At 41.0% G+C, this 103,927-nt stretch overlaps 1 protein-coding gene across 2 annotated transcripts; it reads right to left on the bottom strand.

Moving 5' to 3' along the window:
• Nucleotides 1–3,506: 3,506 nt before the first annotated feature.
• Nucleotides 3,507–90,458, bottom strand: LRRC1 (leucine rich repeat containing 1). 2 transcript variants are annotated; one of them, XM_054999713.1, is made up of 14 exons: nucleotides 89,605–90,458; nucleotides 61,138–61,255; nucleotides 55,532–55,610; nucleotides 52,186–52,275; nucleotides 38,539–38,595; nucleotides 37,972–38,035; nucleotides 31,677–31,751; nucleotides 29,481–29,625; nucleotides 26,114–26,232; nucleotides 24,438–24,521; nucleotides 13,315–13,430; nucleotides 11,096–11,259; nucleotides 8,774–8,910; nucleotides 3,507–4,773 (listed from the first exon to the last, which is right to left on the bottom strand). In XM_054999713.1, exons 1-14 carry the CDS (start codon nucleotides 89,761–89,763, stop codon nucleotides 4,618–4,620), a joined length of 1,563 nt encoding a protein of 520 aa, XP_054855688.1. In that variant the 5' UTR covers nucleotides 89,764–90,458; the 3' UTR covers nucleotides 3,507–4,617. The 2 variants fall into 2 exon arrangements, with proteins under 2 accessions (XP_054855688.1, XP_054855677.1); XM_054999702.1 differs by having other exon boundaries at nucleotides 3,507–4,776; nucleotides 89,605–90,457.
• Nucleotides 90,459–103,927: the final 13,469 nt, after the last annotated feature.

Here is a 103,927-nt window from a genome sequence, read left to right as displayed (position 1 = left end):
CCTATGTGCAGTGCCATCCAAAGCCCCTGAATAACACAGGGCAGAAAACCTTGTGTGAAAATCTCTCCTCACCACCCAAGCCACTTAAAAACACACAATACATGACATGACAACATGTATTTTCCCGTATCACTGAATGTAGCAAGTTGGGAGGAGGGAAGATCAGGGACTGGCTATACAAAAGGGTTTGACGAAGTATAAAACCCTGGGAATACACAGGTGATTGTTGGTTGCATTTTTTTCTGCATCTACTGGCGTATTCTGTGTGACTCATGGATCCCATGTGCTGTTAAGTCTGAAAGAAAAAGGTGTATTAATCTATGGGAAGGATTCTAAAGTTACATACAACTATACAAGAGAAGCAAAAAATTGCTTTTGTTTTGTGTTTAACCCATGAACTGATTTAGATGCTAATACAGTCCTTCATAAAGAAAAAAACATGATGTGCTCTTGAATTATATAGCAAGACTATGGAATATCATATTATCTATAAGGTAGGCAGTTGGCAATGATCTCACAGAAACACCACACACGCCAGAACTCAAGCCTGTCTGCTGATACTATAACAGTGTACTAAGAAATATCATCTAATATACGCAAGTTTTTAGAGGTAGAGATTTTTTTAAAACCAAAAACATGTATTTCTCCCTTAGAAACAAGCAACTTCTGTTGTCCAGATGCACAGAAACAAAGTATGGCAACATCAACACCAAGATGTAAACTATAAACAAAATATTAATAGAATACATATCAATACCAGACAGTGGCAGAATACTAATTTCACTCAAAGTTATTTGCAGTACAATCTTGTACAGAGTTACTCCAATCTGAGTGAATTGGATTCAATAGTCACAGATTGGGAAAAAATCTGCATAGTATTGCTCTGTTAGACTACTTGTTAGTTGATGGCTAGGATACCACAGCCCTGGAGTTAAAACATCATTGCAAAAAGGCCATGTTCTTATTTTACTAACCGGGCTAATTCACACCTTTTATTTCAATGCTTGATGACTGAAGAAATGAGAAGCAGCAACCCTAACCTTGCACATTAACTTGAACTCAGTGCTTTTCAATGTAGTTCATTCATGCAGTCAATGGCTAGTACTGAATAACTGAGTGAGGATGCATCAAGTCACATACATACAGGGCATGGTAGATCAGCCTTAAATGATTGTAAGATGGCACAACCGGCTGCATGTGAAACATGCTTAGGCTGGGTGCCACTTTTTGCCTCACTGCACAGAGGGAGAGACAGCCTTACATTCCTGGGCATCCAGGCTTTGGGAGGTGGGGCCTGGCCCTATAAAGGGCGGCTCCGCCTCTGTAGGGCTCAGTCAGCTTTGAAAGCTCGGCCCACCCCACTGCACCCTATGGCAGTACAGGATTAGCTGGTTGCTGGTTACCAGGGCCAGGTAGGAATTTTTTCTCCTTTCCCCAAACTGGCACAGGGGAGAGGTGTTTTTCGCCTACCTTGTACTTTGTAGGAGTGGTGGAACTGTAACCTAGGTCCCTGGCAGGTTAGATTTGGGTAGACAGAGCGGGCCGGTGAGCACCCGGTGGCACCTCCCCATTGGTGGGGAATAGGGGTCTGTCAGGGATCGGCTGGCAGGCTGTACGGCTGCCAGCTGAGAGGGCAGACTGCCTGTGGGATCCCCTGTACAAGTCCTTCCCTTGGGCTTCACGGCTGGGGTGTATGGAGCTTTAAGGGAGGAACCATTCGCCTGGCCGGCCGGGTTACAGCCATTCGCATGGATGGCTCGCACCTTGGGCAGGGGTGACTCGCCCAGACAGGTCAGGGAGGAGGTCCGGGGTGATCCCTTGGTCCTGTACTGCTAGTGATGCCCTTGCCGTTATTAAGTTTAATGTTGGTCAATAAATTGCCCAAATTTATACTCAAGCCTTGTGTCTGTCTCTTCATTCCGAAGGGGGGGGGGCAAAAGCTCAGCTGAAAACTATACCCCTCTTTAGTTATTTAGCCATGAGCTTCACTGCCAATGTAATGGAACAATGATGAAGAAATATATTTCAGTTCTTAAAAGAAGAGGCTTTCCTTTTTACCAGCAGTGAGTAAAACAAGCCTGTTGTAGAGGCTTTCTTCTTAAGACATGCCTGATGTTCCAAAGTTGCTTCTCCTAAAGAACATGTGGCACATTATAAAAAACACAACATTTTAATAGGATGTAAGTAGTAGCCTTATGTCTACTCATGCATTTGACATTGATTTTGGTTCTCCTGGCAAACCCATGCATTTTATTATTGAATGGAAAGGGATACAACATTCCATATGTAGATCAATTACAGGTTTTTTTATATATATATTATATATTAGCAGCCAACTGAAACTGCAAATTACACTCAATTGCCTGTATAAAGATCTAGTATATATACTTCAGGGCTGTAAGAAAGAACTTCCAAAACAAGTTTCCACATTTGTCCCTTTTGCAAAGCATAAAGGCTCTTGAGGGGGAGAAGGTTAGGTTTGTTAGATTTTTTAAAGATTTGATTCTGTTGCTTACAGCCCCATACAAGTATATGTTTGAAGAATTTCAACTTTTTGGTGCAATCGAATTGGAAGCCACAAGCCAGTTTTCCTTGTCACAGACAAGATTTCAGAGCTGAATGCAAATGGAAGAAAAATTTAAGTCTATCTAGGAATTTACACACACACCCATTCTTGAGTTGGGCTTCTGGTTAACTAGAGATGGGCACGATCCGCATTACGAATGAAAAAAACCCACGATAATAGCAATCGCGACCCGGCGGATCATGATCGGCCACGGCCAACGATCCAGTGGTCAGGAGAGGCCTGGATCGGGGCGTTCAGGCTCGGATCGGGGATCCAGACACTCAGGCGCCAGCAATCTATTCCCCTGGCAACGGAGCCAGGGGAATGCCTGAGCTCTGTTTGCCCTCCTTCTGTCGCCCTGGAAACCCGAATGGAAGCTCAGCTTTCCTTGATCAGCAGGGCTTCCTTCCAACCACGGAGCAGCAAAGCAGTCACAAGTTGGGAGAAGACACCCAGGGGAGGGAGGGGGAAGGGGGTGTTCTGTAGCCATGGGCACTCCAATCTCATCCCTGCAAACCCTGATAGGCAGATCTGATGGCCAAACACAGACCTCCTGTGTTGCTGAATGGGACCCATGCTTTGGCCTCCACGATCCACGGCTCAGGAACAGGAGATGTTTGGTGCGGGTCGTTAATTCGGGATCGTCACAAGCGCTGATCCATGATCAGCTGGATCATTAATTTTTTTTTGGATCATGCCCATCTCTATGGTTAACATTAAAAATTACCTTGCAAACTAACGTATGATGTTTTCTCAGTCTGAAAGAATCCGTATCAAGTGAAATAATATTGTATCACCCCTAGAAATTTTAAAACAAACCTGAACATTTATAAAAGGTAATTTGAGTTTACTATTGAGTATTAGCTAGTATAACACACAATTAGCATATATTAAAATTATACATCCACTTTAAGATCAATGTTAATAAAGGTTAATGAGCCACTTTTTAAAACTGTTTATTAGGTTTTATATAGATATAAAACCTTCCAAAGTATGCTTCAGAATATCATGCCTGCGTAGTACATAAAATTAAAGTTTTCACAACTTCTGCTCTTCCAGTTATTAAAAGTCACAAATGGCACATTTGACTTAAAAGTGGGCACCTGAAGTTTGAATGGCTGCAATGCAGCTATATACAAGGCGATTTAATTTCTTCATTAACGCTTTTTTCAAAAAGTGTATGTGTGCTCCATGTCAAAAAAAAGGCAGTAGCAATTTGAGCATCTAACATCACCACTATAACATACAGAGTATTTTGCAAACTTTGCTTTTTAAAGAGGGAGGAAGGGAAATCATTACATTTTTGCAAAACAGCAAAACAGGCACCTCTGTTTAAACTGTGTTCTCTGTTCATAATTTTTTTTTAACACTAATCTGACTTCAGCTGCATTAAGGCACAATTAGATATAACAGACAATAACATCAATGACATTCTTCCACAAAAATAGTAAAATGTACCGTCTAAAAATTTTTAAAAATGAAATACATCATTTTGTTATGAAATACCTATACAAAATTATAAAATTTACACCATCTGAGCTGCCAGAGAGGTTAAAAAAGATAAGTTCTCCATAATTACTTTTTTTTTTGCCATAAGTCAACACAGGGCAGTATAAATACCCCAGCAATTTAGGGGGGGAAATAAACCACGGACAACTCCCCTGTGCATGACATGCATGATTGTATAATAGTGTATTCCCCTTGTTCAAAGAAAAGAAAACAACCACCTTAAAACCCTATTAAATGGCTGACAACATTAGAAATTAAGGGCACAATTCACCAAGACACAAACCAGAGCTGTGTAAGCAAAGGACACAATCATGGGAGACATTTTCTCAGTACATTGGGCTCTCTTATTCAAATGCTTGGGCTGAAATAAGGCACTTTTCTTCTAGTGAGAAACACCTCTCAAAAAATGACATAAGGACGAGATGAGTCGGATTTCAGGCTCAACACATGAGGGTTGACTGAATGATATTCCAGGATGCAACAAGAACAATTCGACAGCAGGGAAAAGGCACAGGAGGTGAAAACTCAAAGGAAGTGAGCCTTTACACAGAAGTGGTCACTCTGTCATTGGCATTATTGACCTCATTTTTGTTTGAATCCAGTCCTTTAGCAGCATTCATATCGTTCCGTAAATTCTCCACTGTCTTTTTCATGTTCTTTAATTCCCCAGGGTGTGGAGTGGCTCGCCTTAGAAGCGTCTTCTAAAAACAAATAGTGGAGTAAGTGATTTTGCTTATGTTGGTCCTTTTTTTATTTAAAATGGCTTTTCAGGCTAAGCAGTTAATTCCCAATTATTTAGATTTATCAGGAAATTTAAGCATAAGGTGTTCTGTTTAAAAGTTTCTTATTATAAAAATCAACAAATGTGTTGGAGGGATGGGTCTAACAGGTCAAGAGATGCTGGGATCCAAAGCAGCGAGACAGACACAGCCATTTGCACACCCAATAATGCTCTGAATTTCTCCATGCTTCTCTGGATAGCAGATATCACAATGGAAATCTACACAGAGATGCACCCAGTCCTTATGTGACGCCTCTTCCATAGCAGGTATAGTTAAGATAATTATTAAGTTTTGTATTCTTCAACCATTGAAAGATCCATTTCTCTTGAATGACAGACCACACCAGAACCATGAATAGCAAACCGCATTTGAAAATGAAGGAGTTCCAAGAGCAGTTTGTGCAATGAAGCACTTGGGTTGCTGTTGAGGTAGGAGGGCAATGGTTGTGATTGTTCCACAATATGAACCCACAGCTACAGGATAAAAATTATTGTTCATATGCAGATGTCATGAACAAAACAGAATTGAAAAAGACATTTCTGTGCTTAACATACAGCTGGAGAGGCCAGAAGCTTCTCAAGTTCTCTCAAGGGCAAGAGTGATTTTACTTGATTAGCTGTCCTTGTCACCATTGGCTACACCACTTTGATTGTGAGGTCCCCCAAGTCTCAGCACAGGATTTAGGGGATATGCAGGAAAAGTAGTCAAGGAAGAACTTTCTGTTTGCACATATTAGGATCCAGTTCCAGGGTTGAAAACAGACATTTGCAGAGAATTCTGTCTACATGAATACCTGCTGTTGATGCAGGCCGTGTGCAGCTGTGCATCTGCTCTCTGAATTGTGTGGTGTGCACAATTGCAATCATGAGTTCACACATCTACAATCCTAGCTGTGATAATTCAATTTTGCGTACTTAGATATAAGTTCAGAAAAGAAACTTGGTTTAAAGGAACAGCAGCACAATCACAATAACCATAGCTACCTATGGAATTTCAGGATATAGGCTTGGATAAATCCTGAATCTTCCTTCTGGATGTATTATCCTCCATTACAGAGCACATTACTCTGGCTGGGTTCTTTCTACTTACACAAGACCAACATCTTCCCATCAGTGCAAAGCACTTAGGTCCAGGAGAACAGAACTGTGCAAGCAGAAGGTAGGTATAGGATCCAAGTTTTTTTTTTTAAGTTCGATTGCTTTTGCATACTATGTAAGAGGAGAAAGTAGCAGGGTTTTAAAAATTCTTTTATGCACTGAAATAAGTGGCTTTTGAAATAGTTTGTCTAATGGCAAACATGGGATGTTGGGTATTCAAAACAAAAATAATCACACAATGCTGCATTAACTAATACCTTATTTAAATTGTGTCATCTCCTTCTATATGCACAGAATCAGCAAGGCCAAGATTCATGGTCTGGGTGTGCCTGTGAAATAGTACTGCACACTGAAAATCAACAGCAGCTTGATTTAAAATGAGATACTTAGTAGGGTTATTTTTAAAAATTCTCTGAACTTCTCATAATGAGCTGGGCCTAAAATGTTACTTTTTACATGTTTAGGGACTAAAAGTGTAGGGATTAAAAGTGTAATAATATTATAGTCTATTTTATCTGTTATTAGAAATTACAATTGTTTATTTGCATTCATAGGAGTTTGTGTTAATCTCTCCGTATGGATAGGACAGGTTAGAAATTTCACAATAGTGTCAGATACTACCATTCTGAATTAAGAATTCAATTATACCTTCATAACAGCTAAAGACAGAAGTTTTTACAAGATCACAGCATTTTAAAAGCAAACAGATCAAGATTCTAAGATGAGGAAGACAAAGTGTAGTATTCTCACTAGTTGTGAGTTGTGACACCTTCCACTGCCAAGACAACCTGGGCAATCAAGACGTGTCTTCTGCATTACAAATTAATGCCCAAACCCTGGCAGAATCTGAGAGCCTCAGCTCCTTCAAAGATTGCCAAAGCTTGTTTATAGGCTAGGAAAAACTAAACTAATGAAGCCTGTGGGAAAGCTAAACACACAGTCTCATTTATGCAGTCTAGTTTTTGTTTCCAGCTTTAGCTCACTGTCTCTGTTCTTGTAGATACTTAAACTTTATAGTAATTGCTAAGTAATGTTTGATATCAATTCTGAAATTTAGCAGAAAAGTGGCATTAAAGTGGATGGGCTCCAAAAGGAGCTTCAATACCATTTCAAATTTGTGCTGCCTGTACATTTGAACAACACAATAGTAAGTATCAGTCCTATAACCTGCAATAGTTATACCACCAATTCCCCAAGGAATCATTTTAGATATACAGCCAGTTACCACTGATCTTAATTACCATGGGTATTATCACAACCCTGATATTGTTGGCTTTTAAATTATGTTGAGTAAGATGGAGCAACATAAGACTAATTTCTGTATAGAGAAAATACATACAAGTGGTGCCTGTAGCCCACAGGATTGTTTATCAGCAGTGGTTATCTTACCACTGTCTATCAGGAAATCACATACTGAGTTACTCCTTTAGAAGTTAGGCAATTTACACAGCCACTGAATTGCAGTTTTTTTTTAGCCCTCAGAGATCATATATATTGGGTCCATGATAATATGTGAGCAGCCATAAACTATTTATATATGCTATGTGATAGCTAGCATTTTGATACATTAGTGACATGAAGTTAATTAAATCTTAGCAATCGATAGAGTTTCATAACAACATGATTTTAATATACATTTTAAGTTTTTATTAGCCTGATGAGAGGAGATTTTAAAGAAGCTGAGATATATCCTACCATCATCCTGCTAGCAGAAATGGACCTTGCCCCCCTTCCTCAGCAGCTTTCTATCATTCCCTCCCTTAAAAAGGAACTGCTAGGGAAAGAGATTCCCCCACAGGCCAAGAAAAAACCCTACTTGAACTGGGGGGCTGCAGAAGAAGGAAGAGAAAAGGACTAGACTGTCCTTCTTGAACAGTGATATTATACAACCCATTGGTTTTGATGAAAGATCTGGGAATTAATTTATTATTAAATACATTACTGTTGTTGTGGTTGTTGTTATGGGCAGAAAGGACCAGTTTTTGCTTTTGTGATTTAGTTAGCAGTTCTTAACAAAGAGCATCTAGTTATCCACTTTTAAAGTCATGTACTCACTCTTCAGAGCAAGGTAACATTTCAGCATATGTGAAGTATTTTTTAGCTTATGCCAAAGTGTACAATATACTTTAGGGTATCCCTAAAGTATGAATGCAACACACATGTACCATAGCAGTATAATAATCCAAGACTTATCATTGGATGTTGTTGGGAATCTTCAGTGAATTGAAACATACATGTGGGTTTACTTAAGAGCAGCATCTGAAGGAAATATATAGATTTAACAGAGGTCTCATAATTTCAGTGACAGATGCTCCCACTATCCCCTTCTTTATTTGGATAGGAAACTACATTTCCTGACAGCTCACAGTCACAGGTTACTGTACTCATAAACCAATGCAAATGATTGTGAAATGAGGAAAGGACAATGGAAGTGGTGGTGGTATAGACAAACACTGTGGTAGAGAGGAGCCCAATGAAAATCCCAAAGGGGGGGGGGGGCTGCCTGCAAAGCCATAGGGTCCAAATCTTTCAGCCTCCACAGAAGTCCCTACTTCTATGCTGTTTTTGGAAAATCATCCTAAAGAAGCAAAAAAGGAAAGAAAGCTAGTAACAGAAATATCAGATAGATCCATTTTAAGTTGCAAAGCCTTGCTATTGAGTTGTTTTAAACATGTTACACCTTTAAAAAACACACACAGCATTTAAGCAGAAGCATTTAACATGCTGGCACATTGTTCCAATTGCAGCTACTATATGAAGCTTTGAATTAATTCCAAGATAATCGGCCCATTATGGCATTTGCTTTCTGAGAAACGTACCATTTCATTATCTTCTTCATCTTTTTCATCTTCTAAGAAGCGGATTGCACTGACTCTGTTTACTGTCCTTTCATTCCACGTTTCATCTGACATTTCATTTACCAAGCTCTCCATCGCACCGCATCGAGGCAGGTTATCTATCATGATTAGCAAACAAGGAGCAGAGACAGAGTGTGTGTATATTAGGTGTTACAGTTATTTGCATATTCAACACATTGGAAGTCAAGGTCATGAAAGCTGGTAAAAACTACCCAATATTACATAACTTTCATTCAACAGTTTTTATGCTTTGCTGGGTTAAGCTTTTCAGTGAACCCTCATGACATAGCTTCATATAAAAGTTCATGCCTCCATCATCCCTGGAAAGATCACACCAGAGGCTGATGCACAGAATTTTAGAACTTTTCTATCCTGAACAGTGATACTCTACAACCCATTGGATTTCACTTTTACTTTGTGTTTCCCAAAATGCCCCCAAAATGGTAAATATAAAAGACGGGAGTACCACTTAGACTTGCTTGCTTCAGCATATGGAAACAACTTTAAAGAACCATCATTTCAGTATTTGAAAGAGATTTATAATTTTTCCCCATCATACTAAAAACTGGGTTAAAAGGAAGGAGAGCGCTTGCCAGTAAACTAATCTACTAATACTTTACAGAAACTATGTAAGATTTATAGTGTAGCACTATTTGTAACCCAAAAGCTAAATAAGAAGAACTGATGGCTGAGCAAACAGAGGTAATAAGAGGTAGCATTCCCTTGCCTCTTTATAAAGCAGGTCATCTTCTTGGGACTGCTCTTTCCTTCTCCCATACGGCAGCAAACCCTGCCATCCCAAAGTAGAGAGTGAAGAGAGGGGCAGAAGAAGAGCAGGAAGCATCACAGCCACCCTGGACCACAAATGAGGTTGTGCCATCCAAGTGCAACCTATAAAAGTCGCTGGCAGCCTACTGCAGTGCAGCAGGTGACACCAGAAGGGTATCGTCCCTCTAGTACCGTTCACCTTGGTTAATATTTGGATAGGAGACCATCAAGGAAGCCCAGGGTTGCTATGGAGAGGCAGGGAAAGGCAAACCACCTCTGAGGCAGGGAAAGGCAAACCACCCCACGAGGGGTGTTCATAAGTTGGCTGTGACTTAGAAACTTTTATTATTGGTGGTATAAGAATGATTTAGGGGTTAAATAATTATTGCTAATATAATCTAAAGTTAGTCTTTTAACCTTCCCAACAAGCATTACTTTTGTCTTGTAGGGTTTTAGCTTGTTCTGCCTTAGCCACCTGACCACAGCCTCAAAGCACTGGGGCAGAACCAAGACAGAAACATCTGGAGGCTTGGATAATGAAATAATGAAAGCTCTGTGATGACACCCATCTCTGTGCATATGATAACACCCAACCTCAAAACTCCAGATGATCTCATTCATTAGCCACACACACATATATATATTGTTAAGAGAACAAGTGAGAAAATAGGACCCTCTGGCTCTCCACAAGACAAATCACACCCAGTTGATTCTGCACCTCTGGTGGAGACTGTATCCAGTGAGACACAAAAGAGAGAAACCACCAAAGGGTTTCCTTAATAGCAATTCCATATTCAAGCTGGCTGATAAGAATGGAGTGGTCAGCTATGTCAGAGATGAAACAGTATCAGCAGGGAAGATGCTCCCATCCAATGTTAAGTGAAGATCATCCAACAGTACAACTAAAGCCATCTTGGTACCAAAGCCAGGAATGAAATCACAATAAAGTGGGGCTAAGGGCAGATGTGCCATCTAGGAAGTCATAGAGCTGCCTAGAAATGTGTCATCTATGAAGTCATAGAGCTGCAGAGAGCTCTGCCACCCATGCTCTGTCACCTTCCCTAGAAGACAAATTGGAGATTGTCCATCTCTTCCCTAGCTAATGAGTATTTTTGATAACAGCCGTCTTCAAAGGTCTAAGGAGAGTCCCCCTCACTCAGGAATGAATTGACAATTTTCACAAATGGGTCTAATACTTTTTCCTAACAAGATTTTAAAAGCCAGGACAGGCATGGGTCCAGAGCACAAGTGTTGGCCCTTAGATTCCTGCTTTTAGGAACCTGCTTAATATTCTAATAGGAAAATATAATGGCTTAAGGTCTAAAACTTGGAGGTGATAATCAGTACGGACTATATATTCAGAAGATCAATTGAAAAGTATCTTTGCTCTTTTGCTTAAAAATATTCAAGTATCCTTTAACTACAATAATAAATGGATTAGGGGTTTTCAGATAAATTATCCTCCTCCTCCTCCTCCTGTCTGAAACCCTTCTACTTGATGCAAACTATATTTACCAGGCTCAGAAGGCAGTTGAGGAAGTAAAACACATGTTAAGATCTTTTCTCCTATTTCAGGGTCTGTGTCTGTCTGGAATGTAAGCAAAGGCTGGGACTGGTTATCTGACAGCCACAAAGCCTTCAGCTTCAAGCTAGTCAGTGACATGGGAAGATGCAGCAACCTAGAAAACAAAGGAAAGGCATTCTTTAGAAAAACTCTTTACATTGCTACACAGAACAAAATGAGCACTAATGAAATTCTCTTTTCTCATTTGTTGTAATTAGAGATGGGCATGATCTGCATTATGATAAAAAAAACCCCACGATAATGGCGTTCGCGCAATCGGGACCTGGTGGATCGTTGTCTTCCACGGCAAACGATCCAGTGGTTGGAAGGGGGCTGGACGGGGCGATCGTGATAGGATTGGGAAGCTAGACATTCAGGCACCAACAATCTATTGCCCTGGCAACGGAGGCAGGGGAATGCCTGAGCTCTGTTTGAAACTTGGTAATATCTCCCATAGCGAGGAAAAGCAAACAGTTGTGAGTGAAAAGGTGGCTTCCTGAGAAAAATATAAGCAAAGTGATTTGGAGAAGAAGGGGTTAAGACTTAAGAGAGAGAGAAAACAAGAGAGCCACTTTGAGCGTGGCTATCAGCAGAAGCTGTTTTGCGCTCCTCTCCTGAGTTCATTCAGTGCGTTGAAAGAGTTAACAACACTGAGAAGAGATCTCTTCCTGACTGAGTTCATTCAGTGCGTTTTGGAAGATTGGCTGCTTGCTTTTAAAATCGGGTGGGGAGGATTCTATCCCTGCTTTTTTTTTTAAAAGCTGGCTGAAACTTGTTGACAGGGTGTCTCTCTCTCTCTCTCCATTTGGAGAGGCAGGGACAGGTTAAAAACTTTTTTCCCCTCTGCTCTAAGTGCGCGCGCGCACACACGCGCGCGCGCGCGTGTGTGTGTGTGAGAAAACGTCCCCTCCCTGAGGGGAGGTGGCTCGTTGCTGAGTTAAAAACTTTCCCCCCCCTCTGCTCTAAGTGTGTGGGGGGGAGGCACCCCTCTGCTTTGGCCTCCCCGATCCCAGATCGGAAACAGGACTTGATCGGAGTGAATCGGAGATCTGGGGTTGTCACCAATGCAGATCCACGATTAGCTTGATCGGTATTTTTTTTGGGATCGTGCCCATGTCTAGTTGTAATCCCTCACATGGTTTTTGTCTAAAGATGTAGAAGTTTGGGACTGCTCTCTAATATGGTTTATATACAGCATTCAGCATAAAATTTACAAATTTGAACAGGAATATGCACAGGAAACACACACTGGGGCAGGCTACACAGTGCAACTTACACAGGTGCCATGTGATGAAAATTTCAGGTATTCCACATACAAGTGTCTGTTTATTTACTTTATTTATAGTTCACCTTTGAGACTTGAGGATTACAAAATTTATCAATGTAATATAATAATACATACAATAAACACTGTAGTACAACTAGAACATGAAGTTACAAAGTGCAATAAAATTGTATAAAATATGATGCAAAAACTGGATTTCAGTGGGGGGTTTTTGGTATGTTGTAGAGGCATTTGAAATTCTTCAAATTACATCCAAATGAATGGAGTTGTGGGGCAAGGGTTAACCAAAAGAGAATAAACAATGCAAAACGAAACAATGTGAGTTCAATTTCTGGTAGTGTATGTTATCTCAACAAGAGGAAGACTTGTATCACATCAATACCAAGGCTTTATGTTAATGCAGCAACCAAGGGTATAATGATGTCTTCTGCATAGAGATTTTGCTCTACCTTTCCTTTCCAAATGCTTCCACACAACATGATTATTCCAAGCATGCTGTATGTGGTTTCCAAGGCTTTCCATTTTGGTCCAGCTCAAAGGAGAAATGGCAGAATGGCTAAAGGCAAGCATCCCCATAAATGTTCAGCCCACAGCTGGGCAGGAGGCACAGCTGCCTTCAAAATGGAGCAGCTAAACTCTGCATTTCTTTCCCCCTTTTAGAGCTTTTTCTAAGGGGGAAAAAGAGCATTGCTGGACCTCAAGTGGCAAAATTCATACTGCATGAACACCTCCAACACAACAAAGGAGAAAGGGCAGCAACAGCACTGCCCGGCATGTGATGTACAGATGCAGTCCCTAATTCTGAACACTGGATCAGAAAAGTGTTTTTCTTTTCAGAAGACATCCTGCAAAAGCAGTATTTTTAAAATACAAATTAGATCTTACCTATTCCCAGCTACATCCAGCACATGAAGTTCTGTGGCTTGTGATATCTCAGAAGGAATCCTAGATAATCGGTTGTCCCGTACCGAAAATACATTTAGACTGCTACACCCACCAATCTGTTTTATGAAGAGGAAGGAGACTTATTGCTGCACCAGCATAGTTTAATAAGGTATGCACATAAAAGATACGAATACCATTAATACTGAAGTCATCCAAGAAAGAATACGTCTACTTTTGCAGTCAGCAATTGATTCCACTAAGGGGCAGGCTTGTGATTCTTGTTCTAATGTCTTATCGTTTTAGCTGTTCCTGTATAACATGCATCTTGTTTAAGATCTGTTTTTAATATTTCTTGTTTGGTTAGTATAGAGAATTAGAAATTGTCAGTTTAGTACAAAGACATTTCTTAATGGTTAGTCCAAAAGGGCTGCTACTTCTTTTCATTAAGCTTCCCAAATGAATTTCTTCTTCCCACATACTATGGTTAATCAGGTACTCAAGAATACCTTCATTTAATGTTGATGCAGCTTTGAAACTGAATGAACAAACCTACTCACTTAAGATGCTGTGTCAGTTAAAAGCACTTGCCTCATCAGTTCACTGGACTTGCACTGCAGGTGACCAATTAGCATCTACTTGTACTAGTCAAACACCTGAAAGTTTCCTACATAGTAAGTATTGAGATTGCTGCTTCCACTACACCCTCACAATTACCTTCAGAATATAAATGAATAGTGAGTTGAATCAAAGACCTTTTCCATCTGTTCCACCAGTCCCCCCTTCCTCTGGAGGTCGGACTTTGGGCCTTCCTCACAGCTTCTGAGGGTACATAGACACCCAAAAGCTGCATTTTGAGAAGCTTAGTGAATGTCACTAGGAGAGGGGAGGCAGGAAAGTTCTGTTCCACCAGTAGGAGTGTTAGCCCGTAAATACATGCATATGAAGATTACTGCCATTTATTTACCCCCAAAAGGCAGCTTATTACACGAGCTCCATTTAAATCAGCAATGCAAGGATACATATATTCCATTTTTATTTGTGTTCCTAAGTCTAGAGAACCAGAATCTAGACAGTCATGGATGTTAGGTTCCACTTAAATTAAACCTTTATTCCAGATATGCATATACAGTACGGAGGCATGCATCTTTTTAGTTACTAAAACTGAGTAGCCTGTTACAGATTTCCCCCTTATGTCAGTTTCAATAATTAGCATTCACTTAATATTTTTGCTATGTTAAATACTGCATCTTGAACTTAACCCAAGGAGTGTGCACTCAGATATTCCTGGGTAAAAAATAAACCAAAAGTTAACTGTTTCAGGTCGGCTTGAAGGGATATCCCCAAAGACTCCAACCACTCCCAAATTTCTGGAGTAATAAAAATTTATCTCCTAGAATTTCAGGAGTGCTGCAGGCACCAGGAGACAAGAGGGAGAGAGAGGAAGCCAAAACTGGATGTCAGATTTACCCCCATATAAAATAATGGCCCTTGAGAATGGAGTTGTTCACTAACAGTTGATAGGGTAGAGCTGACCTTGGAGGCCAAGTCTATTACCTGAGGAAATAATAGGCCCATTATTTTCTTCTGCTCAGTAGAGGGGGCCGGGTTTACCCACAGGAAATAATGACTCATTACAATTTAAAGTGGCTAGCGACTCTTAACAGCTGTTTGATGAGAATGGAGGGCAGTTGCTAAAATGGTCCCAAGTTTTCAGACCCCCCCCCCCCATACCTGCAGAAAATCTCAGAACAGTAAGGAGCATACCAAAAATTCAGGATAACAAAAACAAGTCCTCCCCAAATCAAGATCCAAAATTAATCCCCCCCTTTTTTATGGGCACACCCTTACTTAACAACCAGATTTGATGCCTTCACAGTCTGCAATTCAAGATGGTTAGCTTTATATGACAGAAGACTTCAATGTCAAGCCTCTGCAAGATATACAACACACATGACACATCCATCATTAAATTTCTGTTCCCCAAACCAACATTTCTGCTGTAGTTATCAACCAATGCCAATCACTTGTTGAAAAGGGGAACGTATTATTTCATCAATAAAACCACATGAAAGTCATGCCAAGCCTTGGTTCAGGCTCCGCAATTACAGATTTGAATAATTCAGTGTTAGCTACAGGAGCCAATTCAATTTTGGCTGAAACTAATTTTCTTTTCTTTTTTTTTAACTTTATACAAAATTCTTTCCACCCCAAATAGTATCCCTTTCACCACATTTTCATATTTGCAACTTTCACCTGCAAATATTCCCACTCTTATTTCCTTATGTAACCAATGCTTTCCTTCTTATTCTCATGCAAGGGATTGATTAGTAATGAAAGAGTGATCGAGATGATTATATATTATATTTTAAGGTATCAAACCTTCCCAAAGGTGAGTAAACCATGCGCTAAAATTTCTGTTATGTGCCCTGACAATTGTACAGGATATGAGGTGCTATAACAAAAGTATCCAGCGTCTGATAATTGGTGTGTCTCTAAAATGGAAAAAAAAAAACCCAACTGAGAATAATTATTCTGGTTAGTGAATGCTAGATGAGCCGGCAAATGATGCCCTGGTGTACACAAGAAGTGTTTGCTTTGAAAAATTCTGCCTTGGGACAATAAGCGGAATGAATTTTGGCCATGCAGCCTTCTTGAGAGCATCCCAACCCTTTTAAAGCTGGAAACTCCCAAACTTCAGGGGGAAGGGGACAATGGAAGTGCAGCGGTGGTGCCAGCCAGTTTGAATCATGCATTGAAGCAGTTGGATGAAAGGAACTGTGGACAGAACAATACTTACAAGGTTTACAAGAGTTTACCTGACTCAATTTTCCAAGCAGCTAACAATTAAGAAAAACACAAGAGACAGTTGTTTGATTTTAACATTCACTATTTATATGGACTGGACAGTACCACGAATAAACACACAAAATACCCATGATGAAACAAGTATTTTTCTACTTAGGAACTCAATGTGTCCGTTAAATTTACTTAGCTGAAGATTAGCAAAGAGAGGGCTTAAGAAATTTTATATTGGACACTTTCTTGGTAAACTGGCCTCTGTTTAGCACATGACGTCCTCCTGTACACTCCCCACATAGGAAACCAGTCACATCTAGAGCCTGGGCACAGAGAAAGTTTGGGTTGGTTGCAGTGAAATGTTAAAATGTGGGGTAGTATGTGAAGTCTATTGTAAAAAGTTCAGATAGTAAGTTGACCCATTTCGCCTGCGCTGAGCTTACCTACGCCCTGTGATAAGTGGCAAAAGTGCCATCTACGGTGTGCTTTTTGCAAGGACACAAACAGGTAATTAAGACATGACTGCATATAGTTCTTTTGTAATTTTTTTCTTATAACGAAGTTATATGTATAACAAAGTGATATTTATTCCCCCATGCCAGACTGGCATTTCACTGCCTTTACCAAATGCCCATGAATATGCCATATTTTGAGGGGCCAAATCTACACAGTGAATTCTGAACAGCTGCGTCCTTAAGTACACCAATTTAGGAGGTTAATATTAAAGCAATAGTGACACAAGTTAAATGATACGGACACACACAGCTCTGCCTAATTTATCAGGTTAATGTAGAAAGTCCACAGCGGATAATCCTTTACTGTTTTGACAGGATTGCAGATTACACTAACCACTACACTCTTCTGTTTTGAAAATTACTTACAAAGGTTTTTAATGATGGATCCCAAGGTTCATAGCACTAAAAACCTTGTCTGGAAGTGAGAGGGACTAAAGCTTCTTTTAATTTCGTTTTTTAAACAGAACTCTCAAAGCTCAGAGGGGAAAATATGCAACAGTTTTGTGTGTTAAGTCATACCACAACTAAAATTAAAGTGTGTGTGTTAAGTGCTACCATTCACAGGTTACTTATTGTGACCTCATAAGGTTTTCAAAACCAGAGATGAACAGAAGTGGTTTGCCACTGCCTGCTTCTGCATGACCCTTAGCCTCCTAAGTGGTCTCCCGTACAAGTACTAACCAGGGTCAACCTTGCTTAGTTTCCAAGATTGGGCCAAACAGCGGCTGATAGGGGAAAAAATCACTACATGGTCAGGTTTGTACAGAGGAAACAGGCACGGACAATGGTGCTAAAGAAAGTCTGCAAAAACATTGACTTCCATAAAACAAGTAACAGAGTGATTATTTAAAACAATTTTTTTCTCTAGAATTTAAGACATTCACTCCACACTTGTGAAAAACTGCAAAAACAGAGCTCAAGGACTAATGATAAGACAGAAAAAGCAGCAACAAACACTAAATAGCATGTTTTAAAAATCCTGCAACTTGTGAGCCATACTTCTCTTGTTCCTCACCACAAAGATAATTCCACAAGCTACAATGGACAATTCCTCAAATGGGTCTCCATAGAAGCTGCATATAATTTACTAATTAAAGGTTTTCTATGCATTTATTTACTTAACTTGTACCACACTTTTTTCTCTACCATTTACAACATTCTCCCCTTCTACATTTTATCTTCAAAACATCCCTGTGAGGTAGCTTGGGCCTAAAGCATGTGACAGGGCCCAGGTTTACCCAGCGAGCTTCTACAATAGAGTGGGGTTCCAAACCTGGGTCTCCAGATTCTAGACCAACACTAACCATTACATGCTGATGCAGGATGGTGAATTATTTCATTAATAGAAACAATAAAAATAGTTGCATTTAGTCTCCCAACAGAAGACCCATTTGAAGCCAGTGTTTTTACATAAAGGCGTTGTAATTACAATATAATTCATCACTGCAATTTCCCAGCCTGGAAAGCAGGGGAAGAGATATCTGTATCTGGGTAATACAGCTGTAAAATGCATGCTCTCCATTTTGGTAAAGATACCATTATAAAGAGAAGCTTTTAAAGAAAGAAGTGGTGTTTTAACAGGGTTTTTTATACTGTCAAATGTGTTTACTTTTTCTGGTTGCACATCTGGAAAGTGTTTACAGGCTGACATTTTTTTCTAGGCTCAATTCAACTTGCTGGCTTTCAGTTTCAAAGATCTCAACAGTCTGGGGCCAGGGTACCTACATCTTTGAGACTGTCCAACAGGTAAGATCATCAGAGGTTCTGCCCTTCGTGCACTCATTTTCAAAGTAACATTGATGGCTACCAGAAGTAGGGCATTTTCTTGGCACCTTCATTACAGAATTCCAACTCATATCTATTTACACCGCTTGTTGGAGTTTGAGGTGGCAGGTGAAAACATTTAATTTTTCCAGGGTCTTAATGGTGATGACTCATTTAATGGTTATTTGCACACTGATTCAATGCATGCTCTTTTATGTAGAGCTTTGGAAATGTAGACTGTTGGGCAGAGCAAAGCAGTTACTAAATTTGCATGCTGGAAGGATTATATGTAGCTGCTAGTGGTGTTCAAAAAAAAAAATTCGGGTTTCCCGCTTTGGGAAATCCAAAGAAGAAAAGAGTGTCGGAAATAAGGGATTCCTGAAGCGGCAAGCCCCCCCCCGCCCCCTGCTTATTTCACCTGATGGGAGGGGGAGGAGGGAACCCCCTCCTTTCCCTCCCATCGAGTGAAATAAACGGTGGGGGGGGGGGAGTTCAAACCCCACAGGCGCAGATCAGCTGCTTGGCAGGGTTTGCAGCGGGCCCTTTAAATTCCATTTGGGTCGCGGGGAACTCTGCTCTGTGACCCAGGTGGAATGCGGAAGGGCCCTTTCGCTGCCGCTTCCAATGGAAGTGCTGGCGAAATGACCCTTTAAACCATCTGGATCGCGGGGGAACACCCCCCCCCCCGTGACCCAGTGGAGTGTGGAAGGGCCCTTTTGCCGCTGTTTGCAACGCAATGTGAAATGACCCTTTAAACTCCATCTGGGTCATGGGGGAATCCCCCCACAACCCAAATGGAGTTTAAAGGGCCTTTTCGCTGTGGCTGTTGGTGGTTCAGCTGCTTGGCAGGGATTTCCGAATCGGGCCCAGAATGCTGGGCCCTTCTAGATTTCTGAGCGTATATCTTCTGGTGTGGGCCTTCCCGCCTACCCTCTCTTGGCTGAAGTTACTTCCTGGAGATGAACTTAGCCCCCAGACCGTATCTTTGGGTTAGAGGTGATTGCTTCTGGTTTGGCCCTCCTAGTATCTGTTAGCTGAAATAGCTTCCTCAGTTGAAAGCTGGCCTTGTGATCTTTGCTTGGCCTGGTACTCAGGAACTGCAGTGCACTACCAAATTCCGCAAGAAGACAGCCCTTCCAGAACATCAGCTACAGGGCAACCCAGGCATTATTATTCTTAATGGACTGTGAGTAAGGTCCTGGCTGGGTCAACCCTCACTCATCTTGGGACTCCAAACCTTTGGTTTGGGAAGTGGGGAGTGCTATAACCAACAGCATAAATTCTATTCATCTTTATTACAATGAACATAGTTGTTTTGCTTATACCAAGGTGTGTGAGTATAAAGTGGGATGCTTTAAGAAAAGAGACCCTAGACCTTGAACTCCCCCTTGATCTCAATACCTGGGTTACATTTATGCATTTATGCTGCTGTTTTTCTACTTTATGGTATTTTACTTGCCATTTACAGGTTACCGGCTATTACTCTGTTCTGCTACACTGGAGATTTTTTCCAGAAGAAGGAGCAAACTTTCTGATGGCAGAAGAGGCTCTTTACACCAGTGAAAACTCTCCTATCATCAGAAGATACAAACCCATTGCTCAGCTGCCTTATAAATGCAAGAACGCAGATTTACTGCCAAGCCCTGAACAGAAGGACACATCTTTTTTTCCTCTGACAAAATACTTATCGGTGACAGATGGACCAAGGTAGCAATCTAAGAGCTCACAAACAAGTTCACTCTGCAGTTGCTGCAATAAAGCATTTTTGAAAGAGCAACAGAGATCTAATGCTATAACTTTCATACCCCTGGGTATTTCATATCATTGGAACTTTCCTGTCACTTGGCCAAGTGTTTAATAAGGAATTGTACATTTGCGTGTGAAAATCAGCTCTTAGTTTTTACTAAGGTTCAAAATTGGTTGGATTGAAAGAACCTGACCACACAGTGCATTCTGAAATCCACCCACACTGATTTCTGTATGTCGAACCCTTAGTTGTTAAAGCAACTGAAACCCTTTGATCTCACCTGTCAGAATTCTGCCAGGGTTCCTAACACTTTACAGTAGAGGTTCTCGTTATTACACTTTGTCATATTTCTGTAGGTAGCACTGATTACTATGATTAGCTGCAAAGCGGCCTGAATAGCTGGTTTATGTAACAGCAAACACAAGCACACATTTCACTGGCAGATGGGATCGCAAGCTTTGTACCAACCATTTATAACATAACGAACTTATTAAAACAGTGGGAGGCTAGCCAATATCTAAGGTCCACCCAGTGAATCAACAGTTAAAACTGGCATTCGGCTTACCTCCTCTGTTGCCAACGTACAGCAGGAATGCTGGTGGCCAGTGGGGTTATGCAGCACTCCAGGGCAGGAACAGACGCTAAACTAAAGCACTTACATTAAGGCCTACACTATTACCTTCATGTCCAGTGACACAGTGCTGCTTACTTCTTCATTCAGTAGGTGCATTCAGAGGCAAAATCACTTCAAGGGTTCTTTCCTTGGGGGGAGGGGGAAATCAGGATATATACTGTAGGACAGACTATAGCAGCACTTGTACTTAATTGCAGGCTGGAAATGGGCAAGGAAGAAGAGAGAAAGGGGAGCTAAAAGCCCAAGCTTTTTTCTAGCACAAAATACTAGCAAAGTTTGGTTCTGAGGATGCTAGTTATGTGAAACTTATCCTAGGGGTGCCAAACCCCAGAAACGTCCCTGTCTTCTCCCAACATAGCAAGTATTTGGCGGAATGTGCAATTATATTATATCTCCATCTGAACAGCTCTAGTAAGGCACAGTGGATAAGAAAACTACAGATGAGGAAATCCCCTGTTTAAAATTAGGCTCTGTCCATGAACTAGGTGGTTCTAAGCAAGTTTCTCTTATAGGAACCACCACGGTGATGTACATTACAGAGTTCTTTAAAGGATTGCAAATGCAAGCTGTGTCAAGCACTATTTTTCTGTGGTATATTTTCTATTTCTAAAGATTTATTGCTTCATAAAAACAATGATTAATAGACTCCATTGCTAATACAATATTAGGCAAGCTTGGCAGTTTCAAAGCTGTAATGATTTTTTCCCCTAAACAAATATTTCTGTTGATATTACTGGGACAAGATTAACACTGAAAAATTTCTTTACTGTACTTAAGTTCAAATAAAAATTCAAAATGAAAACATGTTCTGTTTAGGACACTGGGAAGTTTTCCCAATCATATTTTTCTGGCAAACCCACATCACTGTTGGCATATTCTAACATATACATTTCACTGTCACAGGAAGGCTACTGGAGAAAACTACAAACCACAGTCTTAAACTCCCTGTGACAAGGCAAAGTCTCTCAAATTCAGAACATGGAGAGAGGCATCCCTCACTTATAGAAAACTCCATCTCAGACTCTGGGCATACAAGCTCCTTCATTAGCCAAAGACATAAATTCTCTTAAAATTAATTTTTTTCCAATTTTTATATTGCTTCTCTTCAGTTAAGATCTAGAAGCAGTTATGGCTGCTAAATTATCTCTAATTTACTGTTTCAGACTAATAGGACAACCCCAAATCATTTTCCTGAACAAAAATGTTATCAGTAAAGTAGCATCTGATACTAAACTTTCAACTCTTCCAGATGGAAGATTTATGCATAGGTAGCTACGAGCGGAACTACAAGTGACAAAAGGCACAGATTGGACACTTGTCAGCTTCCCTCAAGTTTTGATGGGAAATGTAGGCAGCTTGACAGAATGCTGGACAAGTGACAGTTCAAAAGTCCATTGGACAGCAGTCAGAGAGTCAAGCTGCAAGATTAGGATGCCTACATTTCCCATCAAAACTTGAGGGAAGCTGACAAGTGTCCACCCTGTGCCTTTTGTCACTTGTAGTTCTGCTCTACATCTAGTCTCTTTCTGCTTCTGTACTGTTCCCAGCTACAATTAGAGACATTTTTGCTCCTATCAACAGAATTCTACTCCTCTGAAAGTTATATACTCCAATACGTCTTAAAACTATATTGAGATTCCACACTTCCCCAGAGTGTTTAGACTGAAGAACAGATTAAAATTGCTCCTCTTAAACTCATTAAGAAGCAGATGTTTATATTAAAATTCTCTTTCTAAAATAATTTTCTACTGCCATGATTGGTGATTTATTTGTAGGAGATTGCGCCTTATCAGCCATATCCAATAAGTTGCCCAGAACTTATCTTCAGAATAATTATACTTGGTTAAATCTCCAAGATGATACAGGGATTCCTATCTAAAATTTCTTCCTTTTGATTGGTCAGAGGTAGTGATACATTTCTGAGACTTCAAAGACGAAGGTTTTAGTTCTACTCTTCCACTCAGGAGCTCATCTGACTAGTATCCATTCCAATTACTTATAGTAAACATTGTCTGGGCAGTGAGGGGATAGGAGGTAAAAAGAAAGGAAATAGATATGCCTAAAACAGGTAAGATGCAAGCAGCTCTGCTTGGTTCAAAGACAGAAAAGCCTACTTCTTCCTCAAAAGGCAAGACAGAGCCAACAAGCCTAAAGAAAACAATTACAGTGATGTAGCATTCATCCATCAGTCCCAACAGAATGCAGATAATCTTGGCAAACGCTATGAGTCACAAGGATAAAAATCAGTCAAGGCCAATGCTCCTGCCACCATTGCTCAGTCTGCATAAAGTTACAGCTGTCAGCTAGCTGACTCCCCCACTTCCATCCTTGCATACACTTTCTGTTTCTGAATGCAGAATAATAATTTCTTCTTGCCGTTTTGACTTGTCACACCATGTGTGGCTTTTCTTATTTATAGCACATGTTCATATTTTGCTTAAAGCAAATGTTAGCAATCAAACAGCTACATTGGCAGGGGGGAAAAATCCACCAGATGCTTGTCTGCTGACATTTTTTCCAATTGCTTCATTCAGCAATGAAGCATAGAGTTAAGGAGAACTGATTAGCTTGTACATGCCCAGGACAGCTTCTCCATAACCTAGAGACTGAGCAGACTGAAGAATAACTTTGCTAATTTGTTTCATTTCCCCCCTAAGGGACCAATACAGCTATCTATCATTTTTGTTTTAATCTGTTATAATAAAAAGTCCCCACTGTAATTTTTAAAATGCACCAGATTTGTTGCAGCCCCACCCCCTGCCCAACACACACACACACACATTCAGATAATAGAATCAAAGATTGCTTCTGTCTTCCACAGCTAAAGGGTAGGCATGTTGGGAGAATATTCAAAGTATGCTACTCAGAAAAAGATTCTAGGGTAAGATGATCAATTTTCTAAGCACATTCCTACACACTGCACATGTCCTGTGAAGGCTCTTGAGTTTAGTCGTTCACCATAGCAGATACAGATCCTGCATTTTTGAACCTGTCTCCAGATTAATGCCTATGAGGAGTCACTTTGGTCAACAACATCCTCCCACTGTGAGAGCAAAACAAACTGTAGATGCAGTAGAAGGCAGCGATCCTCCATTAATTCGTTACCACCACCCAACATAACCTCAGAACATGTGGCTTTGAGGTAAATTTTTTCCGTAGTAACTTCAGCCACAAAAAGCTGAACAGATAATGTTATTAATACCGGTAATTGTACTACACAGTTATCTGAAATTAGTATTCCAGAACACTGCCTTAATCAAAGTAGCTACCCTTCAGCTTCCTTTGTAAACTTAAAAAACTAGATAAAACATTGAAGGATTTTCAAAGTGTATAAAAATTTGACAAAACCAAGAGCTGCCCTCCTTTCACATCTGAGAAGTCTAAGATGGCTGATTTCTAATAAACCTTTTTTATAAGCCTTCACACAAATGTCACCCACAACACATTTGGTAGCAAATTTAAATGCCTCCAACTTTAGTCCCAAGCTATTTGCTTGTCATGCAGACTTCCTTGTATGTAGTTTCTCATACACACAAATGTCCTGTTATTTCAGGTTTTACTGGCAAGTTCAGTCAAACCTGGCTCACCATCACATATGCTAGCAGATAAATTCCATTCCTTTCATTTCCCCCCAAACAATGAGATCAAGGACGTGGCTACCACTTACCTCTTTGGGTAAAGATACTAATTTGTTTCTGTCAACATTCAGTATATTTAGCTTCTTTAGTCTTCCAATGGTTTTCGGTAGAGTCTGTTGGTATTCAAAGAAAGCAATGTCAGTGCTCATTATTAACACCAACAGATTTTCACAGTAAGAAATTTGCCTTGTGAAGAAAGCAATTTTGAAGTTCTATGTAAATAGAACAGGCAAAGATGAAGTGGTTTTCCGAGGGAGGCCACCTTCCGACAGATACAAGCTATTCTAAAGACGATTCTATTTGGGAAACTGGAATTCTGTTTTTGTACCTGGAATATTACACTATATAAACTGCATGCCTTTTGCTCATCATACTAGTTTCCATGCTTTGTTTCTGCAGATCTATTTTATCATTACAGGTTGTTTAAAGCATTTATGTCTGTACAGACAAGAAGAACGATGAACAAGGGATAAATTTCCACCTGTACCATCCATTGTATACTGCTAGCATCAACCAGACTTCTTTTGTTTTATAAGCATTTGGGCAATATTGCCCACTAATCTTTCTGTTTTCAATCCACACTAAGGATAAGAAAAATACTTCACAAAACAAAGAAAGAAAAGCATCCCCAACACATGTCAATTGTTAAGGAAGTAAGTAAATTTTATGCCACCCAACATCTTGTGATAGAACATGCAATTGAATTAATTTAGAACTTCACACTTTCAACGAAGCCCCAGGAGTAACAAAAAAAATCATGAACATCCCCCGCCAAATACTTTATTGTAAATACAATTCACAAGAAAAAAAGGAATCATAACAAAATCTTAACATATCTCCATAATTTTACCCACAGCTACAATCTGATTACTTGACAACATCCCAAACTCAACCAACTGCCATCTTTAATGCAAAATCCAGTAATCATTTTCAGTAGAATGCTCTTCAACACAGCCAGGTTTCACACACTTTCCAAAAAGCAAGGAACTGATCTAATGAAAAATTCTGGAAGGCCATTCCAGAATAATAGGGTGGCAACTGAAAAAGGCCCATTTCATAGTCAAGGCAAGTTGGGTCCCTTCGATGGAGGGACAGCTTAAAAATGGTGAGTCATTTAAGATGGTGTATAGGAATATAAAACACAAAGGAGAGCTGCTGTGTTACAAATATGCTGTGAGTGTTTTTGTGCTCTGTCTCTGTATTGCTAGCTAATCAAATGTTGATGAGTCATTATTTAATTTACATATTTACATACTATTGACATAACATACTTACTGGTTAGGGAGAGACAATAATAAAGTCAGACAGCAATAAAGAACTGCCAGCCAACCCAGCTTCATGAGTCACAGGGATAGGGCATCTACCCCCTCCCCCACCATTGGAAGTGTTACTCAAGATTATGACAGGTAGTTTATCATCATACATTGTCATATATTCAGATCTTCACTGAAGAATTTGCTACGAATTTGACCAACATCAATATAAAACTTCACAATTTCAGTTTAAAGATCTATTACAATTATTTATCCAGTATTTTCCCTAGACAATCTTTCATCTCATGCAATATTTCTTTCACATATGCACACAGAATGGTTCTGATTCAGCCATGCTGTATTTCACTGTAGTAAATAAAAGGATGCTGTAACGAAAATGATTCTGTACAGGACAAAAAGGGGGGGAAAAGAAGAGCTAAAACCATACCTACCAGAAGCTGGTTTTCTGTAAGGACTAACTCAGTAAGGCTTTCGCAGTCACCTATTGCTTCTGTTAACTGAAGAAGCCGGTTCTGGTCAACCTTCAAGATCGATAATCGTTTTAATTTTCCTATTGGCAGAAGAGATCAGCTTAGAAAGATACATCTTTTCTACTAAGATCTGGGCACCTTCTCTATGATTTTTATATTTAAAAATATAGAAAATTGGAATAAACTTCACATTTGTTCTATATACACCCTTTTCCTTCCCAGTTGCCCAAGAAAAATAATCTACTACAATTAGATAAAGAAAGCAACACCAGAGGGAACAACGGCATTCAAGAAAAAGCTCACATCTTTTGCTCAGAATGCAATAGAATACAGTGCTGCTAGAACAGACTTAAGAGGCCAGGGATCCCCCCCCCCAAACCTCTGCAGGCTTCCCAGGCAACAGGAAGATGGGAGAGGAATGCAACATTACTATGTGTGTATCTGTGTCAGTACTGCTTGCTTGCCATTGGCATTACTGGCTTGCTAGGTTGGATGCTGGAATTCTCTGGTGTGACATTGGTCCTGTTGAGCTTTGTTGGTTCTGTGTGCATTGGGAGGCTTTTGATTATTGGTTGCTGTTGTGTGTCAGCCTAGGCTTCCTGTGTCCCAGAGAAAGCCTTGGATTTTTCCCCATAGAAAGCAACAGAGAGCAGCTGAGGGCAGCTGGTCCAGGGGTCTTTCCATATAGTAAACAGGGTGCAAGACATTAAACAAGATAAATTCTCACTATTACTATACATCCTGGTAACTTTCTACCAACTTCAAGAATAGACAGGTCAATTCAACCCACTTAATAGTGTACACATAGCACAAGCAATTTCATACTATCACATTTGTATGGTATCAGTCCTCCAAGAGCTCAAGCAGCATACAAAGGTTATAGGTTAACTTCCCTAATAACCTATTAAAACTTTGTTAGTGGAGCAGTTCTGAGCCCAGCTCTCCTAGGTTCAATTCCACTATCACATTTCTTAAGACTACCTTGTGCAAGAAGGTATATATGCAGTGTTAAAGTTAACTTTGTTTTTAAAATGCAAAGGTTACTCTAATTAGAACTAGACAGAAACCAGCTAATGGATTTACATATTAATCTACAATTGCAACATGCAGTGAATTGAAACTGCTGAGCAGCTGCTGTGACCTATATCATTTGAAGAGCAGGAGTACTAAAAGCAGCTGCCGGGATGTTTAAAAAGGAGGAGGAAGACATGGAGAAAAGGGGGAGCTGACTGAGTAGCACAAGACAGGACTCAAGAGTTAATCTAAATGGTGATTACATAATTGGAGTTTACGTAAACAGAGGCATGCCAATTGAGAGATTATGTCATGTTTGCTTCCAAGTACACTATTGCCTGAAAACCACTTAAAATACTTGACTTCTTTTAATAGCACATTTTAACGTAACTGGAAAAAAGACAGGTCCCTCCCCTAACAGAGAGACAGGGAAGGAAGAATGCAAGAAAATGCAGATAACTTAGGTACATTTCAATCGAGGGTGAAGCTGTCAATGAGAAGCTTCAATGAGAAGATGGGTTTTTTTAAAAAAGCTTCTAAGGAAAGGAGAGTGCAGTGGAACCGTATAAGCATCCAGAGAGAAGAGTATGAGGTACAAGTATCTTCAGGAGAGTGCAGGTTGTGTCATGCAATGGAGCAGGAACCTTCTGGGCAAAGTAATGGTAAAGCTGAACCAGTGGAGAAGTGTAGGGATGACAAAGATAAAGATGGTTACGGAGAGCCAACGACTGAGGACAGGCAACCACTTTTTTCTAAATGATGAGAAGGGAACAGTAATTTGGCAGAAGAGTTTTGAGAAGAGTTGAAAGGCCTAGAAAAGCCAACATGAAAGTAGAAGACAGCCACATTGTGAACAAGAACTTTACCAGAAGGAACCCTGAACAGAAGTCACCTGTCGGTTTTCTCTCCTCAGATAATATCCCTCACCAAACACAACCATACAAAACTACTGCAGAGTAGTACATTTTTACAAGCACTCTATACTTATAACATTCAGGTTTGTATTTCATTTTTTTTAAAGTTGCTGACCATCTTGGAACATTCAATCACTGAAAAGATCATACCAAAGCATTCGTCTCAGTGAATTTTGTGAATGTATTCTTATTTAAGTTGTTCAAGGACGGCACAGAAAGGAATTAGTATTTTAACTTGGATATGAATAACTTGTTTATATAACTTATAATCATTTGCCCTTTTTTATATATCATAGCCCTCAGCAGGAGGGGGATTGTGCAAAGATGGCTGTCAACCTGTAAGATCCATGCTGAATGTTTGTCTCTTTGCTGCTGCCAGTATTTAAGGTCTGGGCATGGCAGCAGCGTGAGTCAGAGTTACCCCATAGTTTGCAGCCTGTGGCCTTGGTAGAATAACATGGTAGACATCTGCCCAGGATGATTTGTGTATTTGGAGGAAAGGGATATTTGTTTTTATACTGTGTTTTGTTTAAATTATACTGTATTTTTGTAAACTGTTTTGGATCCCCACTGGGGAAAAAAGTAGGAGAAAAATACATTAAGTAATAAATAAATCTGACAATGGGGGAATACGCAAACAATAGCTCATCAGATTCTTTTTTATTTTTCAACTGAATTAAACCATCCATTGTGAAAACAGAACTATGCACAAGAAGATGCATAGGGCTGTGCCACATTTCTTCTAAAGCACAGTTTTATCACAAATGCATGCATGTGTTTTATCACAAATGCAGCTTTATTTCACTGAACGTTTACTGTAACTATTCAACCCTCAAGGCCAGAATTCTCATGTTCCCCTATATTTTATGTAATATTTCATGTAATATTTATTATTACATTTATTTCCTGTCTTTCCTCCAAGAAGCTCAGAGCAGTATACAGGGTTATCGTCTCCTCCATTTTATCTCTGCCTCAGCACTCTGAGGGAGGTCCCAACACTTTCAATACGGTACAGCACTATACCACAGTGACTCTACACAATGGTATGTCCATCTCTTCCTCTCTGAACAATTAGTACAACTTAACTTGTGTTCCAGCCTCATTAGGCCATATCCTCCCTATCTCCAATGGTGTGGGACAGGGAAACCCACACTACAATATTTTACATATACAAGATGCATTCAACATTGTGGAGACAGAGAGGAAGAATTCAACACTGTGTTCTCCTCAATAGCTGTTTCTCTGTGTATTATAAGGAGATAGATATATCTACATTAAAGCCAAACCCTAAATTATCCTGCAGAAAAATGTAATACACATTTTATTGCACAGAAGCATGGCAGCAGACATCTACTTCTTTGGAGCAGATAATCTTTGTGTTATTTGAACTTTCCACTTACCTACACCATCTGGAAGCACCTCTAGAAGATTCTGAGAGATGAGCAGGTCAGTTAAAGACGTCAGACCACTTATCTCTTCAGGGAGTTTTTCCAGTTTGTTCTCAGAAATATCCAAACACAGCAGGTTTTTCAGGCTTCCTATTTCCTATAAGACAACAATCTATGTCACGTCCCAACATGTAACACCCAAAAGAATTGACAAGTGTCCCATTACAAAATACTTCTAGAATACTCCGCCCCCCTTTCTTCCATAAGGCAGCCTCATTCTGATTATATCAGAAGTGACTCGCCTGTAAAATGTATGAATGTCCAACACCTAGCATGTAGTAACAGCCCAACTGCACTTGCTCTCAGGATTTTGGGTGCAACCCAGCACTGCAAACTAGTCATTCAACATGAAACAACACCCAACTCTGATTACTAATTCAAGGTGAAAGAACTCCGGTTCACGAACGCAACTTCCCCTTTTAAATGACCTAAGCAAATCCAGCCCTGCTGACTAATGTTTCAGTACTGTAAAGTCATTAGTTATCTGGTGTGTATTCTGAATCTCTTATAGCACAAGAAATTTCTTGTGGGGCATTTTTTAACCCTTATCTTGTTCAGTTGTAGCAGAAGTATTTGGTATATTATTCAGTATCTACATTTTGGCAATGGATAAAGAAAAGGATGTCTGGAGTCTTGATTGTAAAATTAGCACCATTTTATTTTTAATACTGTCCCCATAAAAGCACACCCTGACTGTAAGTTGACGCCTACACACATTCTGTCGTGGATCAGCACTTCAATTATCACAACAGTCAACACTATTGAATCAACACAGCTGAAAAGATTGTGGAATGCAGACATTCCAAAACTGCAGCTCACTTCTGCTATGTAGAATGTCTCCATTCTTCAACTCCGCCCCCCCCCCCGCCCCCCCGGCCCAGTTGCCCAAAAGAGAATTGCGTAAAGCTTCACAATTCACAAAAATAGGAGACAATATAGAGTCTTGAGGGTGTGGAACTTCTCTCACAAATTTGAGAGTACTACTGCTGACTTTTCTATTCTAATTAACTTTAGTCTCTACAAAGTAAAAAGAGACAAACATCAATATTGCCCAGTAAAAGAGCCAGCCTTAAGCGCTCCTAGCAACTCTTCCCTATCATATCTTGAAGTAAAATCAGAAGGGATGTCAGGCAAATTTTATCAGAACAAGTGTGTAGTAAATGTATATGGGCATCTGTTTTCCATCAGATTAAATGCACTGGCATGAATCTTTGCATCAACCAGAAACCATGGATTTAGACTGCTTCCTCATATTCTCTACAGTGCACATATACCTTAACAGTAGATTGAGGAAAAATGTTTGCTTAAAAAGAGGGAAAGTCATTATAGGAACAGGAAGAACAAGATCAGGTCAATGGCCCTCTGCTAATAGCAGATGTTGCCACTGAAAACTACCACCAGATCTCTCAGTACTGAAAAAACCCCTGTATTATACAACCTTCAAGTAATCTATAAAACTACATATGTCAAAGTCAGACTTTCACTCTAAGTATTCAGTGTACTTTCTTTAGTAGAGAAAAATATTTGGACAGTTCTATTGGCCTATTTTGCAAGACTACTCAAGGATTCTACAGTAACGCACATGATGCACTCTTCATATTGGGAAAAAGCATTAAATCTTAGTATCAAAAACTTCTTATGGCAAGAGTAATATCTCAAGTTGTTTGTCTTTGTTAAACATGCCAATTAATATAACGACTTCAGCTGTTGCAACAAAGTCTTGGAAATCTTTTAGGGACCCCACAATCCTTTACCGCCAACATTGCAATTCCATGTGCTGACTTCTGTGATCTTCTCTCGCTAACTCGTGTCTCTCTACTTTCACATAGCCTGTACTGGGGACACTGATTCCCTTGCTTGACTTTCCTGCCACACTAATGATTTATTTACTAGAGGATGCAGGAGAAACTAGATCCAGATCTATCAATAAGTTTCAGAAAGAACATATCCCTTCATCACAAAATCTTCAAAATGCATGTAAAATCAAACAAGAGATGAAACTGTATTAACGTGTCAACTTCAACTGGCACTTTTCATTCTACTCTTCTAAATAAAAGGATAGTAAGCCTTCTGATTATTTTTTTTACCTCAGTGGAAGTGTCCAAAGCCAATTAATTTAATTATAAACTGATGAGAAGTAAACTTTACCTGAGGTAATACAGCTAGCTGGTTTCCATCCAGCCACAAGTCTTTAAGATTATAAAGTGCACCTATAGTTTCTGGCTGTAATATAGAAAAGAAACATACCACAATTAGTCTTTTTTTTTAAAGGAAATCAAAGCTATTACCAAAAATGCCTGGGTAACTTAGCTAAATCCAGCGAACATAGTTCTTCTACAATTGTTAGTTTTTAATTATATTCAAATCCTGCATTAAGGAAATTTCAACTCAAACCTATATAGAAAATTAAACATAAACCTATGCAGAGAATTATAAAAACAAATAACTGTAATCCTTCCCATTCATCATTGCTCAGCATTTATTAATTAGGCAATCCTCATAATCTTTTGAATCTGCTGACAATACAGAACTTCAGGAATGGGGAAAATGAGGCAGCCTGACATGTTACATTTTTCAGTTCCAGGGTCAAATCCTGACAACCCTTTCCCCCATACAGATGCACTGTTTTGAAGAATTTCCCCTCAGTTCAAGAAGACAGAAAATATTCCATACAACATCCACAGCTACAGATTGTTTAAGGAAAGGAGTCAATTAAAAGTTGCCAACTGCTTTGCTTGAAGATTTTGATTTTGTCTGTCTGAATGTATCACACTTCTTCTGTTTGTCAATTTTTTTCCCATACGGCAATTAGTTGCAAAATGGCTATATACTACACACAAACAGATTAACAATTTGCAATACTGTTTTCACTGTAACTTAGATTAGCATTAAAACACTTAGTAGAGAAAAAAAACACTTCAGTACAGAAGGCATATATTTTGTTCCATTTCCTCAGATTTTACAAGTAAAAACACATGGGTCTTTGGCAACCTTTGAGTAAAAACATACTTATGTCTTCCAAGCTGGTAGCATCAATATTAACAAAGAACATATCATTAAATTCAGAAATTATTGTACAAATTATAAAATTACATATTTGAACACACGCCCGGCCTCTCTCTTGCCTGCACTGAATCAGTTACAGATTTCACAGCTACTCTGATTCATTCTTTTCTCTACCATGCACTATTCTCTGCACTTCACTAAGCCATTACACCTATTACTTGCACTGTGTGGGTAGTCATGTACTAAAATAACAGGAGCCATTGGTAGAAGTAAATGGATTAATAAGAAGTGTAACAGGTTATGATTTACCATCATGATCTTCTATTCTGTTGCAGGAATGTGCTTAAAATTATAGCTTGGAGTCGAAGTTCCCACTATGTCAGTGATTCCACACACAAAAAAATCCGTCCCAAATGATCTATAAAGAGGATTGGAAGTGCATTATCCAACGTGTGCAGAATCAATATGTGAGTGGAAGATCCTTCCACCGGAAAAGAGATGGGGGTTCACTGCTCCCCTCCCGCAGGTGAGCACAAGGACAGAGTTTGGGGACATACCAAAGCAGACTCTGAAGGCATTAAGGTGATGCAGATGAAAGAGAACCAAACACTTCCTCACACAGATACCCATAATGTGCATAAATGCCAGCCTTCTACACATGTAGTATATAGTGGATCCAATTCTGTATTATATAAATATTTAGATCTATGAATAGTTTCACACTAGCCAGAATTGAAACTCCTAGTAGATCACTGTAAGTTGTGTTATATAGCTGAAATGAAGCTGATGAACTTAAGAACATGCAATGACAATACTTTTAAATGTAAGTACTTTTTCTGGTAGATGAGGGGTTGTTTATTAATTTCCTAGAACTTTTGTTGATCAATCTTGTTATGGTCCCTTAAGATTTTATATTTGTCTTCTTCATAAGATGTTGCATTTTTATTCATCATCTTGATAAGAGTATGTAACTTCTAAGAGGAAAAATGGAGCTACATTTCAGTTCTATAGTATTAGTTACTTTCATACTACACTACAGCTTCCAAAAAATAACATTGTTTTTTGCTCATTAAGAAACCCAGGTTTTCAAGGAGAATAAACCTAGAGTTTAAAACATGCTAATTTGCTTGAAGCCTTGACTAGACCTGACAAATATTTGGCTTTCAGCACGGGGAAAGGTGAGTAAGGTTCTTAGTGAGAGACTGCTCAGTTCTGGGAAGAGATGGGAAAATTCCTTCTCATGTTGCACTGAACCTTAAGAGCTTAGTTCTGCATCAGAATTGTCCTAACAGAGAGGTGATGTACTGGGCAAGATGAATAGAAAGCAGCTTATCTAATCCTTAAATGAAATGCTATAGCACTGAATGGGGCTATTCACTCTACCTCTCCCTTTGAATGGGAGTTTGGAAAGCTAGAAATTGGCACACATTTCCCCACCCTTAACTTCACCCCCAACCCCCATTTCAGGGCACCATAAGTCTATCTAGGGTTACCACATGCCTGTTGGCATTACCCACTGGCACTCCAGCAGCTTGCAGAAGGAAAGAACACTTTCAACAACAGTGTGATGTTACTTCCAGAGGGAAACTGGAAGTGATGTTACACCTCTCTAGGAACTGCCAGAAACTCTATGATAAAACCTAAAAAGGTATAACCCTGAAGTGAAACCACACCATCACTGATGGTGTTTTTTATTTTTATTTTCTCCTGAAGGCAGATGGAGTGTCTGAAAGTTACATTAGTCCTCTAGGAATCAACTTTTATGGTTTTACCATAGAGATTCTGGTAATTCCTAGGGAGGCATGACATCACTTACAGGTTTTCCTGGAAATGTCGTCACACTGCTGCCCATGGTCACACAGCCATGGCTGTGTGGCCCCAATAGTCAGTCTCCTGCTGGTTGTTAGGTCAGACCTGGCAAACCGAAGTGCGCCCCCTTGTAGCTTAAAAGAGCCCTTAAAAGCACAAATGATTAAGAGTAAGAAGAAGCATTTTTCCTCCAGTCTTAAGCCTTCCCTCACTCCAAGGGCTTCATTTTGAATTGGAGTCCTTAAATACACATAATTTCCTGAATCAAAATGGCAGAGGAATTGTTAGGAAATGAATGCCTCTTAATACCTAATCCATTCCCTGATCCTCATCACATCTAGGACACTAACAGTTACTGGGGATTAAAGAAGGCCAATTTTACCTACCCTGTTTTTCTTCCCATCCCTTTAACTGAAAGCGGAACTACAAGTGACAAAAGGCACAGGTTGGACACTTGTCAGCTTTCCTCAAGTTTTGATGGGAAATTTAGGCAGCTTGGCGGAATGTTGGACAAGTGACAGTTGAAAAGTCCATTGGACAGCAGTCAGAGAGCCAAGCTGCAAGACTAGGATGCCTACATTTCCCATCAAAACTTGAGGGAAGCTGACAAGTGTCCAACCTGTGCCTTTTGTCACTTGTAGTTCCGCTCTGATATTCAACTGCCCCCAGAATTCTGTGGCTAATGAGCATCCTCAGTACTCAAGCCTTCTGTGTAAATGAATGTTTTTTAAAAAAACAATTATAAATTAATACTTCAGTGGGTGTGGTGGGTGGGTGGGTGGATACTGAAATATTCCCTCTCACTCTTCATCAGGCTATTTGGGATGAGGTGTGTGTGTGGGGGGGGGGCAGTCCCTCCCCACCAAGTATGTAGAAATCCCAGTACAGAAATTCCAGTACTCTCTATGAGTTGACTTTGTGATAAGCACAATACATTTTTTAAAAGTATGCTGTTAGAGGAAACAATCACTGTGCATATGTGTGGGAGAACTACTGCCAGATTTCTTCCTGATACAGATCTCCCCTCTGCAATTCTCTATAAGCCTCAAAAGGGCTTCAACATTTCCTGTTCCTCTCTATACACACCTTTCCTTTAAAAAGACATGTGGCCACCCTCAGCATATCATGCTTTCTAGAGCATGCTCAGTCCTGATCACAGCTACCAAGAGTTTTTTTTTTTAAAGAAGAAGTTTGTATCTTTCTACATACCTGGGACCTCCCTCTCACACAGTGTGTAGAAATTCCTATCTTATGGGTCTATTTCACACTGCACAACTGGTAGGCGCTACTTTGTGGGTCTACTTCATTGCCCCTCTGGTAGGTACTTGATCATGATGCTAGTAGAAGTGCTCGCTTCGGCAGCACGTATACTGAATACTAGTAGAAGGGACAAGTTGTGGCTTTTGAGGAATCAGGAGGGGGAAACATTTTTAGAAATTCTCCCTTTCCAAGAAGTCTTCCCCTCCCCCAATTCTACATGATCTGCTTGAGCAGACTAATTTCCCTTTCGTTTTTTTAAATGGAGAAAAATGTAGCTTTTAAAATCTGCTGGGAGTCCCAAGAGTATAGGAATCCCTGTCTTGTCTGTGGGTGGCTTCGTTTTGTTGCTTTCATGATTGGCATGAGCTGCCCACTTTACTATTTGATATAACAATACAATGATGACTCTTCAGATGGATAATGGTTTGTGGAATTACAACAAGAAATAAGAGAAGTAGATGGTCAAGTTAGTTTTGGTTTTTATTTTAAGAGCGGATGAGACTTAAAGAGCAAGACAACAAGATGTGCAGGAGAGTTGAACATCTATATTTAAAAAAACCTAACAGCAATGTACGATGACTGCATACAGCAACCCCACTCCTGCCTCTCTCGCTTTTAAATAGCAAGCTTTAAAAAACAGTATAACATGAGCTATTGCTACAAGGAATTTAGCCTCAGAGTATTTTTAGTTGCCACAGTTTGCCTTCTCAATACATTTCATAGTTATTAAACTGAACAGCCTATGCAGTTTTCCATTCTTTAAGCTGCTGTTTTCCAGTGATCTGGTACTGGGGGAACCATGAAACCAGTACCTAGAATTTCAATCTTCCCCAAAGGTGGGGTTGTTTTTTGGGGGGGCGGGGAGAACATTTTATCCTGATGTATTATATTTTTAAGAGTTCACTTTTGTAACTTCGGGTTTTGGAAATGTTTTTCAAATGTCATTCAATTGAAAGTGGGACAGAAATCCAAACCAATAGTAGCATTTTAAGCAACCTGACTTTTGGTTGGAATTAATTCCCAACTTAGCACGGTTAGTCTGTATTCAAACATAATGATCAACCATACTTCATAAACCATGGCTTGCTCAAACCCAGTTAGTCAAGATGTTGAAGGCACAGTCTAAACAAAGGGGTTTGCTGGCTGACACAAATCGTAGTTCAAAATCCTGATTTGTTAAGTGGCTTTTAACCATTGTTTATAACAAATGTGATCAGGGCTTTTTTTCTGGGAAAAGAGGTGGTGGAACTCAGAGGGTTGCCCTCGGAGAAAATGGTCGAATGGCCGGTGGCACCGCCACCTGATCTCCAGACAGAGGGGAGTTTAGATGGCCCTCCGCAGCGGTGCGGAGGGCCATCTACACTCCCCTCTGTCTGGAGATCAGGGGGCGGGGCCACCGGCCATGTGACCATTTTCAAGAGGTTCCGGAACTCTGTTCCCCCGTGTTCCCCCTGAAAAAAAGCCCTGAATGTGATTTCTGTCATATCTGAATTCTGAGAGTTTGCTGAGTATCAGAGATGTGTGACCAGAGAAGGCATCATAAGGTGTTTTTTCTCCAAGAGGCAGAAAAGTCAAGAATCAGACAGATTGGCCCATATGCATTAATTGGGATTTGTTATCTACATATAGTAGACAAACCAGAGTTTGTTGCACAAAACACAGTTTATTGTGGCATATGTATGCTGTATAAATTCCACTTTGAAATCAGAACTGCTTAGTGTTTCTCCAAAGCAGTCAGAAAGTACAGATGGGATTTCTCATCACTTCATTGTTGCTGTAACTAAGGACACCACTTTGTTACTGGAGCCAGATGCCTTCTCTGGCTAGCTGGATGACATGCTGGCTGCTTCCCTTCCTAGGGCTGACTTCCTTGCTGTCAGTGCTGCATGAGCCAGGTTAGTATTGTGGGAGCAGGAAGCCCACCAGGAAGCAAGGCAAGCAGGGGCAGAAAGAATGGGAGCTACCACCACCCCGTGTGACTCAGGCAGCTGGATCAGGCAGCACTGCAGGTAGGAGGGGAAGAAGCAGGAGCCGTTGCCATAGGATCCAAGCAGGTGGAAGTAACAGTGCACCTGGTAGGAAGGCTGGCTGACAAATGGAGTGAAAGGATTAGATTCCCCCCTGCAAGTCTCACAGGTCCCCTGCTTGTACAGCTCTATTTACGAAAACTGTCTATAGTTCCCTTATTTACTTCAAGCCTATCAGGGAGCAGAACAGATTGTCAGGTACCCAATGAGCTGCGAGTACCAAGTCTTTAGTAGAGAACAATATATCGGTGCACAACCTCGTGCTGGCAGCTCTACTCTTTTGAAATATTATTGCTGCCAATGTTCAGATATCAGCAAGAAGTAGAAAAGGATATGCTCACCAAGTTGTAAAGTTCATTGTTCCCTAGGTCCAACTCCTCTAGTCTTTGTAGCTGGGCAACTGACCTGGAAGAAAGAAAGAACAATGTATTTCCAGTACACATTTTCAGCAGTACAATATTTTCAGCAAGATAGGATATCCTTGGCTCTATTCAAACATCATGAACAAGCAACTGGCTTAGCATGTTCATGAGCTTGGCTTGCTGCCGTGTCATGTTCTCCTTCGCTCCTTCTTGCACAACAACTGAAGATTCCTTGTTTCTATATGTCTTCCAACTCAAATTATTTGCAATGGTTGAGTGCAGGCCTGAACAAACAGCAGTTTATGTGGAAGAAAAACTCTTCAAACTCCAGTTTGTCCTGATGTTCATGTTAGGACATCACAGAAAAATGATGTTTGAAGGCAAAACCAAGACATCTTCAGTTGTACCCCATACTCACATACACAACAAGCAAGGTTTCTGCACATTATGAGCAAACCTCTGATTGTTCACAACATCTAGTCTTAATATTAAACAAAAAGGAAATTTAAAATCTATTAAGGAAAATACTGAATGTATAAAACTTACTCTGGTAAATATGTCAACAAATTCTCTCTTAATTCCAGTGATGCCAGGTTATAAAGGCTAAAAGATGAAAGAAACAGTATTATCCTATTGTGATTTTTGAAAAAAGACATTCATCCCAAGGTAAAAGTGCTGCTAAAATCACAAGAATCAATCAACGTGTCTAATTCACAACATAGCCAAAGCTGTGGACACAAACAGACAAGCCTGAGGAAAGCCCCAGGTTTGCAAAAGAATCTGAAACCTTTAAACACACACACACACACACACACACACACACACACACACAGAGAGAGAGAGAGAGAGAGAGAGAGAGAGAGAGAGAGAGAGAGAGATGTTAGATCCCTTCAAATAAACAGAAGGAAGCAAACAAGAAAATGCTCTCAAGTCCATTGCTTGACAACCACAGCAGAACTGCCAGCATTCAAATCTTGGTTTCCATCCATAAAAGGGCAGGGAAGGGAAGGGAAGGGGCCCTTTCCACAGCTGTTCTGGCCTTTGAGGAGGACTCACCAGAGCCAGGCCCACCAGCAACCACCAGGTGATTTGCTGCAACACGATTTTTGTATCCAAAAGTGCATTTCATGAATGGAATCCCCTTCCGCTTGCACAAAGCAGACAGGAAGCATGAGTTTCAATCCTATGACAGCCTTTTGCTAAGTTAGTCTTCAACAAAGAACCAGAGAATGAATTTTTTAATAGAGAATAAAATATCTCTAAAGAATAAAATATCTCTGTTGAAGGAAGTTGTAATGATTTTAAGTAAATGTGTGTGTGTGTCTTGAAATGCTTGATGTGGTATAGATGAAAAGTGGGGGTGAAAGAGAAGGATGAGTGAGTGATATGATTGGTTGATGAGTGTGGGTGGAGTGAATGCCGTTTTAGACTGAGGGCTAAGCTACAAGTGACGAATGACACTTGAACGGGCAAGTGAACAGACTCACACGTATTCCTCCCTGTTCACTTGCGCTCCACTTGATCACTATAGTGATCAAGTGGAGCACAAGTGGAGCACAAGTGAACAGGGAGGAATACATGTGAGTGTTCACTTGCCATTCAAGTGTCAGTCGTCACTTGTAGCTTGGCCCTGAGAGTGGAGAAAAAAGATTCAATCAGGGCAAGAGAGGCAAGCTTTGTGCAGCCTGAGCTTGTTTTTGTTGTCTGAGAGAAATATAACCTATGTGGAAACCTGAACTGTGTGTATGTGAAAGAACATTCAGTCAGGAAAAGCAGGCAAACTGTGAGCAGAACTACAAGTGACAAAAGGCACAGATTGGACACTTGCCAGCTTCCCTCAAGTTTTGATGGGAAATTTAGGCAGCTTGGTGGAATGTTGGACAAGTGACAGTTGAAAAGTCCATTGGACAGCAGTCAGAGAGTGAAGCTGCGAGACCAGGATGCCTACATTTCCCATCAAAACTTGAGGGAAGCTGACAAGTGTCCAATCTGTGCCTTTTGTCACTTGTGGTTCTGCTCTGTGTGTACTCCTGAGAAAAGGTCTTACTTGTAATTGAGAGAGAAATTAATATCAAAAGCTGGCAATCTGTGTGTGAAGCTTGAGAGATCTGTGTGACTGGGTTTAAGCAACTTTAAGAATTGAGAACTACTCTTTTGAAACCATCAAGTTTAGAAATATATGAAACCAATATGCTCCCTATAAGCCTCTGTCATTCCTATATTCCATTCCTTTCCTCAGGGCCACATAGTACCACAAAAAGGCCTGACCCTTGGGCACGTTACTAAAGGGGAAATTTAAATAAAATATCTTGGAATATAATAGTCCTGGTGGCAGCAATCTACCTACAGGGTGTAAGAGAAAGATTAAAGGCAAAAACTACCCAAGAGAAAGAAAGGGTCGTAACAGAAGTCTTGGAAAGGAGCCATAGGATCCATGTCAGGATTTCTACAGATTTTCCAATTGAGTAGTAGCTGCTGCACTACAACCCATGTTCTTTTCCAATGATTCCCAAATCCTACAGAGCAGCTCTTCAGATTGTATGGTGAGCTACAGTAGATAGAGACAGAAAAGATTTGCCTCATGCATCAAGTTCTTTTTTGCAGTTCTTTAGAGCCAGACCATTCAAGTGACACAGATATGTATTTTGAATACACACATGGAAAGAGAAATATTCACACTACTTTTAGGTTCCATTTTGAGTCAGAATAGAAACTATGAAGTGCTGCTGAGATGTCATGCACTGATCTGTTTAAGTAAACAAGACAAAACGGAAATGTTCTAATAGAGATACATTGTGTTCATCATACACTAATAAATTAACTTGTAATTATGATTTTTATAAATTACGCAAGTATCTTATATATTACTTTATTTTCTTATTGAACAATAGTTAAAGGAGACGATGCAATGACAGAATTTAGAAATATTCCCTTATATTTTACATTGTAGTTTGATGACTTTCCCTAAAACACAGCCTTAGTTCTAGTATAAGGTTTAGAGATAGCTGTACAAGATATCGTAGTTGCAGTTCACATTGAGGTTATTTTAAGCTATTCTACATTATAATAGTTTTTATCTGTAGCCCCAGAAATACCATGTGGGCCTTTTTGTAATATTAATATATAAATTTACTTATTGAATTCGTAATTACAACATCATGAGTAACAAAAGTCATAGAAGGCTCAATTAAGTGTATGTCTAGCTAGTCATATCTTTCCATTAATGGAATGTTCATCATGATAAGTGACATTAATAATGTCACATTACCCAGCTAAGCTTTTCACTCACAGGCTTTTACAAACATCACCATAGTAACATTCAATTTTTTCCAGGGTTTTATTTAGGACTAAATGGAACACAAGGAATCGGACATTATCCCAATGCTATAATCTCTTTAATCCTCCAACCTTGCAGAACAAAATAAAAACAGAAATATGGCCATATTTTCTACATCATAGATGCCTCTGCTTTGCACAATGATGAGTTCAGAGGATATCATAATTAGTGTGTCACATGCAAGGAGAGTTCTGTGACATCTTAAAGAGTAATAGTTTTATACGAGTACAGTCTTTCCTGGAGGACAACTCACTTTGAACAACATGATACAAAGACCTTCATAAACAGCGGGGCCAAAAAGGAACCAAAATGCAGAACATAGCTGTCAAAATGAAAAAATATAAGAATCGACTGACCACTACAACACCACTATCTGGTAATACTTACAAAATCAGATAACTATGCTGGCCTGTCAAACTGTTTGAAATATTCCTTAGGACTAACTAGAGTATTTCCATTAGTAAAAAAGCTTTCAATTTCCCCAGAAGTATGTCTCAGTTGGGATATTCCTTCTAGATCCCCTGAAACATCTCTCCGTCCAACCCCCCCCCCTTCTTAAACCGGTATTATTCACTACACATCCAGCCTAAAAATGAACTTGCTCGATACTTTGTCGTAAGTCATAGGTACAAACAACATACAGTCTACGGACCACATATGCCCTACTGCACCAGCGTTGTGTGGCCTGCTGATATTCAGACTTCTCTGCCCAAAACTTCTCAACATGTCCCTGCTCTGAGATGCATCAAGAAGTTTCCTCTCTCCTGGGGGATGGGGTCAAAATGGTAAGAAGGGTTGCTATTTTGAAAGGGTCAGAATACCAACTCTCAGCTGTTTTCTTGATTGAGAAGTACCGCTGTTTCAGGGCAACCCTGGTACAATCCTGGGAGAGCTCCCTCAGTTCCAGTCAAGATCCTTTATGGCTTATGTAACATCGAGCTGTACACAACTCAGTTTTAATTGGACCTGGAAAAGTTGCTGTACTGGAGATGGCATTATTTGTATTGCTCTGCTAAGGAGAGTATTATTACTTTCTGTAGTGGGAATGATTTTCTAATGACCTCTAGTTCAGCAATTTTATGCCAGAGATTCCCTTTGAAGACTATAACCACTGTAGTTTATTTAAACTGAAAAATGGTTAGCAATAAATCTAGGCTTGCCATATCTTCTCCTATTGCATATTCGTTGTACTCTATTAGAGCTACTTACTAAACTTAGGTATGTATGGGTTGCACTGCCTAGCTCCTATGATGGCCAAATCAGACTCAGGATGGCAGCCAATTCCCCTACAGTCCTTTCCCAATCCCTACAGTCCAATTTTGCTTATTTAAGCAGCACTTAACAGCCAAGTATGAACTTATCCCTTACTCCGTCTAGTATATCATCTGTTGGAAGCACAACAGTGTCAATTCAGGCTGTTGTAAGCACAATGCTTTCGTCATTCTGCAACTCTGACACAGGTTCTAACATTACACATTAGTTCTTAATGCAGATTATTTACAATAATTCAACAGTACATGAAGGGGTTTTTAAACACTACAGATGTATAGAATTTAGAATATCTGCCTGTTGTACATTTTACTGTTGAGCACTACTGTTCAGTTGTATTCATTTTTAATAAACCCTGGGACGTTCCAGGAATGTTACTGTCGAGAATATGAAATAAACATTTTAAAAATATGATGCTATCAAATATAAAGTTTGGAATACTGTATGCAATTCCAAATACTAAATGTGCAGTGTAATGGATATTTAAAAAATGAAGCTCTCTAACCAAACCTCGAAGTTATGTTTTGAGGAATTTAAATTCCATGCAAGAATGCAGCCAAACCAACAGAGGGAGGATGCAATTGTTTTTCTCAACATTCCAGATGTCCTCCTTGCTTGAAGAATGGGACCAATTAGAAGCCCAAGGGGATTCTATTTCAAAACATACCCTTTTCAGTAGACTCAAGTTGTTGGGTCAGTTACAGATCTGAGCTGTTCTTCAATAGGGTGATTTCTCATTCAAATGTGAATGATATTTTCAGTGTAATTATGTATTTACATATTAAAGCACAACCACATTAATTTCCTACCTATCCTGCCACACTGCAACTACTGAGAACTACATTTCTATGACTCCATACCTGAAAAGTAGACTACATTCTGCTAGTTAATATCTTACATAAAATCTCAGTTGCTATCTATTTGCATAAAGAGACATTATGGAAGACGGGATGCTCTATGACTAACCCAGCAACTGTATCAGTTGAAAGGTAAATCTGAGCAAAAAAGCCAGATGTCACCACATAGTACATTAATGCCCTCACAGTACATTAAAGACCTATTTACTTGACTGACAGGGCAATCTAAGGCAAAGTACCTCTACTGATTTCAATGGGAATAGACTAATTCTGTGCAAGATTGCTTTGTATGAGATTAATCTTTCAACTTGTAAGCGTTCAGTTTTTGCACCAGATTGCCTATCATAGTTGAGTCTGGCAGTTCTTTGAAAAAACTGCAGCTACTGGGAAGAAAACCTTGAAATAATAGTATTTGGCCGGCTCATGCATCAGTTCACATTGTAGCGATTTTAAATATATGATACGCCTGTGGCAGTTCAGGCCAGGTAGGACTGATTTACACCATCAGGCTATAGGTGGCAACAGGCTTCCTGTAAAGTTTCTGAAAGCAAAGAGTTAAGTAGGCATGGGAGTCAGAATTGTGAAGTGAGGGATTGACAAGGTTTGCCACCCTGAAGGCCCTAGGAGGGCAAAGTGTGTGTGTATATTTTAAAATCTCACCTTTTCAAATGCAGTTTGTGCCCAGCTCTACTACTCTGTTCAAATGCTGAACGGCTAGCCTTCAACAACACATTTTTACAGATACCATCTTGAAGATGCTGGGTGGTTTGGGGCTATTATCCATACAGTAGTTCAGGTATTAGCAGTGCAATCCTAAGAAGAGTTACTCCAGTCTAAGCCCATTGATTTCAATGGGCTTAGACTGGAGTAACTCTTCTTAGGATTGCACTGTAAGTGTACCACACAACTTGGTAGAGGTCCAGTTTACACTCTCAAAGGTGTGAGCAATATATGCATGCTACCCTTTGTTTGGATGATGCCTGTTTTCAACAGAGACTAAGTACATCGTTACACTGAAGTGGACTATAACATTTTGTTGATGACTTTGGAAACAGAAGTAGGTACTGAAGGATGTGCTCTGGACTGGTTTAAATAATTCTACACACAACTCAAAGGGTTGCCATCAGACCAACTGTTATCAGTGTGGGACCTACACCTTGTGGCCTGGGGTTCCACAAGGCACATTGCTAATCCTCATTCTATTTAACTTTTATGTAAAGCACTTAGGACAAATCATTCCTAATTTTTGGGGCTGGCTGTCATGAATATGCTGAATAACACCCATCTCAACATTTTTTTTTCTAAATCACTTTGTGACATGGTAGATGTCTTGAATCACTGCCTATTGGCTGTAGTTACATGGCTACAAGAGCGAACACACTGAAACTAGATCCAGACAAGACAGTAGAGTAGTAGTAGATGGTAGCAGAGAAAGCAGAGATCCTGAAGGATGTTATGCTTTCCACCTTCAATGAGGTTCAGCTGATCCTCACAGACTCAATCAACTATTTAGGGGGTGTACTGGACCCAACGCTAGTGATGGAGAAGCCAGTTAATGCAACTGCACAAAACGCTATCTACCGACTTAGTTTAGCGCAGAAGATTAGCCTGGATTAGCCTGAATTTGGCTAATCCAGCCACCTAGATCCAAGCAATGGTAACATTAAGACTAGCCTTCTGTAATGCACTCCATTCAAAGTCAACTGGAGATTCCAGTTGGTACAGAATCTTGTGGCTGGATGCAAGGCAAAGCATACATAGTAGCCTCATTCTGCAGTCACTCCAGTGGCTACCCATCAGTTATTAGGTTCAATTCAAGGTATTGTCTATTACAAACAAAGCCTAACATGGCCATGGAACCTCGTGTCTGTGGGAGCCCCTCTTCCCTTATGCTCCACCATGACAGCTTCACTCCTCTGAGCAGGGCCTTTTGAAGGTGCCAAGCTGCAAATGGGCATGATCACCAACTGCATTCTCTGTTGTGGTCTCCACCTTATAGAGTGACCTGCCTGATGAGGTTAAGGAAGGATCCTACTATCTTGGCATTTCGCAAACCATGCAAAACTGAATTATTTAGGAGGGCGCCTTTACAAAGATAATAGGGCTTTATTGTAACAAAACTGATTCAGGAAGAATGTTTTAAGAAAGGGAAAGAGCCTGTGGACTATTCTACTGTATTATATATTGCTGTATGTATTATCTGGTTATGTAATTTCTGGATCGTTTAATACGTCATGCTAATACTTATGCTTTGTTTCATTTTTGTTCCAATTTTTACTTGGGTTTTAATTTCAACATCTTAATCCTATTATATTACTTACTGGACGTCCCACCTTATTGACTGCATCGACTTACACTGTGTAATCCACCCTTGAGTCACAGTGAAAAAGGTGGATTATCAATAGCGTAAATAAATTAAAACATGCTGCAGGATTAAAGCAGTCTACCTCGTGCAGGATGCTTTGCTTCGTGGCTCCCTCACTTCCCAAAGGCACATGACTACTTGGTCATTTTCCATATTCTGAACAGCAAACCTTCCCACAGTTTGGAAAAAGCTACCAAAATTCCACCACCAATGGAAACACCAGAATGACTTAATAATGCCTCTGCTCGTTACATTGCAAATGGCAGTATAGTGTCGCATATATGAAGCGGAAATTATTGTTTAGAGTTACAGCAGCTTGAACAAAGGCCTGCAAAGCTTGTACAAAGGCCTGCAAACAGACCGTAAGCAGCTGCATGTGTACAACTTTGAATTCACAGACAACCATCAAATTACCTGTTAGTTCATGGTATGGACAGAACACTGACCAGAAGACAGACCAAGGTGTGGAACAAACTTTTGTAGCCCCACTAATGGTAGCACCTTCCTCCGAAACCAACCGTGTTTCAGAGCAGAAACAGCACATTCCCCCTGGTACAAAGCTCATCGCTCTGAATATTTGAGTCTGAGAAGACTCCACTGTTACTGGGTGGGGGGGGGCGTGGAATAGATCTTATGCCTTTGTCAAGATAACTACTATATGGCTACTAGTTACACTTAATGCATTTTTTCTTCCTGTATCTGTTAAGTACATTATAGTTCATTTTGATCAATAAAAACAGCTTGGGATACAAACAACTAAGCATAGTTAATTATCATATATGTATGGCATAATTTTAATGGAAATGTTAATTCAGGATCTGAAGCCATAACTGGTTTTAGTTAGCCCACCATGGATTTCACCATGCGTTTGTATCATTAATTTAACTGATTTTTTTGTAAAAACGTAGCTATTTCTAGGGAAGAAGATGCATGCTTCCACACATCTGAACTAATAATCTGCCATATGAGTTACCATCTGGAAAACTGATCTTGGTACTGGTTTCAGCATATTAAATATATGGAGGTCAAGGGTCCTACCCACTTTTAATTCCTGTGTATCTGATTTCCTCTGCAAACAGATGGAGAATTGCAAACAGAGCACAAAATATAATCAGATATAATATATGGAATGTGTTTTGAGTGTATGAACCACAAAATTACTCTTAACAAGTATAGGTTCCTAGTACCATGGTTCCCCTTTTCAGCATTCAATGCTGTATGCTTATTTGCAGAAGAAACCAGTGTTTAACATACATTATAATTATTCATGCTTGAATTCTAGCCCACCAAAAGTTGTCACACACATACACAAACTAAACTGCTGACTCAGAACCATTATACGGACAACAGCAATTGATACAAAGTTACCAAGTAGATCTTAACTACTTCCTGAAGATCAGGGGGCTGTGTGTTATTTTTATATGGGTTCAATCATGCCCCCTTGGCCTTGTACGTGGGCTTAGCAGCATGTACATTATATAAAAGAAAACATTCACAAAAGGTAAAAAGCAAATAAAGCCAGGGCTCCCCTCCCCTTTCTTTTTAAAAATACTTCATGTTCCTTCTCCAACTACAGAGAAAGTCTAATTTTATAGAACTGTGTGATATTCAATAAGCTCTTATTACAGCTGTTAAGTTTAGAAACTGAGAAGTTCCTTAACTTTCATAAGGATTATATGGCATCCACTATTCTCAAATGATGATATAGATTGAAAATGCTGACCATGTATGTGAAATTGGTCAAGCTGAGGCTTCTTAGAGAAACTGAGAAGCACAGCCAAACTAAGCATTGTCTATGTAAGCGTTCCAGAGAGCTTCACATGTATTACCTAGTGTCTAAGTTCAGAAACTACGTCAAACCACAGTAGTTAAAGTGACATTGGCAATCATACAACATATTTTGGTTTGCAATTACCAGACATACTAGAATCAGAAACTATAGTTGAAAGTGGATTTGCAGACCTCTATGGGTATGAGCTCCAAATTCACTAACCATAGTTACAGCAGCTGGCTACAAATAGATAACCTACATACCAATAAACCTTGGTGCTGAGTAGCTGGATAGTTAAACCAGACATACATGTCAGAGAAATCCATGCTTTTATAATCAGACTCAGAAATGTCTCTACAGCACTGTTCTACTGAAAAGCCCAACACAGATAATAAGAATTAAGACCATAAATCCTACATATTGTCTCTAACGCTACTTCTGTACATAGTCACATAAGAAAACCCTAAATTTATGGGAGACATTTTCTTATAAACTTTTTGAGGGAACAGGTGATAACGCTTCTCCAACTTCTCAAATTGCATTTCAATTATTTAGTGAAACCTTTGCTTACAGAATACAGAAAAGCACTACATGCTCAGAGTCCTCTGGGAAACTGAGAATTCATCGCTTCCAGGGTCTTGTGAAGATCTCTCCTACATAAGCTTTCAAAGAAATGTTCACAGACAACAAGTAATGGGTCTTAACTCTGTCCAAAAATGTAATTGTGGTCAATTTTTAACTGTTTTGTTATATACCCAAAATAGCCTTGGAGACTATTGGGCTACAAAGGCAGGGGCAGCACTAATTTAAAAAAATGATTGCTGAGAATAGTGTTACAATTCAAAAGCACTATATTTGACAATCTGAACTGGGATTTTATGTTTGCTACCATGGAAAAGCTGCTAATGGGAGAAAAGTTCATACAAGCAGTCAAGGAAATTTATAGAGACCAGAGTGCAGCAATCATAGTGAATGAGGACTTGACAAAAAAATTGAAAATCAGCAAAGGAACCAGACAGGGATGCCCGTTGTCTCCACTGTTGTTCATTCTGATTTTGGAAATATTGATGATACAAATACGTGAAGATGATACAATCCGAAGTATGAAAATAAAAGAGCTCTCCTACAAGGTCAGAGCTTTTGCGGATGACATGTTAATAGTAGAGGATCCAATTGAAAATATGCCAAAGGTAATAGAGGAAATAAAAGAGTTTGGAGATTTGGCTGGATTTTACGTGAACAAAAAGAAGTCAAAGATTTTATGTAAGAATATGACTAAACAGAAGCAGCAAGAGCTAATGGAGATAACAGACTGTGAGGTGACTAATAAAGTAAAATATCTTGGCATTGAATTGACTGTGAAAAACATAGATTTGTTTAAAAACAATTATGAGAAACTGTGGATACAAATAGAGAGAGATTTAATAAAATGGAAAAAACTGAATTTATCATGGCTGGGAAGAATTGCAGCAGTAAAAATGAACGTCTTACCACGTGTGATGTTCTTGTTGCAAACTATACCAATTATCTGAGACTCCAAACAATTTGATAAATGGCAAAGGAAAATTTCAGATTTTGTGTGGGCAGGCAAGAAACCACGAGTGAAAATGAAGGTTTTACAAGATGCGAAGGAAAGAGGTGGCTTGCAACTGCCCAACATAAGACTGTATCATGAGACAGTATGTCTTGTATGGTTGAAAGACTAGATAACTTTAAAAAACCGTAAGTTGCTGGCCCTGGAGGGACATAAAAAAATATTTGGATGGCACGCATACATGCTTTTACAAAGTAAAAGCAGATTCTTTGTTTTTGCATCACTATATTCGGAGAAGCCTCTTCACGGTCTGGAAGAAATACAAGTTGTATATGGAAGATGGAATTCCTTCATGGGTGGTTCCGTATGAAGTAATAGATCCGAGAACTGTCAATAATGAACAGCAATGTCTAACTTACAAGGAGATTACACAAATACAATATTCAAAGCTGAGAATAAAGACAGAAGAAGAATTGTCTCCTTGTTATGGATGGTTCCAGTACAGACAGATCAGAGACCTTTATAATGCGGACTGCCCGAGAGGAGGAATAAGATTGGAAAATTCGGAGTTAGAGGAAGTGATACTACAAGAAGGCAAGAAAGAAATATCCAAGATTTACAAATTACTTTTAAAATGGTTTACGGTGGACGAAACAGTAAAAGTCCAGATGGTGAAGTTGGCAATAAATTTTCATAAAGAAATAACAATGGAAGCATGGGAGTACCTATGGAAAAATACAGCGAAGCTTTCAACCTGTACGAACATTAAAGAGAATGTGTACAAAATGATTTACAGATGGTATTTAACACCAAAGAAAATTGTGCTAGGAAATACTAACATGTCAGACAAGTGCTGGAAATGTAAAAAGCATGAAGGATCATTATACCATATGTGGTGGACATGTGAAGTAGCTAAACAGTACTGGGGAGAAATAATTGAAGCAATAAATGAGATTTTACAAATACAAATAAATAAGAACCCAGAATCGTTGCTACTGAACTTGGGAATGGAGGCAGTTCCAATGCAGCACAGAACATTGTTATTTTACATGACACCAACAGCAAGAATTTTGTATGCGCAGAAATGGAAGACACAAGAAATACCAACTGTAGAAGACTGGATTTACAAATTGCTGTACATGGCAGAAATGGACAAAATGACAAGGAAACTCAAAGATCTTGACCTAGGACAATATATTGTTGACCAGGGGAAACTGAAACAATTTTTGGAAAGAAAGTGGGATGTAAAAGGAGAACTGTGGCAGTTTGAAAAATTTTAAAGAACAATGTTGCAATGAGAAGAGAGAAGGGAGCTTACCATTTAGGGGGAATGTAATTATAATCTAAGCTAATATAATATTTAAGGGGATTTTACATTGAGTATATGGGATAATGAGAAGGGGTAAACAGATATCTCAATGAGGTATACTATATATGATATATAACATAAAATAACGGGTTAGTGGATCAGATTCTACATTATAACATAATATGTGGTTGTGCTATGTGGTGTTGTGTGCTGTGCTACATTGGTGGCATAGCATACAACATATATATAAGATATTATTGTGATATATACTATATTGATAGTGTATTTGATGGAGTATATGCTTAAAAGAAAAGAAATAGAATAAGTTTAAATTAAGAGATAGGGCGATCCCTGCTATATATTATATTATATTGGTATGTTATATGGACATGAGATATACTATGTTGATAGTAGGTTTGATAGAGGTTATGTAAAAGAATAAGAATGTGCTATATATCATATTATATTGGTATGCTATATTGATATGAGATATACTATATTGATAGTAGGTTTGATAGAGGCTATGTAAAAAATAAGAATGTGCTTAGAATAAGAGATATTATGATTTAAAGTTGGTAGGAAAATATAAATGAAATAGATTTAAGTAATAAGAAGGGTTAAGGGTTGGAAAGCTGTTGGAAGTCAATAGGGATGGGGGAGAAAAAGGGTGGGGGACAGAGCAAGGAGAAAAAATGGGATTATTTGTGTTAAATTTGGAAAATTTTCTTTTGTTTTTCCACTCACTAATAAAAATTTTATTTAAAAAAAAAACAATTCAAAAGCACTATAGCTTGCTCAAATAGCTGTAACTCCAGATACAGACACTTTCCAGAGCCATCATGATGCACACCAATAGAAATGGGGTCGTTCCAGATATACCCCTTGTCTCTCTGCATCTTTGAGCAAAAGCAAAGCAGTTCTCTCTCCATATCTAGGCAACTCTTTAATTAAAGGTTAGATCAGCTGGGGAGGGGGGAAACATGGTTATTGCAATCATCTCAACATCAAACTCACCATTCAAACCAAGGGCTTTTTGCAGGGTTTTTTTGCTATAGCAGATTTTCTCCTTCCAAAGATAGGGCCAAGCAAGCAACACACACATACTTTAGGCATTGTGTTTAGTCACAGACCAGCAAAAACAGAAAACTCTACCTTGTAGGCACACAATCCCTAATGTACATAGCCACTTTAGATAAAGACACTCTTTGAAACAAAGCAGCTTCCATCCCACCATCTCCAAGCAATCCTATATTTTTATTTCCCAGAAACTGCAAATGTTTACACAGGTCATAAATATTTAGGGACACTTCCCATTTGACATCATCTTTTCCACATAATTTATTCAAATTTGAGGATTACATTATGCAAATATATATTTACAACAAGGTACTTCCCATAATAAAGACAATATTTTTGAGATGAAGCCACATGTATTTTTAACCGGCCTTTTCTCCAAGAAGATCAAGATGGCAAACCCCCTCTTTGATTTTACACCCTCACAGCCACCTTGGGATGTAGATTAAGTTGTGTGTGTGTGGCTGGCCCAAAATCAATGAACTTCATAGCTGAATGGGGATACAAACCCAGGATTCCATAACTCTCATCCAATGCTAACCAGTATGACCACACTGGCTAAGAGAATAGTTGTTTGCTTAACGCTACTTATGAGTTTCATTGGCTGCAGTGAAATTTGAACTAGACCTTCCCCATACCAGTGGGTCTCTAACTGCTTGTACTGTCAGAGAACTTACTTTCCAATATTTTCAGGTAATGCTTGTAGTGAGATGTCATTTACAGAAAGACACGTTAGGTTTTGTAGTTCAGGAAAGCTTTCAGGCAACCTAGGGAAAGACAGATAGTTCAAGTAAGTCATGGGCAGCAGAAAGAAAGGGCTTTTGCCCTGGAGCAGCTGAACTTGGCTTTGTTCTTCTTCCAGTACAGACCTTACCCACAAAAACTGAAGGAAGTGTTTTACAAGCATAAGAAGCTATGGACAAGCTGGCCCACTATTAACTTTGGGAGGAAAATATTCTTTGAAAGTTTGGCAAATATGGGAGATGGGAAGCTTTTGTCAAGGACAAAAAAAGAGACCTTCTTTCTCGTACTGTATTGGAAGTAGCTTTTTCTTCCAATACACCAGCACATGCTGTTTTAATAAGAAAATCAATAGTTCATTAAACTGGAGCAAAGCCATGATACTGAAATGAATCCAACCCGCCCAATAAAAGCCAAACATCATCAATCAGCTCCAGGGGTCTTTTTTTCTTGGTCCTGCATATGAGGAAGATGGCTATTGCCAATGCTGACTGTATTTCTAATGTGAATCTCTGCAGATTAGACATTATCTTAAATCTTTTAGACCTATATAAAAGACCATGGATCACTTTAAGTGAATGCAGAGAGATTAACAGCTCACTTTCCACATGGGAATACTGTCTCTGAGGGGCTAATTAAACAAATGCTGTTCTTGTCTAAATGTTTCTTGTGTGTTAAAGAGGAAGCACTTAGTCATTGTTGGGGCCAATATACCAAAGAGGAACAAAAGTTGCATGGCTTGTACCAATCCCAAGAGCACACTTAGACTCTTGGAAAGCAAAGAGGCACCAGGGTGGAACAATAAAGGCAGAACTCTATCTATCCATCAACCTCTGACTTAAGATTTTGTATTATATGTATTCTAGTACAGGCAGAAAATACTTATACCTTACTTCAGTTCTAAACAAAACAGGAAGATATAACACTGCCATTTTTCTTGTTAGTGGAGGCAACAATTGAACACCCCGCCCCACCCCCGTGTACTTTGCTGAGAAAAGTGACAGATACTTCGTATTCCAGTATTATATCAAGTACTACATCAAGACTGCAGCTTCTCTGAAGATTCTAAGGAATCCATTTTCCTTTTGCCCTTTGACACTAACCACATTTCTGGATCACATATCACAGCCAAGTTGCTACCAGGTACAACATACTTAAAAAAAATCAGAGTCTCTTCTAAATATAATACACCTCCATAACAGCAAGCAACTTCACAAATCTTTTTGGATTGCTCCACTGTCCTATCCTTTTATTTTGAGACACATCTAATTCAATATTTCTTGTTACTGCTGAAATGGCTTACCAATGCACAGGGGTAAATTTAGTATTTAACACTAGCTCTGAAATGCATTCCCACTCAGCAAAAATCACAAGGCCCTCCAAGTCTCAAGACAGGCGAGTAATGGAATGCTGCTCCAATCCTGTGCCTGGAACCAAGGGAGAACAGCTGGGCTGTCTTCTCTTGTGTAACACTGAAAGGAGTCCTGAGGTGAGAGCTATGTTTTTTGGTCATCTCCATGACTTTTCAGGCCTTATGCTGTATGGGATTGTGGGAAAGATGCCATGTTTGATAATAAACTGAGGGCCAAGCGACCAGTGACGAATGGCACTTGAACGGCAAGTGAACAGACTCACATGTATTCCTCCCTGTTCACTTGCACTCCACTTGATCACATGTGATCAAGTGGAGCGCAAGTGAACAGGGAGGAATACATGTGAGTCTGTTCACTTGCCGTTCAAGTGTCATTCGTCACTTGTGGCTTGGCCCTTTGACACTGAGATCAGGCTGCAGGAATAGGAAAACTGACTCATGGGGGAAAGGGTAGATTCCACAGGAGGCTGTGGATGCTACCTTGACAAAAGTTCTATTTATTGGCTTCCAGAAGGCTCATCAAAATTAAGGCCATATTTACAGATAAAGCTTTGCTTGGCAATAACTGACCATCTAACACCATCAAGGAATATGCCTTACAACTAAGAGTTCCCTGAAAAACTAATCATAAGTGGGGTCAGGACATCATTCATCTTCTTTGTTAATCAAGATTGCTACTCAGGTAAATCAGTCAAGCCAATAGGCTTGAGCAGGCCAGCTGTCAGGTAAACAAATTACCCCAGGATGACTTTTCCAGACTTTCCTCATACTTTTAAATGATGTCCAATTTTGGAGTTCTTCCACTGTCTGAAGTTCAAATCTTCCAAGAAGATACAAAGTTTCTGACCTGGACTACATCCCATTGCAACCCAGATAACTGTTCCCTTCCTAATGCAACTAAAGGTGCATAAAAGCTACCTCTCAGCTCCCAAAATTTTGTAGCTGGTGCTTGTATTCTGCCTGCTACCCCAACCCCAAGGTTGGCTGACTCTTGCTGAAATCACTAAACCTACTCCTGAGTCTCCTCCAAGCTACACATGGACTCCAACAGACTCCCAAAGCACTAGATCCTTCCTTCTTATTTCTACACAGAATAGGAAAAGAACAGCTTTTGCTCCCCATTTTATTTCCCCTTATTTTCCAATTCACATTGCATCATGCAGAAGCATTTTCCAGCTGATGAGGGATCCCTCTCCCATCAGCTGAAAAGCAGCCAGCATTTGAAAGTAACAGTTTTCTTGCTGTTTGCAAACCAAAAGATGAACCAAACGAACTGGTCTAAAGTCCCTTGTGGTTGTCAGTAATGGGCTCTGCCGAACCACCGTGAACCATGAACCGGCTTGGTTCATGATGAACTTTGGTTCGTATTTCAGTTCGTGCCCATCTCTATTCCTGGGTGCTAAAATTTGCTATTTTGCTTGTGCTTTGATTTAATATTTGCTAGTATTTACTCCCCCACCTATTGTTGTATCAAATCACTCAATAAACACATTTCTCTTTAAACCTGTTGTCCTTTTCCTACTTAATCACACTCCTCACAGCTACTCACAGACTCACTCACACCTGTCCACTAGACTTCAGTTTGAACTAGGCATAAAGGCCAAGAGACTTCTTACAGCAGGAAGAAAAATGAGCTGCCTCCTCTGGTCAGTAAACACAGTTAAGACCTGGGAGGACTCTCATTCTAACAAAGGGATAAATGTGATGACTCTGCATGTTGAGCTGGAAGAGGAATTAACCTTTTCCTGTCTGCTGATCTGAGCTAAAGAAGAAAAAGTTGGTCCCATCAGAGAATGCAGGAAATCTAGTTTTCAACACTCATGTCCAAACCTACATAAACGACTACTTCTTGAAATGCTTGAACAAACTTCTGCAATTGTACAAGAACCACCATATTTTATTAAGGTTACCTGGTGAGGGGATTCCCACTGAAGTCTGCTACTTGTAATGATTTGCAGAAGGAGATGCTTTCAGGAATTTCAGGAATATCTAGAAAAAAGAAAATACATCCATTAAAGATGCAACTGGGAGTCAAAGAAATCCACACAGACACATGTTAGATCTGAGCATATTAAAATCCCATAAAGCACTATCTAGCAACTGTCTAGCAATTATCTTTGTAAAAGCAATATTCTGTAGCTGATATGTTTATATAGACCTATCATTTAAGGGTTTGGGGAAAATCTAAATGAACAACTCAGAATGTTACTTTTGGCATTGGCTTTAATCTCTTGCCTCCCTCTCATCATTCAACACTCTTGATGCTCTCTAGCATTCAACACAAGCTAAAGTAGCATGGTATTCCAATTCTTTTTTAAAAACAAAAAACACAAAACTTGCGGTTTCAAGAAAAAAACCCCAACAATTTATGCCATTCTCCTCAAAATCAAAACTATTCTAGTAGATTTTAGAAGAGGAATGTGGCATAGCTCTACTACAAAGTAGAGTCAAACTGGACAAAAACAGTGGGTGATCTGAGAGTGGACCGCCTAAGTATTTTTCTTGGTGACTAGTACTTGCAGGCCTGCCTTCAGATTAAATTGGGGCCACAATGTGGGAAGACAGTTAATCTCCATCCCATTTAATATCCCTCTTTTTAAATGCCTTTTCAGCTTCTGTTTACCCTGTTAAAGACACATGAGTTACAAGTGGAGAAAACCAGATGGATCTGCAGAGGCCATTAACTATATCAGAAAACAACCTTCCATCCTCTCATGCAGTGGGCCATATCAAAATGGAGGCCCCCATGCAACTGTAATGTCTCTTTAGAAGACTGAGCTTCATTATCTTGGTCAAGCTTAATTTTTACCCTCAGGGGTACTACTACAGATTATTAAAGATTTCTTAAAGAGATTCTTAAAGATTTTAAAGGCCTAGTTTTGGGGTATATGTAAGATTTCCAATACAGCCCAATTTTAAGAACATTTGTTGCTCTGACATTTTTTTAAGCAACATGATTTTTAACTTTGGCAGGAATACTTAGTACATGGGCCTGTTTCAGAGTTTATAACAGTCATTCACTTGGTAGAATCAGTAAATTTGCTACAAATAATGGTGTTCCTAAGGAATGGTGACATGTAATTTGAAAAACAGGGGTGGGGGAGTGAAACAATCACCCTCCCTAAATGACACTCTTGTACACATACATATTTTGTCATGAACATGAGGTTCTGAGAAATTGGCTCTTTCCAATTGCTAAGCACCTAATCAAGTTTAAGGTGCCTGGGTAACTAAGCAACATGGATTTTTCCAACTCTGGTTAATCTATGAGTTCCCCAGCCAATTTGCTGTTTATTACTACTCCATGGTAAAAGACTAGATTATACAATAAATGATGCATAGAGCTATTTATTGTTTAAAGTGCTTTCTGAGAACTATAAATCTTTCCATATTCTAAAATGTACACATCTGAGGCTCTAGACGCCTGGCTCACCGAACAAACATTTGCTAGTGATGACCCTTGAACTTTCTACTACAGGAAAAACTATGTAGTCAAGGTTGCTGTCAAGACCCAATTATTTCAGCTTTGCTGAAACATTAACACTGAAAGAATCGCTTAGTATGTCTCTAGTACTGAGCCCCATTGGAGGGGAAATGGGTACAGCCAATCAGTGTATGCTTAGCCACAGCGTGAGCAAAGCTTTAATACAGAAGGGAGATTAAATTCTTGTTCCTCTTCCAATCTCTCCAAAATCATTTCCATTAGGTCCAATTAAGCTGTCTTCATTGGTCAATAGAAGAATATTCTAAATAGGGTTAACAACAAGTATGGAGAGAAGAGTTTTGCCCCTTTAACAGAGGCTTAATGGGATGTTATTTAACCTTGATGCCATGAAAAGTTCCAGATGCCCAGTTCCACACATTAAGTCTTTAATAAAGAGATAGGACATTTCTCCAGACCTGATGGCAACCCTTATTTTAAATGTCTTCCAAATTACAGCCAAACTCAGTTCTAGATGTTTTCCTTCGGTAGCAGCATTCACAAACAAAACTCTAACACTAGAATGTTCAAAGCAACTCATACATATTATTTGGGTTGAAATAAAAAGGCATCCTGTAGCTTTAAGCTTATGCTACAATAAAAGCTGAAGGACTCACCAAACTTCCGTTTATTTTTGCCATGACATGCTTACATAGTAATTTGGCTCTAATCCTTACAACCATACAACATTCCTTTAAAACAAACAAACAAAATACTAGTATCTACTAACTCTGCCAAACAACCATAGGACTCAGCATTTCTTAAAAGGAAGAGGCCGATGTGTTTGAGAAGTTTATTTAAAAACAAAAACAGACTAATTTAATGTGTGGTGATCTATCAACTTCCAGGATTCCTTCCCCATATAGCCATCTTAGAAGAAGAGGTCATTAGTCTGGCTTTGTCAATGTGAATATTCTTAAAAACGTGGAGTCTAATTGAACAAAAAGGCACTGAAGGCTTTAAGCAAAGTTCTTCGGATAGTCGCCTTTTGTGGTAGGATTGCCAGGTCCACTTATTCTCCTGGCGAGAGGTGGGATACCTGGCACTTACCTCTCTGGTGCTGCGAAGCATGTGTGCACAAAGTGCACCTGCGCTTCTAGCCTGTGCGATGATGTCACTTCTGGGAAACGCTCCTGAATCGGGCTTGAATCAGCCCAAATCAGGCCACTGTGGAGAACGGAAGCACTGCTGCATTCCCACCCCCCACTGGCCAGATAAGCCCCCCAGCCCCAGCAAGGGACTGGCATCTCTATTCTATAGTTAAGTAGAATCACGGCTCTATTCCTTTGCTGCCCAGTGGTCCCACTTTGAGAAGATACCTCTAAGGCTCAGGCACCATTTCTGATTGCGCTGAGATTCAGCTTAACAGGAATATATATTCACCAGAGGGTTCTCTTACCAAAGCTCCTTGCCTGAAATGATGCCATTAGGGTTCATTCCAAAGGTAAAAATGGACTGCAATGACCAACTCTCAGCCAAGCTACAAGAGATTAATTACACGAGGAGGAGCACATGAAGGGAGTCGCAGTATTAGCCGAGAAGCTGAGTTTTAAAAGAGATCAGAAGGCTTCGTCAATTTCCCCTCTCTACAGAGCCAGGGAGATGCTGCTCAGAGGGTTTGTTAATTTTCTCTTCGCCTCCCTAAGGCTCTGTCAGTTTCACTGCTCTTTCTAACAGGCTAAGAGGAAATACACAAACCTGAGCAGCATCTCCCTGGCTCTGTAGAGAGGGGAAATTGACGAAGCCTTCCGATCTTTTTTTTTAAAGCTTCCCAGCTAACACTGCGACTCCCTTCACGTGCTCCTCCTCGTGGAATTCATCTCTTGTAGCTTGGCTCTCTGTGGCAAGGCAAGTTAATTAATGCACATGCACACACAGACCAAGCACATCATACCACATACAGAACAGCTGAAGAATACCCTACCACTAAAGTGCCCTCATTAAAAATGGTTTAAGTAGATAGAAGGCTCTAAGTAGATCAGAAGGCTCTATCAGTTTCACCTCTCAAGAGCCAGCAAAGATCACTCCTTCACCTCCCTGAAGGCTCTGTCAATTTCACCTCCCCTTTGGGGAGGAGAAGAGGAAATAAACAAACCCTCTGAGGAGCAATCTTTGCAGGCTCTAGAGAGGTGAAACTGACAGAGCCTTCCAATCTATCTTTTAAAACTCAGCTTCCCAGATAGTATTGCGTCTCCCTTCACTTGATCATTCTCATGTAATTCGTCTGGAGAGAGACTGTGTCTGTAACGGATTAACCGTTAACCATTCTTCAGCTGTTTGTACCGCACTTCCAGGATTTTAAAAAGTGTAGTCCATCACATATGCCCTTCAGCATGATGCACTAGACCATAATGCCATCAGAGAAATCCATAAAGAAGGAACTTGTTTCCGTTCAACAACAAAAGAGACATGAAGGAAGTTATTAATGTACATTATTACCTCCCACATCCTCTATATTTACACTGAACTCTATATCTAGGAAACAATCCTTTACTGTAGCTTATTTCAAAGAAATGACCTCATAAGATATTTATTACTATAGTCAAAATAGGTAAGATCCAATCTCACAGAAATCAGTGGGAAATATAGCTGAATAAGATGTGATATTTGAAGATTTTGGAGAGTATTATCGAACTGTATGAAAAGCGCTTATAGCAAGTTGTCGGACAACAAACACAGTAAGTGCTAAATAAAAGTTAAGTGAAGTTAATGTCCTAAACTTACTTATCAGAAAATAATCACAATACTAAGCACCACCACAGAAAAACAAAAGTTATGCTGATGAAGAGTGACACAACATCATAATCACAAACAACTACAAAAAGCAAATCCCGATGCCCTTTCAAATATCATAATCTCAAATGCAGTGATGTGTTTTGTTTTTGTGTGTGTGTGTGTTGTTCCTACCAGATTTTAAGACACTTGGCGGAGAACGGAAGAGGCAGATCAATTATAAATAATACTGACCAAGAACTTCAGAACAAATGACGAAATGCAGATATACAGCTGGGACTTTAGATGATGAAAAGAGTTTTAAGCTCAATGTATAATAAAGAATAACACAACTGAAGCAAAACCATAGCATGCCTTGGTAACTAGATAGGTACTTAGTGCAACAAAGGGGGTGAAGATATCATGCAGTAGTATTAAAGATATTACTTCACCACAGCTAATAATCTATCAAGCATCTATCTATTATTTCCCCTTAACTAGGGATTTCCAAGGGTTAGGCAGGTTTTCACTTTCACCCTATCAAACAGGTATTGTTGACTTTTGCAGTACTTGAAAATTCTTCATACCGACATCAAAAACTGCTAATAGCATCTGGTGTCTTCTGTGATGTGGAAGTAAAATGATTGACAGCCATGTATGAGAAAGGGGCTAAATCAAGACTTAGAGTCAGTTTCAAGTGCCCCCCCCCCACGTAAGCAAACATGGTGCAGTGATTAGAGCATCAGAACATGATCTGGGAGACCTACATTCAAATCCACACCCTTCCATGGAAACTTGATAGGTGGCCTTGGGCCAGTCACACATATTCAGCAGAGCCTACCTTACAGGGCTGTTTTGGGGACAAAATGGAGGAAAGGAGAACTCGTAAGCTGCTATGGATCCCCATTGGGGAGAAAATAAGAGTAAGAATGAAGTAACTAAGGTCATGCAAAAACCCATTCAAACTTCCTGCAAAGAAATTTAGTTCTTTCAATATGCATGTTTTTAAGAGGGGAATGCATTCAAACCTGAAATCTTAAATGTGCATCAAGAGTCTCAAGCTCAAACTTTTAATATTTTTTCCAATAAAAGAACTTTGAATCTCAGAGGGTTATTTTTATTCCAAATGTGAGCCTAATAAGAGCACCTCCTTGAGAACCCTTCATATAGAGCAGTAGGTATAAATTATGTGAATAGTGTTTGTTTGGCAAAAGAAGTTCCTTGTTTGGCAAAAGAAGTTCCTGTATTGAGACATCTAAGATTTACTCATCCGGAACCACGCCATTAAAAAATTCCATATAACATACATGTACTTTGGCTTACCATTTCGAGACAAATCAAGTTCCACAAGCTGCATGAAGTTTGCTATCTCTGGAGGAAGTCGCTGGATTTCATTATCACTAAGCCCAAGTTTTCGTAGTTTTACAAGCTGAAAAAAAGGCTGGAAAAGAAAATAATTCTTCGTTAAGTAGGTATTAATTGGGTCTTGATTGTATTGAAGCTAGCCATGGTTTTGGCTGGACTAGAAGACAAGTAAAACTCTATCATCAGTACAGGGACTATTGCATATGCCTACAGTCATTGAACACTCATATGTAATCACCTGGGAAACTGGCCCAGAGAGGTTTTCCAGACACAATATGGATTGCTGTGAGAAAATACTCCTTCATACTAAGCAAGCTTATAATCTTGTCCATGAGTGTGTAGGGCATACTTCCACATGTACACATGGAGAAATATCAATATGAAGATTTCATTTGACTTGATCCAAACTTGTCACTATTTTTTCACAGCAAAATTTGCCTCTGTCTGCTTCAGAAGGAAACAAGTTAGCATTCAACTTTGAATCAGCTTCTTACCCCAAATCTTCAAAAGCACCTAGAACAAAAATTCACCACTTTGTCATATTCTGCAGTTCTCTCACATGCACTGGCAGCAACACTAATGTATTTATGAACCTCCAGAGCACTTTTTGGTCCTGTTATCTTAGTAATGGAAACTCAAGCTGATTTTTTAACATTAGGGTTGCCATCTGGTAACTAGCACCCAGTGGGAGACTGTGGGGGGCAGGGACATGGGGAGCGGAATTGCCATTATGTCATTTCTGGGGCAAGCCCAGAAGTGATGCCATCATACTGCTATTGGATTCAACCAAAATTCTGTGGTTTTACCATAGAGTTTCAGATGAATCTTAGAGTACCATATCAATGCAATGACATCACTGCTAGTGTCATGCCAGAAGTTACATCACAGCAGCCCTGCAATGCAGACTTTCTCACCTCCCCCCCCCCTGCCACCCTACTGAGTGGCAGTAGGGATCACGGGCTGCCAGTGGCTGTGAGAAATAGCATTTCAGCCTTATGACATGATTTTTTTTAAATAGGGAACATAATCCATCAGGTCTGAAACTCATGCCTCAACTTTCCTTTTATTACTGTAGCCCACTGTTTTTGTAGAGTACATAGGATAACTTCCCAACATTCAATACAGTTGTGAATTAGTGCTGAATAGTATGAGTCTCAAACTTGCTATCTTTTGCACTTTCCCACCTTGCTAATCCACAGTGTATGTCCCGCCTCCAAGGCCACAGGAGTGTGAGATAATTTCCAGGATTCTATATTCAATAACAATCAAGCCACACAGCCCAACACACCTACACCTTCTGAATTGTTTTAATAATTGTGCTTATTTATTGCTCTTCTAGAAAGATTGTTCACTGCTCTGAGTGGGGCACTAAAGGCAGTGTTATTATTATCCCCACAATACAGTTAGGAACCTGGGGCCGAGAGGAGTGGCTTACTCAACACCACCTGCTGATCTCATTGCAGTAGTGAGGTTCGAACCAGCAGAATGATGATTTGCATCCCAACCACTTAACCACTATGCTACTACCGCTCTGCTCAAGCATGTACTGTAAAATGACTTGGAATAGAATATACCAGTGGACAGGGAGGATGCAATATTCTGCTCCCATTCTACACATGGGGATAAAGGGCTTGCATGAAGCTAGCTAAAGTCTTTCAGCCTCCAGGTATAGTATCTTCTCATGAATCGTATGTGCCATATGTGTAGGATGCTCAACGTTCAAGAAACTTTTCCTGGCAAGGTAACAAAATGAGATCAATCAGCTACAGTAGCAGTTATTACTAGCTTTTATCAGTTGGTGTGCTTACCACAACCCCCCCCAACCCCCACCCCTGGTGAACAGAGAAGATCCACAATGACTTCAAAGAGTCATCCCATAGCCTGAAAATACAATATATTCACAGTAGTTATACATTTATTATGTTGTATCAGTGTTGCTGTTCAATAGTTAAAGACTTCTAATAAGGGTTCTACTACCTTTATTTTCTAAAAGGGCTGACTGGAATTCCAATCATAGGCCACAAACAAGACTGCACCAAAAATAATCCTTCCATGAAGCAGCTTACATTTTCAAACAAACTATTTAAAGAATCTGTCAATACAACAAATACTGATAATGGCAGTTTCTGTTAGAAGTGTGGGAAACCAGTGTTTGGGGGGCAATTCCCATAGCTGATGAGCAACTCCCTATACAAAGAAATCATTCTCACAGTTTCTGATCCTCCCACCTAAACCTTCTTCCAAACTCTGATAAGACAAAAATTTTAAAATGATAAAACACATTCCCATAAGAGCAACAACCTAAAATAAGATTGTTGCAATTACAGAATTTATATTTTGTGGTTGCCAGATCTGGAAGCTTAAGATTCACAGCTTACTTATACTGCCCACTGTAAATTATCAAAATCTCAAAGTTATATCGAAAGGATCGATTTTGGATTTTATTTGCATAACTTGGATGACCTATCTTTATTCTCCAACACCTAGAAATTTTCTTTTTATGAAAGAAGCCCTTTGAAGATACAAAAGAGTCCCTGTCAAAGAGTTCAACAGCATACACATAGCCTACCCCTGGCTGTCACAAACACTTTGGTTTTAATAACCCATATCCTAATTTTAGGGAACAGAAATGCTTTAAATAGAGTGCATATGTATAAATAAGGCAGGATAGTAGCTACCACCAAGCACGTGTGCAATATTAAGAATCACAGTGACTTGGAATAAAGTCAGTTTTTCACAGATTTTATCAGCTATCAGACGACAAGAGGTAGCTGCAAGAAAATAATCGACACATTAAGTAATGATGCAAAATAGAAGTAGTAAACTGTGTAAAGAGCCACTGGAACAAGAGAAAACCTACAAGAAGACATTAGAGGAACAATATATTTTCTAGCAATTTTCAACAGCTGCCTGTATCCTAAATGAGACAGTTCTACGGCACGGAAAAGTCTATCTAGAAGATCCAACAATATTGTCAATCTTTTCTCTACAGACGGTTGTTGTGGATTTTCCGGGCTGTATAGCCGTGGTCTTGGCATTGTAGTTCCTGACGTTTCGCCAGCAACTGTGACTGGCATTTTCTCTACAGAGTTTGCACTGGATCTAATTAATTTGATATCTAATAAGTAAAATCTGGTAATTTTTGTTTATAATTAGGCTTTACAGGAGCTATTAAACTTTAGAGGCCAAGCAAATCTACATGGCTGACACATGCAAATAACAGCTTGGATCCTTCACAGAGTTTCCCGAGGGGATGGGGTGGATTTCCATTGGTAAAATGTAACTTTTTCACCTCCCCCTCCAGCTCCAAATGCCCTTCAAAATACTCCCCTTGGAGAACAGGGAGGTCCTGGGAGGTCACACACTGCAGGCAGAAAAGCTTCCACACATGGAAACGCTGCACGAGATCCTAGCCATAAATGCCAACAGGAAAACTATTATAGGAAATCTACTGCAGTGACATTAACAAGGTTTCTTAACTCCACTTTGGAGTTAGGACAGTATACTAAAGTGACAGGAATAAACTAGTTTATTAAATGGGAAGGGGAGACGGCAACTTGCAAAAAGTAATGTAAGAAAATGGTCATTGTTCGGAATCTTGTATAATTAGAAATAGAACTGGAAGGAACCCCAAGGGTCATCTAGACCAGGCCCCTGCACAATGCAGGAAATTCATATCTATCTCCCCTTACCCTACCCCCCCAGTGACCCCTGCTCTATGCCCAGAAGAAGGCAAAAACCTCCAAGATCTCTGATCAATCTAGAAAATGACTTTCTGACCCCAAAGTTACGATTGGCATTACCCTGGGCATATAAGAAAGGGCCACAACAGCCTAGCAGCGGCTCAGCCCTTCATGCCCTCCCTCTCCTGATCTGTGTACATTGATATTAAGTTAGAGAATCATCAAATCCTACAATTTTTTTAAAAATGCATTTTTAACACAAATGCATTAAAAAATGCATTTTTAAAAATGCATTTGTTACATTAAGTACTAACAAAGCTTACCAACAACTGAGCTGTAACTATGTTTCCTCCTCCCCCATCCAGAAGAAACATTGTAGAGGAAAGAAACAAGAGAGTTTTTTATAAAAGAGGCTGCCGAGCCACAAGGACCAAGAAAAGGGTTTTATATTATGTGCCAGGAAATTAATTATATGCAGATCAATCAAATTTTACACTACCTTTCAGCGCACATGCAGAGTACCACCTTTTGGTTATATGCTTATGAGGAAGTACCTCGAAATAGCCATTGAACGGCACCGCACTGTCAGATAGGCTTACAAGCCCCTTCCCTGCCTTTACAAAAACACACGCGTGGGGCCCTAACTGGGTCAGAGACCACAGGAGCCCTGTCAGGCCAAGAAAATAGCCCGTGGGGGATTAAACCCCTGACAAAATCAGAATTGGGTTCTGCACACCTGTTTTATTCTAAAAAGCTATTTCCAGTACCTTGTCTGTTTGTACATCTACACAACAAATCTGGAGTTCTCAATGGACTTTCTGTAATGCCTTTTAGAGACCCATGCCCCTTTTTGCTAAGCTTCAGCAGTCAATTCACAACCTCTGATTTCAAGCTAGGTAACACCCGTGTGTGTAGGTGGGGCATAGTTTTAATTTTATTTGTAATCATCAGTTGAGACTACCCAAATACTGCTAGCCAATAGATGCATCTCGTATTACTACAGTAATGTTTTTGTTTATATAAGATTGTCTTATTTCCTTTGAAGACACATCAGTAAATCCTACAGAAAAGGTAGGATTATAGAGCTATCACTATATCCAATAGTAAACAATTGGCTTCCAAAGGGATAATAAACTGAACACATCTGCAGACAAGGAAAAAGTTGCTACATAATTGTGAATCCTCAGCTATACAGGAAATATGGCTGTAAATTAACCAAAAGGGAAAGCACACGCACCAAACAGCCTTAGGAAGATAGAACTTGCTCCAAGATACAGACTACTGAAAGTACTTAAAGAGATACTAAAAGAGTAAGGGTGGAGGGAGAGAAAAGTTAGCCAGCTTAATAGTCTGGGGGCTTATGTATGCATTACAATGGATTAACTCATATCAAGTATCCCTCACAACTACAGGCACCTAGGGAGGCTCTCACTTTTATAAAGTGCTTTGCCATTCAGTGTAGCTCAAAGCTGCTGCAAGCAGGGAGGAGGGATAAAAGCAGTCCCTCCTGCAGCTGTTTCCACTTGCAAAAAAAAAAGGTGCAGAAGGAACCCTGAAGGCTTCTTTCCGCTCATAGCACGGAGTGACCCACCTAATAGTAGAGCAATTTGTAAAGGCATGTTCCCCTATGAATATGTAGCTATGAATACTCATGGCTGCTGTAACATGTAAATAACCCTTAAGACCTTATATAATTTTAAAAGGGCACTATACTATTTGCAAATTGGTCTCCATCCAACAAAGATTCCACTGGGCCTTCAGTTTATTAAGATTCTGGAGACAGCATTGCACTTTTGTTCAAACTATTTAGGTGGAAGAAGAACTTAGGTGGAACTGGTTGGAGGACCGCACTCAAAGAGTGGTGGTCAATGGCGTTTCATCAGATTGGAGGGAGGTGTCCAGTGGGGTGCCGCAGGGCTCGGTTTTGGGCCCGGTACTTTTCAATATTTTTATCAATGATCTGGATGAAGGAGTGGAAGGGCTGCTCATTAAATTTGCTGATGATACCAAATTGGGAGCGGTAGCAAACACCCAAGAAGATAGAATTAAAATTCAACAAGACCTGAATACTCTGGAGAAGTGGGCAGCTTTGAATAGGATGCAATTCAACAAAGACAAGTGCACAGTATTACATCTGGGCCACAAAAATGGGAAGCACAAATACTGGATGGGGGATACACTTCTAGGCAGTAGTATATGTGAAAGGGATCTTGGGGTAAGAGTGGACTGTAAATTAAATATGAGCAGTCAGTGTGATGCGGTGGCAAAAAAGGCTAATTCAATCCTGGGTTGTATCAAAGGGGCCATAGCGTCAAAATCGCAGGAGGTCAGATTCGTTTTCGTTTTCGCAGCCATGTCAGACGCTCCTCTCGGCAGGTCCGAGAGGAAGCGGCCGAGCCGCCTGGCCGGGCAGCTGATCTGCAAAGGTTAGCCCCCAGACTCTCAGGCAGGGAGTCTGAGTCCGGGACGCGGCGGGAAGAGCCCTCTGACAGATCGAGGCAGGGGGTAAATCGCCCGTTTGTCCCTATGGAGGCCGACAGACGAGCGCGGCACCCAGTGTGCTGCCGGGCTATGGAAAACGGCAAGGAGCAGGATTAGGCGAAAGCCTGCAAGTAAGCGAATCCCTTCTGTTACTACAAGCGCATGTGAGGTGTGGTGGGGTCTGAAGGTTAGAAGACTCGGATTTTCCCCCCCTCATAGAGTCTCGGAAGATTGGCGGTTTCCCCCCCCCCTAAAATGGCAGCAAAAAAGCAGAGTCCTTCTCTTGGCAAGTCAGTTACGGCGGCCTTGCAGAGGGGCGAGACGCTTGAGGAACTGGTTAAAAGAGCGGTTATGGAAGCCATAAAACCCTTTGTTGACAAGCTGAATGAAACAGATCAAAGGGTGGGCTTAGTTGAAAGCAATGTGAAAGCCATTAAAGAAGCAGCGGGGGGGGCAGAGAAGTCTGCCCGGGAAAGTGCGTCACTTACAAGAGCAACGAACAGGGAATTAAAGTTGGTGGAAAACCAGCTGATCGGACTGCAAGTGGAGCGAACACAAACCATTTTGCGTCTCCAGAATGTTAAAGAGGAGGAAAAAGAGGATTTATGGGATCTCGCCTCGGAACTTTTAGCGACACCCGCGAGGGCAACTAAAGAAGAAGTGAAAAGCGCCATTTTGGGAGTCCGTCGGGCATCTTCAAAATATGCAACGAAGCGGCAGCTGCCTCGCGAGATTGTTATCGAGTTTTCATCTAGGAGGGTCCGGGACAGTATCCTATATAATTCATACAATGCGGAATTGGACTTTCTGGGAAATAAAGTCAAGATATTGAAGGACGTTCCATTTTTAGTGCGGAAGAAAAGATTTAAGTATAAGATGTTGGCAGCTCTTTTGAGGGAACGGGATATAAAGTACAAATGGCTACTCCCGGAAGGAATAGGGTTTAGTTATAAAGATAAAGCTTACAAGATTAATTCGGAAGATCAGCTAAGGGATTTTGTGGATAAAAATCCAGAATTTGGACCAGACACCAAGCAAAAAGAAGAGGATCCGAAGCCTGAAGGGAGGGGGGAGGCAATGAGCGCTCCGGCGGTAGCTGCGCAGAGGGAATTGCGCCCGAGGCCCAGGGGAGGGAAAAAGATTTAATTTGAACTGTAATTTGTAATTTGTATGATCAACCACTCCGTCACTATTTTATTAAGCTATTTTTTACTATGGCAGTATGAAGGGAAAGCATTGAAATGTAGTGTTTAGTGTTTGTAGGTCACCTTCCCCTTTTTTCCACCCCTCCTTCCCTTTCTCTTTTTTCTCCCTTCTTTCCTATCCCTTGTGCTATTGTAGTCTTTTGTAGTTACTGTCTTGTAGGTTATGTATGTATGTAGTAGTTTTGTATGTTAGACATTGAAAAATAAAAAATATTATTAAAAAAAAATCGCAGGAGGTCATAGCCCCTCTCTATACTGCCTTGGTCAGGCCACACCTGGAGTATTGTGTGCAGTTCTGGAGGCCTCACTTCAAAAAGGATGTGGACAAAATCGAGAGGGTCTGGAGACTGAGCCCTACGAGGAAAGGCTGAGGGCTTTGGGAATGTTTAGTTTGGAGAAGAGGAGGTTGAGGGGGGACATGATTGCTCTCTTTAAATATTTGAAAGGCTGTCATTTGGAGGAGGGCAAGAAGCTGTTCCAGTTGGCAGCAGAGGGTAGGACAAGAAACAATGGGCTTAAATTACATGCACAAAGGTACCAGCTGGATATTAGGAAAAACTTTTTCATGGTCAGAGTAGTTCAAAAGTGGAATCAGCTGCCTAGGGAGGTGGTGAGCTCCCCCTCACTGGCAGTTTTCAAGAAGAGGCTGGATGAATACTTGTCAGAGATGCTTTAGGCTGATCCTGCACTGGGCAGGGGGTTGAACTAGATGGTCTGTATGGCCCCTTCCAACTCTATGATTCTATTTCAACACTCTTGCCTTCCAGTATGAACAAGGAAGATTCTTCAGCCAATAAACTCTGAAAAGGAGGTTAGTTTTTGTAAGAATAAAGAATATTGAATATTAGGTATCTCGGGAGGGGGGGGATCAACATTTGCAAAAAAATGTGGGCAAATTTTAAGGTAGGGTCTATCCAAAAAGTGTTACACACCAAAAACAAAACAGGAAGAGAATCCCAGAGTGTGAAAGATATGCAAAAGTTTTAAATAGATCAGCTTAAAACCTTAAATATCTCACAGGCAATTGCCCTGAACCAAGGGGAGAAAAAGGTCTGTTGCTCTCCTTGTTCAGTGAGCTTTTTCTAAAGAAGAATGGAATGCTCAAAACGCAGCTGATCATTTTTAAAAAAAAATAAAGACTCGCATGACAAAACAGAAAGAAACGCAGGTATATGAAATGTGCCGATGCATGAATTTGCCAGAGTAAGCAGGAAAGGAGGGAAAGTGAACCAAGTGGAGAAACTTGTGCCTCAGTTTTACATCCTTATTCACCTCCAAGGCAAAATGTCTTTTAAGCATTAGAAATAAGTATCTATTTTGTTTGTAAGGAATGGCAGTAAAAAGGCAATTGTTTATTCAACTTTGACACACATCTCGATAGTCATTTAAAGAAAGAACCTGGACTTTCCTCCTACTCTTAAAAAAAAATGGCAAGTAGGCAGATTAGGAGTTGCAGTACTATGGCAGCTAAACTAATTTGCTAATAAGAAGATGCATCTATTGGTTGTACCTTAGCAATGGAATCAGCAGCTTTCTTTAAAAGGTACATCCGGATCTGTCATAGACTCGCAAGTTGCCTCACTTTTTACAACTGGGCGAGCCTTAGCTCAGCAGTTAAGTACAGAACTCCAACACCTCCTACCTAAAGTTTGTTTTGGACATCAATCAAGTGAGATATGTATTCACAGGAACAGGAACTGGGTTTTCTACTTGCTCAACATAATAGGACCAAAACCTGGATGAAACATCCAAGGACAAAGGAGTGGGGGGGGGGCTTCTAATTCTTAGGACCTAGTCCTGCATATGACTAGGAGGAAAATACTTGAAATTCTGCACACACCAGCAATTTTCTAGGTGCCTAGGATTTTTCCAGCCTTGTCCAAACACAGAATGCAATTCAACTTCATGCACATCAAGAGGAGATTCACAAGGTCACACAACACCGATTAGTCCTTCACCTTTATTATCTACAGTGACAAAGACAGGTTAAACAGGGCAATAGAATTCACATTTTTTCCACCCTTTCAAAGAAGGGTGGGGTGGAGATTCTAATCCATGCAATTATGAAAACATGGCAGGTTCATTGTTCTGTAACTTTATAAAACAATAAAGGTCGACAAAAGATTCTGTGAACACTCCCAATGCATGCTTTTAAAAGAACAGAATAATCCTTTTTTAAAGATTTGTTCCAATCATATTGATAGTGTTAGATTAGGTAATTAAAACAGATTAATTCAGTGCCACTTGAGAGCCAGTCTACAATTTACTATTGCCATACTGAAGTTATATTCAAATTACTGCACACTGAAGTCATTATCTATGGTGAAAGGTTTCTCATGTGGCCTGGCAACTTTCTCTACACCAGTGCAAACATCTGAAAAGGAGCATACTTGCTTGGAAGGGGAAAAAATCACACCAACTGCATAGCAAGCCCTCCCTCCCTCCGTGTGCTGTCATTCAACAACAGCTGCCACCAAGAGCAATTTAAGTGACAGCTGTAATGTAAGCTAGCCCTTAATCTCTATAATGTTATCCAATTGGTTAAGGAGTAGTTCTGATATTATTCATAGCCTTAGACCCTCATACCTGTGTGACCACCTCTCCCCTTATGCTCTGCCACAACAGCTTCATTCATTTAAGCAGGGACTTCTGCAGGTGCCAGCTGCGAATGGGCAAGATCAACAAATACCCATGCATGAGCTTTCTCTGTTGTGACACCCACCTTACAGAGTGGCCTGCCTGAGGTGGTCCAGAAGGCTCCCACTCTCCTGGCATTTTGCAAACCATGCAAAATTGAATTATTCAGGAGGGCATTTTTACAAAGGTAAAAAAGGCTGTAAGTCGGCTATAACTTGACAGCACTATCCCCCACCAACAGGGCTTTATTATAAAGGAGTGATTCAGGAAGGGCACTTTAATGAAGGGAAAGACTGGACTATAGCACTGTGTATACTACATACTATCTGTTGCTGTATGTATTATCCTATTACATCATTTCTGCATGTTAATACTTAATATGCCATGTTAATACTTATGCTTTGTTCAGCTTTGTTCCAGATTTTTTACTAGGTTTTACCATCCTCATTCTAATGCCGTTACACTGCTTAGTGGATGTCCCATCCTATAAACTGCACTGACTTAAACTGTGTAATCCACCTTGAGTCTCAGTGAGAAAGGTGGACTATAAAATAAATATGAATTGAGGAAAAAGAATAAGGGAGTAGAAACTAGTCCAAGTTCATCAGCCCCAAAATAAAAGTATGCCATTAAGGTACACTCTCATGAATCAGTACTGATCCAGCCACCCTTTGAAACATACAGCAAGCTCTATACAGTTAGATTTCTTTTCCAATATACAGTATGGCTCTCTTTTCCAGCCTCTTTTCCAGCCTTTAACAACTTCCTGACACGCAGGAATTCAGCAGATGAAACTTTACCCTCTGTATCCACGTCATGAAGTGTTCACCTGCCTAATTTCTGTATGCCAGACTGCTGTGAAAGGCACTGGGGAAAGAACCCAGAAAAGTTAGTATAGCTCAATGCCTATGCATAAGTAGAGTGGCAGTTCTCATGTATGTTACAAACTCAAAAGAAGCAAGCTGAAATATACCATGCCATAAAATGACAAAACCAGTGATGTGGGCTGGGAAAATTTCCACAGAAAATTTTCCAATGCTATATTTTTCCACTGAAATTTTTCTGCCCAACATATGTAAACAGTCTATTTATAGTTGTCACAGCTGTTATGATGCAAGATCATATTATATGGCCTAAGTGTGGGATATGAAGCATGGACAAACCCCAGTGCATATAGAAGGTCCATGTATATGGATTATTTGCTAACATTATTTTTTTGCTAACATAAATTTTTTTCCATGAAAACTGACATCACTGGGCACAAAAGCCACCTCTAAAGTATCAGGCCTGAAATATTCTCAAAATTTAGATGTGCCCCATTCCAATACTCATCTGAGAGATGGTCTCAAATCAGATGGGATTTGCAAACTGCAAAAGGATGGACAGACTGACTTGGATGAGTGAAGGCTCAGGTAATCCTGGCACTGGCTTCTCTGTCACCAGTGTAGTTTGGCTTCTCATCTGTGTGACCTCAACTCCCAGAGAGTGAATTTTCAAGCTGCATTCCTCTATGCCATAGTCTATGCAAGGAATTTTTTTAAAAAGCAGATCAGTGAAACGAATGGTCTTCTGCCAAAGATGCTTCGAAGTCGTTGCCAGATACCAGCTTCCAGGCAGCAGTACCATGATACGGCTGTTTCATTTTCTTTTCCTGTGAGCACGGATTTATTTTACTCCCCTTTGTGTGGAATGAGAAGCAACATCAGTAAAGATTAAAGAGCATCTGCTGGGAGTCTCGTCAGATCACAGCACAGAAGGGGGGAAGCTTTCACCTCCAGCTGCTGTACAGGAAACCTATAATCATGCACTATTACTAGATGCTACTGAAACTGCAGCTAGTTTAGTGACTTGAGACCAGGAGAAGATAGCCTGTTAAATACTAAGGCAGGCATTCAATAAGCAGGACTATCATGTTCAAGTAGGCGGCAAGGGGAGAGAAGAGTACAAAAATTAGATGAATCCCACATTGTTCTGGAGTGAATAAATTAGAGAAAGAACTTTATAGTGCAATCTCTAAATCCAATTACACCAAAGGACTGAGACGGGACTATCCACAGAACTGCACTGTTAGGGTTCACTTGCAGAAACTTTTCTCTCCTAGAACAGCTGCCACCAACCTATATTGCATTCTGGCCAGAGTAAGTCAGTGCTGCACCTCATAATGTGGTTCTAAGAAAGCCACATCCTCAGACATCTACAAACTCTACTTCAAAATCTGTATAGATGCTGCAAGGAATGTTGGATCTGTCCCTCACCCTTAAGGCTGGAAAGAAGTTTATTTCAAGCAACAAGCTTGACTTAGGAAAATCAATGTACACTATGAATCCTACTTCACAAAGTAGGTTGTGGAGTTGTTATTTATGTTATACAAAGCTCCTCTTCTACTCGTTACAGGTATAAACTGCAAATCTATGCAAAATGGAAATAAGGTATTCAGGTAACAGAAGCAGAACAATGGGCGACCAATGAGTTCTAGGAGGAGGACACAGAGGGGAAAGCACATATCCTTAGCTGCATTTCCAAAGCACAATTCAAAGAGCTAGTAAGCAGTGTTCATGGGAGTTTTACAGCAGCAGGTTTTTTTTAAAACAGTCTTTTTTTCTTTTTTCTTTTTTAAAGAGGAAAATATGAAACTGAAGTATTGCCTACTTAAATATCTTTATTACCCACTGGATGCTTATGAAACGTTAACAAAATTTAGCCTCTAATTATAAACCACCAAGATGTCTATTTCTAACTTTGTACATGTATTTTTAAACAGATGTTTCCATTTAAACGAGCAAGCATCCATAAAAAATGACCGATGATAAGCATTATGGCCAAGTTACGACAGTTGAAACCTGAATATATTTATTGCAGTTATTTTCAAAGCACACATGACTAGCAACATAGAATAAATCTATTTAGAATGCAAGGAAATAGGATCTAGGAGAATATACAACACTCTTAGACAATAGAAGATAGCTTGTTTCCAGGAGAAAGAAGCTGGGAGGTACATTCCCACATTTTATCACACTTGCTATGCATCTCCACGCCATTTTCCTCCTACCACAACATTCAAACACCACCTAATGTGGGAAACCTGCATAGTTATGGAATGTTCTTCTTGACAGTGGCAGAGATAACCAATTTTTTTTTTTAAAAAAGGTCCAAAATAATGATGCTAAGCAATTTTTATGACTATAAGCAAAATTCAGCTCAAAGACCACACATACTAACCAACCACCATTTAAAACAGAACTTCTTATCCTGTCATCTTTGGATATCTTGCCCACAGCCCAGAGTTCATTTCTCTCCTTCGCATTCCCTCCTCTGTGCTCACGGTCCATATATACCCCATTATCCACTTTCCCCCTCAGTTCAAAAACCTATGGTTCTCTGTCTCTTCATGTCTTCTCTCAGAAGTGGCTCCATGAATCACACTTTCTTTTCAGGAGAAAAAACACACAGTATCACTGAAACCGACTCAATGCAGATATTTAACTGGTTGTTGCAAGACATTTTAGATGCAGTTTCTTACTGCCGCTTTACAAAAGAGTGGTGTCTACAATCTCCTGCATTTTAATAAGAGAAAAGAGAAGCAAGGCATGACAACAAAATTCAAAGTTGCACCAGATTTCTGAAGACCCAAACACACATCTATCTACCTCAGGATCAGTGGTATATCACAAGTATATTCAGATTATTTGGGATACTGTCACAAGTTAAACTATGAAAAGACGAATTAACCACCAAGTCTGAACTGCAAATACCTATTTCCAATAACGGTGTGTGTATTTTAGAAAATGAGGGCTATATATTCATAAATATATATCTATTAAGGCTGTTTACACCTATCAAGCCTTACAATGTAATTTTTATATATTAAATGCATATATAACCAAGTCCTTGATGCAACTTCCTCTAAGCCAAACACAGTTTCAGGGACACGAGGCTGGATTCAAAATAGAATCAATGGAGATCATTAATAGAACTTTCCTTCTTCCCACCTCTTGGTATAGCTCACTGAGTCTACCAAAACGTTATTCCCAGAGGGGAAGAGGGAGACAAAGGAAAGCCTGCAATGGGAAAGGGGAGTCCACAAAATTTGTCCCTCCTTTTCTACTGGCAGAAGCATTAAATGCCAGCAGAAAACTACATCTGGATCCAAAGCAATGTAAATATGACTTTTATTAATAGGACAGATATGCTTTACAATGTTGTAAGAGGCTGGGGTTTTTTAAATGGAAAAATGAAAATAGCTTAAGGAGACTGATACTTTGCAGCTTATTAATTTTAAAACAAAATTCAAGTTTAAAAAAAACAAGTTTTTTACACAGTGTGCAACTTCTATCAATAATGTGTAAGACACTGTAAGTATAGTGTGCTATACAGAGCTGCTCCTGCCTGTTCTCCATATTCACCCTTCTTTACGCCTGAAATGACTACACAGGCCCATTGTTTTGTTCAACACATATGCCTTCACAGTGAAACTGTCACATGATTAAATCAGGATCCATTGTAAATGACCTCATGCATTACTCCAGCACATAAGGCTGGACACAATAAATATCCTGCAAGAAGCCAAAGGTGATTAATCACCTGTGAAAACACCACCACTCGGGAACAACTGAAGGACAGTCATCAGTCATTTTCCTCAACAAGGTATTATTTTGAGCATTCCAGAGATCCAAGAAGCTAGCCATACAGTTATTTCTCACAGGAATGTCTGCATCTAAGGGAGCGCAGACACAAAATAGTGACTACAGCAGTAGCCCAGGGAGTCAACAGAAGGAACACTGCTGAAACTAAGTAGGTCTGGCACCTTAAGATGCCTGGGTGAGAGACCACTAGGAGAACCACAGGCAAAGTACAGAGTTTTTTTTGAAAGAAGAGCATTAGAAGTCCAGAAAAGTCAGGGTTCAGGAAGACCAGCTTGCTCAAGGCCAAATTATACGTGACAGCATCCATGGCTCTGACCCATGGACACCACTGCCATTTTAAGGGACTAAAAAACGTCACAGCACAGCAGGCTAAGGCACTCTTTCCCTCTCTCCACTGCAGCTTTTCAAGTGCCCAAACTGTCAAGGGGTGGGTGATGCCATTTCAGCATTTGAAAAAGTGCTGGGGGGGGGGGGAGAAGAGCGCCTCCCCTTATGCCTTTTTACAATTATTTTTAAATGGTTGGACCAGTGGATACCATCATGCCTAGTTTGGCCCTCAGCCTCACTCGTCATCCCTCTGCTTCGGCCAATATACAAACCTCTGCCAAGAGAAAAGACTCAGACCTGTTCTACCTGTTTAGGTGAGAGAGATTTTTATTGCCCTGCCACATCCATTAAGTGGGACTTCTATTGTAAGCCACCCTTGAGGCCTGCTTGATAGCAGAAAGATGAGGTGGAAACAAAAAAATAAAATTAATACAATCTTAGTTTCGTTCATGTGAGAGACATCACCCATGTTATGCACCTTACCAGTCTTGAATCTTAAATTCCGTCTTACCATGACTCAAACTTGATATTCCTGGTCTAGATTATTTCAGAAGAGAATAAAAATCAGTTATCCACCCTGTCAAGGAAGTCTGCAGAGTCCAAGTCCCCATCAAAAGCATGTAATAGCTTTAAAGAAAAGGTTTATCATGCACAGACAACCCTATATGTATTTTTCTTCTATATATCTCTTTATCTAAAGCTGGACTGTTTATCACAATTACTCTATATTGCCAAGATAATCGCATGAAACATCTCACCTCATGCACACAAAGCCGCCTTACACCAAGTCAGGATTGTGTCCTCTGACTGGCAGTGGTTCCCCAGGGTCTCAGGTATAGGTCTCTTTCACATTATCCTTTTAACTAGAAATGCCAGGGAATGAATCTGGTATCATGATTTCCCCGTACAATTCAGGTGGACCAAAAGCACACTTAAGTTCATGACTTTGCACGTGGAAAGCCTTGACCAGCCAGCTGAGCCACATTCAAGGAACCAAAAGGAAGGCTGTTTGCAGAAGGGGACTTGAACTCACATCTGCAGAGCTATCTGCAGGAGGTTTACTTCAGGGCTTCTCCCATTCATGTCACAGTGCTCTTCAATAAATCTTTCACTTCTCTCTTTACAGTTTAACAGACTGCCTGATGAAAAGTTCCTGCGAATTCAAAAGCTTCACATTGCTTTGTAGTGTCTTGATTGCTCTTTAAAGAAATACTACACAGAACAGCTTTGGAATCTATTTGGCAGTTTTCCCTGTATTTACATCAGTTATCAAGTACTCAGCTGTTAATTACTTAGGTAAACCTTGAACATTTTCTGAACTCGGCAGAGCACTTTATTAATTTGTGAGAAATTTCAAAATACAGTTAAGCCAGTTTAAGTTTGTGGCATAGATACATCCTTAGTAAAAAGGATTATAGGGATGCTGAGGCTGAAGGAGACAAACCAGACTCTGAAAAAAAGCACATGAAACTAATGTACAAGAGTAGAGTGTATGCATTTTGAACCAAAAGAGGGCAATGTACAGTAGATCCAGAGGAGTTAGCCGTGTTAGTCTGTAGTAGCAAAATAGTAAAGAGTCCAGTAGCACCTTTAAGACTAACCAACTTTCTTGTAGCATAAGCTTTCGAGAGCCACAACTCTCTTCATCAAATGCATGGACAAAGAGAGTTGTGGCTCTCGAAAGCTTATGCTACAAGAAAGTTGGTTAGTCTTAAAGGTGCTACTGGACTCTTTACTAACGTACAGTAGCTGATTGCTTGAACATTTTAAAGATAATGAATACTTTTAAAAGTGTACGTGATAATGTTGAATAGGTCAGAAAGCTGAAGAAGGCAAGAATAGGGGCTAAACTGGCAACAGAGCAATGAATACTGATATTAAGGATAATGCCTATAAGTGTTTAACATTTGGGTGATGTCATCTGAAAACAGTTTGCAAGAAGTAAAATCAGATTGTCCAAGTAACCATGAAAGACAAAACAAAAACTTGGCTCAAGCAAACATATGTAGCTCTTTCTCAATGTTGGGTATAGAAAAATAAAATCAATGAATCTCAAACTATTCTATAAGTAGCAAATAAAAATGAGAAAGGCTTCAATATGGTTATGGTAGCCATTTGCTAGAATTTGTTTCATGACCTTAATAGGGCATACAGATATAATACAAGAAAGAAAAAAATTAAAAACAAAATTTTATTTATTTATTAATTTCAATTTGTATTCCGCCCTCCCCGCAAGCGGGCTCAGGGCAGATAATCTTAAAATCATTTTAAAACATTCCATATTAAAACATCAAACATCATATAAAAATAGAACTCTTTTTGCCTGGCGACAGCAATACAACTAATAACCAATGACACAGCAGTACAACTGGATATAGCAGCACAATAACAGCAGCTGAAAAACAAACAGTGGTGGACAAAATATACCTTCAACATCCACTTGATATGATTTTTACTCCTGTAGATGGGAGGGGGGGGGGAGATGAAAAACAGACTCCAGCAACCCAAAAAGAAGCCATGCTAGATGTTTCAGCATAGCATCACTGAACAACCAAACAGAAAGTCTAGGTTAGAAAACAATAGTGCAGCAAAATAATCCAGGTTTGTGCTAACCATCGTTTAGAACCTAAAACATGTTTTGTGCTTCCAAAGTTGCAACAAGCAATAAAGATGCAAGAAGCTGTAATCCAGTTTATCTGTTTTTGTTTTCTGTCTGTACAGGTTCATAAAGTCAATTTATGTAACAATTTCATGGTAATGTAGCAGATTACCACCACTCTGTACACAGAGTATCTATTCATATATCACATAGAACCATGGTTCATGAATCCACCTTAAACCAGATTTTCTAATTCCTGTATATCATAATACTGCTATCCACAGGTTGTCAGATGAGGAATTATCAGATGAGGAATTAGATCAAATTTAAACTTCCTTAATTGTCTCTTTCTGGGATTTGTGAACTGAGCCTCTGTAAATGAAAGATACTGTTTAAATGTAGCAACTTTGTAGACCATCATAGCATTGATGAAGGTATTGTCAGAATGTAAAATACAAGAGAAAAATGTTTACCGCTTTTTAAAAGCCTGTGGCATCCAAACAAACTTACAAGACACACAGGAAAGTTTTTATAACTGAACGTGATACAGCTATAGCACACATGCCTGGCTTACTTATTTGGCATGCAACTCTTAATAGGTTTGTGCCAAGGGGGTGTAAGTTGGTATTCAAGGCAAAGGACGCTTGAAGACCCAAAATAATGGTAATAACGGGGCCTGCCTTGCCACTGAAGAATGCAAACTGAACCTTTAGCGCTTGATCACAGCATATAAAAGTAGATTTCAAATTTTGGCAACCCAGGGAACCCTCATTTTTGGGACCCCAACATCCTCTGCTCCTCCTTCATTGATACTCATCATGCACCAGAAAGCCCCCTTTCAAAATGTGTAAGTCACACCTGCTGTGAGACCATATAAACTACACTTTATAACCCAATTTATATGCTTGAATTGTCTGTACATGGCCTGTAAGGTAGAATCTCAGAAGGTAGCTGGTTCTAGAGGCTTACAACTCAAAAGGCCTAATTCAAATTGTGGCATGACCACCTACAGAGGCCCCATTGGGGCTTTCAGAGCCATTCCCACAGCAAGCAGAAATGGATCAGCCTGAATCAGAGGTGATGCCACTGTAACGTATGAAAAGCTGAGAGTCCTGAGGGACAGTTGCTTAACAGAGGAGGACCCAAGAGGCCTCTCTGACTGCAGCTAGAAACAGGCAGTGCCCTCTCTATGACCTCCAGAACTCACAGAGGATTGGAAACCGGCAAGGGGGAAGCTTAGAGGTGCTTCAAATGACAAATTAAGGGGCAATCCAGTACTGAGAACCTGTGGGGAGAGAGAAGAGGAGTAAGGTAACTTTCTCTTCTCTCAAGGCAAATGTTGGACATTCACACAAGGCGCTCTCTTGTGGAAATGGAAGTTTTTCTTTGGTAGTCAAATAATCTAGGGGCACATTCTTTGCCCTCTGAGGCCTTGGAGAGAGTGACATGTTCCAATCAATCTCATTGCTTGACTGGAAGGGACCCTGGAAGGGACCCTGTATAGATAGTTCCCCTCCATGTGTTGACTGAATGCCCTGAAAGAGAGAGTAGGCATGAGTGCACTGGCCAAATCCTTGCCTCACTCAGCTTGTGAACATGGCATCTAAGTGTGGAGAAGTGTCCATGTGTACACACCCTCCTCCTGTTCAGCGGTGCTGCTTTCTGAATGCTGGTGATCAGGGGAAGGCAGCATATGGGCAGACACTGCTTCCACGCATTCTTACTGTGAGACCATATGGAGGCAGGGCAAGCACACTTCAGTCAATGTATATGTGTGAGGAGGGGGGCAGTCTATCGGTACAAGGCTTTTCTGGCAGAGACAACAAGGTTTACTTATGGGCTGATATATTCTAGCCAGAAGGCAACTGAAGAGAGGTCAGAAAACGCCTAAAGCAAGTTACAGAGCTACTTATAAAATAGGGGAAAACACACAATGTCACACACACTCTGAACTCCCAATATTCAACTGAAATCCTCCAGTGGCTTTTACTGTCTATGGCAGAGTGGCATCTCTCTATCTATGTGGTGAAATCCTCTGTATTGGAAAAACAGAGTGAAATCCAGTTTGGCTTTACTCTGCCATGAAGCTTGCTGGGTGACCTTGTACCAGTCACTTTCCCTCGGTCTAAGCTTCTCCACAGTGGAGGAGATGAGTACACACACCCACACCTAAGCGCTACTTGGAATAAATTCAAGATAAAAAATTTACTAAATAAGTAACAGCAACCAATCCACGCATTTTCTGGCTAGTGATCTGAGGTGATCTGGAAGCTAAGTTCCTGTGGGTGGTGGCAGCTGTACAAGCTCGCACCCTCTGAAAGGTGATTGTCCCTTTGAAGGATTGCACATTTTAAAAAGCCTGGAAGGGCTGTAACACACAGCTGCAGAACTGTTAAAGGTTAATCCCTCACAGAATCAGAGAGCTTTGAGTGACAGGCTACTCCAAGGCATCTGATTGGGTAGCATGAGCTGGAAAGAAGAGGGTCTGTTTTTCAATCCTAGCAGAGAGGAATCGAGTGTGAAGAGTTGGGAGAAGAGTCCTAACGGAGAACAGTTTTAACACTGGCTGAGAAACTGGAGAAAAGTTGGCAAGGAGGTTTGGGAAGTAGGTGCAGACTCACAAATAGGTCAAAGAAAGGGGATAAATCCTCTAAGAAAAGGAGCTTTTCCCTACTCAGTCAAACAAGGTGGTGGCTCTGGAGAGTGAAGAGATCCCTGGTTGGGTGTGGTTGGAAACTGCCTATGGAGACCTTCAGATTCATTTAACAACTGAAGGAAAGCACTGGTATGTGAATAGAAGGTGATTGGGGTACTAGAAAATGAGTACCAGCATTCCTAACACCAGAAGAGAAAGAGAATACTAAAATAAAATATCCTAGAGTAATTGAGGAAAAACAAGGGAACCAAAGCTTCAGAATGTAAGTATCTGAAGAGCATAAGAACTAAAGTCTGTGCATGTTCTGATTTTACCTCAGAGATATAGATATTGAATTACCTGATTTCACCTGACCTTTCCCCTCTAAAATAAATGAACTAGTGAGTTGTTTTTGGAATTTTAAAAATGCCTCTGGTGCCATTTCTCTTGCGAGGGAATGTCATAGTCCCCTTTCCAGAAAACTGAGAAGCCTCTATGCTTGCAATGTCTTGAGGGACATAGCTGAGGATCAGATCTTACAGAGGAATCCATAGAGTACCCTTCCAGATCTTTACAGGTTCCCATCCCTTTGTCTGCAAAACATCTGTTTTGCACACAGAATGCCCCTGTCATTCCTGGTCACTTCTTGCAAATGTACATCAGGTAGCAAAGTTGGACAACACCTGGCAGACCCTAAGGACCAATGCAAGTCAAGAATAGATAGCACTGCAGTAAGTCACCATTGCTTCAATTCTTTATAATGCAGATTACATCCAGGATAAGATGAATAAAGAGATGTCATTGTATTACTTCAGGTTTATAGAAGACCTCTACCTCCTTTGTCACCAGGGTCCATGGTTTATAAAGTCTGTCAAGTCAGCCTCTTTTGGAACCAAGAGGAATAAAAATGAACACTTTAAATGTTATATTTAGTGAACTAGGTAGACTGCAACATTAGACCAAAAATACATTTGCAATGAAAATCTATGATTGAATCTCACATCTTTGATAATGACTTGCTGCTACAACATGGGGGGATTAACATCTTCCTTTCTGCCATTTTTTCTAAAACTAGTGCTCAGGATTGCAAACAGCTGCAGCAGGGAAGGACGAGTGTCTGCCTTCTTCCCCTGCTGAAACTAGTAAGACTTGGAAAATGGGCAATTTTGAGTGGAAGAACAGCACGGATGGAAAAATTTAACTCTCCCTGCTCAGTACTGCATCTGGATCCCCTCCCCAAAGGTTTTTAGGGTATAAAACCATGTTAGGAGAGCCGGTCAAGGATCAGCAAGAAAGCCAGTGTTGTGATTAGACTGTCAGACTAGGATCTGGGATGCCCCTGCTGAATCCCAAGTCTGCCATGGAATCTCACTGGATGACCCTGTGCTAGTCCCCCATGCTCAGCATAACCTACCTCACAGAGGAGCTGTTGTTGTGAAGATAAAAATTAAGAGAGGAAAATGATGTTGTAAGCCACTTGTAAACAAAAGTCTCCAATGTAACAGAATAGCTTTGTCCTTGGTTTAAGGGCATATGTGGATGAAGCAGAGTCAGCTGAAGTTGAACCCTACGAAGATGGAGATCTTGTATCTGGGCCGGGGTTTGCTGAGCTCGGGAATCTGGCCCCCAGCCTTAGACAGGGTGCCATTGAAGCCTGTGTCAACGGTGAGGAGCCTCCTTGTCTATTGAGGCCCAGGTCTCGGTTGCCAGAACTGCATTTTTCTATCTTCAGCAGGTCAGGAACTTGCTCCCTACCTCTCTGCCCATGGCCTAGCTATAGTGATCCACGCAATGGTTACCTCCAGATTGAACCACTGTAACTCACTCTATGCAGAGCTACCCTTGAAACTGACCCAGAAATTGCATCTGGTCCAGAATGTGGCAGCACGTGTCCTCGTGGGAACCCCATTTAGGACACATATTCAACCTGTACGGCACCAGCTGCTCTGACTCCTGCTTGAATTCCAGGGCAAGTTCAAGATGTTGGTGTTAACCTTTAAGGCCCTTAACAGACTGCGACCTGCATATCCTCGGGACCCTCTCTCCCTGTATGTTCCCCATAGGGCGTTATGCTCTGTAGATCAGCATCTTCTGGTGGTCCTTGACCCCAAGGATATTTGCTTGGCCTCAACCAGGGCCAGAGCCTTTTTGGTTCAGTGGAACACTCTCCCTATTGAGACCCGGGCCCTGAGGGGCTTATTACAGTTCTGCTGGGCATGTAAAACAGACATGTTCCACCAGGCCTATGAGAGTGGTTGAGAAGCTAGTGAACTATCCTACTGGTCCCTTACCTGTTTTGTTCTGCTCCACTGTCTAATGAGATTTGTTGATTTTATTGTTTTATGAGTTTGTTAATTTAAACTGTGGTTCTCTGATGTTATAACCTACCCTGAGCCCATTTGTGGGGAGGGTGGGATATAAATCCAATAAATAAAGAAAATATAAAAGAAAAATCAAGGTAGGTTTATGTGGATAGGCGGCTCAAAACTCAGCCAGTGTGGTACAGCGGTCAGGGTGTCAGGCTAGGATCAGAGAGACTCAGGTTCAAACCCCCACTTTGCCTTGAAGAACGTTGTACAACACTTTTGGGTCACCACTGGGGAAAAAAGTGGGGGTATGATCAAAGTAAAAAAACAAAAAACCAAAAAATTTTAAAATCCCAAAAGCCAATAAAAATGGGCAGAGAGGTTTATTTGCTGCAAGCACCAATCAGTCCAGTAAGTGGGTGAGCAATCCTAATCAACACAGTTTCCTACACCATGTTGCTACAGAATGATGAATCAGCATTCTGGATTCCTGCCAACTAGAACTCATAAAGCAATCTCAAGTGGGGAAAGGTACAGTGAAAAGTGTGCTCTTTCAAATACCTTCTGTATCCAAGTACATTCTATTGACCTTTCAAAAGCTATGTTATGACAAAGTCAGACACTGATCCACCATCATCCTTTAATAAATTTTTGAATACTAACACATCACATTAGCTACTTGAACATGCTCCTAAATTCTAAGGTGTCCTTGGATCACAGGGGAAATAATTCAGTTGAATGTATAGCTGTATTTGGAAGGCTCTTCTGCAGAAAGCCCACAACACCACAGTTGTATCCACTTCCAAAACAAACATACAGTCAATTTCTAAAAATGTAACTCCCCATCATTAAGAATATTCTTGCAGAGTAAGAGAAGCAACAATTTTGTTTAAAAATTCATGAATTGCAATTAGAGGGAGGAAAGCCCTACCACAACTGAAAGTGCATCAGATTTTAAATCTTGCTCTTTTGTCTTCCAACTTCATACCTAAAATGGCAAACTACGAGGCTTTCTCAGAAGAATTATTTTCTGATCCAGTAAGACTACCCTACGCAAACAGACCAAGGATAGAGATCATTTCTTCAGTAACTTACATGCTTTGGAAAAACTATATATTGATACAACAAAGCCATCAGTACTGCATACTAGAAATCTTAACGCAACCCTTAACAGGCTTCCACGTGTGTGTCAGTTACTGGATACAAATGTAAACTTTCAGTGCATTTGAATGTGGTAGCATCTCTGCTCACTTCCTTGTTTTCCATAGGATAAACAGTCAAGTGCCCATCTAGTTGCATGTAAATAATTTTTGTAAATGCAACTGGAGCTGGATCGGTTTGCAAGGCTTTTCCAGTACACACCCCCATCACGCAGCGGGACAGGGCAAACCCCACAGCAGTTCCTGTGAGTAGACTGCAGCCTAGAAGGTACCTCTGTCAGCACATCAAGCTACAGAAACTGTAAAGCAAGATCGCTATACTAGTTAGCTCCTCTTACATGAGGTATGCTTTCCTAACATCCCACACTTCTATATTAAGCCAATCAGTTACAGGGAAGTTACTGTCTGGATTCTGCCTAAGTCAAAGGGATTTCAATTTTCCTCATAATTTGCTTGAATTGACTTTAGAGTCCATTACTGCATCCTGGAATAGAATTGCTCCCCTTTTTCTTAACAGAAAAGAATTTAATACCAGCAGGAATAATTACCTAAATTAACTTAAAATGAATTAATTAATTTAAAATAGAAAATAGCTCCTTTTGATACTTAATGTGATCAAAAGGGAATGGGGGACTACACATGTACCACGCAATTTAAAAAAAAATTGTCTTGCCTTAAGGCCTTGTATATACCATAACATACTCAAGTGTGTCTAATGGAGTAGATTTCAATTATGATGGAAGTAATATTACATATATGGGTTTCCTCAATATTTTAAGTTCTCCTGGGGCAGGGATAAAATTAATCTCGATTTCAATGCTTCAAAGAGGACATTCAGAGAACCTTGACAGAAAGACAGATGTGTGAGACTGCTATAAGTAAATCTTGATTGTGCTTATTACATGTGTATGCAGCCTTTTTCTGATTAACCAAAAAACATTGACTTTACTAGCTTATTTGCCAAATGAAACAGAATAATAAGTTTTCAGTAGTACAAATAAAGGCCCGATGCTTATAGTCAACTTTTACACAACTAAATTGATTCTCTGTATTATTACATTCATAAATATAGGCATTATTTTATGTACAGTTATTAGACCATGAACGCAAAAATAAATTCAATTAGCTTGAGGGCAACAAAATTTATGGGAGGTAAATATCTTGATAATCCATAAAGTACTATGTAAGTAACTTACAGGTACAGTTAAATATAGTTATTTCAGACTTGCATGTAATGTAAATGTCAAACATCTGGGTGCTTCCATTAGCCTTCTAGATACTCATACTCCTAAGATGCTTTCCATCCCAAAGTATGTTACTATTGGCATTAACACCAGACAGCGTTTAGTATAACTATATTAGGAATCTCCAACATGGCATCACAGTACAAGTACCTTCAATGTGTGACTGAAGGTAAGAAAATATTTCAAAACAATATGTTCATTTTTAAATACATCCTGTTAGACAGAACATCTGCCTGAGCTGTTGAAGAGTTACTGTCAGAGTTGTGCATCACCTCACCCCCTGACATTTCATAGCTGGTTCTGCATCCTGGGGCAACCATTCTGCAGTTGCATCCACCATCCTGTTTCAGAATTCCAAAGGAGCCTGCAGGCTCAAAAATGTTCCGTATCCCCGAGTTATAATCACCTTTTGCATCACTACCTATATCATCTGAGCATCTGGCCACTCTCATGGGTCCATTTCATACATTACTCCACTACTACAAATACGCTTTTAGTTAATTGTGATGCAGCTGCTGAAGTGATGGAGAAACAAAACAGGGGAGTCACGGATGGGTTTTCACCTGTGAGACACAGGACAGAAAGCAAATATGCCAACTGTCCTCCATACAAGACAACTAGAATCATGAAGCCAAAGAATTTGGTGGTTAATATAAAGCTAATTACTTTGGACCTTTATTAACACCTTTGGGTTGCCACGTGACAATGATGAAATTATAATAAAAGCTAAAAACTGACATAATTTCCTGTCTAAGATCTAGACACAGTAACACTTTAATTCTTCCTCTACCTTGACCGCTCATCTTCCCACAGCGAATAGTGCTTAACCTCTGTTTTAAAAAACCTGTACGTAGATTTGTCCCATTTCTACGGTTTGCTGTTCTTGGTTCCTTCTTAAGTTTCATCCGCTGCTTTAACAGGTTCCAGCAGTCTAGTTGCTGCATATCAGGCACTACTTCTTCAGCCTCCCTTTCTCTCTACCAGTCTTCTCAGCACATCCTTTCCGCTCCCTTCTAGCCAGAAAATAAAGCTCTTCTTTACTCTAAGTGCTGTGTGGTGTCTTAAGAGCCCCCTTTCCAGTCAGCCCCCAGTTACCTCATTCCCCAGTCTCCTCCACTCTTTCTCCATCAACCTTTCCTTCTTACTTCCTGTCAATTCTACTGCTTCTTGGCTGCATTTAGATGGCAAACTTAACTTCAGTTAAAATACATTGTGTATGAACCTGGCTTGTTGCTAGACTCATGTGTGTTTTCGTCGCTTCTCTGTCCCTCCCTCCTTGTGAATGCAAGCTCCCAGAGTAACCAGATTCATACTCACTAATTAGGACACCAAACTAGAATTTGATCCAAGCTCAAAATCTAAAGGCAGCACCGGAGAGATAAGTAGTTATAATTAGTCTTTTTTTTAACCAGGACCGTTCGTGGGGATCCATGCATACTGAATTCATGCACATTTTGGCCTGAATACAGCCACTGAGTCTAGATTTCTTTGTCCCTTGTTTTCTGTGTGTCTGGAATCTCATTTGTCCTTTGCTATCCCCTGTGAGAAGTTTGATCCCAACCAGACAGGAGTGTAACTTCCATAAGGTAGTAGTAGATATGTTTATTGTTGTAGCCATAGGCCATACCATCCCCAGATATACACCAGAACTTCCATAAGGGAAAGACAAGCTAACTGGTTATACCCTGACCAACATTCCATGCCACCTGAGCCAGTCAATGTTAGATATTTTACTACCACCAGTCTAACACAGTATTTGGCACACTGATTTTCAGGAGTAAGACTCTGCACTAGTAAGGGAAAGGAATATTAAGCATGTTTTGTGGCTGAATATTTGGTTACAGCTAAAGTCCAGTTTAGGAACCAGTGGCATGGCTGATAATCAATTTCCCATACTACTCAAATGTGCAAAGATTATTTCACTGCTGCCCCATGATTTCACAACTGCCTTCTGCTAGGTGTTCACCTGAGCATCTCGTGGAGAGAATTACAAGGCATTACTTGGGCTGAAATTTGGTTGATACTTATGTAGTTTAACATTATAGGGCTTGTTTTGAAACGTTTCATTATTCTATTGTTAAACATATGGCCATCTAAGAACGAAGGTGTTGTGGTGGCTGGAGCACCTGCCTTGGCCTGGCTTAAATCCCCACAAAGCCATGAAACTCACCGGATGATCTTAATCTAATGGAACTCACAAGAAAGTTGAGAGGCTAAAAGAAGAACCAATACGTCTGCCTAAACTTAAATCTTAAACAACTTCTAACTCACAATAACACACTTACTAACATGAACTCTGTGACCAGAATCTGCAACAGACCAAGATGCTAACTATGTCCCCATTTCACTCCAACACCACAAACACTGAACTTACTAACACCAGTTACACCATCTCAGGTTCATTCACTTGTTCATCTTCCAACATTACAAGTGCCATCAAGTGCCAACACTGCCCTTCCATTGTCTACATCTGATAAACTGGTCAGTCCTTAAGCAAAAGAATAAATGGACATAAATCTGGCATTAAAAATCTAAACACTCAAAAACCAGTGGGAGAACATTTGAATCTTCCAAGACATTCCATTGCTGACCTAAGAGTGGCAGTCCTCAAACAGAGAAATTTAAAAGGAAAGATTACAATGTGAGATTGCTGAACTTGAGTTCATGCACAAATTCAGAACGACGGATGCCTTCCCCCTCCCCTCCCTGGGCTGAACAGGGGCACAGGATTCTTCTCTCACTGCTCACATCTGAAGAAGGGAGCTTGACTCTTGAAACCGGGTCCCCAGAAGATGCGCCGCCTGTGCCTCTGAAGCCAGCGTGGGCCGCGGAGCAGGGTTTTCCCAAGGCAGACAGGCAGTCATACAAATGGCAGAGCAGGTCTTACAAGAGGCGGCTGCTGGGAGGAAGGCTGGCGCCGGGGAAGACGCAGCTGTCTTGCGCTTCTCGCCGCCGAGCTCCACTCCCGTCTCCTCCCCACCCGGTTCCCAAATGGTGCGGCGAACGGTGACAGGCGTCTACCGCAGACTCACGAGGCGCCTTCTAAGCGGCAAGGCGGCAGCTATGAGAACAGCCGTGCGGGCCCAGTCCCGGGAACTCCGCGGAGTTCTGCCCCGGACCCTTCCGCCCTGCCCCCGAAGCCGCACAGGGCAAAGAAGACAAAAGGCAGGACTGAAAGGCAGGTACAGAAGGAGGAGACGCCATCGAGGAACTCCCGTCTGCCTACACACACACACACACACACCAAAAGTTTATGAAGCGGCGTGGACAAAGGTAGATGCTAAAGGACCGCGCTCCCCTCTTTTGCACGTAGTGGTTGCGCCCAGCAGGCAAGGGAGACTTGCGGGCTGTTTCATTCCAGCCCGGGGAGGGGAGATGGAGAAAGTCGAGAGCGCGGCTATTCCCGACCCCACCTGTGCCCTCGAATGAGCTCTCCGGCCCGGACAGCAGCCCCCGGAGTCCGCTCGCAGAGACGCCCCCCGCCCTCCTCAGCCCTCTCGCTCACCTTGGGTAGTTCGCGGAGCTGGTTGGCGTCCAGCAGGAGCTCTTCCAGGCTGCGGCTGTAGCGGTAGATCTCCTCCGGCACGGCGACCAGCGAGCAGTGGCGCCTGTCGATGGACTCCACATGACGGTTGCACCGCCACAGCGGGATGCAGTGGAACATAGCAGCGCAGGCGGCGGCGGCGGCAGAGGCAACGAAAACAAGAGCCGCTCGCCGGCCGCCCGCTTGCCGAAGCGGCGCGGGGCTCTGGCAGCCACCGGGGGCTGGAGCGGCGCGCGGCCTCGGCCTCTCCGGCGCGCGCGTCCCCTCCCTCGGTGGACTTTCTCGCCGACTCCCGCCGCCTCAGCTTCGGCGAAGCCCCCGTGGACAGAGGGGCGCGCGCACGCGCCAAACCCGCCCCCTAGCAACCCCCACCGACGCCGGGCTCCCGAAGCGCGTCCCCAGGGCTGGCTTGCCAGTCGCCGCCTTCCCCGGCGCCCTCTGCGCCGCCTCCTCTTCCCTCTCTTCTTCCTTCTCGGCTAGCCCGCAGCAGGAACCGGCCACTAAACATTCGCCTGGGACTGGAGGAAACTCTTTCCCTCGCCCTCCCCGGCTCCAGAAGCAACTCCGCCGAAGAAACAGAACAGAGAGCGAAGCCCTTCCTCCTCGTATTGTCTCCGCCGCCCAATCAGTCGCACGGGGTTCTGGCTGGCTGGCTGGCTAGCCGCGGACTGCAGGCGCGCGGCTCTCGGCCTGGCTCGGCCGCCGCGTTTCCATTCCTGCGCCTGACCCGGAACCCTGGCTCGGCTCGCTCCCTCCCCTCCTTTCCTCGGGCGCTCTCGCTCTCCCTTTCCCAGCTGACATCACCAGCCCTCGGTCCCTCCCCTTCTGCCTGCCGCCTCTGACCCCCAGGTTGTGTGTGACGCCCGGCGGGCTGGGCTGGGGGAGGGCAGCACCTCTCCGGCTCTCGGAAAGCCGAGACAGGCTCTTCGGCAAGTTCCTGAGGGGAGAGCCCCTTTCCCGCGCGCCCCTGCCCTGCCAATCAAAGTTTCCGGAATCCGGAGGCGCAGCCAGATCCTGGGAAGGTTTCCTTGCAAGTAAAGGCCACGCCCTCCGTGGAATTGCAGCCCGAGAGTTCCGAAGGCGGCGGCGGCGGCGGCGTCTGGCTTTTCTCCTTGGAGTTCAGACGGTCCAGAAGGAAGACATAACTCCGGCGCAGGGGCTGTTTTCACGTGCGAACCTCTGCTGCGCTCAGAGACCGGAGGCGGACGTCTTGCCCAAACTGGCAGCGATTTTTTAAAAAACCCAAATATAAAGTACTTTAAAAGAATAGAAGAGAGAGACATGGGAGTAAGAGAGTATCGACCTTGAGCTACAAATCCCTGCTAGGCAGATGGCACCCTGGCATTTAAAAACTATGAGGCGGAGCAAGACTTCGCAGCCTGGGCTCTTTTTTCAAAAACAGCACGAATCTTGAATTGCTTCTGAACAATTCTAGTAAAATATAAACCGATGGAGCAGGTAATTGGGGCACGTTTTCAGCGTGCTCCTTTTGAATATCAGCAGGATTTGAGTCCAGTGGCACCTTAAGAGACCAACAACATTTTCAGGTTATGAGCTTTTGAGAGTCAGAGTACCCTTCTTCACACACAAACAGCAACGGCTTGAAGAAGGGAGCTCTGACTCCCAAAAGCTTACACTCTGAAAATCTTGTTGGTCTTTATTATTATTTATCGTTATTATTATTTATGTCATTGATAGTCCACCTTTCTCTCTGAGTCTCAAGGTGGATTACATAATGTGAGATTATTACAGTCAATATCAAGGACATTTCAGTAAACAATGCCATAGGGTAAATCAAGTTTACAAGGACATAACATTAGGAATGGACTCAAATCCTGCTGCTGTACTGCAGACCACACATCCATCTAAAACCATCCTGTGGGACATCACCTTGTCAAGCAAGAACCAAAGGCTACAGGAGGAACCCCAGACTGGCATCTTTTTTAGTGCTTCCTGGTCAGGCTGGCCCTTGAGATCGCCTGCATTCAGGAAGTATGTGGCCCAACAGCTGTTGGCTGGTAAAGTGCTATGTGAGACATAAAGATATCTGCATGCATAGTATAACATCTGGGCAGTTGCATATTAGCAGCTAGATCCTGTAACTCTCTTCCAATAAGGCTTCTTTAAACTGAGAAAGGCTTCCAATGGAAAATGATTTGTTCTGATGGAGAAAAGCCTTTCCTTGTTGAAGGAAGTATTTCTCTGTTGGAGAAAGACTTGTTGAAAGTGACTCACAGGATCCAACTCAGTGGAAGGAACTCATTGGATCCAACCCTGAAAGCATATTTATTTATTTATATTTACATTATTTATAGTCCATTGAGATCCAAGGCAAGTTACACAATGTGCCAGTACAATCAATATCAAAGACATTTCAATAAACATGTAATGGGTACATACATGCAAATTTGCAAAGATTTAAAAACCAGCAGTATTTCCAGGTAGCCAAGCTCCTTTTGAGATAGTATGTTAAAGTATCGATGTATATTGTACCCAATAGCACCTATTTATGTAAGAAAAGACAAATCCTATTTTAAGATTGGCCAACAAATTCATGACCCAATAAGCTGCAGTTCACCAGCCGCATATTATGGTTTGACAGGTGGTTGCTTTGGATACAGGATATTCCTGTTCAAGTTGATGTCCAGCGACACCATCCTCCTGTCCATCTCCCTCACCAGCCCTGTGCAACTCTCTTCCCTGCCTATCTGAGGTCAGAGCACACCTGCTTGGGGAGCTGGTAGAATAGCAGACACCAGGTGGGGCGCTAGTGAGGGAGGAGCCTCACAGTTGATGTCACAAGTTGTGCAGAATTATGGCTGGAGAAGCTGCCATCTGAATGCTGCCTTAGTCACAGGACTATTGGATGAGTATTTTCAAAGAAAGAAAACTGCATTATTAAAGCTCATCATATTCTACTTTGTTTGAACTATAACAACTTTGGAACCCGTGTAAGTTATCAAAGGCAAAGTTGCCTTTCACTCCTTTTAATGCAAATAGGAGTAGTATTGGCGCGTCCTCTTTCTGCCTACATGTAATCATTTGCTCTCATCTTTATGAAAGATCCTGCACAGTACATAGTTGTACAACTCTGAATCACTGCACCAGGACACAATACAGTATTGCACTTGTAAAGCCTCTGTTATCATTTAGCTGATACGTTGACATGGAATGCTTAGTACAGGAAACTAAGCAATTTGCAGTCCTGATTCCATGAGGAGGGGAAAACTGTCAGTCTGGCTAGATTTAAAACCTCACACACAGGAAAACTAACAGTACAGAAGTAGAGAAGAGGTTAAGGATAGAAAATAATAATAATAATAACATTCAATTTATATATCGCCCATCAGGACAACTTAATGCCCACTCAGAGCCATGTACAAAGTATGTCATTATTATCATCACAAACAGACACCCTGTGAGGTGAGTGGGGCTGAGAGAGCTCTGAAAGAGCTGTGACTGATTCAAGGTCACCCAGCTGGCTACAAGTGGAAGAGTGGAGACTCAAACCCAGTTCTCCAGATTAGAGTCCCACCGCTTTTAACCACTACACCAAACCACTACACCAAATAAGCAAAAGACTGAGAAAAGTAAACTTGAGGAAAGAAAAGAGAATAAAGCTTGAGGAAAAAAGAAAAAGATGGCAAAAGGATATCCACTGCTGAAATACTAAAATCAATATTAATTGTTCCATTAAATCTGGTATTGTAATAAAAACTGACAACAAAAAATGGGAATTAATGGATATAATTATATTTGGTATTCTAGTAATGAACAGATTACTCACCAAATTATTAATAACTGTGTTTTGACTGAAATTCCTCTAACATAGTAAGTCACTCTCATATTGATCATTTGTAATACTAACACAATTCCTATTTGCTCCATATTAATCCTTACATTTACAGTATATTCCATACTAGCAACAAAGCCCATTGTGTGAAAAAATACAACGGGCTCTAAAAAAACTGTTGTTGGTCATTTTTAAATTTTTCATGAAACATAACAACCAGTCATCAACGGTGTAAGTTTTCTTTGTATACAATGTTTTTTGTAAAAATTTTGTCGGAATTGGGAAGTAACTTGCCATTCTCTGGTCCACGGACAATAGAGCTTACTCCGAGGAAACTGCCTTCAGGATTTCAGTTAGGCTTTCTTTAGGGAGGGGAGAATAAGCTCTACAGTGGTCTATAGTTCCAAGACCTTTCCGAAATCCCGCTTGTGTGGGATGAATTATTTTTTCGGTGGTCACCCAATCTTCCAATTTTGCCACCAGATATTTGCTATACAGTTTTGCTGCTGTGTCAAGTAGACTTATTGGTCTATAATTTTGCGGGTCAGATTTATCCCCCTTTTTGTGTATAGGTACCACTATGCTCAGCTTCCATCCAGAGGGGATTAGGCCTGAACCATTAATTTAAGTAAACACCCTAGCCAGTACTGGGGCCCACCAGTCTGGGAAGGCTTTATACAGTTTGGGTGGTAACATGTCACCTGGAGATTTACCAGTGGGTAATGTGGCAATTAGTCCTCTAATTTCAGCTTTGGAAACTGGTGCCCATTCTGGCAGGGCCAGAGAATCCTGATGTACAACCTGTTGGCTAGTCCAAGTTTCCTCTGGTTGGGGATATTGAGGCCCGAAGACTTGTCTTTCACTGCTCTGCGCTTCCAGAGTGTCTTTCACTGCTCTGCGCTTCCAGATGATGCAGACAGCTCTTTTGGCAGGGCATTATTCTCACACCCCTATGGAAGATCACACCTGCATTTGTGGATTACCTACAGGGGAGAACCTTTCCCACTACCTACTTTATTGTCCATTATATAGTGTACCCAGAGCTAATTTTTTGGCTAGAATCCTATCAGTGACAAACACATACTCTGAAATCGAGAAGATTGTGTTTTTGTTATCTGACACTGATAATCATGTGTCCTTTAGAGTCTCTCAGTTTGCACTCGCAGCCAAAAAGATAAGATCTAAGGTGGTACTGAATGAGGCTGTTTCGTGACCCCTGGGATAGTTTGGCATACTGTATTGTTTTAATTAATTTTAATAACCTATATAAACTGTGATAAGGGACTTAATTGTTTATTAGTCAATGTTTGGTGAATTGCGACGGCCTATGGCTATAGACAATAAACTCTTTCGACTTTTGAATAAGCTTTACAGGAGCTTGCCCTCCCAGGCAAGCATGGACAGGCATCCCGTGCTGCTGGGGCTTCCACCTTCTCCTCAGAGACCCTCAGTTGAGGCACAGGAAGGAGTGCTTAGGCCATCAATTCGGTGGGCCCCTTCCTGGCAATGTGCCTGTGCGAAGATTTGTATTCTGCTCTTCCCCGTAGCACCCTCTCTTTCTGGCCTGAAAGCCACTGCGAAGCACCCACTTGCCGCTACGAGGGGGCCTGGCAAACTGATGTCCTGGACGCTCCTCCCAGCAGCAAGAGGGCATTTTACAGCAGCCTGGAGGCCAGAGCGGGAGGGCTCTGAGGGGAGGCGTGGAGAGGAGTGCTTAGGCAGTCAATTCGGCAGGCCCTCTGCCAGCAGCTTTGCAGCCAGAATCATCAGCAATGCGCCTGCGCGAGAAGTGAGTCGTCACCGATATGGAGGACAATATTCTTCATTGTTGTCCTTCAGGTTGCCTAATGAATCGCCACTGCTTGGGACGAGGGCTGCATTTGCTGCCCCAGAAGAAGAAAAGACAGCAGGACCTTTCCTGGGCATCCGAGGCTCTGTTGGGTGGATGGAGCAAAAGGCTTATAAGTCTGCTTCACCCTGCCCCAGCACACAGTCACCTTGTTGCTTGGCCCACCCACCTGCCCTTAGCAGTGCAGGATTAGCCGGTTGCTGTTTATCAGGGCCAGGTAGGAATTTTTTTCTCCTCTCCTAATTGCAGGGCTCATTTTGGGGGGGGGGGGAATGCGCTGCCCATCCTCCTGGCCTGCAGGCCAGTTGAGGCGGCCCACAGCAGCTTCCAGAGCCCGTCCTTCCAGCCTGCAAGCGGAGAGTATATCTTCCCTCCCCCCCCGCCTGTGTATTTTGCTGGCTTTGTTGTCTGTCTGAAGCTGCTCTAATCTGTCTAGAAAAGCATAGAAACACACTGTTCTTGAATGTTACTGTATGTCCCCCTCCCCAGATGTGCAGTGTGCACTGTAATGGCACACTTCTGGTGATTTCAAGGGGCATGGCAAGTGCTAATGAGTTATGCTAATGAGTTCCTGCATCTCTTTTTCTGCAAAATGACCCCTGCCTAATTGGCTTATAGGTGGAGGTGTTTTTTGCCTAACTTGCACTGTGGGATGGATTTATGTAATTGACATGGTGGAGCTGAAATAGTTTGGTCGCTGGCAGGTTAGGATGGAAAAATGAGTGGGCCAGTGACCCCCTTGGCACATCCTCATTGGTTGGGAATTGGAGTCTGTCAGGAGCAGCTGGTAGGCTGTACGACTGCCAGTTGCGAGGGCAGACTGCTGTGTAGCTCTCCCTGTATGAGTAAGGCCTTCCTGCCGTATGGTGAGGTACTGCAGGCTTGGAGGGGGGAACCATTTGCCTGGCCACCAGGTACAGCCATGCGTTTGTATGGCTCACCTCTGGGCAGTGGGGGCTTGCCCAGACAGATCAAGGAGGAGGTCTGGTGTGACCCCAGGGCTTGACCTGTACTGCTAGTTAGTTAGATCCCTTGCCGTATTGACAGTTTATTTTATAATTAATAAACTGGCCCAATTTTATCCCCAAGCTTTGTGTCTGCCTTTTATTTTGACTGGGGGGTGGAATTCGTAAGCCACACTGCTTTTAAAACTGGTTGATTTCATCACAGTAGTTCCAATTCACTTTATAATTCGCTTGGCAGACCATGAAATGAGTCAGGGGCAGGTATACTAAATATGTTTTGTTCAGAGAGCTCACTAAATTAAGTGGTCTTAATTAAGTAAATAAGATAGGTAAAGGTCCCCTGTGCAAGCACCAAGTCATTACTGACCTATGGGGGGACATCGCATCACAACATTTTCTTGGCAGGCATTTCTTGTCAGGCAGACATTTTCTTTTGCCATTGCCTTTCCCAGTCATCTACACTTTACCCCCCAGGAAACTGGGTATTCATTTTACCAAACTCGGAAGGATGGAAGGCTGAGTCAACCTTGAGCTGGCTTCTTGAACCCGGCTTCCGCCAGGATCGAACTCAGGTCGTGAACAGAGCTTGGGCCGCAGTACTGCAGCTTACCACTCTGCGCCATGGACCGCCTATAATTAAGTAAATAATAATATTTTATTTATATTCCACTCTTCAGGACAACTTAATGCCCACTCAGAGCAATTTACTAAGTATGCTATGAGTATCCCCACAACAATTACCCTGTGAGGTGGGTGGGGCTGAGAGAACTCTGGAAGAGCTGTGACTGACCCAAGGTCACCCAGCTGGCTTCAAGTGGAAGAGTAGGGAATCCAACCCGGTCCTCCAGATTAGAGTCCCGCGTTCTTAACCTCTACACCAATCTGGCTCTCAAGCACCAAGACATGAACATATAGGAATGAACCAACCATATTTCATTGTATTCTAGATAAATTTCTCATATAGAGTCCTAACAATATGTCCTTGAGAAAGCAGAAAATATTAAAGGAAATACATTTTTCCTAGTTGGATGTGTGTACATTGTATTTCTCCAAAAAGTCACAAACCATCACCTAAATGCCCTGATAGACTGATAAAATAAGCCAATCCCCAGTTAGGTTTTTTAAAAAATGTGAGATAGCTTCTATTATATCAATTTATCAATTGTCCTTTGTGAGAAATTTGACAGAAAAAACCTTCTTTCCCCCAAAATGTGCAAGGAATGCTTTTCTTTTTAGTGATACAGTTTAACAGTTAACAAAAAGTGGCATTTTTACCAGTAAAAATAGTAAGGTACACAAATAAATGCAATTCATTAAACATGTATTGATCTCACCTCTTTATCAGTTGTGAATTCCTGATACTGTGTACAGCTTTTCAGACTATTTAAAACAAGGAGTGCTCATTCATCACTATTTCTGAATCTTCATGCAGAAATTTAATAACCAGAATATCATTACTATGCATTCTTTAGCATATGGACCATTGTATGCTTTGAGATCAGCTGCAGGAAGTTTTGCTTTGGATTCCTTCTTACAGGACTAATGTGTAGCAGGGCCTTTTCTGTAGCTGTTTGCTTTGCCTTATGTACTGTGATTATAAAGGGTGGAGCTGGCAGTGCAGAACTTTTCTGCTTCCAACTTCCTGTTGCACCCACTGAAATTCTGTTCCTGGGCATCAAAGGACCCTCAGGAACAGCATGGGAGGCAAGGGGGGTGGTCTGAAGTAGGATGAAGGAATTGGCAGGTCACCCACCCCTTCCAATGGCACCTTTGGATCCAGCCTTTAATATCCTAATACTCTGGATTCATGCTTAGACTTTTTGGTGTGTCTGTCATGATATGCACCACTTTGAAATGTTGAAAAGAGGACTTATGGATTTTGTAAATAAAATAAAAGGTGGCAATTACCCGAATGCTTATTGTCTCGGATGAATCATATCAATGCCTGAAAATAGATCCCAGATTTCCTAATTGTGCAGCTGTCACAGAACGGGGTGGGACCAAGCAGGGTTTGCCCCAGACTAGACATCACTTCCAGAGATACATCCCCCCCCACACACACACATACACCCTCCTTCTCTCCTGCTCCCTTCAACCCTGCATTTCTTCTGTTCTCTTTCTGGGTTGCATTATGTATTTTTACAAAAAGTAGTGCATACGTTTTTTGAAACATGACCAGTCTTCTCTGCACAAGTGAATATAAGATACTTTTCTACCCATGAAATTTTCTGTGCAATTCAGAACTGTGCATACTTATACAGTAAAGCAAATCCTGCAAAAGAAATCACCTTCTATCTGTTGTTTTTGTTACTTTTCAAAAGAGTATGTGTTAATTTTGGTATCAACAAAGAGAAGGCAGTGATGTGCCTGAGCTAGGAGAATGAGTACTATATATAGCCCATTGTTCTTAGAGTGTTCCAGTATTATCGAAATGTAACACTGCACTCCTGTCCACAGTACTGTTCTGCTTATCAGCATTTACCCATTATGTTGTTACAAGGTAAGTGCCAGAGGTGACGGGAGATTATCATATTGTTTGCCTTGTGTTAGGAGATCGTTGCGGGTCAGATGCACTTCTTAAAAGTTTATGCCTTAAAACCAGCCTTCTGTTGTGAGGTTCACTCACTTCTCCAGACCTTAGGTCTTCAACTGGTAAATCATAACCCTACAACTATTATTTTACTGTTAGATTGCTTTCTTAATTTTCTGTCATTGGGGTTTTAAACATCTTACACTGTTTAAAGATTATTTCAATTGTTGCATACCATTTAGGATATTTTTATTGCTGTTTTGTGTTTTAACATTGTAGGCTGTGATTGTGTTAATTTTAGTTTAGCTGCTTTAATACTTCTTGTTGGTGTTGTTTCCATTGAATGCTGTGAACTGCCTAGGCAGTTTTTTTAAAATGGAGAGGCAGCCAGTATATATTTTAAATCAATAAAGGTAGTATATCAATAAAGGTAGTATATCATGGAGTATATCTGTCCTGAGGGGGGAGCATTTCTTTTAAAATAGACACATGCCTATTTTAAAGCAATGCTTAAACCACAGAACTGTATTAAAAGAGCTGTTCTCTTTTTCAGCGTCTTTCAGAAGGCTGACAGCCTTCAGAAATTTCTTTATTCCAGGTATAAAGTGAAAAACAACTTGTCTTTTAAGACATATTTCAGATCAATCTGATCTTTCTTGAAATAATCAAATATACGATGCTCACAAAGATACATAAAACAGTGCCATATGTCAAGATTAAAAGCAGATATGCCTGCAAGTCATCATCCCTTATCTATCTTAAATCCAAAAGATAAAATATAATTTTAAGAATCTAACCAGACCCAGAGATATCTGGGCCCCCCATTTGTGGGGTATAGGTGCAAGACAGCTAGCATTTCCTCTCTCTCAAGTAGCTCCCTGTGGTTTCCTCATACAGGGCCAGCCCGTTCATTGAGGCCAGTGAGGTGGCTGCCTCAGGGCGCTAAGGCGCCAGAGGGGCACCGACCCGGGGGCAGGGGCGCGCGCCACGGAGCTGCTGCCACCGCCGCTGCTGGCCAGGAGTGCATGCTGGCGGTGGCGGTGTGGGGCAGCTGAGCAGGCAGCCTCCTGTTCAGTTGCTCTGCGGGCCAGGCGCAGCTGGCGGCCAGGGCGGCCGGCTGCGCCTGGCCCGCAGAGCAACTGAATGGGAGGGCTGGAAAGTTCCCCATGTGCGTGCCAGCCCCTGCGTGATGACATCACATGCAGTGACATCATCATGCAGTCTGGCGTGCATGCGTGCACTTGCATGCACACACAGAGGCAGCATTAAGCTGCCTCGGGTGCCGGTGATGCTGGAGCCGGCCCTGTCCTCATAGCACATGAGGCGGTCACCATGTCTTCTGCCTTGAGTTGTTCTGAACGGCCTTTTTGTGGTGACAAAAGATCCAATAAAAGTCAAACCGTGGTCCAGCCAATCAGCTGCAGGCTGGCTGGTCTCTCAGTGGTGAGCCCTGCAGACATGGGGAGCTCAGAGCCAAGCTACAAGTGCCGCCTTGCACAGGTTGGACACTTGTCAGTTTACCTCAAGTTTTGATGGGAAATGTAGGTGTCCTAGTTTTACAGCTTGGCTCTCCATTACAGCTGCAAGACCAGGATGCCTACATTTCCCATCAAAACTTGAGGAAAGCTGACAAGTGTCCAACCTGTATCAGGCATCACTTGTAGCTTAGCTCTCAGTCTCCACAGTCAGGTCCACTGGTCAGGCATAAATTTGGGAGCCATCCGGGCCCCCACAGCTTTCCAAAACCTGCTTCCCACCAAGCCCTCCCTCAGCTTAGGTCCTGGATTTATGGCTCTTAGTTGGTTTATTCTTTATTTGGGTTGGCATTTGGGTCTCCTTTCAGTTCTTTAACCCCTTGATTGCTTGCTCTACCTTGTCACAACTTTAGGTGTTGGTGATGGGCATGGATCCTTTTGGGAGAAAACATGGCCTGTGTGCACTGTTTCCGCATAGATGGGGATCCCCTTAAAGGATCTTGGGGATGACACATGGCAGAGACAAGCTGAGCTCAGGGGCTGTAGGGCCTGCTCACTCATAGGTGGCAGGGGATTCTTGTAGAGGTTTACACTCCTGTGGAATCCCGCCAACTGTCATTCTGCGGTTCCCCCACCTCAGCAGGCAGGCTGAGGGGGCAAGGGATGCTTGGATCCTTGCCCTACGTGGCCCCAAGGCTTTCAACATTACCATGACGATCAGTGAAATATACGATGGGAGAAGTGTGTATAGCATTTTGGACAAATCAGGGAGACCCTTCTTCAAAACCCCACTTGACCAGAAAGCCACTTGGCCACTTACTGACCATCAGCCTAAACTACCTCACAAGGTTGTTGTGAGGATATAGGGGAGGGGCCTTCATACCACATTGAGCGCTTTGGAGAAAAAGAATACAGATGATGATAATAAAAGTTAACACATCTTTTTACACATTAGTATTCTTAAGGAATTTCTTTTAAACACATACTGAAATGTTTTTAATATTTAAAATGTTTTACGAAATGTATGTTAAAATATAGGAGGCACAAATTCATAATCCATCCATTAATTTCCTTCTGAGAGATTTAAACATATAGATGATTACCATGGAAATAAATGAGACGTGGAAGTGCTTCACTGTGACTGGAGAGGGAGGGTTCATGGGATGTAGGCCTCAACTCTGAATTTGTAGCACCTTCACATAGTCTTCTGTGAAGGGAAGCATCCCACGCTCATAAAAGATGAAAAGGAAGCCGCAGGGAAATGCAAGGTGTGTCCCAAGATTCTACTATTATTCTGTTCAAATATAGAATTAGGCACTGAGTGCAGAATTCAACAACCTGAGAATCTTGGGTTTAGGATTGCCAACCGGCCTGGAGAAAAATATGTCCTGTCTTTTTAAAGAGAGGCTTCATGCGTGGAAATTAGCCACTGAAGCATTTCAAGGCATGGAGATAAAGAACATCACTCAATTAAATAACATCCCATCAAGCCTCTGTTAAAGGAATGGAATGGAACATTCTTTTTTCTCTAGGCAGCTGGCAATTCAACATGGCTTTCTTTTTAACTAGCAAGCTTCTAGTCCTTGTGTCTTTTGCTTTTTTAACATTGTAAGTCACTTTGGGTCACATTCTATGGAGAAAAGCAGGTTAAAAGTGTTCTACATAAATAAATATAAATGAGTACAAGTATTGGCAAAGTCTGGTAAAACATCAGAGCAAGAGAATGGCCATGAAAGATTTCCAGTGGCCAAAGGGAAGAACTTAAGATATTTGTTTGTCCTGCCCCATTGCAGAAATGGAACAGATATAGGCAAAAGGTTCGAATTCACATAGGTTATAATTTTTTCTTGGCATATAGTGTTGCCAGGCTTGGCATACACATCAAATGCTAGGTGACCACCACTTTTGTTTGTCCATTTACCCATTCTTTACACACAGAATGACCTACATAAGAAAGAAAGCCAAGCAGAACTCACAAGGAGGGGGAGTGAACCTGGTGGAAGAGGTGCTGTACAAGCAATTATTCTAATTATCTTAAAAACTATCTTTTAAAAAAAAAACACTGGTGTGTAAATGCTAAGTCCTTCCAATCAAATTAAGCCAAAGTATTTACCAAACAAGCTCTAAGTGACCGAGTCTTGGAAGTAGCTAAGAGCCAAACTTGGCAAACCACCCAGAGTTAATTAACAAAATCATCTCCTTTCTTTACTTTCCAGCTGGCTACTCAACCTTTTCAACCATTTTCTCCCTCTTAGTATAATGAGTTGCAAAAAAACTCAGCATCATATGCAATTTTAATGCATCCTGCTGCTTGATAAGCAGCACTTCAACATGCACGTGTCCCACAAGGACATGTGCACAGGAATAATTATCCCAAGATATCAATTCCTTAATTTCTTTAGCTTGTTTATAGGACAGGACTGTGGTAGGGTGACCTGATGCAATAGAGAACAGGCCTGAACCATATCGAACAGCTGTAAGAGGGAATTTTTGCAGCTGCAGTTTTTTCTCAGTCCTGCATGACAAGCCACACTTGCCAAATCCCTTTTTCTACCAAGTTGTCCTATGCGTAGCAGCACTTTGCAGTGTTGCATATGGTGGTTATCCTAGAGGGTTTTCCCCCCTCAGATGGAGATTTGTGCAATACAGTAGTCATTGGTCTTTATTCCCTTGTAAGTTTCTGCATGGGACTGAAGCTTTAGCACAGCAGCCCAGTGACTAAGCATTAGGGGGAAGCTAACCTACGTGAAATCTGGTGTGAAGTCTAGAATTCCCCAGCTGGATGGGGAATGTAGAAACTCTGCCATGTGGGCCTGTACAGCCAACAAAGAAGAGATGAAAAGTGATCAGATGTCTAAAATGCAGCTAGAGGGAAATTAAATACACCTTTGGGTCCTGAAAACAAGTTACCACTTTTTTAGTTGCATGGAAGAAGAAAAGCTATTAAATAAGAAGTTTTTAAAGGAACAGGAGTCCAAAGGGTTCCCAGTTCCCAGTTGGGACATTCCTGGAGCTTTGCAGGTGCAGCCTAGGGAGGGCAGGGGTTAAGGAGAGTCCAGAGTTCAGGGGGGTATAATGCCATACAGTCTATCCTCCAAAACAGCCGTTTTCTCCACGGGACCTGATCTCTGTGTTATGGAAATCTATTGTTAATTCCAGGAAATCTCCAAGTCCCACATTGAGGTCGGCAAGCCTAGCCCTAACTCTCGCCCCCGCCCCCGCCCCCACACACACACCTCTGAAAGAGGGGAGGATTACAAAGAGGAACTATGAAGTCAAACACAGTACCCAGGGCTTTTTTCTGGGAAAAGAGAAGGTGGAACTCAGTGGTTGCCCTCAGAGAAAATGAAAGAGGTGGTTGCCCTCAGAGAAAATGGTCACATGGCTGGTGGCCCCACCCCCTGATCTCCCGACAGAGGGGAGTTTAGATTGCCCTCAGCACCACACAGACCATTTTCAAGAGGTTCTGGAACTCCGTTCCACCACGTTCCAGTTGAAAAAAAAGCCATGACAGTACCTTATAAGCATAAGTGGTCCATCTAGGGCCTTAAGCAATATAAAGCTTTATAGTCTATAACCAGCACCTTGAATTAGAACCAGAAACAAACAGCCAATGAAGATGGTTGTTGGGGGTTTTCCGGGCTGTATTGCCGTGGTCTTGGCATTGTAGTT

The sequence above is a fragment of the Eublepharis macularius genome, chromosome 1 (genome assembly GCF_028583425.1).
Source record: "Eublepharis macularius isolate TG4126 chromosome 1, MPM_Emac_v1.0, whole genome shotgun sequence".
NCBI classification, from domain to species: Eukaryota; Metazoa; Chordata; class Lepidosauria; order Squamata; family Eublepharidae; genus Eublepharis; species Eublepharis macularius.
This window is presented reverse-complemented; position numbering and strand designations above follow the sequence as displayed.

What these genes read in the sequence shown, in the direction of transcription:
- LRRC1 (XM_054999702.1), bottom strand. Translation starts at nt 89,763, where the DNA reads ATGTTCCACTGCATCCCGCTGTGGCGGTGCAACCGTCATGTGGAGTCC. An exon ending in TTACAGAAAACCAGCTTCTG is followed by an intron (nt 24,522 to 26,113) that starts GTAGGTATGGTT and finishes GAATACCAACAG; the next exon opens with ACTCTACCGAAAACCATTGG. An exon ending in ATGAAGAAGATAATGAAATG is followed by an intron (nt 4,777 to 8,773) that starts GTACGTTTCTCA and finishes ATTTGTTTTTAG; the next exon opens with AAGACGCTTCTAAGGCGAGC.